Here is a 144,179-nt window from a genome sequence, read left to right on the forward strand (position 1 = left end):
ATTATGTTCGATGTCACAGTGTTCCTATCAAACTATACCAAACTATCAGTGGCAGAGGGTATAATGACAATCAGGGGGAATCACTTTTAAGATGGGACAGTGGCATGTGTGTGTATCAGTGTCAGCCTCTCATCCCGCTGTTAAGACAGGGTCCAACCGTCTCTGAAGCCTGGGGCGCTCTGCCCTAGGGCCACAATGCGCTGGAGGGGTGTCTTTGAGATGAGGCATGGTGGAAGGGGACCGGGTTCTTGGCAAGGCTCAGGTCATGGACAGCGAACACAAGGGATGAGGTTTCACAGAGCAACCAGCTCCTTCTGCTGAAGCTGAACTTGTGTTTTTTTCGTGGGTGGGGCCTATGTGAGCGTGGACTGCAGCTTTAACTGATGTCTTAAATTACAACATAACTTAAAATAGTAACAAGTTGGCCCAATTTTGAAATACTTTACCAGCAGAAGTCACATTTGGGACAGTTTGAGCTTCAATCGCGGTGATTTAGAAGTCTTTTTGATTGCCTCTCACTTTTCACAGATTAAGGAACTAGATGTGGGGCACTTTCAGACCAAAGATTTAGGAGTCTTAACATAAGAACTGACTGATTTACTTCTAAATCATCCAGTTAGAAACTACTGTAAGCCTTTAAGAATTTCATTAGAATAAAACCCAGCAAGATGTAAAACAAACACAAAACATATTAGCTCTGATAAGATGGAAAACTAAGGTAGGAAGGAGGTTTCTAATGGAGCTTTAAGCAACAGGAAGCAAAGACAGGAGCAGAGTATTCCAAACTCTGAACGACTGGAAGTTAGAGAAGTCATTAGAGATGTATCTGGGTTACTTAGGCTGAACATCCATGACAAGGAAGATTACTATAGTGACTGCGTTTCACCTGATAGCAGATCTATGGTACATCCCTGCTGCTGTGCTGTGGAGGTCACTGATGGGACACATTTGCATCATCACTAGCCTGCTTTTATTATTTTATGTAGTCTTTTTTCACTATGGTAGAGAGCCATGTTCAAGACATTTGAAATATTTAATCATTCTAAATATTTGATGAAGATGGATTGTGAGGGAATCACAAAAACCACAATTCAATATGGATTAGATTGTGTTATAACGGTTTCATGTAAATATTCATGGATCACTGAAAAAGGTGTGCCGAGATCTCTTGATCAGCCAGTGACAGTGACTGAAAAAGAACAAAATACCACCTCGCTTACAGAAATTCTTGCTCCGAGTCACTGTGAGAACAATCCTAAATCACCTCCTACGCTGAGACACCTTGCTAGGATTTTTTTTTTCAGGCAATGTTGTGAGCTCTTTGCAAGTTTTTTTTCTTCTCATAATGTTTATGAATATTGCTGCAAAAAAAATCCTAATCATATTCACAAGGGTGAGAAATATTCTTCATGTTGTGTTTGGGAAGCATCATAAATCGCAGCTGCCCTCAAGATCCATGGTGGGCTGCGATGATCGATAAAATGTATTTACCATGGGTGCTGAACGACTCATGAATTTAACATAGATAGAAAGTCTCTTTCCAAAGTCAATATGTCATTATGAATAATTCTTTGTATAGGAAATCTCCCTCACAAAAAAAACATGAATGGAGAAAGCAAAGTGAATCTTTGGCATGGTGGACTGTGGGTGCATGTTGGATAATATATTGACAGATATCCATTCCAGGCCAGAGACAGATATAGTATTTGAAAATCACGTCTGCCGGTTATTGGTTAAATAATGCAGCCTGCAGACGCTGGCTATCAGTGCCAAGACACAAGGCAAACAAATGTGTCTGACTCGGCAGCACTGGGTTCTCCAACACATGGCCAATACCTTTCCCTGTGTTTGTAGCAGAACATAATTATGACACCCACGCAGTGACATTATTGCTACCCAGCTTTCTATTCTACCCAAACACTGTGAGGCTCAGCATAATAAATAATAAACAAAACCAGGAGAAAAAGAAAAGACATAGAAAAGCCAAACCATATTTGCACTGGAAATGATGAATAATTGAATCTGGGAGGCATACACACAAATGCAGACACAGACGTGCTTGCATGCACGCACATTCACATGCACACATGCTCTCCAGACACACACACAGGGGGGTGGATAGTCCACTGGGTCTCTAGTGCCATCTAGAGTTGGTGTGCAGAAAAGTGCATAAAAAATGCTAATATTAGGGTTATGACTTTGATATTTTTTGTAGTCATGGTGGCTCAAAGCAAGAATATAGTTTGGGCGTTTCCATGCTTTCAACGAGTTCTCCTCGTTGCCACTGAACGACCATTGCCACTGTTTCTTTGTCTTCCACTCAATGAAGATGCAGCCCTCCATGACCCTGAAAAGAAAGAAGCAGGAGTAAAGGAGTAAATGACTGAATATCTCTGGGCTGGATGTGATTTAAGGCTGTTATGGGGAAATTAAGACGTCTATGCTGTACCCTCAGCTGTGGTGTAACAGCAGAGGGGAAGCCGAGGGCCATCATGTACAGGTTTCCTGCGTCTGGCAGCTGTGTGGTCTCCCATATGCTCGCCGTAATAACAAGTAGATATGTCATTCTTCCGGCTGGCCGCTCCTGACAAAGCGAGAAGCCATGCATGAAGTTTTATCAGCTTGTCAACACCAGCGGAGTGATTATCCCTCTGTGCATTGGTGTTGTCACATGACTTGACTTTTTCTTCATTTTCTGAGCATGGTAACAGTTTCTACTAGCATCAGTTTGCAATGACTACAGACTGTGTCTGTCTCTGTGGGAAAACATCCTGGATGTGTCTAATCAAAAGGCTTTTTTTTTTTTTTCTGGTGGTGATATGTCCTATTTTCAATAAAACTGAACTTCATTATAATTTACATTTCACATTATTATTCCTTTTTTGTTAATGAAGTATTTTTTTGCCTGTACTGTACCTTAGTAGAAATGTGAGGCACTTGTTCTTAACCCACTACACCTTATTAGTGAAATATTATATCTTTCAGCTCATTTATTTGACAGCTACAGCTTGGTCATCAATTTAGAAAGAAAATCGGTTTATAAAATTTGATGCATTCATAACTCAATAACATATAAATGAATTAGCTCCACTTCAACTATAACATGGAGATATTGCTTGCATTTGCACTGCTTAGTAGCAATCCAATGATAGAATATAATAAAAAAAACTTAAGGGTATTAGTTTGCATAATGACCACTTTAACTTTGCAAATGATATACTTATGCACTTTCATTCAAGTACTTTTTTTGAATGCAGCACTTTTACTTGAAGTGGAATATTTTTTTTACTGTACATTTTGGTACCTTTGTGCTTTTTTAACGGTTATTTTCTGCAACCAGTAGTCAATAGGTGCACGCAGGAGCACACACAAACACTTAAATTCCAGGACCTTTCAGAGACACACATATCTGGCAACCTTTTTCCCTATGGGCGCTGGCACTAGAACACACAGTATAAGCAGCTGTTGTTCTTTCCACTGCTATAGACGTTAATGTCGAGTTTCCCATTGGCAGCACTTCAGATGCCATTGGCAGAACCTGTGCTCTGAACATGGCACCGCTCCAGAGGCTTTCCATCCCTTGCCATTTAGTGTCTCCACCTGCACTCTCAGGTCGGGGTCATTTTTCCTTCGCAGAAGATCGACTGCGCAGGGTAAGAGTAGAAAAAGGTACAGCAAGGCAATTTGAGTTAGTTAAAAAAAAAAAAATCACTGATGCTGTGTTTTGGACGCCCTCCTCTGTCTTTTGATCCTTTTTTCTTGCACAGTTGAAACTGAAAAAGAACAGCCAATACTGAAAAGCAAAGAGGTGGAAGGGAAACTTTTAATTGGCTACACAGAGCACAGCTGGGTTTTGTTGCCCCCTCCCCCCAAATTCCATTTGTCAGAAGTGCAGAGCACTGTAATAGGGAGGCAACACCTGAAACTAATACTTACTGTAAAGACTGGTGACAGGATTTTACAGAAGGGCGGTCACCTTCTGCAGTCATCCATCCGAATCCCTGTGTATGCTAATGCAATAACGATATCATATTTGTAAAAATGACAGATGATATTTAACTACTGCATCTTTGAAGAAGGCTGTGTCTGGAACATTACCTGTGCAGATATTTTGGGCCAGTGTGTAACATTTACTTTGATATGTTTTATTCATTCTCCTTGACTCCAGCGAGGGGAGGCTATGTTGGAAATCAGACCATGTTTCCAATCAGCGACAGCGTTGCCTCATTTCACTAATCATTATTCAAATTAGATTGATTTGCTTCCCCACCCCTGCACCTTGTTTGAGTGTAAAATGGTTTATAGCGGAGGCGACTGCCTCCAAGGGGGATTTGCACCCCCCCAGCCCCACCCCACCCCTCCTGAATTGTAGTTGAATGGTTCCCAAGTTCCTAACAATAAGCTCATGAATACTGAAGTAGTATTTTATTTTTCTCTGTCTGCCTCGATTCTATTCACTGTCATAAAAGAAATGAAATCCACTTGAAAAGGAGGCCTTTTGGATCATTTGCATGCAAGCTCGGCCTAGTAATGGAATGAAATATGACACACCAATTTAATTACTGCTTCAAAATTGTCTCGCCTCACAGTATAAATATTGATTCAGGCTTCTCTCTCCTCAAATTCCCCCTATCCCTTTCACTTCTTCTTATGCTGCGGCTTCCACGTCTCTCGTATAGCATTCCAATCTCTTCTCTTTCTTGAACACCCCCCTCTCTCTCTCTCTCTCTCTCTCTCTCTCTTCTCTGACAATCTCAGCACTGCTGCCTCATCCTCAATTTTCCCTCTGAGTCCGTCCACCTCTCATCTCCCCTCCTGTGCTGCCCTCTCCCCAGTCTGTCCATTCCTCATTCTGTTAGCATCAGGTGATGCATCTCATGTTCTAGGGGCAAAGATGGGCAAAGGAGCAACGAATATGCGATTCTGCCCTGGGTGCTCTTCTGCTCCAGTGTGATGATAGTGGCGCTCCATATGCATGCCCGCACTATCACCGTTAACGGGCCCTGAAATTACATACAATTTCCATAGCAATTGGCTTTATAGAAGGCAAATGGGTCCCTGAGGGTGGCCCGGCCACACCTTTACAGTGCAGGACAGAGCGAGGAAAGAGAAGATAGGCAGTGTGTACAGAAGCACAGAGGAGAAGTAGGAGGGGTAATTTCCCCGCAGGCATCTCCCATGTGGACCTCTATAAACTCTTTGGCCCTGCCGCTTCTCCTCAAGAGTGTGATGGGTCAGCCTCAGCTCTTAGTAGGAGGGATAGCAGCCCAGAGATGTGGCTCTGACTGTGAATTCATTGGCTATGTTGTTACTGTCTTGCCCCGGGAAGCCAGCAGCAGGAGGAAAAAGGGAGAAGATTCTGTAAAGACAGACATAAAGGGAGGCTGTAATGAATTAAACACATTAAGCTAAAAGATGCCCTTTTAAGCATTTAAATGGAGAAGATCAGAGAGCTGTGCTCTCAGCTCCTTGGACTTTTGTATTTCCTAAAGCTTTTCTGAGTCAAAGGGGAGAAAAACATGCAGTATCCATAAAAGCTGAGGTGTTTTGTAAACAACGGATCCATCCTCTCAAGAACTAAGTGTTTTTCATGTTTTTACAGAGCTTTTAACAAGCTGAATGCCTAACAGGGGTGTCCAAACAAGAGATGGAGAATTCAATCCTTCAATCCTTTATTCATGAAAAGTGAAGCATCAAGATGCTCCTAAAAGCTCTTGTTGTCTTATTTATATTAAATAGATGACATTTTTACCAGTCACACTAAAGACTTAAACTTTTTAATGAAGCCTGAAGACAATTAAGAAGATGGATGTGTAAATGTGTTTGTGCACAATATCTGCCTCAGACACACGGAGACAGTATCTCCGCTATTAGGGCGCCTGCCTTCCAGAAAGCCTGCACTTTCAACCCACTCGCTCTCCTCCTCACAGGGTCATGAAAACATCCATTTCCTAATGGCTCGCTCATGTGAATCATCGCAATACAGCCTAAAGAAATGGTGACAGTGCTGCTGAAGCTGACGCATCATTAACACAGTGTAGCCGGAGCAAAAAGGAAGGCAGAGACATGACCTCCCTGAGATTAATCCAGCAAACAATGACGATAAGGTCAGTGGAAGCAGCCACCGACACCAGCGCACAGTCCTAATCACAGATGCCGGAGAGGTGGATAAAAATAATATGACTTAACATTTTTTTGTTATGTGAATAAAACAGTGTTAGAGACACAAGAGGTGTGAGAACAGATGAAAAAAGTGTGCAGGCAAAGCAGATGTTTTGTTTCTATGATTAAACATCTCAGTCCTCAGGGATCTCACCAGCAATGATTATGCGACAACTGCAGTCTGATTTTTGTCTTCATGTCAGATTACGAGGGCTGGTGTTGAAATATTGCGTTTGATCTTTCAGTTAGCTCTTTGCAGATCTGTTTGTGTAATTTGAACATAAAAGGGAAATGAAGAATCATTTTAGGGGGAGATTGGAATTTTAAGAGGCAAATCTGATCAATCACAAAAGTCCTTGCAGTCCAATTAAATTTTATGAGTTAATGTTGGAAGTAGCAGCATTCATCGGATGAACTGAACTGAAAGTGTGCCTCATCTCAGTTTTTTGGACAGATAGAAAAGACTTCCAAAAAAAAAAAAAACTCAGTGACTCATTAGAGACCTCCAGCTATCCCTTTAAGGGAGCAATAAGAATGTTTTTTACTGCCCCAAGCACAAAACGGCCATAATATATCTGCAGAGGCTTGATAGGGTTATGGTTTAAAAACTCATTTCAGCCTCATACTCTGTTTTAAAAGAAACAAAAAACTTTAAATTCCCAAAAGTCCACCGGTCTTTCGGTATCCTAATGTTTATTCTTCACAAGGCAGAACTGTCAATGATAAATCATAATTTATGTCAGTTATTAAATCTTGTCACTGGGATCATTATTCCATCTTTGTCTGATGTTTCTGTGGGATCTCTGCTTTAATAACCTGGCTTACGCCGCTCCAATGGGAAAAGGTGACTTAATGGTTTGTCTATTCCAATCAACCAAGTTTGCAATAGGTTTAGGGTGGAGTGTTCTGCTGAGATTTTCCAGTGGTGCTGAAATTCCTACAGCTCGTCTCCAGGCGTGGATTTACGTCATCGAGTACTAGACATATCTTTAAGTTCTTAAGCAGCTTTTGGGGTCTGATGAAATCAATGTTTGGGACATGGAGGGAAGACAGTCAAAGCTCTATCAACCTGCATCTGGGTCAATAACACTACTTTGCATCTGCAAGCTCAGATGGAATAGATGTTTGTTACAGATGCTGCTCTGCACCAGAGATCTCATCAATCCGTTTGTGAGAGGAAATGTTAAAATTTAATAACACAAGGAGATCGTGTATCAAACCTCTTGTGGCTCCACTCTTAAAAACAACCACATGAACAGGAGTCTTGTAAATCTGTTGGCTAGCCATTAGTCAGGCCATTAGAAATGTTTGAGTCCCTGTGCATCTCCTGCACTCTATTGCAGAATGTAAAACCTAAATAAAAGCAATTATGTGGTTTTACTGAATGTGTGTAATCGTGCAATAAAATTGAGGATCTCGGCCCATTTGCAGTGCAGTATAAACACTCATTTATGTACTTTCCATACATGCAAAAGTCCATTGGGATGAAATTAATAAAGATATGTTTGATCATGTAAATCCTAATAGAGCGTAGGTGGGGAGATAGCATCCCACAGGACTGAAAGAACAGAGAGCAAACATTTTGAGTCTATAAACTGACACAAATTTAATTCTCTTGCCTTTTCACATTGAGACATAGGGCCCCCTTAACCTTGATGAATATTTCATTTTTCTATTTAGATATATTGGCAAAGTTGGAGCACTACAACTTGCCCTTGCGTGGTCACAAAATACAGAAAATGAGTAGATCTGTTATGGGTAAAATAGAAATGAACAGTTAAGAGAGAATGAGAATAATTCCATTAACTTGCAAGTGGAATGAGTAATGTTAGCATTTGTAGTCATTTCATATACACAGGGAAAAAATTGCATTAGCCACTGGTCATTTTATTGTTTGTTATAAGATCTGCTCGGTGTATTTTACAGGGCTGCATGTCTTGCTGCTGGAATGAATAAAGACAGAAGGGCCGATCCGCTTGGACAGCAAATCTTCATCCTGATAGACAGTATGTGTCAGTCATACCCTTAACATAAAGCATAGCCCTCAGACCTGCCAACAAGTATTAAATAGTTTATTAAATGTCACCATGTTGACTTTGTGGCTTATTTCTCAATCGGGCAACATATTCTATGTATTATTCATTTCCAGACTTTGACGTGGCATCCCAACATCCCTTGTTTTGACATTTAAAGTTTTCTTCATATCCCAAGTTACCAAAGCTTCGATTTATCAGAATCCCTGCTAAGTTGACAGCTGTTTTTCCTGAGGTCATCCCAGGTAGTCAAATTTTGCAGGTCTAGCAAATTTTGCACACCTTGACAAACCAAACCTCTATCTCCCTTAGAATATGCGTGGGCAGTGGGCAGAAAATACACTTTGGCTAGCAAGTCAGAAAGCTTGTCTGGGACATAATGAAGCAAGCAACATCCTTAAGCCTCCCAGTTACCAGTGCAGAGCATTTCTCTCTATCTGAACAGCATGTTGTCCCATGCAAGCTAATGTCAACTCAGCTGTTACATCTGCCGAGCCTCTCCAAATCTCCTTCTTAATTCCTCCAGCAGGCATCTGGAATCAGTGGAGAGGACATGCCAGAAATGAAGAAGCAGGTGGTAGCCTTGCAGCCATTCAAAACTCTTTTATATATCTTTTAAAAAGTCACCAGTCTGAAAATAAAAAACCTATTCCTGTCATTTTCTTTTCATAAAGTGTTCTCTGCTCAGAGCAGTAATGTATAAGAGGTCACTATGAGTGATTTTAATGGCTATTACATATCTATTCAAGAATATTCAGATATGCTTGCTAGAACACTTGAATTTGCCAGGGGACTGAGCAGTGTTAGAAAGTACATCAGTGACTGGAACATTTAAGAGATTTCAAGGAAGATATGTATAACGGCTGTAATGGTATACGTATCCAATTACAGCTATCCCATTACATTAAATTACAAAAATTCACTTTAATAAGGTATTACCATGGGAGGGGTCACAGTACGGCTAAGTTTCCATGGCTACAGTCAGAAACTAATAGTTAAAAGAAATATAGAGTGGAATTTAACACCCACGCACACTACACGGCTTCAAGACTTCAAAATACTCATGACTTCAAAATATTTCCTCCTATCAACTGGCAAGTATTTGTCAGGCAGAGAAAATAGGCTGAGTTGCGCAAAAACCCACAGTATGAGTCCAAATAATCGAAGATGATATTTGTCAGGGAAGTCAATGAAAGGGTAAGATAAAAGCAAACATTTTACTGAGATCTTCTGGTGGAGGGAGGATGAGAGATGGGGAAAGATCCATACTTAGGTGGAAAACCCAGATTAGTCAGATGAGACCATCTACTGGGAAAATACTGTATATATATATATATATATATATATATATATATATATTTCCCCTGACCTCCACTGTTATAAGAATAAGATCTCACATAGGACCCGGTGGAAGCACACAGACAAACAAGTCAGATATAGCTGGCTACATTATTTGTAACGATCAGCTTCATTCACTCTTTGACTTCCATTCAACAGTATGTGGGTGTCCAGTTTCAAAACAACACTACCACATTGCTCTTTGAGACCAATTATATAAGACAGTTTGCAAACATTGAGGTTATTGCATTATTAATTTTGAGAAGTAGCCTAGAAATGGTGTATTTTTTATTATTTCTATGTTTTTTTGTTTGTTTTTTTAATCTATTTTGGAAGAGGAATATGAATCAGGTAGACTTGTGGCCCAAAACAAAATTCAGAATATCAATTTTAAATTCAGAATACCAATTAAATGTGGTAATGATGGTGATTTTTCATCTTGACATATGGTAAAATTAAAATAATAACATCAGTGATTTTCAAATTAAGATTCCAATGCTTCCCACTAATAGATTCAATTGTGTGGAAGATAACAGTCATTAATTTCCATTTAGCTTTGTGGGAAGGTGTTTTGTGGAAATCTGACTGCATTCTGAGCTGTCAAATGAAAAAGAATAAGATATTCGAAGTGTGTTGTTTACCTCACAGGAAAGTCCCCTGAGAGGCCTTGAAGTAAACATCAAATTTGTCCAAAAAAAAGGGGAGGTGGCGATATGTGGGATGACATCTGCTGAATGAGCTTTTTCTGCTGCAGGTTTGACAAAATATTACGATGTATTCTCTTCCCGGCTGGATTTTTTTTTGAATGCATGAACTTTGTTGGCTTGAGATGTGTCAACAGTTTTTGCTTAAGCAGCACGACTGAAGCTGATCTGAGGATGAAGTGAGCTAGCACAGGCAAACAATCATCAGTGATGCTGCGTAACTTGCCCGCAACTTCCTGACAACACAGCGGATGCAGCAAGCATTCACACTAATGCTGACAACGCACCTTAGGAAACGGGTCTGCACTCCAACAACAATTCATATATATCATCACATTTAGCAGCGTGCCATTATCTGTGTTGTCTTTTTTTTTCACACCATCCTAATCACGACAAAGAGTGAGAGCCACGGAATTACAGCATACAAGCATCATCAATCTGTCACTGTCTGTGAACTCCTGCTCTCCTGGCAGAGATTCAGGCAGTGAATTAATCAAAGGAACCGTTATTGCCAAATTACTGACATGGGTTCAAAGATAAATGTCTTCTGGCTGACGCCAACTGACAGACCAGAGAGTGATTAATTTCACCACCACTTTGGTGATTGGCAAGAGATTCAAACTGAGGCTGGTGCATCATCGTCGAGCTACACATCATCACATGTTGCTTGTATTTTTGTTTGTTTTTTTCAAGAACCTGGATTATAGTAGCAATCCTATTACTTTGTGAGCTGGGCAGTGCTGAGGAGGACGACATATTCTTGTGTGTGTGTGTGTTGTTTTTTTTTTTAGCCGAGACACTGAGTGGAGCCCATGGGTCAACGACACCACGCTTTCTCAAAGGCCTCAATTTGAGCTGGTGACAGGACTGACTTATGTGGTCACTGTCCTGTCAGATGCAATAAGGGAAGCAAGGCAGAGAAAAGCCCAATGTTCTCTTCTTTGTGACTGGAGCTTCATATAACACACAGATCCAATACCTGCTGCAGCCAATAATGCAGCTGTTTTCATATGGTGGAAAGACAGGTCTGCATCTTTTCCTTAGAAAGAGGTTCGCCTGGATGTTACCGTGTGGTTAATACATAAGTGTTCTCCCTGAAAACAAACACTCAATACAACAGCTTAAAAAAATCTGAATTCTGACATACTGTTCAGAAATATTTACCTGCGGCAAATTTGGAAGTGGAGGAAAATCCATTATCACCTTTTGATCTTTGTCTGTTAGCCTAAACACTCCTATCAGTCTTGATATCAGTCCTGTGGAGAGAAGCAAAATCAATCAAATCCATTTTTCTGGCTTTTTTTTGTTGTTGTTTTGTTTTTTTATTTATCACGCTTCAAAGTTGCAGCTGGGGCTTACGTTGTCATAGAAACAGCCGCAGTAGAAAAAGGTTAGATTGTTGTTGAACTTGGTAGGATGCATGGAGTAATGAGAGTCGTCATTATGTGAGATATCAGCAACACAAACGGAGAAGGAACGGCTGCCTCTTTTGTTTTCTTGAAAAGCAAGGCCTTACAAATTAATGTGCGCCGCTGACTGCAAAATCCCTTCCCCAGGCATGAAACGCACAACATGGCAGGGCTCGTGGACAATATCGAGTCAAGGCAATATATTGCCACAGGTGTAGGAATCTGGTTGAATTCCTGCATTGTAATAAAACTGGGTGATAGCATTTTGTTTTGAGAGCTCACAGTTGGTTTGTGCCTGCACCACCAATGCAATCATCTTGCCTTAGCCATCCTTCCGAAATGAAACCTGTCTAGCCCACCTGCAGTAAAGCTGAGAGCACGGTGTGATATCTCTTTACTTGAGGATTGCACATTAGCATTCATACCAGCTGGTAAACTTATTGAGCTTCCTCAATACTGCTTACAATCTCCAGGACATTAGGCTGTATGTAGCAAGTGTTCAAGTTTCAATTCAATTTTACAAAGACGTGATAGTGAGAGATCTGCCATGTGAAGAGACATTTTCACACATGGAAACCACATTATGGCCCGGTGAATTTATCTAGGCAAGAGAGGTCATTTTGTATTTTGTATTGTCTCCACATGAGTTCTATGTAGTAGACTAACAGAGTTTGGATTTGTTTTTGTTTTTTTTTTTTTGTTTTTTTTTGGGGGGGGGGTTAAAGCTGTTATCATCAATATTTTGATAACATAGCAACAGATTAAATTATAATCCTCACCCATAGTGATAAACCCGCATGGAATTATCACCTGATTCTGTGGTTCCTCTCAGCTTTTTGGTGATTTAGCGTCTTTCAGCTCATTGTTTTTGTTTTATAGCAATTTCACTGCTTTGCTTCACTGTCACCGCCCTCTAAAATTCCACTGCAATCCCAATTACCCAGCACAAACAGCAGACAGACAGAACAAATTAATGATTATGTTGCTCTATAATGTTGGATGCACCAATTCTTTCATGAGGTGAGAAAAGTGCTTTACAGGTGTCTGGCAAAATAATTAAGTTAAGATCATAAAAATAATAATAGCAATTAAACTGTGTAATATTGCACCGAAGAGTACGATTAGGGGGATATAAGATAAAAATGTGAATAAAAATGCTAAAATAGAAATAGAGTAGGTAGACTTTTTTTTTTTAACAAGGCTCAGTTCACAGTACAATTACACATAGAGAGACATGACATTACATATAGAGAGATATCTATACAACAATATTCGAACATATTTCATAAAATGTTCCTCTCCGTTTCTTCAGTCACAGTTTGCACTTGGTGTTGATGGCTAGATTACTATTCAGACAGACAGGAAGATGCACTAAGAAGTGTGGGGACTACAAACGTTTTTGCTTTAAGCCCTCTGAGAGCCGCAACGTCAAAGTGGAATCCGAATCTAGTGTTTCAGCGTTGTGCAAGGCATTCAGATGAGATGAGAAACAAACAAGATCTGAAGCATGGACAACGTGATTGCTGTGAGATAGGCAGCAGGGAGTATCTGCAGCATAGCAGAGGAGATAAGGTGAGGAGAGCAGTCTCACAAGAGGCGAGTGTTTTGCACTGAGCTCAGCTGAATGTGAACGGCTGATCTGTGTTTCCATACGCATACACCTTGTTTAAAACCCTCGATTTTTTTTTTTTACCTTCAAAAGCTTTCCAAACTCAAGAACCACAGAGGGGCCTTTTGAAGCAATCTCTCTTGGTGTTTCAATGGGACAGCCAAGTGCCAAAAAAAAAATAAATCCTCTAAACTTACACATCCACCCACAGCCGGCTGCTTCACAGATGTTTAATTAAAAGTGGACTCCTCTTTTTCCTTGAAGTTTATACTCAGACATTTTGTAAACATTTCAGATATTTACCTCTGCCAAGGAGGTTATGTTTATCGTGATGTTTGTTTGCCTGTTTATCTGTTAGCGGAAAAACTACTGGCCTGATTTTTACAAAACTTGGTGCAAGGGTGGAGCATGATCCAAGGACAAACCCATACGATTTTGGAACAGATCCAAATTACTGAATGAATACACAAATTGTTTTTCACTTTTGTTAGGTCAATTGTAATATAGACATATAGTGGTTGTGCTTGTGGATTTGGTTATCATAGAAGACTGGACTATCGACCTTGGCAGAGGTCTGTGCTCTCAGAGGGTCCTTATATTTATTTTTATTGGACTATTTGACTTTGATCAATTTTCCACCACTGGGTCTCCAATTTTTGCATAACCACACATCCAGGTGATAGAAATGCAGCTGTAAAAAAGATCTTGCTCGGTTTGAAATGAGTTTCTTGTACAAGCAGTGGAATAGTGGAAAGTTGAGTTACATTACTGACCCTATTATCAGGAATTCGTGACACTGAATATGTTGCCTTCTAGAAGCAACACACAGCCATAACCAGTAGCTGGATCATGTATTTGTTATGTTGGCTAGCTACAAGAGAGACCTGCTATGCACCAGAGGTACAAAATCTGATTTGAATTATGAAGATCCTGGAATATACAGTGACATGATGTGGGCTACGGGACATGATTGCTACACAACAGCAAATGCATTTGATTGGTGCAGTGTACCAGATTAAATCAAATATCATTTGGAGGAATAAATGTGACAAGAGGTTCACAGGAAAACAATTGATAAGGGGATTACTTGACAACTGATTTTTGGCGGGCCGATTCAAAGGGATTTAAAGATAGGGCAGCTCTTGATTCCGGTCTGCATAAATAGACAAATGTGCTGTGTCTAAATACACAGGCCCTTTGCCTCGTATTGCTGAGGAGGGAAGAGATTCCCCCAGAAATGTCTCAGCAGGGCCTGTATCAAAAGCTTAGAGGAGCAGCTCGCCTGCTGCAGTGAGGCTCCCACCTCTGGGAATTATCCCACAAACATGCAGCCAAGAAGAAAGAGGTTATTATAAAAGCGCGTTTTGATTTGACTCATAATTACAATCATTGAGGGAAAACAACAATGCAATGTGGGGTGCTTGAGATATCACATCTATAGCTTAAATTAACTGATTCCCCAGCTAAAGGTGATGATAAGATGTTGACAATAAGCAGAAAACGAGTCGAGCTTTGAGAAAATGCATGAAAAATCTGTTTAAAAAGCAATAGTAATTGTTCCATGCTGTCAGCTCCTATTTTCCAATATGTTCATTGTATTATATCACATTAGCAGACATGTGATATGGGACATGCCAGGTGTTGTGTTGTTGTCACCAGTATAAATCAGTATAAATTACTACTGTGTTCCTGATCTTTTTCTGTTTAGAAGAATGCCTACAGAATGTTACATAAATGGATTCAGACTAAAAACCATATAAAAATGCACAACTTTAAAAAAAAAAAAAAAGCAAAGGCAGGAGTCAAACTATTCAGAGAGCACATTTGTAGATTAACAGGTTTCAAAGTAAGCTATAGTTCAGGAGCTTTATGGGGAGGCAAAGAAACGGTAAAGAGACGAGGCAAACAACATAAAAACACGGATTATGGGGCGGGAAGAAAGCCTAATAGAGGTAGATTATAATGACATTACTACCTGGCGAGACACGAGTACACACAGCAGGCTTGAGGTGTCTGTGGGATGATGAGACTGACACTCGACGGCTGAATCACACAGCAGCTGAGCAGAGGGGTGAGGATCATAAAGACTGCTGCTCAGCTTCAGTGAGTCACCCTCCACTGGCTCATACCATCATTCAGACCTCTCATTGGCTACTGTTTGTTTAAGTTCATATCATGTTCATACTCCATCATGATATGCCAAATAATAATTTTCCCATTAGGTTTCTGCCAATAGTGCTGCAATTGTGTTATCTTAATGTGATTAAAAGAACATCATAATCAAGACATGGGTCACAGGAACGCATTAATCTTATTATGATATTTATGTTAAGGCCATATGGAGATGATTAATACTGAAATTATGACATTCACTATTAGTCACGTTGTTGGAGGCTTATTCAGACACGTTAATCCAGGTAAAATTGTTCTCCAGGGATTTTTCTCATTGCAACATTTGCCTGACATGCCTCAAATAATTACATTTTTCACAGGTCTCAACATGGGTTGCAGGAAAACATGTAACTCAAAGAGAGGATTCTTGACAGTATGGAAACCGGAGCACAAAATAAGCTCCATGTACTGTACAATTTCAAATGACTGAAAGAAAGTCTCATTGTTACTCTCAGTGTTAAAGAAACAGTTTTAAATTTGAAAAAGGACACAGCTAGTGTTGGTTCCGGTTTAAGGTAACAAATTCACTGTGCTACCACTGCACCGAAAAAGTTCAATACTTAACCCCTTTGGTTTTTGTACAGAATAATTAATGTAGAGCTGCTGGTGAGCTAATTTAGTTATGTTGGGGCAGAGCCATGTTAGTTATTGTTGGGTGTGGATTTATATTCAGTTAGGGTGGCCATATTTTCAGACCACAGCCCAAAGATGTACTGCATGTTCATGCATGTGCACGTGCATTCTCATGTGGGAAAATAGTTTCAGCACTTAGACCATTTACCAAGAACACCTTTCAACATCATGTGGATGAGATGACTGCAGTGTTTTTGTTGCTGTGTGTTTTAACAAGGAAGGAGTAACCCTCCTGGAGTTCTTTAGAAGACCGGCTTTCTCCTGGTGTAACCGCCAACCATTAGCATATTGATATATTAAGTTCTGTCATGAAGAGCTGCAAGCGTCATCATAGCCTGTGACTCATAGGCTATAGCAACAGCCTTGACAACAACCTTACTGACACACGCACACAGTCACAATCAGTGTTGAGTTTAGACACCTGGTACTTTGTTTTTAATTTGGGCTCAGTCAGAGCATGATAAACATCTATGTAAGCACTGAGTATATTATAATTAGTTTTTTAATTGTGGTAACCGGGGCAAATTGGTAGTAAAACAGGCACATTTTAGTGTTTTACAGATATTTGTCAGGACCCGGGACACCCAGCCTGAAACCGGGACACTCTTGGACAAACTGGGACATCTGGTCACTGTATATTTAGCAAACAACTATGAGAGTGGTATCAACCTTCTCATCTAACTCTCAACAGGAAATTAAATATTATCTTCTACCATTTTAAACTGCAGTAGTCACATAACTAAGAGGAATTCCATTTACTGGGTCATGTAGACTTGTTAAGAATATGTGAATTAATGAAACATGAGCAGTAAATCTAAGTAAACACTCCAGCAGCAGCAGTAAATTGTATAGTGTGCCAGATGTTGACCTAACTCATTCCAAATGCTGCATGGTAGTCCCATGTACCTAGTTCGTTTTGCCAAGATTTCCCATCCAAGTCAATTTCACAGCCCGCCTGTGGTGCCTTTTTTTCTCCCTTTGGTCTCTTTCAAACTCAATTTCAAAGAGTTCTGGGAGACAGCAGTGGCCTCAGTGTTGGTCGATCACATTTTCTCATTAATCTAAAGTCGTTGTAGATGCCTTCCGATTACGACATGAATAATAAATAGGCCTGTTAGTCTCCTTGTGGTGGGAGAAACCCTGTTAATTCACTGTCTATCCATGTGTATTAAGGAAACTGCTTCTCCACAGTAAAAAAAAACGAAACAGATTCAGACACATGACATTGTTGTTCCAGACTTAATAAACAACCAGTCAGGATGTGTTACAGTGGGATACACCAGTTGGCTATGGGGCACAGAGAAACGGTATCAGTGTAAAACCACGAATACGGGTCTTGATGCAAGTGTGTCTCAAATAACATTTCTCATATGATATGTGATATGCAGGTTCACATTCTAAGATCAGATTAAGTGAAATCCACCATATTTCAGTGTGATTACGCCTCTATCAGTTTCATGGATCAAAAGCCGTGATGTGACCGGAGCTCCAATTTTCAAAGTAATTACAGATTATAACATTTTTTTTCTTATGGCGTTGGACAAAAACTGAAAAATGAGATGAGAGAAATGGATGAACTTACATTCTGATGCACCTATCGGTGTTTTGCAGACATAGGTGTACTGGGTCAATGTACATCAATTTAGTAGAAATTGCACAGATCGCAGATCTTTGGTTCATCAAGTCGTCATTCAGTTGGCCCTTCCTGATTATCATAGTATTAATGCTACATCTGAAGCCAAAATAAATAATTAAATAGGCTGTCTACCTCAATAAATGACTTCCTTTTAGATATCCAGTTTGTACAACATGTGCTGCTCTTCTGCATGATAATTGTCAAGGTGTTATGTCTCCACCTAAAGGTAACCCAAGGAACTGACTGAGAGTTCAGTGTCTGTTTGAGTCCCACATGACAAATGCTGAACTGATAGGCAGGATAATCATATAAACACTCGGAGCAGCATTTTAATCAGAGCCTATTATAGATCTTTGTCTCTGGCATTTAATGATGCATTAGGTACAAGTAGATTTGATTATGCTTGTGAAATTAGTGGAATTTAAGTGGGATACTGTATGCATCCAGTTACACCCTCATATCTATACTCACATGTACACCCTCATATCAATAAATAGCAAAAAAAGCACCATGGACTATTATGTTGTAAAGATTTATTATTTAATTTGAGCAATGCTTACATAATCTTAAGACAATTGTGCAATACTTTTGCGCTTTTGTAAAAAAAAGAGCTAGAAATATCAAATAAAGTGACACAAAATGGGGCAAACGTTACATCAATTCAGAAAGTTTTTCCTTTACTTTCTCTTCAATGTTTGCATAGTATTTCATTTGGGCAAGCAGTGCTTTGGCAGCCTGAAGCTCTCCTGAAAACAAAACAAAAAAAACAAAAAAAGAGAGAGTGCAAAAAGAAGTTCAATCAATGACTCACTCAGCGACTTAAAGGAAATGTTTCAGCATGGATCACAAAACAAACAAAGGAACGAGTGGGAGGAAGAGAAAATGTTTCAATGCAATGTCTGAATATAATACCTTTAAGCAGGGCAGCATCTATCTCCTTTGTCAAGTCTGCCAGTTTGCCTGCAAGTGAGGTTTTCAATTGAACAAACCACTTTAAAAAAAAGAAAAATCTCCAGGAGACACAATGTGTGTTAAGACACAATCAAGCACATGGACACAATGAAATGTTTTCATTTACAAAACTGAACAGGCCATATACACACAGATACGTTTATGCACCATTCACTGGTCAGAAGTTTTCAAGCTTGTGATGCATTGCATTAACAGTTTATAATTATGCCCGACCATAATCCAACAAGATTTTCATGAACATATGTCCCATTTCTGACACCATTTATGTCTCCATTAATTTGCATTAGCCATCCAATGTATTGACATCCTGTAAATACCTCTACTTTCTGTACATTTTGTAGTTTTCCTCGCAGAGTCCGCCATTCCAGCTCTTGATTCATGCACATATGCGTATGTGTACCTACAAAATTAGTTTGTTTGCTTGCACTCTAACGAGATACACCAGTTGCTCTTCTCTTGTGTTTCGGGCAAAATAGCTGTTCAACAAGTATCGGCTCTAGTATTTAATCGCACTTGCTGTTACAATGGTAACCGCCGGTTTCGTCAAACCCAGTAAAACTGAGATCCTGAGGACTACAACTTTTGAACAAAGCATGCCTCAGCCAGTTCAGCCAAAACTTGATTTGCATTTCTGACATTGTTTAATTTTTTAGGGCCTAGAGAGCCACCGTGTCAACAATCAACTCAAATCATTGCTCAATAACTTTCACTCAATAAACTGAACAGACATATTTGTTTACCTTTTGCGTCTTTGCCAATTTCATTGGCTTGTTCTGAAGTCCGAGCTCCATGAAGGGCTTCATTGATCTCCATTAGTTCCATTAGAAACTCTGGATCAGCCCCTGAGTCAGTGCCCTCTTCTATGCTTATCCCCTTCAGCTCCAGCTGCAACATAGGACGAGAGTTGATCAAACTCGGCCGCTCTTTTAAATGCATGCCGCTACTCTGGACTGTCAGATGCTGAATATGTTTGTCTAGAACAAGCCATCAGACAGACAACTTGCAGTTATGAATATAAACCATCACAAATTAAGTCAGGGATTTGAAACTCACCATATAAAGACCACGACTCAAAGGCTTAAGCAGAGTCCTGTATGCTTTGTTCACGAGAGCCGAATGGGTCTCTGAATACTCCTGTTCTTTCTGCAAAAGAGGGCACCGTTAAGTTTGCTCCTAATGATGGAAAGTTCAGTCTATATTCATTCATTAAAAAGAGAAAGAAAATCTGTATTGCTGTGATTTCTAACTAGCATGCTGTTCATTTGGAACAACAACAACATCAAACGGTCACAAAAAGGAATAACATCTGAGCTATTTTACACCGTGCCATTCCAATCTATAGCACTGTCAATTTTTTAAACACCAAATCCTTGGTGATACTGACAATTAGGTGTATGACATACAGCTACTCTTTTGTAGTCGAACAGTTTGGGACCCTTCAAGGGATGCAGGTGTAAGTTTGACACGACAGATGTGTGGAAACAAGCCGGGGAGGAAAATATCTTGGAAATGGCTGGCAGATCCGAGTACATTTTGCAGCTATCAGGTCTGTCAGCTCTTGTGAAAATCAATAGTCTCAAGCTCTGGCCCATGGGCCCATCGTGTGGAGCTGTTTCTGTAATAACAACCAGTGCAGTAGGTGGCTGCCTTGTAGCCTTGTATAAGTAATAAGTTTTCTATATATGATTAAAACCCCTGGGGCTGGAAGATGTCTAATTAAGAAAAAATGGCCAGAGGTGCTGATAAATAAAACAGAGTCAGTACAATATTGGACAGGTTGTGTGTGGAGAAACCATTTAGTCTACCCCTCCCCTTTCACAGTCTGCTGAATAGAAGTTTGGCTTTCATATCATATTATGACAACATTCTGCAGTGTGCGTTTCCACCTGAGTGTACAGAATAAATTACGTGCGAAGCAACACACCTCCGCGCCTCCTTGTGCTCATAATGCTTATTCTTCTAAACTGCTATTCAATTTTTTTTTAATGATCCACGAGGGGGAAACTGGATAATGTGAAGATTTTGTCAACTGTTTACCGCTTTGTAAAATAATCTATAAACACATTCCAGTTTAAACAGCTCAGATGCATTGGGGCAAGCCTTATTTCTTTGACGTGACGTTTTTAAAGCTGCGAGTCGAAGCTCTTATGTAAAATATAGGCCTACCTGTCTCATCAGCCTAACTGTGCTCTGGGCTCAAAGTGATTTACCAAGTACATAAAACCTATTTTTCCACACACAATACCTGCGGCAGGAAAAGTTCATTTGACTGCCTATCATAAGTGACAAATCAAAAGTGGAAGAGGAAGAAAAGACCAAATTTATTTCTTAAATGGTGGAGAGTAAGTGCTCCATCTAAAGACAAGTGACACACCAAAATTATATCTCCTGTCTTTCTCCGTCAGTATAAGCACTACGAGTGTTGCTCTGTGCATTTCATTGATGATATTCCATATATAATATATTTATATAATTTAGCCTGAATTGTATTCCTATTGTGGGTTAAACTCTCAAAAGACTGCATCCTGCATTTTCACATAATGCAACTTTAGAGCAGCTTTCATTCTCTGCTAGGTTAACACCCATGTCTTTATTCTTGCCCAGCTATCTGTTATAGCTTCGTAACCCAAGATGAAATAACCAGGATGACATCACTAAGTCATAATCAGGATTATTTCTATAGATTTGTGTATTTAGATATATTGGTACTCTGACTTTATCAGCTGATATACCTATCAAAGATATATCAGTATTGGCACATATTGTTGAAATATTGTTTTGTATGAGACATAATGAAGAAAAATATGCTTGGGATAATTTAGATCTATTATTATGTTTGTTCTGATTTTTATGTAGGGTTAGGGCCTATAGTTTTGGACACGTTTACAGTTTAGCTGTAAAATACCTCAATTACATATATTTACATTCATAAGTGCTTTTTAATTTAATTGTTTGTTTGAGGGATCATTGCAAAACATGTGTGTTTATTTATATACAGTAAAAAGAATATCAGCCAATTTTTCCATATTGGAATTTTGTACTCCCTAACTTGAGTATCCCCATCAGCCTTAAAAATTCAACAACAGCCAGGCTCTAATTTTCTCTGACTGGTAACTGTCCTTTGTGTAAAATCAATGGAGTGCCCCTTTACAATCTAGTTAACATACAAACACAATCCAATATGTACTCTGACCATTTTCATAAACTAAACGATTAATCAATTAATCAAGAAAACAATAAGGGGATGAATCAATTGAAAAGATCTGCCCTACATGTGTAAAACTGTATTTGTAACACACCTTTGGCTTTTCATGTGTGTGTTTAACTATGTTTATAACACTAATATCTTTAATCATACTTTATTCTTTATTATGGAAATGAAGGCCATTCAAATCTTGCATGTTTTTCAATCTTTTAGATTTCTAAGTTACAATGTGCAGGAGGTTGTATGAGAGGCTTTTTCACAGTAGACGTCTTGATATGTCATAGCAGGAACAGCACAAGTATTATTAAGATCCCACACTGTAATTGCCTCGTAGGATGCTTAATGGAACTTCATTAACCATCATACTTATACTGTAAGTCAAAACATTGTTGATGAATTTACATTTTTTTAAAGACGTTTTCCACTTACTTTCCTCCTTTCTTTCTTGAACCAACGCTCTATCGCCTTCTCTCTCGTTTAGTTTTTGATTCCTTGAACTTGCCTGCCTTTGACCTTGTTTGCTCAGTAGCTTAATATATTCAATGCCGCTTACAAGGGACTAAACTTGTCAGTGTCTTTTAACAAACCCATCTCTCAACTTTACCCAGGGTTATTTCCCTGGCTAAATCACAATGAATCACACTAACAAAACAAAAATGCACAGTCAAGTGGCATAATAGGGACAAAGGGTCGAACAGAGTTTCCTGTGTCACACTTGTACTAATGGATAGGCCAGCCTTAGCTGACTCATAAACCATGTTACCCAACTGATCCCCCACCCCACCCTCCCTCCATACCACAGATTTGTGGCTGAAGTTGTCTGGATGTAGAGACCGCTGGAGCTGCAAGTATCTTTTCTGCAGCTTTTGTGTGTCCAGTGTGAATGTGCAGTCACTGAAAAGAGGCAACACATGGCAACGTGAAATGGGTTTGACCTAATAACAGCTGACTTATATAAGTAAAAAAATAAATAAATATATATATATATATATATGTGTGTGTATATATATATATATATATATAGGGATATATATATATATATATATTCATGAGTAAGATATATGAAACAAGACACTCACCAATCCATAATTTTGAAGTAGGATGTCCCTTCTTCAGGAGGCTGGACTACTTTGCATGACATGCAGAAAAAAGCAGGGCTTTGGTCTAAAGGCTGTTTGCACTTCCAGCAGTTTAGCTCGACTTGACCTGTGCTGTAATATCTGAGTAATAGATTACTGTGGTAACTTCTCCCCTTTCCCAGTGCTTTGAGGCTCCTGCTGCTGTGCCATGTGTCCTTCAGTGGTAAGCTGGTAGTTATACAACGTGCTGAACATGTAACAGCTTTATAAACTGACTCTCGCTTCGTCAGGAGCCAGTGTGGGTGCAGCAAAGCCCGGGCTGAGCGCACAATCCGCGTGTAGTTCAATGACAACATTTCGCAGGATTTGTCTCAGTCAAAACATAAGCTCTTCTTCTCCCTCATAACATGAACACCCCTCTCTCTTCACAGAAAGGAAACCAAAAGGTGAAGGGGTAAACAGTGTTTGTGAAAGCGTCACACCGCCACCCGTCGTCTGGGCGGTGTAAGAGCAGCACAGTCCCGGAGGTGCTGGAAGAAAAAAAACAACAAAAAAAAAAACAACTGAGCTGCTAGCACCAGTGAGTTTTTTTGTTAGCAGCTATTTATGTTAAAGTAGCTGGATTTGACCGCAGGACATCAGACGTAGTGAGTTGAACACTTTCAATACGTGTTTGGCGACCTATCGCTGTCACTGTTTAACTTCAAGGGTGTAAACTTCCGACGAGAGCCGGCGGAGCTAGCGCAGATTAGCTGCCTAGCCTAGCCTAGCTCAGCTTGCTAACGTGTTGTGATGGCATGAAATGTGCTCCGCTGATGAGGCAGCTTGCTGCTAGATGCCAGTGTGTGCTTTGGGATTTACTGTGTCACATTATGTAATGGTATATATTTAAAAAAAAGAAAGAAAAAGACACCCAGCTTTAACTTTCTAATAAGAAGCGCCTGCTTTAGCTACCTAGCCAGATGACAAAGACATGCGATGCTAACGTAAGTAGCTCTGACTGATGGATAGTCTCTACAAGCATCTGAATAAACACGTGGATCTGACAACACGAACCATACCTGCTGCCATATAATCACATATGCCTTTTAATTAAAGACATAACTCTTAAAGACAAACGTCTTTTGTTGTTAAAACTTGGAGCATTCAGGCAACTTTCTTCTCTAGAAAATTATGAAACCATATAAATATATATATATATATATTGAGATATTTATGTCCATCTTTCCAAAATGTTTTTCAGGTTTCAAACTCAACCCCATGGCGATGAGAGAGGCGATGGTCCATGAAGAGGTTTGGATACACAGAGAGTGGCTCGTCCACCAGAGAAACCATCAGTCACTGGAGCACAGATAACACCTTCAAACTGGTGAGTGTTTTAGTCACTTGTTGCTTTTGATTACTTCATTGGAATAACTTATGTGAGCAAAAGTTCCTCTGAACCGGGGCCAGTCTAAATATGCTGATTTGGCCAAGGATCAGACTAGGCGTCTTGACTCCTCGCCCCTTTTACTGTTTCCTAACAAAGCACAAGCTGTGACGAATGCCAACTCCCGACCCTTGTTGTGTACGTGTAGGTGTGTGTTTTTTTGCGGGGCGGCGGTGGGGCGTGCAAAAGGTGACAGTGAGAGTATTCCAGGGAGACACTGTTTGGAGACAGCAGCTTCTATAAGGTAAACAGGATCTCCCCCTGAAGGTCAAGGGAGGTGCTTCTCAAGGCCCCCACAGACAATACTCTGGGTATTATTAACGGAAATGGCTAAGAATAGAGAGCAGCGGAGCAAGGTGGCTCCACTGGCGCTCGTGTTGTTTGAGTTAAACAAGCCAAAACGGAACATCATCTTTAGAAGAGTGACTTCTCAAGCTTACACGCTGGGTGTGTCACACTCACACAAGGCTAGAGGTTGATTTGGATGGCTTTATCTGGCTCCGATGTACAGCAGCGGCACAGGAATAGTTTGGGATTGCTCTTGGTTGTTTATGTATGGAGTTGTTGTGCTTTTGTAAGTAGAACCATTTTTCAAACGTCTTACGATCATTTGTATATATCCTGACACAAGTTATGTTGTTTATCTGTGCCTTTTTTTCCTCTTAAGTTTGGTTATAAGTCATACCAAAAATGTGGAGTAATAACTTAACTGGGTCTTGCTGCCTGTGTGCCAGATGTAGATATGAGGTTTTATGGATACATTAAAGATTTACTCCTAATTATAGGGACGGATAATACTGAAGCAGATAAAGTACTGGCATTAAATGTGTCATTTTATTTTACAGTATCTGATATCATGATACAATACATAAATTTAAAATGTTAATGGGTAAATTGACCACACTGATCTGATTATTGATTTGCAAAATGCAAAGTTACATTATTTAGGTTAAAAGAAGAGATGTCGTGGTATAACAGGTAACTAGTGTGTACGATTGTGGTGCCCGCATCCACCTCTACCTCCGCCATGGAGGTTATGTTTTCGTGCCATTTGTCTGTCAGCAGGATTATGAAAGTAATCAATACTCACCTGATTTTCATAAAACATGCCAGAAGAGTGTAGCGTGGGCCAAGGAACAACCCATTAAATTTTGGAGTGGATCCTAATGTCACACACAAATTATTATCTTTCTCTTTCATTAACATAGCAGTTGTAGGTCAGTTGTAATACATAGAGGTTGTGCATAGATATTTGCACCTCATAGGGCTTTTCTACCTAGATATATTACCCTGGATCAGTATCCAGCACCATCACTGACACACAGGGTATTTGCCATTAATGACTGGATTATGTTACTGGTTATTATAATGTAATTTTACAGACATATTTCAACTTTTCCTAATTTCCTGCTAATTACAACGGAAATCAGGTGCACAGGTTTTTCTTGATGAAGCCAATCTGAAATGATTGCTCTGTGAATGCACTCATTTGTTATGTTTATAGTCTGCATACACGTTCAAGGGAGCTGTCACATTTTCCGTGTGACATTTGTTTTTTTTTTTTCTTTAGGAACCCACCAATTCTTCACCTAAATCTTGCTGGGACTAAATGAAAATACAGACAAATGATCCTAATGTTTTATTGATGGCTGGTTTGCCATTTAGCTGAAACATCTGAAGTCCTACGTCGACTATGACACCCCCTTTTGAAAGCAAGATTAATTGTGTCTGTATAGTTAAATCAATAACATGGTAGCCCACCCAGTGAAGTCAATCAGGCAATTCTTTGTCACAACAAGCGGGAATCTCTATCTCATTACTCCTGGCAGACTTCATATTAAGTGTCTGCAAAGTTCTGATGTACGACCTTGTTAGTTAGCATTCCAGTATTGATTTATCGTCATGGCATTGTGTTGTGGTTCAACTAAAGGCTGTTAAGGCATTAGTGAGATTTTGTACAAAGTCACATCTGTCGTGTTTTTCTGTGTTTGAGGCTATAAAATTTAGTGTATCACTTATGACTGATTGATATGACCTTTTTCTTTCTCTCCACAGATAAACCATGATCCCCATCACTGAGCTGCGGTACTTTGTGGACACACAGCCAGCATACCGCATCCTGAAACCATGGTGGGATGTGTTCACCGACTACATCTCCATTGTTATGCTTATGATTTCTGTGTTTGGAGGGACACTGCAGGTCACCCAGGACAAAATGATCTGCCTGCCTTGCAAATGGGTGGTCAATCAGACCTGCAAGAAGAACTTCAATTCTACCTTCTCAGCATCAATGTTCTTGGAGCCCAAAGGGATCCAGTATGATCTGGATCGCCACCAGTACAATTATGTGGATGCTGTGTGCTATGAGAATAGATTGCACTGGTTTGCCAAGTATTTTCCCTACCTAGTATTACTTCACACCCTTATTTTCCTAGCTTGCAGTAACTTTTGGTTCAAGTTCCCACGGACTAGTTCCAAATTAGAGCACTTTGTATCCATCTTGCTGAAATGCTTCGACTCCCCGTGGACAACCAGGGCACTGTCGGAGACGGTGGTTGAAGAGAGTGACCCAAAACCGATGAAAATGAACGGTTCGACGGACCACAAGGAGTCTGTCATCAGCGAGGATGTTGAAGCGAGTGTTCCTATGCTCCAAAGAACAAAGACACGCTTAGAGCAGGGCATTGTAGATAGAACAGAAACCGGGGTTTTGGACAAGAAAGAGGGCGAACAGGCAAAAGCCCTGTTTGAAAAAGTGAAGAAGTTCCGCATACACGTTGAAGAAGGAGACATTGTGTACAGACTGTACATCCGTCAGACTATCATCAAAGTCATCAAGTTTATTTTGATAATCTGCTATACAGGGTATTACGTGCATGATATTCAATTCAGTGTTGACTGTTCGGTAAACATAGAGAGCCTGACAGGCTACAGCGTGTACCGTTGTGCTCACCCGCTTGCGACACTTTTTAAAATCTTAGCCTGTTTCTACATTAGCTTAGTGGTGGTGTATGGATTGATCTGCATGTACACACTTTGCTGGATGCTCCGGCGCTCTCTAAAGAAGTACTCCTTTGAGTCAATACGGGAAGAGAGCAGCTACAGTGACATACCCGATGTAAAGAATGACTTTGCATTCATGATGCACATGATCGATCAGTATGACCCTCTGTACTCTAAGCGCTTCGCGGTGTTCCTCTCAGAAGTGAGTGAAAATAAGCTGAGGCAGCTCAACCTCAACAACGAGTGGACACTGGACAAGCTCAGGCAGAGGATTACCAAGAACTCTCAGGAGAAGTTGGAGTTGCACCTTTTCATGCTGAGTGGCATTCCGGATACAGTATTTGACCTGATGGAGCTGGAGGTTCTCAAACTGGAGCTGATCCCTGATGTCACGATCCCCCCGATCATCGCCCAGCTGATCAACCTGCGAGAGATGTGGCTCTACCACACGCCGGCCAAAATCGAAGCTCCCGCACTGGCTTTTTTGCGTGAGAACTTGAAGTCTCTGCACATCAAGTTCACTGACATCAAAGAGATTCCCTTGTGGATCTACAGTTTGAAGAATCTTAGTGAACTTCATCTGACAGGGAATCTCAGCGCGGAAAACAACCGTTACATTGTCATTGATGGGCTCCGGGAGCTCAAGAGGCTCAAAGTTCTTCGTCTGAAGAGCAATCTCACCAAGCTACCTCAGGTGGTGACTGATGTTGGCATGCACCTCCAGAAGCTTTCCATCAATAATGAAGGCACTAAGCTGATGGTGCTGAACAGTCTGAAGAAGATGGTAAACCTGACGGAACTGGAGCTCATCCGCTGTGATTTGGAGCGCATACCGCACTCGATCTTTAGCTTGCACAACTTGCAGGAGATTGATCTGAAGGACAACAACCTGAAGACCATCGAGGAGATAATCAGCTTCCAGCACCTGCATCGGCTGGTCTGCCTTAAGCTCTGGTACAACCAGATCGCCTATATTCCCATCCAGATTGGCACATTAACCAACCTGGAGAAACTGTATCTGAACAGAAACAAGATTGAGAAGATCCCCAGCCAGTTGTTTTATTGCCGCAAGCTGCGCTTCCTGGACCTGAGCCATAACAACCTAACATATATCCCAACAGACATCGGCTTCCTCCAGAATCTTCAGTACCTCGCAGTGACAGCCAACAGAGTAAGTACTTAATCACAGTTTTCCAACTGTTGTAATTTGTGGTGATTGTATATTGCACTTTATGGTTTGTCTGCTGAAACGTTTTAAACTTACAAATTCTAATTTCTCTCTGTTCCTGTCCTTTCACATGCCCCACCTACACTTTGAAATAAAGATTGAGAGCCTGCCTAATGAGCTGTTCCAGTGCAAGAAGCTTCGCACTTTGAACTTGGGAAACAATTGCCTGCAGTCTCTGCCGTCACGGTTTGGAGAGCTGACTGGGCTGACACAGCTAGAGCTGAGAGGAAACCGTCTGGAGTGTCTGCCCGTGGAGCTGGGCGAGTGCCGACAGCTAAAGCGGACTGGTCTCGTGGTGGAGGAGGACCTTTTCAACACCCTGCCCACGGAGGTCAAGGAACAATTATGGAAAGTTGACAAAGAACAGGCTTGACCAGGTCTGTGAAAGAAACTGGGCCCCGACACAGGAGGGAACGCCTATGCTGTCCCAGAGGGCTTGTTGACGCAGGTAGTTGTCGTGCTGCAGTGTACTGCTAGTAAGGTTGGGTATCAAGAATCAGTGCCAGTTTGGCAGAACCAAAATACAGATAATTTCAGGTTGTTCTCTTAATTTTTAACTTGATTTTCCTTCCTTCACAAACAACTACTCAGGCCTTCCCGTTATATCCCAGTAGTGACGCTTTTTAGCAATAATGTAGCAGCAGCGAGTGTTTACATTTTATGCTTCTCAGTTGTGGCGGTGAAGTTTAAGTATGCAAAACTGTGGGCTGACTTTGCTACAGACAGCAAATATTTGCAAGAAGTTTCCACTGATTTACTAAAACATCCGGTATTATCAATATATATATAAAAAAAAAACATTACAAGAATCTTGTAGTATTGTTTGTTTTACTAATAAGATAGCAAGGTGATTTTAAAGTCCTCATTTTTAAACTGCAACTATCACTCCTACATATTTTAAGTTGTCCAATGACAGACAAAGCTGCTTTTTCCATTGCTATTTTCTTTTAGGAAAAATTATACAGATCACTTATAATGTTTGACAAGTCATTGATTATTTCACTAAATATTACATATGTGTACAAACATAGGGAATGACAACACCAATCATGAGCAAAGTGTCAGATTAGCAATTCTTTAAATTGAAGAGACAACACTGGTTGTCCCAAAGTTTTTAACTCTGCTGTTGTCCAGCACTGACCTGATGTAAATTGTAACTGGTGGTCATTGTCTTCTTCTGCTTTAGAGGGATAACCACGGCGGGAATACCTTCATGTGTGCTTGGTCTGAAACAGATCGGAAAATCATGAAAGTATAACATGAAATCAGGGATAACTAATTACGAGTTGTGTCTGAGAAGGTCACCGAAGAGGCTGTTTGTAGTGCAAGTGTTGTAGAGGCAGAGAAGTTGTCTTTGCTTGGCCTCAGTTCTCAGCATTGCAACATGTGATATTATAATGGAGCTAGTTTGGCAGAGTGGAGGGGGGAAAGATGTGCAGTGTGTTTGACCCACAGTACACTTAAAGAAAAGCGCTTATTCTTCTGAATTCTGAGAGGACCAGTATAAGACATCACCCCTTTACAATTACACTGGCGAAGCATCTTCTCAGCAAGCAGATACCCAACCCTTACTGCCAGTATACAACTCAGTGGGCATTCTATAAAAATCTATTTCATGGTCATGCTGCCTCTACGTTGTTTGTTTGTAATGAATTGCACAAAACAAAGAAAAATCTGGGGGAAATGATGAAAACGGTTTAAATGAGATGAGTCAAACGTTCATAATCATAATTACTTTATGTCTGAAATGTACACTTACCTGAAACACGAGAATGGTTTATTACTCTTTCTGTGGTGGGTATGAAGTACTGGTCTGCTTGTGTGTCCTGATAGTTGAGTGTCATTGTCTGAAAATAATAACTAAAAGAACCAGACATGTCTTCAAATATGTTTTCTAAGCACCTGGCCTTGTGTTCAAGATTTTTTTATTTTATTTTATTAACATTGTTTATTAGTTGGTAGTCATTAATACAATGTCTCTACCTTGATAGGGTAGTTTGAGATCACAGCCACCTTTTAATCTAAAATATTTAAATTATTTAAATTGCTATATTAGATTTATTAAGGTGAGGTTTTTATGTGGGTAAAAAAAACATGGAACAAAGTTCCAAAAAATTCTGAAACTAACAAAAAAAAAACATTCCAGTTAATGAAAACAAAACATGTATTTGTTAAAATTAATTTGTCATTGACAAGAAAGATTAGGAGCCACTTTTGGAAAGAGCCATGGCTTTCAGGACAGTTGCCTTAACTGTAACTCACTCCTACGTTATGTGCCCTTTCTGTTATTTTTAGAGTGACATCCGAGGAGTTGAAAACAAACTTCATCTTCTCAGATTTTGATGCAGATAAATATCTTTAAAGCTGCACTACACTACCCGACAGTTTTGCTGTTCGCTTTCTAGTTTGCTCTAATATTTCATGTCACTTCTTGTGAACTTTTCACAAGTGACCATACTTGATACCAGTCGTCAATTTGGGGGAAAAAAGAGACACATGGTGTCTCAAATATGATTAATGAGACGTCAAAATCTACAATAGTGCAGCTTTAATTTTGTCACCCATGGTTGCTGTGCACTACTGACAACTTCTACAGTGTTAACGCCAGAAGGGAATTATGATTTAAACTACCCAGCAAAATGCCCACCAGGCTTATGACTTATTCATTATCTTTTCTTTTTTTTTTTAGATTTAAATAGAAATGAAAGCCTTTTTTTTTCTTTTTATTGATACGAGTTCATGTATGTGTGGAAACTCCTCCCTGCCAGAGGAATGACAGAGAACAAAAGCCAAATAGATACAAATTGTTTTAAAAATGCTAATTGAAAATTAGAGTAATATCTTCTTCAAACTAAATATTATGTATGAGATATTTTAACCTCACAGCATGCAGGTCATTGGTTCTGCCTTCAAAGAGCGCTCATTTGGAGAGAAATGTTGAATACTTTTTGCTTGAGAGTGGCTTTTCTGCACTTGTGTTTTGCCACAGTAAGCAGTGTGATGCTAAAAGAAAAAGTGGAATTTAAGATCAATGCACACCTCTGACACAGCACAACACACAATAGGGGTCCTTGTGTTTGCCCTGAGAGCGAAAAAAGATCACTTTATGTTTTAATATCTGCAAAAAAGAAAAAAAAAAAAAAGACTTGGACAGTAGCAGCATACAGTACAGTAACTGGGTTGAAACATAGGGATAGTTTAAGCTATGTACATTTATTTCAATAACATGTTTAACTATGCTATATTGTGCAATATTGCCTTTATTTAAACTATGTAAGGGGCAGTGATGTAGTTTTCTAATGTGCATGGGCATTCTTTTTGTCACATTCATTTTACTGATGTGATGGTGAGGATTTAGTAGCTTGAGTAGATTAGAGGTGATGCTCTTTTCTTTTTCTTTTTTTTTTTCCTCAGTCCTACAGAATGCTTTTGCACTATGGCACCTCTCCCACAAGTAACACTTAGGTAAATGCAAATAATGGTATACAACCTAATGTATACAACGCATGTTGTGTATGTTTTCTGGTATGGGAAAGTTTAACTGAATGACTGGCAGCCATGAGATTAAAATGGTATTAGATTAGTATTTAAGTTGTCTTTTGGAACTAGTCATAGAAAAAAAAAAAATAATAATAATAATTTGGGTCATTTAAGTCCAAACTGGAACATTTTGAATAACGTCCAGGACACCTCAGCAATACAGTGACGATTAAGACAATCAATTATTCTAGTTAAGAGTGACATCAGAAAACCTTATGTCAAATGTAAAGCATTGCAGTGACCACTAGTAAAGAGGTATCAGTAACTAGATAGCTCTAAGTCTCAGTTATTTTCCCTTATTTTTATTTTTCATTTTGACAGCTATTAGTATTATTGAAATATAACTAAATTTCTCAGGAAGCCAGCTAGTACTCACTACGTTTTATTTTGAGTTGATTGCCTATTTTTTTTCTATTACACCTGGTATTTTTATTAATTTAAACAGTTGTTTTATACAGTTACAGTTTTATATGCATTTCTATACATTCTTTTATAGTTTGGTGTATTTAATATTGACTGCTGGTTTAAAACAAAATGTGTTTGTGTTTTTTAAAAAAAAAAACCTTGATTTTGCGTTTTTTTTGTTTGTTTTTTTTTGTCAATGACCATGTATAATCTGAGCGGTGTTGTTGTCTGCATTGTAATTAGCACAGATGAAGCGTGTGTGTTATCTGTGTGTGAGTATGCTGGCATGATGAGACTTTGTCACCCCTTGATGTTCATCTTTCTCCTCTTAAAATCACTATTTTTGGGTACAAAATGTTTTGTTTTTTTTATGTTTCCCAACTATCATCCAATCATATGTGATGTACAAATTTGGCTTCATGCGGTGTTTGGTTGTTGTTTTTTCCGTTTGTTTGTTTTTTTCATGAATATGGAAATTAAAGGTGCATCAGTATTGACATGAATGATGTGACAGTGAGCATTTTGTTTAAATATGTGTCCCATCCTTTCCTGCACACCATCCACTAGAGGTCAAATGAAATAAACTCGGTCGACCAAATTTGTCTTGGCTCCTGTCGTGTGTTTGACAAACTTTGAACACGTTGATGAACGCTGTATTGGTGAAACAGGAAAAAACAGACAATCTTTATGAACACAAAGTACATTAACGTAAAACTGGTTAATGTGCCACTAAATCATAATAAATTACATGATGGGCACATCCCACTTGACTACTCGATGAGGCCCCATCTCAAAGAAGGTCCTTGTATTAAAATTTAAAACCTTTTTTTAAATATATTATTTAAGACATTTTTGTATCCGTTTCCAAATTAAGGTAATTAAATCAAATTACCCAACATGGTAATAAAAACAGAAATGGTATACATTACACAAAGAATGGGAACACCCATCAACACTTAACACTAAAACCGCATAGTATACAGTAAACCACAACTTAAACTCTGTCTTTTTTTTACTTCACTGCATGTTCTCCACCCATAGACAGAACAAAACAACATGCTGAGATCACATAGTATTTATGAATAGGTCGATTATTGCAGTGTAATGTGTCCGCGTTGTGTTCATTTCCGTACGGAACCATTGAGCGCTTTGCAACTGCACCTAGACGGACATGTTTCTCCGGCACACCTCTGCGTAGACACGGCGTTTGAAATGGTGAGTTGTGTTGTAAACATTTCCAGCGGGTATCTGCAAACATTAAAACAACAAACCCTTTAGAAATAAATATGGAACAATGAGGTGGTTTGATACAGATGAGCGTGTACGTTTGTTCCCTTTGTAACGAGATCCAGCTCAGTTTAGCAGCCTGGTTAGCGGGCTAGGCTAGGTAGCAATGAATGGACCTTCCTGTGACTCCTAAAAGTTTTATTGTTTCTGTTGTGAATGTTACAGGCTGTCACCCTGCACACAGATCTAGGAGACATTAAAATTGAATTGTTTTGTGAGCGCGCACCGAGGACGTGTGAGGTGAGTCAGCTGGTGAATTCATATAATACATGTGCCACATCTTCTAACATCCCTTTCTTTTATATGATGGCTTCACAGTTTAAAGTTTCACTGCACAATACATCCTGCTGCTACATGTCATTTTTAGCTCACAATTTTATTCTTTCTTTTTATACTTTATTCTGTTTTCTATTTCATACACTTCATATTTATTCTGTTCTGTTTTTATTCTGACCCTTGCGATGAAATTTGGCTCAAATGCACATTGGGAAGTCTAGTAGTAAATGTTTTGCAGGCTCCCTCTGTGATCATAATGTAAAAGAAGAAGAAGAAGATATACTTTATTAAAATTCTTTTTTCACTCTATTTTATTTTGACATACACACACATGCAGTACAAGGTACAAGGGCTCATAGACATGCAAATGTGGAGAGAGATGGTGGAGTGATGGGCAGCCCCCCTGAGAAGCGCCCAGCGAGCAGTTGGGGGGATCGGTGCCTTGCTCAAGGGCACCTCAGCAGTGCCCAGGAGGTGAACTGGCACCTCTCCAGCTACCAGTCCACCTTCCATATTTTTGGTCCATGTGGGACTTGAACCGGCCACTCTCCGGTTCCCAAGCCAAGTCCCTATGGACTGAGCTACTGCCGCCCCTAACACAGAAAACACAGGAAACACAGATGTATACAACTTTCCCCCCAATTAAACTCGTGAAATATCCTAACGTGTTTTATCATTCGCAGAACTTCCTCGCCTTGTGTGCCAGTGGGTTCTACAATGGCTGCGTCTTCCACCGAAATATTAAAGGTTTCATGGTTCAAACTGGAGATCCGACAGGTACGACATTACACCTGCCACATTTCAACGCTGAGATGTCAGAATTCACATAACCTCACGTCGTGTCTTTGTTGTTCCCTGTATTTTGATTAAAAACCATTCAGGCACAGGTAAAGGAGGAACGAGTATATGGGGCCGCAAATTTGAAGACGAGTACAGCGAACACCTAAAAGTGAGTACCTACTGACTCTGGTTTGCGTTTCCTACATCACAAAGATGTTTTATCTAACGTCAGACTTTAGCCAGTCTTGTCACATTTTTGTTCTTCGGCTTTATTTGATTTCAGCATAACGTAAGAGGGGTCGTCTCAATGGCAAACAATGGCCCCAACACAAACGGCTCCCAGTTTTTCTTCACATATGCCAAACAGCCCCACCTGGACATGAAGTACACAGTGTTTGGAAAGTATGCAACCTTATATTATAAGAGATAAACAGCTGTTTAGAGTATGATTGATGTTATTGTTTGATGAAAATAGAATTTATAATTGCTGCTGACATCTTACTGTCTTTAACATGTAGAATTATCGATGGCCTGGAGACACTGGACGAGCTGGAGAAACTGCCTGTCAATGAAAAGACGTTCCGACCGCTGACTGAAACCCGGATAAAGGATGTGACCCTTCATGCCAACCCCTTTGCTGGATAGATGATGAAAAATGCAGATAGACCGTTAACACAGACATGGGCTCTGATAGCCCGATTGATACAGTGTATAGTACCTTGCCAAAGTTAAAGTGGATAACTTGTCAGAGGGTAGAAATTGGAGAGACATCCCCCAGACATCAACAATGACAACAAAATTAAGTTTTTATACTAGCATGTTCTAAAAGATTAATTAAAATGTCATTTCCACCTTAATCACTGTCCATAGAGTCCCAAAGCAAAATTCAGGGGCACACCTTCTCCAGTTTCTGTCTGTGTGTGACATTTCAGAAATGGTTTGATGTGACAAAGCCTTTGTAATGAAGAAGTATGTGTTTATTTTTCACCTATTCATCTTCATGTATTCACAGTTTGGTCCAAAAAACAAAAACATGCTTGACTTTGTGTAACACTGCTACACAGCTACTGGTCTTGACAGTCTTATGTAAATAAATGCTGATCATTTGTACTGAATAAAACTTTTATAACAAATGTTTTCTGAGTTTCTAATCAAAATATTTGCTGTTCTCTTTTGTTACAGTCTTCTTCCACTGTAGTTTGTTGTATATCTGAACCAAACCACTTCCACACTACTGAAGTCACTCCCTGTTTTTTGAGCAGGGATCAATGTTACTTCATGCTTTTTGTTGACTGCTTTTGGTAGTGACATGGACATTCAGTTCACAGGTAACAGGTGGACGTTCCTGCAGAGCAGCAAATACCAGGTGTGATCATAACTGCATTCCACTTATGGGTTATGCTGTTTAATCAGCTTGATGTGCCACGCCTGTCAGCTTTTAACAAACATGAACAAAAACAGATGAATTAACATTGTGTGTGCACAGAAGAAGACTTAGATATTTGACTTAAACTCACATTACTACATTTATTGTTTTACATCAATTTAATAATGAATAATTCAGTAATAAAAAACAAGTGCGTTCAATGCACATATTTTTGTTAATAGTTGTAGCTTCAAAATCACCAAAGTTGAACTCCATGCCAAAATAAAGACGAATTTGCGCACTATAAACTAGATAAACTAGTTCAGGGTGCTTTAAACTAAACTGTGAAGGTTTCGAGGGTGTGTCCTGTAGTACTGTGTGGACTTGAACTACAAATGAACTACAAATACCCCACGCGTCAAACTGCGTCATCTGTAGTGGACGGCTCTATCAAGTTCATGCAAACTGCTTGCAAACAATTATGGCCTCAGACGATGCGTTTAAAGTGAGTTTATCTTCTTGCACGTCGTTTCCTTGTATTTTATATATTTTCTAAGTTAAATTACAGTTAATGTGTTGATGGTGAGATACTAAGTGGACACCTGACAGACTCGGCGTTATTATGTGTATTACAGGTGTCTTCCCTGAAGGGGAAAGTGGCCCTGATAACGGGTGCCAGCTCGGGTATCGGGGCCGGCACAAGCGTCCTGTTCGCCAAACTCGGAGCCCTGCTGGCCCTGAACGGCCGCGACGTGGAAAACCTGAACAAAGTGGCCAAACAGTGCACCGACTGTGGAGCTGCTGAGGTAACTCATTCACCGAGGACACTGGGACTTACACAACTAGAGCACAAACATGTTGACACTGTGACAAAGGTGCCTTTAATGTATAGTTGTTGTTGTTGTTGTTGTTGCACCAGGAGAAGTCTGTCTGCATGACAAACTTGTAATCAACACATGAAGTTGACATGATTTAAGAAGTATTACATAATAATGAGCTTTAATGCATTTCACTGAGCATATTTAATTGTGTCTCCTCAGGTAGGTATATTGAGAAACACTGTACCTAAAGGTTAAAGGGATGTAGATAAATGTATTTTTTTTTTTTAACACTGACATGCAGACAATCATAACTTTATAATCCAAGCATAACAAAGTGATTTGTTCAGTATTGGGTAAAAAAAGAAGCTTTAAAACCTCTGTGAAAATGCCTTTTTAAAGTCAGAACAAATACTGCGTGTTTAGCCTTTGCTCGTTCCCGGAGACCTCACTGATGAGGAGACGGTGAAGAAGACAGTAGACCAAACCATCGCTCACTTCGGACGACTCGATGTCCTGGTCAACAGTGCCGGTATCCTGGCCATGGGCAGCATTGAGACAACAGACCTTGCTCAGTATGACAAGATCATGAACATCAACGTCAGGTAAGATTTCAAACAGCTGACATGATAACAACTTAAAGACACATTAATTCTTAGTGTACAGCGTATGCTATATGTCTCCTAACTTATGTTTCATATTCCAGATCTGTATACCACCTGACTCAACTCTGCGTGCCCCACCTGATCAAGACCAAAGGATCCATCGTCAATGTATCCAGTGTCAATGGACAGAGATCGGTGAGTATTAAGCAGCTGGCTGCGTATGTTCCACTTATATCTATAGAAGCGTGACACATTGTTTTTTCTCCGTAGTTTCCTGGTGTGCTGGCCTATTGCATGTCCAAGTCTGCCATTGATCAGTTCACACGTTGTACAGCACTAGGTGAGTGATCCATTTTTCTTCTCATGCTGTGTTCAGTATTGTAAAAGTTATTATTAATAACATGATTCTTTTAATTTCAGAACTGGCATGTAAGCAAGTCAGAGTGAACTCTGTCTGGTGAGTGTTTTCATTTCATTTTAATAATAAATCCTGTTCAGGAGTTGACCTCATTCATATTATAGAGTCAGAAACGCTCTATGAATTTCTATTTTCTTTTAAAAGCATTGATATGAGTTGTTTCTGTTAGAAATACTTCCATGATTTTCTATTCCTGTTCATGCTGCATCTCTTCAGCCCTGGTGTGATCATCACAGATGTCCACAAGAGAGCAGGACTAGATGAGGAACAGTATGCCCAGGTAACGCATCATGTAAATGCTGTTTGTTAACTGCAAATAAAACTTGAAATTAATTCATTAAGACGTTCTTTGCACAAGTTTTGGAGTCCTGATATCCGATACAACAGAATAGTTTAAATGCGAGTCAGAAATGCACTTTTAGCATATATTGCGCATAGTAGTATTTGGGTGGCAGCTTAGCATTGCAAATGTGATCTTTTTTTATTCAGTTCTGGCCTGGCATATGTGCTGAAAATCACCCCAATCCTTCCACTCACCCTTTAGGTTCCTCAAGACATACATAACTCCAATTTTCAGCTCATTCTGTGAATCTCTTTCAGTTTCTTGCAAAGTCCAAGCAAACCCATGCCCTCGGCAGACCAGGGGAGGTGGAGGAAGTGGCCCAGAGCATCGCTTTCCTGGCGTCTGATGCTGCCAGCTTCATTACTGGAGTCAACCTACCTATTGATGGTGGCCGCCATGCCATGTGCCCAAGATAGATCATGTATACCGAGATAAAATAGTGGTACCCCCTTCTCGAGTTTGCCTGTGTTTTTGTCTCAAATAAGGCTGCAGGTGAAACAATCTCCCTATTGCCATAAACAAACAAGGCATTACCTCAAGGACACAATTTTTCTCCATGTTTACAGTGGTAGTAGCTGTCAGGATTCGACAGGTCCATGTGTGAAATTAATAGAAGGGAGCTAAAACGCACTGCCACAAGCAGGCAGTTTAAATGCATTTTGTTTCCTCACTTTATGAGGTTTTCTTTTGATGGGGGACAAAAAAATGAAAAGTTGCTTATCAACAAAGGTTTCAGACATTTATTGAATTACCTGTTGAGTCATTAGACTTCATTTACGCAGCATAAAATGTCTTCAAAGACCAAACACTGTAAGCTCATGTACCATGTGTAATTTAGTGTTGTGTATTGTAAGAAATCCTCTGAGTTTATAGATTGGTGGGACCAACCGTCATTGCTGCACCTTTGAGATTGACAAATTAATGAACAGGAAGGGAAAAAAAAACAAAACAAAAAAAACAATACAATGATTGTAATGTCCTAAAATACAGTTGATTGTTTTGGACAGTTTCATAAAAAAAAAAAAGAACACATACAGACTGCAGAAACCTTAAAGCTCCATTGATGCCTAGTTTTGAACTGGAAAGCTGATCAGAATTTAAATAAAATTTAAATAGAATCCACTGTAGATAATAAAGGTTGCATAATTATAGACATTTACATTTAGAGAGATTAAAAAAAAACCTTAACTTATAGTGTCAGACTCAGTGTCAGATAGTACAAAGAGTATTGAAAACGTTAAAATACTACCTTGAAAATATAATTTAATCAATTTGGCCTGTGTGTATTTAACAATATTCCCTTTTTTTTCGTAAAGACATAGCTTTGCTGAGAGCTGACATGAGTTTATCATACGAGTGTCAACTGTTGCAGCACCGGGTGTCACCTCTGTGTCATCGCGGGTTATATCCGGTAACATTTTGTTTGCTGCGAGATAAGAGGTGCGGTACGAGGTAGCATCTTGACACACTTTTCTCGGTTCACACTGTGGAAAGCTTGGATCCACGTTAACATGGAAAGTACCACACAGCAGTTGTTTGTGTGAAAATATCTGCGGGGTCTCTCAGCATTGGACAGTTATAAGAGGCTCAAAAAGACTTACCTGGAGACAGTACGTCTGTGTGTCTGAGGCACACTGTATACCTGAATGAGTGATATGATGTTGATACTGTATATGCCTAAAGGCTGTGAAACAATAACTATTGCACTTTATATTACAATATACAGTACATATACATGTATAAATAATACTTAAACATTAAAATAGGAATTATTGCATTTGCAACAGTTCCATATTTCTGCACAGACCTTTTAAAAAAAAAAAAAAAACGTTTTAGGTTTTCGCTACATCAGGTATCTGACCGTGGAGAAAATATGATACAACATGGTCCGAGAGATGACAGAATGAGACGTTCATATTACTTCCTTCCAAAAGCGGCCTTCAGGTCTTGTGTCACACAAACAAGTCTCTGAAAAAGAAGCTTATTATTGTTTTCCATAGGCTGATTAGTGCTAGAAGTCTTATCTGCATTTTCAATGGGCCTTCTTTCTCTGGTGCCCCCTCCTGTTTCTGCAGTCCAAGCATATTTTATGGAGAGAAAATGGGGGGTTAGTTGTTCTGAAAACCACAGAAGCATTAGTCTACCCCCTTTCCACCCTCCTCCATGCATTCACTCCTTTGAGGAGTATTCCTGGCCCCTCCACAGGGCCCTATAAGAAGCACACGGGTCCAACCTCTAAGTGATAGCGTGCACCAGGTTCTGTGATCGGTAGGTTGTACACATCCACTATGGGGAGTAAGTTTGGATCCTGGGACTGGAAGATGAAGTGGGTCTGATGCCAGCGGCCATCTTTGATCTGAAAGTGAAGGTTGCAATGTGTCACACGATGTGAGGATGTGTAAAACAAAATAGTATCAAAGGATCAGGGTTTGGAGGCAGAACTATTGGAAACAGATGAAACCAAAACTATCTGCATGGCCAAATACCACAAGAAGAGAGAGAGAAGAGAGACCTTTTTATTGTGGGCTAAGCATGGAGCCAGCACAAGAAGGCAATTTGCTTATCATAAATACTGGAAGTAGAGAAGAGTATAGTTTACAGTTTAACAATGTATTGTATAGTAGTATTATATACAGTTTTTGGTTGGCAGCTCAGCCATTCAGTTGTAATACAGTTAAATGACATTTTGCATCATTAACATAACCATGTAGTGAAAATATAATATTGTGCCTGCCCTACTATGTACGAAGTAAAGTGTTCATGAGCTTTAGAGGTGTGAGTTAGCCATTTCCCCTTGCAGTAACATGCCATGATATGCTGCAGTGTGTGACCAAAGTCAGAGAAGTAAACATGATAAACACTATATGAATAGTCTGAGGAAGCAAACTTAAACTCTTACTCAAGAAAACTACACAAGGTCAAGGTGCCCTGTTGGCATGCGAATAGAATAAATGATCTTCTCATCTCTCAGTGCAAGCTAGAGAAATAGTGTATTTCCCAAAATGTTGAACTATTCCTTCAAGGATGTTTACATAAATCAAACTGCTTAGTTCAGCATAGAATGACTTTCTATTTTAAATCCATGCCAGAGAAGTAACATGCATGCATGCATACCCAGCAGTCGTCCCTGGGTATAAGCGGCTCCAGGAGGTCCCCTGCCTGAATCTTCTCCCCTGTCCAGGCCTTGAAGCTCACAGCCCTGGATGAAGGTTGCAGGGAGGGTCCCGCTGCCCACACAGGTACGTTGAGGCAGTGAATGGTGATGTGCTGCACTGCCTCAGTGCTCAATAGGTGGATGAAGTTCATCTGGATACGACCCACTCCTATCTCCAACTATAAAGCGGATTATAAAGCGCATTTTGATGAATTACTTTAACGATAATTTGTTCACAGTTAATCCTACTGCAAATTATGTTTCTCTATAGAAGAGAAAGAGTTCTGTCATTAATTAGAATGAGATACATCTGGATAACATATTGTGCCTCTAAATGATTTTCTTTTTGTCTTGTTTTGTTTTTTGTTTGTGCGTTTCTGTGTTGTTGCAATTGAGATACTGGAAAAGAGCTACAGCTTATGGTATGGAGCCAGAAAACAACCAGCTGTGCAGCTTAATTTATCACATGAACATTTAACAGAGCATTCTCCATATGCCCACAAGCAATCATGGATTTGATATTCATCCAATGTCTGCTTAACAAGCTCCTGAAGTGATCTTGTCTGCATCCAAGTGATAAGAGTTTACATTTTACTGTTTGGTGTTTGGTTTGGTCTAACTGAAGCAAACAGTAAAGTATAGAAGGGATTCAAACCTTGGATACTGTGATAGGTTTCAGGCAAGTTTGTCCTCCACTGGTGAAGTTACACGTCACTTCTATAGTGTCAGCAGAGCAGCCAATGTTTGGGTCAATCCAGTAAGTGCCTGTCAAAGAGTACCAGCAGGGGAGAAAAAAAAACCTCTCCATTAACAAGAGCAGAATGAATACATGCACAGAAATGACCAAGCAGTTTAAATGTCTCCTCACCATCGTACAGCCTCTGTTCACAGTTGTAGAGGTCTCGGCAGATTCGTGCAGGGTTGTCGCGGGTTCCTAGCGGGTTCTTAAGGCTCTGGATCAGAGTGCTGAGATGCTGCAAGGTCTTGAAGATCTCTGTGCCCTGGTCTAACATGGGCAGGTCCATGCTCTGATAATTGGACAAAAAATATTTATTTGATTAGACTAAATAACTTTTTAACTTTAAAAAAAAATGTATCTCTAATTTGTTCAAGTTTATACAGACTCATTCAGATTGAATAATCAACAGTGATTCCTTGAAATTACAACTGTTTCCTTCAATACAAACCTCTGGCCGCTGTGCAACATGGGAATTGATGATGACTTGAAAAGCAGCACCAAGAGCCTCATTTGTCTACCAAAGAAGATGGCAAAACAATAAGATCAGGTCATTTTTATTTTTCACTCGTACAATAACATCATCATTTATAAAACCTTGAACTGACAAGAAAGAGAAACTTACAAGCGTGTGTGCAGAGCTGTGAAGACCCTGAAAACGAAACAATAAAATAACAGTATTATAGTCACATATTTTGTTTTGGGGTTGTTGTTTTTTTTTTTTCATTTTGGCAACATCCACAGTGTATTTGTGCTCTGTAAATCCTATTCTTACTTATACATAGAAACAATCATGAACGCACAGGAAATAAGGCATGTCAAATGCAGTAAAGAAGCATCACTGGCTAATAGCTATTTGAGTCAGATCTCAGTGGAAAACATGCACGTCTATAACTATTTAGATATTTCTCTAAATGACACACCTGATATGCTCATAGTTTAGCTAGGGTGTATTTGCACAAATTAGTTTTTATTCATCAAATGTTCTTTCTTGATTTTCCAGCAGGCTATATGCTGCTTCCACAGCTGAGTCTGTTTTTGCTTTTTGCTTTTATTGCAACTTTGGGATCTGAATTATGAAAACACAGCGCAGCCCCCTCTAGTGTCATCACATTCAGGATTAATACCAGCTGGAAAATACCGCCAGTGGTATAACATAATCTCAATGCATATCAGTTCATTTTGATTATTACATTTGACAAAGTTTCTTGTTCTAGTAAGAGTAACTTTTAGAAAGGTGTGACTTGGATGGTTTCTTCTTTCATGAAATAGGATAAGATTTGGAAATCTTTTGGGAGTAAGAAAGGTTTTAACACTCCTGTGTATGTATTCCTTTTGGCATTTTTGACTCCTATGAAGACACAGAGAGTCCAAACATCAGAATAAAAGATAGCAAATCAACGTTCTTCAGTCTCTCTTTGATCTGGGAAGCACCTAATTCAGCTGCATATCTCTTGAAAGTGCATGAAGAACTCCTTTTAACCAAGCAGTCATATAAGATCACATATAAGATACAAAATTAAAGACTTACTGGTGGTCCAGGTGGTCCACGAGGACCAGGAGAGCCCTGAAAAATTTCAGAGTTGCATTAGCCTTCAAATTATTTACAACTTGGCCTTTATAAAAGGAAAGTAGTTCATTCATTTCCTCTCGTATTAGGCCGGCCACAGGCCTGTGCAAAGAATAATGATTAAGCTGGAGAAGTGAATAATTACTCACCATTGGTCCTTGCAACCCCTGTTGGAGATGAAAGAAAAATAAATCAATATTCATAAGTGGACAATTCCACAATAAGAGAATGAGTCTGAGAGCAGGTTAGATTATTATTCTATCTTCTGCCAATTCAAGTCTTTATGTACTATACACTGAATTGCCCTCTGGACTTTTTGGAAGCCTAGACTCCGAAATCTTATTTCTACACAACAAATCCTATTTCCATGCAGCAGGGCCATAGTGTACATGAATGTTGGCATTTTAGTGAATTGTGAATTATGCCTGTGTATGAGCACTCAACAAACCTCTTAAAAAGCTTGAGATGTGCATGCAGCCAACATTTGTCACCCTGACAGGAATTCTACAGCATCTAAGTGTCACTGTGAGTGTAACAACAAACAGTGGAGCACAACAGGAAATGAAAAGTGCTGAGGGCAAACGAGGCTGAGTGGTGTGCTGTCTCCATACTAAGCATACTATTCTGTGCTCACAGTACAGACAGAAAAGGATTCATCAAAACAGCGCCACGCACCGTCTCCCCCCGACTTCCTTTGTCACCCTGGGGTCCCTGATGGAGAGAAAGGAGACAGAGCATCACTCCATCACTGCCAAAAAGCAGAGAGAAGTCACATAAAGCTTGGCAGATAGAATGAGATATGAGGTACATACAGGATGACCGTTGGGGCCAATGATGCCAATGGGGCCCAAAGCTCCCTCCATACCCTGAAAAGTGGAGACATGTTAGTGACTGAGGACACATATGATGGAGCATCTGATGGACCACTGCTTATTTTTCATCACAAGTGTGCCGTTTGTGAGAGTTTAGTGCGTTGGCATTGGCTGAAATACTGCACTAAGTTACCAAACTGCCATTTATCTTTATCTTACCATCAAACCACGTGGTCCTTTGGGTCCCTGGATTCCTGCTGGGCCAATGTCTCCTGGGGGTCCCTAGAAGGACACATATTTGTTATAACAGTGGATTAGGTATTGGGAGGGTTAAACCTGTATTTAGTCTTTGTTGACCCTTACTGGCATCAAGTTTGCAACAATTAAAAATGTGGTTAACAAATGGCAGCCACCATGTTAAATGATCAAACAGATGTGCACCCAAACAACTTCATCTTCACAATGCACCTTCAGAAACTTGTGGGTGGTGCAAGAAATCTTTTAATACGGCATAATGCTCCTACACCATGAGATGTAACATTTTCATACACCACCAAACAGCTATCCAACTGTTTAACGATACTTGCTACCAGATTTAATCTACTCTAATGTAGCTGTTAAAATATATGGTTTGCAGCACAGTGTTTCTGCTAAATTTATCATATTAGTACCATTACTGAAAAAAAACAGCTTGAGTTTGATTATAATAACAATTTGTAGTTTTATAAGAACTTGGTGTAAACAGCTTAATCTCTCCCCATATTTAAATTAAAGTCAATATTGTTGTCACGTAATTAAAAGACATTGAACATCACTCCTGGACTTGTTTAAACATTTTGTTCCAGAGCCTTTATTTCAGCACTTTTATCTAGCGGCTCCAATTATCTTTACTCATTTAGTTAGAACAATTATTATAAACAATACCACACACAAAGCTCATCTGCTTCACACTCCTATTTACCGCCCACCCTAGGAAAATATCCAACATCCCTCTCAGGGTTTCAAATTAAAGAGTCAGAGTCCAATAAAGTCTGTTCTGTTTCACTTGGCAAAAATCTATACTGGAGCAGTGCTGTGAGTAAAGAAGACTTATGTTGTAGCAGATGTCATCTTGGGGAATGTTACAGTAACACCCAACAGCTTTCATACCAGTTTTTACTCAAGACAATATAATGTAATGCACCACCAGAGAATTCTAGATGTTCAAACTTCACAAAAGTACTTCAACCAAAAGAAATTACTTTTAGGGTCATTTTACTGCCTCAGAGTCATATCATAAGTCTCAGGAGTTAAGAACTCAGTTCAGAGTGGAAAACTAAAAGTGTATAGGTGTGACTGACCTGAGGTTATCATTTTGGTTATGAACTGAGCTTGATGGGAGCACATACCTTTGGTCCAAACAGACCAAACACCCCTGGAAATCCTTGTTCACCACTGTCGCCCTAGTAAACAAAGAGAAGTGAAAGTATCATAACTGAACAGGCGAAGAAGTTTCCAAGGAAGTTATTTGACAAATAAGTGCTCACTAGTTGCCCCCTAGGCCCGAGGTCTCCTTGTTTTCCTGGCAACCCCATCCCGCCAACAGAGCCTCTTTTTCCTGATGCACCAGTTTGGCCTGGAAGACCTCTCTCACCCTGGAGTACACACACAAACACACATAAACACCCTCCTCACATCCCTCCCAATAACAACTGAACAGACACCCAGGCAAAACAGCACACAGCATTTCTCAAACAGAAAGCACTACACTACACTGATGCCTTTCCCCCTATATCACTTTAGTTTCTCTTAAAGTCAGTTTGGAATATTTCATTGTGTTTACCTCTTAACAATTTTTTCCATATTCAACAAAATGTGCATGTAGATCACTGATGTATGACCAAATCAGAATGCAACTTTAGCTTTTTATTATTAATGAGCTGAAAGTTGCCAAATACCACAGGTCCAACAAATAAAGCCTCTTTGCGTCTGTCACAGTCAAGCGTATGTAAATTTGATGTAGTATTGGCAAGCCAATGTAAATCAAGATTGTGCCAAATCATTAACATTTGCAACATTAACTTCCCAAAAGTATTACTGTGAATATGAGGTATTCTGAGAAACGATATAAAGACTTTGTGCAGAGTTTACCTTTTAAAATCAGAAAACACATATAAACGCAGAATTATTGTGCCAAGGGAGGTAACCATGGCAGAAAAAAGCTGGGTTGGCAATTTCCAGTTGATATTGGTAATACAATTGCCTGCATTGATCTATAAAAAAAGCATGTGCCATAACTTAACATTAGGTTCTTTGTGAATAAGAACAAAACTCATAAAACTGCACTCATACTTTTCAACACTTTTAATAAAGGAAAAAAATACAAACTGTCTACCCATCATTCTCACCTTTGGTCCAAAGGAGCCTTGACTTCCTGGAAGCCCTATCACACCAGGTTTACCCAGCTGTCCAGGTTTGCCAATTAAGCCCAGTCCTCCATCTTCCCCTTGCTCCCCCTATACAAAGAAGATACAGTCAGTGAACAATAATCAGAGATTTAACTTGAAACGTACACCACAGTACATGTCCTCACCTTAACTCCTTTAGTTCCATCTTTACCATGCAGTCCATCCATACCAGGCGGACCTTCAAGTCCCTCCCTGCCCACAACTCCCTGTGGGCCAGGAGGACCCTCAGGACCCTTAGAAAAGACATCATAAATGTTTATGACTGTTTTGAACAGTAACATGTAGTTGAACTGTGGGTTATGTCTGATTATACAGTAACTGCAGGAACTGCATCCAACTCACTGGTGGTCCTTTGGTACCAGATGCACCTCTTGGCCCTGATTTTCCTTTCTGACCCTGGAGCATAAAGAGTTCATGTTCTACAGTTCTGACATGGTAGCATGACAGAAAATACAATTCAATAATGATGCATGGAATAATTGAGCTTTCTCAAATCATGCCACTATTTTTTATGTCCTTACTTGATCACCTTTGGATCCTTTCATCCCCTGTTGTCCATTTGGCCCGGGATGTCCCTAAAATGATAATTACTGTTTGATTTGAATTACACTGGTTGCTTTTGTACAATCTGAGAAAGTGTCTATGTGTGTGAGTTTGTAAGAGAGGTGAATTAGATACTTACAGGAAGCCCTGGGGCACCAGCTTCACCTCTTTTTCCATCGACACCTATTTGACCCTGAAAAAACATAATTTTCTGCAATCTTAATGCACAGAACGAAACTTAAGCCTAACTCACACTTTACCTGAAGACAACATAAATTATTTCACTTACAATGTATCCGGGGTCACCTGGTTCTCCCCTTTCTCCTCGATCTCCAGGACGACCCTGGGTTTGTATGAAAAAAAATGAATTAACCAATCTAGACCAGCATTAATAAATAGCACACAAATATCAAATACATGTAAGAAACTCACTCTGTCACCTTGGGGACCTATAGGACCTTCTGTCTTGCTGTCGTCTCCTTGTTCACCCTAAACAAGCAATATAGAGACAGACAAACAACCACAGTCAATGAAATTTCTCTCTAAAGTCAATAGTCTGTACAAAATCAGTGCATGTTTTGTTTGAAAGAGTATAACAATGGGAACACATTGCCCACTCCCTTCATATAAATGGCAAATCATTACATGCGCTATTACCCACAATGATCCCATTTCACATAAAGGGAGCCAATGCCTGCACCAGGGTCTTTATGGGATTCATTAAATAATCTACGGATGTGTGTATGATTTTAATAGTCATGTGTTGTGCATGTGTGAAATTACATAAATAAAGGAAGAGCCCTAAAAGGCATTTAAAAGTAGGAGAATAATTAGTGAGCAAAAAAAACAGCATGTCCGTGAATGAAGCAACATATTGTGGCATTAGTGCTTTTAACATAACTGTGATACAGATCTGTATTTAGCAGATTCTGCGGCATGTTTTAGTGCCAGTTACCTGGCTCTCTCAATTGACAGTCATACATTTTGCAATGACCCGTGTGATAGCATGATACTGATTTAATTAGAGAACAAGCACAGCCATTATTCTGTGGATATTGGCAAAGACAAAATAGCAAATATCCATATCCAGATGGCTCCTGCCCAGGGACTAAAAAAATGCAAATTAGCATCTCACTAAACTCTGGTACAGTGTGTTCAGATTGTGTGCTCCTCTTGTCACAATAAACACAAATTATGGTGCTAATAACCCCAAAATCACGAGCAGAGGAGTCCAGGTGCTTGGTTAATTATATACGTTTGACAGCACTGAGTTAATTGGATGTGTCCTAGTTCGTATCATTGATCAAATTAGGGATGAGTTCAGGAATATTGCAAGGACAACAAGTCAGAGGAAGCATTAATTAAGGACACAACTGAAGTTGCTATACATCAGGAAAATACTGACCATGCTCTCAAAGACATTGAGCTGCAAAACGTTTTTTTGTTTTGCAAATTGTTAAGTAATGCAACCATTACAGGCCTCCAAAGCTCATTAGACATAATCAATGTGAGACAGCGATCTGAGACAGCAAGCAGAAGTGGGAATTTACCTTTTCACCTTTTGGCCCTGGAGGTCCCAAGGGGCCCTGTGCTCCCATGTGACCCTATGACAAGAAAAAGAGTCTGTGGCTTATTTCACGAATAACCTCCTCACCTTTACTCCAACCTACTGTGTGAAACATTCGGTTTATATTATGTAGAGAAACACATGTTTATCGAAACAGCATGGTATAAAACTGAGAATGCAGCAGTGTCATCAATCACCTTTCGTTGCCATAAAGATTGCAATTTTGTGATTCATCAGTCAAGTTGTGGTTGTTTATGTCAACAATCTGTACTCTTAAATCAATGCAATGATTGATTTCCTCACTTCCAATCTCACCCTGAAGCTATTATGTGCATACACAGGTGCGGAGCAGTAAAATCACTATTTTCATCTCTTTTGTATAAGAAACAAGAGAAAGTTTGTTGTTCACAGCAAAATAAAAATTCACTACAATCTATTAACTGGCAAACAAAGTGTCCTTTTCATTGGTATGGTTATATAAATGAGAGATGAGTACATTTAGCTAGATGCAAGCAGACTTACTATCTTACCAGTAAACAACACACACACTGTTGTGCTACTGAATTCCTTTTTCGTTTTTGCTTTGTATGATTTGTCCTTATCAGATTAAGAGAAAGTGATGTGAGAGTGATTTCAATTGGTCCACAATGGCATTAGTCAAGATAAGATGTTTATCACAATTAAGTCAATGGCTGGAGACAGAACAGTGATCTGACTTCCATAAAAATAAAATCAACTAAAATTACACAGAGGGGCTGAATACTATAGAGGATTCTCTCCACCAGGAAATGAGCCTGTGATCAACATCACAACAATACAAGCATTTTATCTACTCACAAGTCAATAGTGTTATTCAATAATGTTCTGTATGAAATATAAACCCAGATGAAATGCCTTCCAAAAATCAATCCAGGCTCAGTGAGGAAAAGAAGTGCTTAGCAATATAATATTTAGAAAATAATATAAGGGCCTCCTCTTACTAAATATCACCTGTAACCTAGCTGTTTTTTTTTCTTTTTACCCACAAGCCTGCTATTATAGTGTGTATAGCAAATAAATATCTAATAGAATTTATTTAATTTATTGAACAGAAACAGACACTTCTTAAAATGAGTTCAATAATTAATTTAGCCTTTAATTTAGAGATTTAAAAATGCTGATTTAACATTTATGAATTGACAGCAGACTAAAGCATGCTATGTCTGTTTATGAAGAAGCGCTTACCTCGTAACCTGATATGCCCGGATCTCCTTGTTGGCCCATTCTCCCCGGAGCTCCCTAGGGAAATGCATAAATTTAGCCCACATCCACCAACCACTGAGCAAGTCCTTCAAACCATCTGTGGATGTCTTACCACTGGCCCAATTGTGCCCCTTGCTCCCTTCTGTCCGACAAACCCCATTTCTCCCTGGTCGCCGTTTGGCCCAGTTTCACCCAGGTGACCTTGGTAACCCTTGCTCCCCTGGAGAGATGTCATCAATGAGCAGGTATGCAGTGAGTGTACAAACTTCACCAATCATTTGCAAATATTTAATACTGAAAAGTCTATTTGACAAGCACTTTCGCTGTCATGCCTACAGAAGTTACTGACCTTCCTGTTTACCATTACAGCCGAGAACTATTCAAGCCTTTCACAGGAGAGCAAACTGACAGACATCTAAGAATGAAAGGTGTATTTTTACCACAAGTAAGTGAACTGGCAAACCTTTTCTCCTGGTTTTCCTCTTTCACCAATTTTGCCAGGTTTACCCTCTGGACCCTAGTAAAAGAAAATGGAAACTGGTTGACAGTGGACACAAAGAGCTGTCTTTTCATGGGAATTGAATGAAATTTGGAGTTTGCTCACCCTTACACTTACCCTTACACCCACTAGTCCAGGAGGCCCAAGGGGTCCTTCCGTTCCTTTCATACCGATTTCACCCCTGTCTCCTTTAGCGCCCTCTGGACCAGCATCCCCCTTTTCACCCTGAGTAGAGAAGTGCAAGTTGTCATTCAACTGAGTTATAATATACTGGGCTATTTTGATGTAGTCAGAGGTAGCCTTAGTCAGGAGTTTGGGCTGTTGCAGTATACATTTGAATACATTTGAATAAAATATTCAGGATGGAAAAAGTATTATATACAATAAAAACGTTAGTATAAAATGAAAATAAAAATACATAAATATCTTTATTGAATTCTGTGCTTACAGGTTTCTTATGGCAGTAATGATATTCCACATTGTCAATTGACCAGAAAGCCTATTGCAAAGCCTGGGGGTAGGAGGGGAACACAACAACAAAAGCTTGGTCACCCATATTAATGAATTTGACAGTAAGGCCTGATAGCACTAAGAGTCTCAGAGTGCAAGTTTAATTCTGTGAGCATTCAAAGTTGTAAAAAAAAATCTTAAATTGTGTCCAGTGTTTACCCCCCACAAAGACGTGAGGCCAGGAGAAGGGAGATCGGAGCCCTACAAGCCGTTCTACATTAAAATGTTGAAGCAGCACTCTGAAACAGCTGCCATTTCTACTGTGACCGCTCAGGCATGTAAACAGAGTTACAGTAGTTAAGCTAGAATGACACAAAAGCATGAGTAATTTGGAAATATTTCTAAGATGGGGAAAAAAAAAGAGAATGTCACTGTGACTTAAAATTCTTTAGCATTACTTGCCTAGAAGTGGACGAGGCTCAGCTGTACATTTGATGTTATGTTATCAGAACTGATACATTTTACTGAAAGACAAAGTATGCATGTCCAACTGAGTAGTTCAGGGGAAAAATGTAAAAATGTATGGCCTGTGATTGTACGGCAAAGGAAGCAGAAAGTGAATGTAGTTTGGTAATTTGTAACTTAAAGTATATTTGTCCGAGAGGAAACATGAAATTGGTAACACCATTGATAAAAGGAGAGGAAGAAGGATGACAATTCCTTACAGAACATATTTTTTCAAAAAATATTTCTATTCTTTTTAACACCTCTCCCAAACATGCCGCTGTCCTCCTCTTAACACACTGAAAAACATGTAGTCGTAAGTCTGGATTTAATTTTTTGATGTCTGTTAAATTCTGAGTAGCTTCTAGTAAATTTCAACTAAAGTGTTTCTACCATGTTTCTTACATTCTTCCTGACTCAACCTAATGGAGGTTTTGTAAGATACAAATATAGCTTCTCTCTAAAGTGGCTGATGCTGATATGCTGTGTAGTAATTCAGACACACATGCTATAACACACCTGTAAACAAGAATCGGATATTCAATTTGCTACAGACTGCTGGAATGAGGCAGTAAATAATTGTTAGAATCCGCTAATTATTTGCTATATTGTATATTGTATAAGTAATACAACAATGAACTATGGCAATGCAGTGATTTAACAGTTTACAGTTAACAGCACAAGCTGCAAATCCATTTTTTAGCTGCTGTTTTCCATCCAGGAGCTACACTGTGGCCAATAACTGCTCAAAGTAGTTTACTCTTCTGACTAAGAGAAAACATCCTGTACAACATGGAGCTGAAAGCACTCACAGGTTGACTTGATTCTAGTCCTCTGTGTTCTCTGCACTCACATTTTACCACCTTCTCTAAGCCAAAAGTTTTTTTTTTGTTTTTTTTGTGGGCCTGTCAGCCATACTTCCAGCAGTTTGGCTCTGTTGAAACAGCAGGCCTTTTTGTGCTTTCCATCTTTTTTTTCTGTCACAATATTTGCCAGACTTAAGAGCTCTTAAAATAGCCCCACTATCTGTTTTCACTGAGCGTCAACACAGCACAGCTCCAACAGTACAAAGGCCAATATTTCACAAACAATACTCAACTTGTCCTGATTACAATAAGCCGCTACACTAAACAGGAGAGTTCACTAGGTTCACAGAAATAAAACGTCAGGAAAGTATTAAGTTATTGACAGCAATTTGATTACTGACTCTATTCTTGAAGCAACCATTTTCCCTTTACTCCATTTTAAAGTTTAAAGTGATGAATAAATCAAATTTATTCTTGAACTTGCCTTGGCTCCATCAGGTCCACTCATTCCAGCCTCCCCATCAATGCCTGGCTCACCCTGATAGACAAATCATAAAAATGTTATGGTTGTGATGCGTTTTGGTGTTACAGTAGAGCAGTAATCACAGGAAACAAAAACAGATGTGTAACAAGCCAAACATTGGCAAAACTAGATTTGAGTACATATTGAACAAATTTATCACTCGGTTTACTCTTGTTGCAAATAAAGTGCCCACTTTTGAGGATTTATGAAGTTTTGCCATAATAAGTCTAGCATAGAAAAAACAACATGGGATACTCACTCTCTGGCCAATCAAACCCTGCTCCCCGATGTTGCCAAGTAGACCAATGTCACCCTGTCAGGAGAACAAATGTGATGGGTAAGTCACTGGTGATATGTTGTACCTTCTGATGTACAACCTTTGTTTTCACGTTTGCTACCTTCATAACACGCAATCTCTGATTTCTGATTACTGGTTGTTAGTAGGATTACCGATGAGTCAATAGTTTGGTCACATATCAATGTTTAAGTCTCTACATAGCTAGTGAGGTAACTTCTCAACTAACCAGCTCAGTTATTTATCACTATCCCAGCGCTACTTCCTCAGCAAACTAATGATCCGTCCTGCAATCTGACTCGAGACAAAGCTTCCAGTTAGAAATTGCATACTCTTTTTTCCATTTGGCTGAAATTGTGGCACATTTTTAACACTCAAAAAAAACCTTTGTGCACAGAGCAGAGATGAGTGGGCGTTATGTGAATAATAACAACATGAATACATTTATAGAGCACAAAATAAATTTGCTCAAATTCAAGTATTCTCTGCATGATAACTATTTATCTACAAAATATAGTGATAATATAACATTTCTTGCTTTTTAGGATTGAGGCCCAAATATAGTTCCATAGAGTAGGAGGTGCTCCCCCTATGGCCATAAATAGTTACTACAGCAAAGGCTTTTGTAATGTTCATATAAAACACGAACATACAGCGAGTACACATCCACCAGTCCAATGTCTCATTAATCAATGTAAATGTCAACAGCATATCAGCATCTTCACCTTCTCTCCGGCTTCACCGGGCAGTCCTCTCTCTCCAGCCTTGCCTGGCAGCCCCTGTCAAAAAACAGTCACAGGCTTTAGCATTCAGTGCTAACGTAAAAGTCAGCTGGCAGTTCTTACACCAGCTGTTTGATCAAACTCACCCCTGGCCCCATCTCTCCCATTGGTCCAATCGTTCCTGGTGGCCCTGCTGGTCCCTGTGGAAAAACAGAGGCACCCACAAAAAGGTTAAGAGTGGTTTCTAAACTTGGACAAACACCCTTGAAAGTGACAGTAAAGGAGAAAAATGTGAAAAGAAATAAGAAACAGGCAAAAAGTGTGGATTTGTGGAGATAAGTTAATCTGTCGGGCTAAGAGCCTTCAAGACACAGGAGCCAAAGTTTCTGCAAGTGATGGAAACAGGCCAGCTGTTATAGAGACACATTCAAGCTACAATAAAGCTGCCTCTTCAGGAAAGAGATGGTGTAAATCAAATTGTCTCAGACTCACTACTTCTCTGCTTGTGTCTGTGAGACTTGGGCAGAATAAAAGAGAGAGGATTAGGTTGTTCAGGGCTTTTTGACCAGGATATGAATTTCTAGGAAGCACTGAATAAAAGGTGTCAAAGTGTTAATTCTGAGTTTATATGCAAAAGAAAGGAGCACGGCAGGAGCTGGAGGACCACAGGTCAATATAGATAATGAGACACTATGATTTCTGCTTATAGATACTGAGAAAATCCAAAATAACATATATTCAAGTAGGGAAATAATAAACTCACTGGCTCTCCTATGATTCCTTTGGCTCCTGGTGGTCCGGAGGGTCCTTGAACACCCTGAAAAATTATACAGCTGTTTATATAACACACACTACTGGTATTCATACACATGTTGAAATGTTACAAAATCTACTACAATAACTAAGTGTGCCACTCAAGCCTCTCTGGTCCACCATAGTTTCCCAAAATGAGTCCACCCCAAAAATCAAAACATGAGACCTCTGTTAGCCCCAATCACTTACTGGAAATCCCTTGGGCCCATCTTCACCTGGTTCGCCAAGCTTTCCCTGCAGCAAAATGAATAACAGAAATAAATAAGTTTTCACTCTAATATTAGAGTAATGATGTTGATGTTGATGACCATGTCAAATTTATGAAGGTTTATATAGGCATATTTAGCACATGACTAGGGCTCGGTTCACTTTCACAAGAGCAAAAGGACACAAACAATAAATCGCAACAATCACAAATTCTAAGCGCCCAAGGGTTCTTCAAATTATATATTTATGTATGTATCTTCAAATTCCCAAACATTCAGCTAATTGCATTTGAGAGACCCAGAGTGAATGTTTGGCCTTCTAGCTTGAAAATTAAGTAAAACATAAAAAAAACAGCAACTGAAAGTAATTAAATACATTTACTCAAGTACTATGTTTGAAGTACTATTATGTAGGATGTAACAGCATCTATTGGTGTCTCTTTCCCAACGTGAAGGAGAAACAGTGGCCACGTAACACACAGAAAATATAAAAGGACTATTTAAAGCCAGTGTTTTGTTTGCCATGTTGTTTTTACAGTAGCCCAGAACAGAAAAAGTCCAGGATTTTTTGGGCAGTCCTAAAGGATGGCACGATGACACACTGAGGCCATCCTGAGCATACCCCTGCACCACTATCAGAGATTAATTCATCTCACTCAGTATTTTCTGAACTCAGCTTGACTGCTCCCATGAGTAGACGTGGCTTCATCGCATTCAGTGGACACGCCCCCTTTTGTCACCTAATTTCATAAACTTGTTGATATTTTTAATTTGGCTGGGTGGTTAATAACACTTTCTTCTTTGTTCTGACAAACTCAGAACACATATTTATTCTTACTTTACATAGACTTCAAATATTTCTATTTTGTGACAGCTGTAACACTTACTAGTTACTTGAATAGGATTTTAGATGTAATGGCCTTATATGATGTACTGTTGTAGATTATACACAGTATATAACAGTATATAAAATATTTCCATTATCTCAATCCAAAGTATACTATATTATATAATAATTGCTGATGTTTGCTGATGCTTATGTACATACTTTTTTTTTCTTTAGCTATATTTATTCAGGGGGGTTCACTGAGAGCTTCATACCTGGAAGCTGTCCAGTACAACCATAGTCTGACCTGCTGGCCACTGAGCTCCAGCAGCTCAACTGGAGCACTCAAGGGCACCTCAGTGATGGTAATGAGAGAGTGGAAAGTGCTGCCTTTCACTTTCCCAACCCAAATTAATAATGCTGGCCCGGGGGAGTGAATCATGACCTCCTGGTCATAAGGTTGCTTCCGTAACCGTACATGCAGGACTTTAACTTGTAATGGAATTGCTATATTACAATTGTTAGAATACTTGTTTCAGTACTGTTACCAGGGAAAACTAAAGCATAGTTATCCTTACCATCTCCCCAGGGAGGCCCAATTTTCCTGGTGGACCATCAGGGCCCTGCAAAGAAAACATTCAACTCAGTTAACTGAGCTTCCTGAAATCCCCCAGAGTTAAAATGTTCCCGACTGCCAAACACTCCCAGCACCATCAATATTTTAGGACTCTTTGATTTAAGGTTCTGTTGTTAGATTTGTTCTTAACAGTGTCCTCTAAAGAGATTCTTTAGATGTTAAAAATAGCTAATAATTACAGTCTGCAGAACAAAGCTGCTTGTAAAAGTTCTCACGATTTTCCCCCCCTACATTACAGAAACTTGCTTTCAGTGGGGAAGATCCAGTGTGTGCAATTAGGAAATTGAAGGCCAGACATTGCCCTAAGGCACCTTGGCATGTAAAGTAACGTTATCAATAAAGAGCCTCAAAACTGAACTTGTTTGCAGAGAAAATAGTTTATTAATCGTCAGCTTTCACCTTCTGACCATGTGCTCACCTTTACTCCAGTGGACCCTTTGTCCCCCACTGGGCCATCAGGACCCCTCAGACCCTATACAAAGAAATAAAACGTGTCATTGTTCAGTAGCTTTGGATAATTTGGCCTTTAACTGACCTAAAGCGCATGTCGTTTGACATATTAAGTCAATGCATTAGGGAACTTAATCTCCATGTTTGTCAACCCTATTTATTGGAGACTTGGAGGCACTTCTCTCGGTTTCTAATTGTGCACTGTGGTTTAGCCCGCACTGTAGAGACACCATCAAAGATTGAGGCGATTTTTTGCAAATACTTGGCATCTGCAAAATAGCTACAAAGCATGCCCAATCCACACTATGTAGACTTTGTCCCCGTCTTTCCACGATCACACACAGTGGTACCATCTGCACACTGGAGTTATTGTAAAGAAGCCTTGGGGAAAGGTCACAAATCCTGTAGCTGATTCATCCTTGCCAAAGTGAACTAAACTCTTTACTGCTGTTACATTTTAAAAGACTGTCTGTGTCCTCTGTTGGTTGTTCATGTAAGTATCTTCTATAAAAGTTAATCTAAACAGAGCCAGAGCAGAATACAGCTCTACAGTATTTGTGAAATGATCTGTCTTGTTTTAAGTTATTGTCACTTTTTAAATAATTTTGAAAAAGCACACAGCTACAGCTGAAACTATATCAAAAAAGTTTTTGGATGGTAAAGCAATATTGACTGAATGACTTATTAAGATTGACATGTTTTATGTGCAGACATTTACCATCCATCCCTCCCTCAATAATTAGTTTTTCAGATCCATTCAACCTGAAAAGGCACATTAACTTAAGACTCACCCATTTTCCTCGGCTTTCTTTTAAACTGCACACATTTTAGGGTTTTTCACTCGAAACCCCTTCGATAAAATGATGGTAATGGCTTGCTTACATATCTGAGAAAAGTATCACATTAAGATTGAAAAGCTGCTTAAATTGAGTGGAGTCATACTTGATGGGGGCATACAACGTTCAAATTTCAAACAAAATGAAATGACAGAGTGACATGATATTGAAGTACGACTACACTTTAGAAGTAAAACTTAACAATTGGGGTTGGCCTTGAATAGACAAATATAAGTGTAGTAGAGCTGAAAAGGTGATTTTATAAGACCTGTTCAAGATGTGAGAGCAAAAGTAAACAGGATTGGTTACAACCTCTAAATAACTGTCACCACTTTTCTTGGCACCCTATAATTCATTTACTGTGCTACACGTAATGCTTTCACTCCTTTCCGAAATACACATAGACCACATTTTAGGAGCAGATGTACGTCTAGCAGAATGAAGCTATTAACTTCTTTTTTGGATGTAATAGCCCAAATGCAAAACATTGGGCACATTAAGGTTGTTACTGGTTTTCCCTTTTCTTGCTGCCTGAGTATTAAAGTGTGACAGTGTAATAAGGACATTGTTGTTTCAATTGTGCTGGTCTTAATTCTATATTCCAAGGCCTTGATGTAATTTTCTGCTATTAAAGTTATTAAATGTTACATTTGTGATATTAGAGGAGCCGTGTAAAACCAATCCACAGAATGAAATGCTTTTAATTATACCACTTATTCATGTTAGATCAGTTATTCATTTCAGTTCAATGATCCTGCTGTGCAACCAAGTGCTATTTTCCCAAAGTAGAAAACTTAATTATGGAAAACCCAATGAACACTGGAATTATCCTGAGTTGGCAGACAAAGCAACACACACAAATTTCCATGTACAGAAACTCCAGGGTGTTTTACTGTATGTAGCAAGATGTTGGGAAGACCTCTGTGAATCTTATAATTCATGTGCTTTACTAATACATATCCATCTTGTTGTATCTTTGTAGAGATATACAGTAACTGATGCTAACAGCTGTTTTTTTTTTTGACAAGTTAACCATTTTAATTATGGTATCACAATTAGCACCGAACATAAACTCCAGTTGAGGCTGATGAAAATTTGCAGTTTTGCAAACTGAAAATAAAAAAAAGGACTTTGCATTCCACAGACCTAGTATAGCTCAGAGAGTATAAAGTGAATCGTTTTGTAATATTTTTTGATAACAAACAATATATATGTGTCACCTAATGGTTATATAATCTTGTAAGACCCATTCAAGTTACTTACACTCCTGCCTTTAGGTCCTCTGATGCCAATGGATCCCCGCGAACCTGGGGGCCCCTGAATGTGTATGAAAAACATTTCTTTGAGTTTCACTCAAAGTTGAATGTAGGTACATTGAGCATAGTTAGAACATCCATAGATTACAATAGCCAACTTAAAAAAAACAAACATATTTTAACAGTACTCAGCAGTTCAGTATTTTAATATAATGTAAACTAATTTCTTATAGAACCTTTTTGTGTGTGCCAGCAACCGGTGTGCACTGAAATCACACTAATTATCAAAGCTGATCTTGCTTTTTCTGAACTCCTAACTTCTTTCTTTGCTGTAGTGATGTAGATGTGTACCACTGGGTGTGTCAGGACATTGTGACATCACCGATGGGTGTGGTTACAATTGCAAAAAGGCACATTTCTGACCACATGTGTCACTGATGTTTGGTGAAAGCAGTATAAAACACTGCTTTTGAGCCTTGTATCAGTATCAGTACATCAGTATGTATTATGTATCAGACATGGTCCAGTTATAAAGCCCAAACAACCGGACAGTGTAATCTCTATGTATCTCTATGACACTGATAAGAGTAAACTTACTGGGATCCCTTGTGGTCCAGGTGTCCCAGTTTCTCCAGGTATTCCAGTGTGACCCTGATGGATACAATATTACTCAAATGATAGCTATATGATTTATTGAAGGAATCATAGATTAGACCTCACATTTATGACATAACTGCCCATGTATTATCTGACTATTAAATGATTACTGTGATTACTTAAAGGACCAGTGTGTAGGATTTGGTGGCAATGGCGGACTCTGTGGTAGAGGCTCATTTTAAGATATATAGCATTTCTTATATTCAGGTGATCATAAATCATACATACTGGACCTTTAAATGAGTCTCTCCAAACAGATCACAGCCCCATCCCTGATATATATGAAGAATTAAATGCCCCTTGGTACGAGAGATGGGGTCCAGACTTACTCCTTACCATCGGCCCAGATTCACCTGGTGGCCCAGGGGCGCCTGTTTTCCCTCGATCCCCCTGAAGAACCACAAACCGCAATTAGAGAAACGTAACATGCAGGGATGCAACTAGTGGTTATCATTCACTGATTAAGCCTTCAGTCTACAAAATGTCAGAAAAAAATCACAATTTCACAGAGCCCAATGTCTCCTTGTTGCTGGTTTTGTCTCACCAAAAGTCAAAACTCAGACATATTTCATTTACAGTGACATAATGCGGAGAAAAGCAGCAAATCTGCTGCAAAGCTGGTACCAGCATTGATAAATGATCTAAAAGAATTCACTGGTTATCTTAACTTGCTGTTGACGTATTGTTTTAACTCTAATCATGTGCTACATCAACAGAGAGCCATTTAACAGATTAGAATGGACGTTGGACAATGACAAATTGTGATCCTGACAGAGTGTGGCATATTGACAGCAATTGTAACCTTTTCTCCGGCGATGCCCGTCTCTCCGACAGGCCCGACAAAACCAGGCAGTCCCTAAAGGAGAGAAAACATGCTGTCTTAACTGTCTCTTAGTTCTGTATAGTTCTATTCATGCTATGATTTTTTAGGCTGTACAGCTTTGGGACTCCAAAAAAGCAGACACACACAGAGACACACAGTGAGCATCAGACAGAAATCAACAGAGAGAGTAGAAAAAAGCCTTTACCCTCTCGCCAAGCTTTCCGACCTCACCAGTTATCCCGGTCTCGCCCTACAGCAAAGCAGACAATTAGCATATCACAAACTTATTCATGCTTTTCGTTTTTAGTCGAAATCAGTTGAAATATGCTCAGAGGCTCGTTTCCCTGTGGTAATGGAGAATTAACATCTAATTTACACATATTCAGATGATATATTATCATAAAAGAAACCCGGCGAGAGAATGTTCAGTTAAGGATGACAGTGTGTCGGTGGTGGATGTGTTATTAGGTGTTATTAGGTCTGACCTTGAGTCCATCTGGGCCTGTCAGTCCAGGGAATCCCTGCCTCCCAGGCCTGCCCTGAACAGAAAGCAAAAATGACACAGAGAAGTGTGCTGCAGCTCCACACAACAAACAATAAACTCTCTGTATATCTCCTGTAAAAGGTACAGTCTGTGAGCTTGCTGTCCCTCAGGAGGCCACAGCACAAAACAAACCAGCAACCAATTCTGAAACAAAAAAAGCCTTTTAAAGGAACTTAATGATCCATAAAACAAAGAGGCGTTTGCAGCATCAAAGGCTTCTTATTACTCACACAAGTCATTGGGTCATTTGTGTTTGTTTTCAGTAATCACTTGTGGGTTACACGTTTGGGAGATAGCAGGCTGGAGTCAACCATTGCAAAAATAGAGTTTCTTTGGAAAAGTCTTCTCTATTGTTTAGCCTGGGATGACTCCAAACAAACACTTGTTTTTTTGTTTTTTTTGGAACAAGATGGCTATTGTAGACTTCTGACTGCAGAACAGTTCAAAGGCATCTTATGTGTCGCTTAGTCCTAAATTTGTCCTGCAGAGCTTCTTTGTCCATTATGTTCTATGATCAGATGCTAATAATTGAGAAAATAAATCTATGTATGCTAAAGAGATATTTTAAAAAACAAATAACAAAGGAGGCTGGTTGAGTTTCTCCTTAATTCAATAACTTTCACTGAAACATGAATAGATTCCAATGTCATAAATTACTGTCAGGATTTAGGTTAAAAGTCACATATATTTTAAACAAATCAATCATCGCACACAGCTATACATAGACAGGTTCTTTTGTTTGTGATGATGTGTTTTGGTTTATTTTTTATGACAAAAAAGAAAATAGCAATTTGCTGACCAATCTGGTAATATACAGACTATACAGCATCCAATAGGAAGTTTTTCAAAACAGCTGTAGAACAATAGACATCAGTCAGCCAAAGTACTTACTGGTCATCACGGGTTATAGTTAGGCAGAAACACATGGTGCGCTGCGTAACCAAGTATTGTGGTCTTGTGTGTGGCTCTTCAAAGATAATTGTGTTATTGTATTTTCTAACTGGTCTTGAGTTGCTTATCCAATCAGCACTCACCTCGAGTCCAGCGGATCCAGCTGGCCCAACTGGCCCTTCATCACCCTGACGAAAAAAAAAATTGTCACAAAAGATCAAGGGGAGACAAAACTTAAATCTTTTATTCATTTTCAGAATATATTAAGTCAATCTCACCTGAAGTCCAGGTGTCCCTCTTGGACCTGGCAACCCTCTTATACCTTGCTTTCCCTGTGAATGAAACACTGAGTGAACTTTCACTTCTTTTCTACTCACAGACAACTCACATCTAAAGCGTTAATGTCGCTCTGCTAACCTTTGGACCCTCAGGGCCATTTTGTCCTGGTGGGCCAATGTCACCTGGAAAACCCTGTAAAAAATGACAGCTTTATCGCCGCACAGTAATATACTTAATGTACACAGTGTTGTATTAACAATTATAGGATAATATAAATATAATATATATAAAACAAAAATAAATATTTAGTAAATATCTGTCCTACCTCAGGACCAAGAGGGCCAGGTAAACCAACAGGACCCTTTTCACCAGGTTTGCCCTAAGAAATGTCACATAAATAACTTTAGGCAAATTGCATAAACGGTTTATCATGTGATATGTCACTGAAACAGTTTGATATAACCCTAAAAGAGCTCATGATAGATACCGAATCACTGTGGCTGAGGTAGGAGGAAAGAGCTATGTCCTCTAGCCAGTGAGTGTGTTTTCCATCTCAGATCAAATCAGATCAGAGAGCACTGAAAATATTAGGAACAATCAAGACTGCACGAGTGCCAACTTAGGTAGATTAGTCTTAGAGCTAATTCAGCACATGCACTGGGAACCACAATGCACCGGAATTTGCAGGGTCTTGATCTTTGATGGGTTGTTTATGTCACAGCATGATTAGCGTGCATTTCTTTGACCAAAGTTCTGTTCATTCATGAGTCACCCCAAAAAAGCAGTCTGCTCAGAGCTTACTCTGTGCTCCATTAGATAGAAGGCACTTCATTTATCTTTTCTTGATCACTCGGAAAAAGCTGCACAGTGCTTTACATACTGAGAACACACAAACAACCAAAGCAGTCCAGCATGAAAAGAAATCTCTACATCAGCATATGTTAGGAGTCAGTTAAATTATAATAATGTATTGAATTCACCAACAACTTAGTTAATTAACAGACTAGAGATTAAACTTTTTTTTCCCGCTGCTGGTACTGGGTGTTTGAATGGAGCATAGAAATTACCTGTGGTCCAGGTTTTCCCTGAGGACCCGGTAACCCAGGTGAGCCATGGATACCCTGTAACATAAAAAGCCCAGCTCAGCTTAAAAAAAAAAGTCAACACGTGGGTCAAATACCAGCTAACAAATAAAGTCACATACATGAACATGCTGTTTAGATAGAGAAACATACCAACTATCGTGTATCACCTGAGAACAAACAAACATACACCTACCTTGTCCCCTTGGAAGCCACACTCCCCTGGTTCTCCTGATAAGCCAACATCCCCCTGAGAAAGCACAAAGAAACATGAAAAAAATAAGAATGGTAGCTATATATATTTAGATAGATGTGATGTGCATTACAATGTGTTATCTGTTAGCTTTCTCTGGCATCAGATATATTTTGATTTGTCACATCACTAACATTCTTGTATACTGAAGTAGTCTGAGAAACACATATGCAGATCACCTTATCACCTTTCAGTCCTGGCTCCCCTGGGTTTCCAGCTACTCCCTTGTGAGCGAAATACAATTAGAAAGGAAACATGATTGTTGAGAAGTCATGGTGTTTCCTGTGCACTAGGATTTACATATTCGAGCTGTGGAATAACTATCAAAAACAATCAAAACAACAAGTGCAACACATCAAGTGCTATATGAAGACATTCTGGATCCAATTACCAAAATATACCCCATTTATATTGTATTAATAGCTAAACCAGATGAAGACATAATTAGAAAACTGCATCATTTACCTTGAATCCTGGTGGTCCAGGTAAGCCCATAATGCCAACAGGACCCATGTCTCCCTGCAAACAACAACAAAAAAACATATTTAGAACACTGACTGTTTATAAATCGCTCAAACCTTAATGATAATTAAATTTCAACTTTTACTCCCTCATTATTGTCATTGGCTATATTTATTTTACAACTGCTGTTATTACCCAGAACTAGAGCAGCTCTCAGTACCTATGTGACAATGATTACGTATACCTTACTTAAAAAAATTTAAAAAATCTAGGAATACAAGTTAACTAAGATGCCTTGACATTTTATGCCAGCTTTCAGTTTTCAGCATGGTTTTTGATACTCGGTACTTTGGACATATTTTAATCAGCGCTATAATAAAAATACTGAATTTTTAAATCCAGGACCAGAGATGTAAAAGAATACCTCATAAGGAATCAAATATTATATAATGCACAGTAGTTACAAGCTGTTTTCCCAAAGAAAGACAAACAAAAGAGGGGCTCGTAGAGACCGAGAATACAACATGCAACACAAGATATAAAATCAGTGAGGTGAATACCACTCCACTCACAATAAGACCAGGGACTCCACGAGGGCCAGGAGCTCCCAGTTCACCCTAAGAGGACAAAGAAAGAGATAAATAAAAGATGCAACACAAGCACAAGTCAGATGGAGCAGTATGGGGAAGATGCACATGAAAGCTTACACTATGTTTTTATATTTTGTTTGTTTACTTGTGTTTCCCTACACTATTCGCCTCAGTAATATATTTCTCCACTGATTTGAGCACAGTGAGTGAGCACTTGGCACTTGACACACAGAGAGGCTTGTTGTCTAAATGATCTACCCCGCAGCCACATGCCATGCCTACATCCTCTCCAAGCTGCGCATCCAATGGAGAGATGGATGACACACAGCGCAGTGCGGCCTTCCTGTCGATCCTCTATTTCTCTATGAATGAAAAGAGATGAATTCAGCCAAATGGGACATCCCCTTCTCACTGGGGGGAGAGGAAATGAGGCCTGGAGGAGACTCGTACAGGTCAGCCAGTCACAATTCAACAGTGACCCTGTCCATCACAAGCAGTGAGGGACAAACTAAAGCAAGCAAAACTGCTGATGCTGCCCTCTTATGGAGTATGGATTATGATGGGTGAGTGAGTTACTGGATGGATTTGCTTCAGTTATTTTTGTTCAGGAATAAAATGTTCTGGCTATAAAACGACATGGAAGCTCCAACTCTGTCAAGTTGGACTTTTTCTGAAATGTTATAACACATTTTTTGTTGTGTTTATTTTTTTTGTATTTGCCTGAGTGAACATGAGTGTATTTTTCATATCTAGTAAAGCACCACTGTACTACATTTTTATAAGACATCTGCTGTATTAAGCCTGAACTCTGGTGAAAGTCAGGTGTAATGTTGTGGACTGGTTTGGGTCCATAAAAGACAAACCGCACTTTGCTAAATGGGCGTTAAGGGTGTATTTATCTGCGTCACTTACTGGGTTCCCATCTTGGCCAGGACCTCCCCTCTCTCCAAAGTCACCAGGAAACCCCTGAGCATACAAAGAAACAAGATAGTCATGCAACCAAACAGTGCTTACACTGTCAAAATGCCATTTTAATGTTAAATTTATTGAAGCAGTTTGTCAGTGAAGTTATCACACCAGACACAGGGGATCAACAAAGACAACTCAGTTTTACATATATTGCCCAATTTCACACATCACAAATTTGCCTCAAGGGGCTTTACAATCTGTTCAGCATACAACACTCTCTATCCATAGACCCCCAAAGTGTTTCCCAAAACAGGAGTTTGCAGAGTAAAGCCAAGCAAATCCCATCAAATGCGCTCCCAGCACTTCATTCCTGGGAGACCAGCAGGAAATTCCACGGCTGAGTGTTTCTGAGCGACCGAGTGTCTGTGTGTGCACGCGCTGGCAGGGAACACTCAGCAGCCCGCGAACCAAACCCCCAGGACTTGCCTAAATGGCTGAATAAAGCTGCTTGGCTCAGGAACTGCTGACTGTATCCTTTTTTTGCATGGTGCTCGTAAATCCATTATAAAGGCAGAACAAGAGACATGATGCGTGTGCATGTCAACACGCCAAGGTCAACACGCAACCCACCGCTCATCACAGACTATAGAAGACGGGGCGCTGTGGTTAGATAGCAGAGGAGAGATCACTCATTCTCTGTCAGCAGACAGAAAGGAAAAGATCGAATGGAAGTATGAAGAGATATGATTGTATGTGTGGCAGACTGCTTTGGAACATTGTGGATGTGGATAAAAAGTAATAAGCAGTAATTGGGGCAACATGAAGCCCACAGGAAATGTGGAAAAGTTTGCCCTTTTAACAAAAATGCCAAAAAATGATCAGAAACACATGCAAATCTTTGTTCTCATATAGACTGAGCAACTGTGAGGGTGGGTGGCAAGACTCTTCACACTATGTGATCTGTCTAACAGGTCGTGCCAGTCTGCTATGTGCAAAATCTAACATTTACTAGATAAAGAAAAAGAAAACAAAGATATTTTTTTCAGTTTCCATCTGTGAAAACATCACAGGAGGAGGGGATGAATAAATAAAATAAAATACACGCTCAGAATTTGTTTTGTTTTTTTGTGGCTCAAGTTAGGCTTTGGAAAGTGTTAATCACATGCATCACTGTTTGATCGGGCGTGCAAACTCTTTCTCTCGTGCAGTTTTCCAGATTTTGTTAAACTGCATTACTGCTGACTCAGGACAGACAAAAAAAAAACTGTGTGTAAAGTGACTGACCTCACTTTTCGCCACAGAGGAAGAGAAATGGCTTGCTCATGACTTGGCTTTTATGAGCATATTTTCCGGTCTCAGTCGATGTCACTGAATGTTACTGCATAATAATATTTTTAAAAAAACATGCACAACCAGACAAGGCCTGGGAAAATATAAAATTTTACAAAAGTGGTTTTGCGCAGTTTTCAGATTTTCCATGTAAGCCTGGAAGGATGGGAAATTTACTTCCAGGCGCCAATGACGATAGACTTCCCTGATCTGTGGGTAGAGACTCCAGAGAGCCAAACCCATAACTGACACATTATTTTATCAGATCTAATGCAAAACAAGCACAATAATAAACACACTATAACATACCATGTTTCCTAATCATCTTCAACCAGTGGAAATTAATCATAAAAGATTTATAGATGAGGAGCTATTGGCTGTAATATTAAATAATAAAACTTCTAATTTTAAAAAGGGGAACTGACTAAGTAAGCTGCTAACACATGGATGTTTGTGTTTCCAATACACTGAGTTACACTCTTTAGGGTACATATTTCTCCTCTTATAACAACCCCTACACTGTGCCAGTGTGGAAGCTACAACTCTTCTTTGCAGATTTACGACTAAGGCTAGAAGGGGCTTCAGACTAAACTAGAGCCTCTGTCAGAGTAATGGTAATTTAATACACTTTAAAGTAGCTCTGCACTACAGTGAGAGTGCATAGATCAAGACAAAACACCCTCACTTCCATGAGGTTGCATTATAAATGTTCTCTGAGAAGTATGTTGAGAGAAAACTTTACCGGCCTACCCATCTTGCCCTTCTTCCCATGAATGCCAGGAATTCCCTGGAAACAGGAAAGAAAACAGAATTCAGTGATAGAGACGATAAGAGGCTAAAAGAGAGATAAAAGTGAATATGTAAAAACAGTCAAACGAAGTCTTTAAAGTCTTTAGCAACTTTTACACAGCAGAAACCCAACAAGTGAGGCAAAAAATTTGCCTCAAAGTTCATTTTTGAGAACTGACAAAACAAATTCAAACATTTAGTAGATGTTCTGGAGCTTTCAACACTATCACACCATGATCTTCATCAGAAGTAAATCAACTTTTAAGCTGAAATGGTTGAGAAGTCCTTGAGTGCTTAGAAAGATGGAAATTTCCTCTGCTGATAAAGATCGTGCAATATGATCAGAACAGAAATGGGCCTTGAGGTGAAATTGCTTTGTCAGCAAAGTCAAAATAAATCTCCTGTAAGGTGGCCATCTTAGGACATTTCAGACAGGATTGTTGCTCAACTTTCATCAGACTAACTATACTGTGTCAGCCTCAGCTGTACTTGAGTGCTTCCAGCTGAATGTTACATTAGCATGCCGATTTGCTGATGAGTAAGTCATTAGTTTCCGCACTTTAGATGATTGCATTTATTTACAATAATTGGTATCAGGACACAGACTCCACAAAACAGTGTTGGCATGGAGTTTGTTTGACATGCCATCTTTCCAAATGACTAGTTATACCCAAGAGAACAAGGTCACAAATAGAGGCTCTTCTGACTATCTAATCTAAACAACAGAATGCAGTTCCATCTAACATGTCAAAAAAACGAGACACGGTCTCATGATCTTTCCGACGAGACAGTCTGGATCTTCTTACATGTTTGGCAAACTAGGTGAAAGGTCAGGGTCAGGACAGAAAAAGGTGCACTTTATACCTAGATGTTACTTTTCTACCACTACTTGTATCCAATATGGAGCAGAATATTAGTCCTGTAGCATGCCATGTCACCATTAATCTTGAAGCACAGCTGAGGCTGTCAGTATTCAGTCATTATTTTTAAGACTTTGCTGTCATGGTGCAAATTTTGACCCGTCAATATTGGCACTATTGCATTATATATCCCCTTAGGACAATGTTGTAAATGTGTGTACCTAATTTCATGAAAATTCATCTCAATGTTAGTGACATGTTCTACTTATAGTGTGGACCTAATATGGTTAAAAACAAAATAACATGGTATGAAATTAAGTAATTAGGTGTTTGATCATGGTTCATGGGAATTTGAGTTCTGGCTGGTTTGAGTAAATTTGCCTCCCACATTTACCATTATCCAAGAGACTAGAGAGCTTTGAGCTATAGGTTGTCTTTGCCCTCTGTCTTGATCCAATACAACATAAAGGAGCTTTCACAACTTTTGGCTTATAATATTGACTTGACTTGAAGTGTGCCTGCAGTGCTTCAGAAATGAAATCTATTTCTGTTTCATCGTCATCAAGTGCAGCCTAGTAGGCATTTTCTCTCACAGCCACTAATACTCACTCTCTCACCATCAGGACCAGGAAAGCCAAAAAGCCCAGGGAGGCCAATGTGACCCTAGAGAAATGAATGAAAGACAGAGTGGAAAAACAGATAAGGCGAAGATAGATGGTAAAGCAAAAGAAGGTAGACAAGGGTACACAATGAGACTGGGCAGAGAGGGATAGGCATCATGATGAACTGTTAGGTGCCAACAACACAAACACATGTCTAAAAATCTCTTCAGCTGTGATGCATTGATCTGTTACAGCACCGCAGGCTTTTTGCTATAGTGGAGTGGTTTTGGAGAGCCAAGCCTTGAGGCAAGTGTATATGCCCATGGACTGCATGGTGCTGGCTTCCACGATGTAGTCCAAGGGCACATACCCTCACATCAGGGATCTCTGAAGACACCTCGGGCCAAACCTGCTCAGCGGGAGAGTAGAAAAAAAAGCAACGAAAAGGCCAGAAACAGAAATTACAATGACATTTAATGAGAGGATAACATCTGAATACATTATCGTTATGGTCTGAAGCAGTGCAATATACTTTTACGATATTTGGCTAACAAGAACAGCAAGCGCAAAAATGATTTAAAGAGAGCCACAGACCATTGCTCCTACAGTACTTTAAATATACGAACAACACCGGCTGTCATTATCATCATAGAGTTAACAAGGGCAGGCAAGTGGCGTTTATGGCATTGGGCTTTTTATGTAGCCACATTGGTTAGGTAATTCATTTAGCAGGCATTTTACTGGTCGTTTAAAACAGTGGAAGTTCAAATCTTTACTATGTACAGAAGAGTCATGTGTCTCAGCCCTGTGGCATTCAGTGAAAGCTGAGTGCATGACAAGAACATGAAATACAAGCATTCGGAGGGTGCTCCAAACCACTTAACAGCATGAGATATACAATATCTACTTTCAAAACATTGTATTATTACCAGAGGTCAAGCATACTGAGTTTATATGAATAGAATAATAAAACAAAGTTGTAATTTTTTCCAACATCTGCTTACCCTGACTCCTTTTGGCCCCATTTTCCCTACAGGCCCGGGTAAACCCTATATGCAACATGACAAAACATATTTCTGTGGTTACAAACAATACCAGAACTTCATTTGTGTTGCTGTGACAGAAACAAATAAAAAAAAAAAGTTATATCTAACCAGATTAAAACTTTTCAGTACTTGATAAGCAACAACTTTATTCAGACTTTTGCATACTTTTTTTTAAAATTCTAATCAGCCACTTGGCTGGCGTTTGCTGTGTTGTTAATACTTAAGCCGCATTCACATCAATCTCTCAGAGATGCTGCCAGCAAATTCATCGGTGCAGAAAATCTCCCCCTGTAACTATAAAGATCAACTCACAGCTCAGGAGGACTCCCCACAGTCAAGTGCAACGACATAAACCGGCAGCACTAGTGATTCACAGCCCACAGATGGTAGGGGGTGCTAAAACCTAATCCATCACACACCACTAAGTGTCTATAGGGATCAGAGTTCAGACACAGTAAGTGTGCTCTAGCACAGAGGCAAACACCAAGACCCGTGCCTGAACTCTACGTTATCATAAACATTCAGGAAGCGAAGGTGGACGAGTAGTTTTCCAGCTGTTTTCAGAGTTTAAATTTGCTTTAAGCTAAGAGGGAACAGATTTGAAATGTAAAGAAACCCTAATGCTCCCCAGCTTTGACTTCTTAAGTTTAATACTACTCATAAAAGTAGGTCAACGATGCTCACATTTTGGAAGGACAGAGGAAGCTGTGGCATTCATCTTTCTTCAGAATAGTGTTTACTACTTGCTAGACCGGGGGCATGCGTTGCTGATATTCCACCACAGGTGCTTCTTAACGCCTCTGAGCTATTTGTCATATTTTCTGAGGCCTTTCCCCCTCTCTCTTTTAGCTGCTACAGACTTTTTATTTGGATATACCAAATTAGTTTTTTGGCCAATGCTTGAGATACCGATGGCTGAGACCTTTTGCTACCATCTAATATCTTTACAGAAAACATACAGGGATTCAGTGTTTCCCCCTACAATTCCCATTTTTATTCATTCATTCTGACACTTGAAAATGGCAAAGGCTAAAATTAGATTTATTAAAAAGTGCAAAATATTTCAAAAAGCTGATTTCACGATGATATGATATCCCACCCTCAATCCCTCTTTTATTGTTTTATCTTTCTTTATGTGTGTGTGTGTGTGTGTGTGTGTGTAGGGGTGTGTGTGTGTGTGTGTGTGTGTGTGTGTGGCCCTGCTCAACCAGCACCGCAACACTAGATTTACTGCACCTGCCTGCCAGGATAGCCTTTGGCCCCAGGGCTTCCATCATCTCCCCGTTCACCCTGTGGAGAAAAAACAGAAGAGAAATCAGAACTAGAGGAGGGCAAGGGACTAAAAGAGTAAAGGAAAGAATAAAGGACTGAAGGATGGAGGAAGGGAAACTGGAGGAAAAAAGATTTATTTTATGCACACATGGTTTTTGTTGGGGCCCCACTGATTGCAATAAGAAGAAGAAGATAAGAAAGATAATAAAAAATGAAAACAAGTACTACTTGTATAGTAATACACAGCAGTCAACTGGTCCTTGCTAGAGACAGTGTTGCCTAAGGAAAGAGGCGCCACTGCAGACATTGCCACTCCAACTGTTCAATTAATCCAACAGTAAGTGTTATTAAAATGCGGTCGAGCCAAATGCTGCTAAGACTACTGTGAGCATAGTTTGGACTTGGAATATTTATCCCTCATCAAGAGTCCAACATGATACATGAATCATTCCTTCCTTGTGGTGAGACCAAACCAAATGCTTCATATACGTATGACAGGCAGAAGAGTAAAAAAGGATTAGTTAGTGAAGGCATGCAAGTAATTACAGGCTGCTCATACATTAAACAGAGAGCTGACCACATTCATTACACACTGATGACAGTTTATGTTTCTGTATTTTCTGTCTCCTTGGAAAACCAGATAATTAATATGTTATGAGAGTCCAAAATGTTATGTATTATAAGAAATTAGAAATTAGAAGTCTTGTAAAAGACCCTAAGGAAACATGAGTCATAGTAGTAGTGGTTGTAGTAGTAATGGAAGCACTTTTGCAGTGTAATATAAGAGTACAGCAGGAAGATTATCAGAGAGGTTAAAATTAAAAAGGCAGGCTAATTTTTTTTTTTTCTTTTTCTTTGGGGTCCACAGTTACATGTTCACACATTATATTCTACCAGGAGACGCAAGTACGGTATGCATGAGGGCACTTGCTGACTGCATAGGGTGATGGATACAGATGTTTTGTGCATGCAAACCACGTGCATTGCATTTCACTGATAGAAACTGGCAGTATCATATAAGGAATTGTAGACATTTACTAGTTAAAAGCAGAGAAGAAAACTGCCAGCCAATGTAAACATGGGCTGTGTCCAAAATCATTCCCTTGTTTGCTCATTCATTCATTGATAAAATGCAATGCTTTGAATTTTTGGGATTGTTAACAGAAATGAGTGTACATGCCATGGAAACAGTATTTTTGAAGTCACTACATAGTACATACATTTCATACTAAATAAATCCTCAATGAAAAAGGGAATTTAACAGTGTATAAGGAAGAAAATGCAACATTTTATTCCACAACGTGGGGTTTGATGAGAAAAAGTGAAAGTAAATGTTACAAGTTTCATATAATACATATAATTCACTTATAACTTACAGGTTATAAGTAAGTTCTACTGAGTTAATTAGGTGTCTTCAGAAGTAATGTCTTTCTGGCACAAGGTGTCGCCTTTTATCTTCATCGGATTAGAATACAGTCTTATTACGCCTTAACTTGAGCCGAGTTAATTAAAAGGGTTAATCATATCTGACTGTTCTGCATGTTAAACCATGTGCTATTTGTGTTGCTTTCCACGGGAAACATATTGCGTCTCCAGATTGTACCAGAGGACACGGGAAAGTTTCCTCTTTTTTTTTTTTTTTGCATTGTGACACAGCACATTCTCAAAGATAGTACACAGGATTTGGGCTCAGGAAGAAGGGAGAGGAGGAAGAGGAGGAGGAAGAGGACGAGGAGGAGGAGGAGGAATGACCTAGGGGTGTCCAAACTATTTAGCCCACTTGTACCTCTGCCAAAAATCTCTCCTGTTCCCGCCAAGATTCCAGAACAACTCATGTCTAATGTCTCGTCTCTCGAATGTAATCTTCCACAACTCCTGCACTTCTTATTTAACGCTGTGTTAATATTCTGTCCCCATCACTCCCTCCCTTTCTCCTGTTTTGTAACTATAAATGGAAAGACATGCTGGAGTCTTATGGGAACTGCCTCTGTGGACTCTTGGCTCTTCCAATCGATTAGAATAAACATACAATGACATACAGCTAAAAAAACGGTGCAGCCATCAGACAGACAAACTGCATGCAGTGGAGTCTGCGTGATAACAATTCAAAGAGACGGAGGAGGGTTTGTGTTAGTGGACTGAGAAAAATCACAATTTGGTTGTTTATTCTGACGTCACTCAGAAAATCCTCATTATTGTTTTTAACTTCTACGATAAAACTCACATGCAGACACTGAGGGGCTTTTTTGTAAAGGGCCAATAATGCAGCTCACTATATGCATTATTAAAGTAGCATACATTGCATTTGAGGACATTCCTGTTATAGTTTATAACCTAAAGGGGGCACTACAATTACAGACATTGCAATTTTTCGGATGCATTTATTACTGAGTGACCCAAAGGGGAGTGACATTATCACTTAGTGGTAGGCTGGTGAGGACACAGAAAGAAATATATATAGTACAATATACATTAGAGAAAATGTAGGATACATGTAAAACTGTCACCATAAAGTACTCACAGGTTCACCGGGGAGACCAGAAGGACCAGGATGACCTTTTTGTCCCTGTTGACAGACAAACAATAAATGGGAAAATACTATGGCATTCTATTCTGAATAAATAATGTTTCAATTATGATCACAAAGACACAGGGAAGTACAATGCTAAGAGATGTGCTTTAAAGAAAGAGATTATGTTGGTCCTGAGTAGAAAACATTGGTCAATGGCCAAAGTGAATCTAAATGTTGTTGTTTATCACCTTGTGTTCAAGAGCATCTCCATCAGCACCGCAGGGGCTCAAATTATGTTAAACGATTTTCCAATTGCCTTAAAGAGGGCTTGACTTTGTTTCCTTATAAAATGTTCAATAAAATAACATTAATAAAGACGTTAAAGCTCATCTTAAAAGGGTTCACAGGAAAGACATACTTAATAGCTGTGAAACTAATAGACCACTTATCAGGAGCACTGGCTGGTTAACCTTGAATAAAACACAATGCAAGAAGAATGCAGTTTTTATTTATTGTTTCAACCCAGCTGCCTGGCCATGAGTTTGTCTAATTGGTGCCACCGTTGCACTCTGACAAAACAATTCAGAACAGTCTTGTGCTAATTAAACCAGTAAACCAATTAGACAGTAACAAGTGAAGACCCAAAAGGGTAATTAATGGTCACCTTAATGCTCTGCGGTCTCAAATGATCATGCCAACTGGTTACAAAATGTTTTAATCTTTTCACAATCAAGGCTCACAGTAGTGCTGATAAAATCATGTCTAGTCATCTCTGAATGTCCCTAAGTGTGAAGTCATTAGCCACCAGCTGTGTTGGACTGTAGACAGCAGAACAAGTAAACCATGGGCGTCCAGAGTGTATACATGAGGATTAAAATCTTCTTCTGCAAACGTCCTGTGAAACATTCGGTGGTACTGATATAAAACAGGGCTCAACTTTAAAGGCTATTTCATTGTTTACGCATGCCTGGGTGACACTTATGAAGAAGGGGAGTGTTTTTCATCAAAATGGTGCAAATTTCAACACTTTGATTTCTGCTGTTAATACCACAAGAAATAGTTTTTAGGTGCACGGCAGTATGTTCAAATCAATGAAACGATGAAAATTAGAATGTAGTGCGATTCTACCACATGCTAATAAAAAGTATTAATTCACACTTTCCACTTTTCCTTTCCAATTTCCTTAAAGAAATAGTTTTACTTTTTTTTAAACTTTTATTTTTGAACAATTGATCTTTCTTTCTGAGAGTTGAATGAGAAGATCGATACCACTCTCATGTCACGTGTGTTCAATATGGACTACAGCCAGGAAATTGTTAGTTTAGCTTACCACAAAGACTGGAAACAGGGGCAAACAGTTAGCACGGCCCCGAAGTTTAAATAAACCCACCTACCTGCACCATTGTCAGTAATTAATGTTATATCTGTTTATTTAATCCGTTCAAAAACAAAACAGTAAAAAGTGGTCATTTGTGGGCTTACTGCAGGTTGTGAGTGGGACTGTTTCTTGGTTAAGCACAGTGATTTTTTATTTCCCCTGTTTCCAGCCCTTATGCTAATCTAAGATGACTGTCTCCCGGCTGTAGCTTCATATTTAATGTACAAACATGAGAATGATATAGATCTAACTCGTGAATAACTTACTTGATCTTGGCTGGTGCTATTTAAACTATATTATTATTATTATGATTATTATTATTATTATTATTGTTATTTATTATTATTATTATTATTATATTTTTCCCTTAATAAAAACAAAAAACATTCCAAAATGTGTTAAAATATCAATTATCATACGCAGTAAAGCCTGCATTTATTACTTTCAACACATAATTTGAGCTGATCTGGTGCTTACAAGCAATAAAAAAAACTAAAACATTTCTCATGATTAGAATTTAAAATGAGATTTTTCTGGATTTTAAAATCGTTCAGCTTCATAACATGAGATAATAATGATGAACCGAGGCAGGGTTGAAAGGCTGAGTGAGAGAGTGAGACTGACATGCTGGCAGGCCGATGTCCCATGTTTATTAAAAAGCCAATCTCAGTCCCATGTATCATCTTAACTGAGTGGAAGATTTCAGAAAATATATTACGACTATCTCAGGACTGATGCCAGCACAATGTGAGAGCTAATCCTTAAAACAGGAAGCTAAACTTTAACAGAGGTGAAAAAAATTTACAAATTAGACTTTTACAAATGGTTAGAACTTGTTCTGAGTCCAATAACCCTGACGTCCTGACGAAGACAGGAAAAAAAACACTTTGAAAGTCAACTATTTTTTAAGATCCAGATTTTCTGTCACATTTCCTGCAGCTTGGACGAGTGAAACCAGATGCTGGGACCATGCAGTGATTGTATAACACACTACTACATTTCAGTTCTGTCAAACACCTCATTGGTGATTATTTGTCTGTTCATCTAATAGCAGACAACAATGTGATCCGAGTTGGAAATATCTTCAGAGGATTTTTGGGAGTAGAGGAGTCTCCCGCTAGAGCCAAAGCACTGCAGCCATGAGAAGACAAAAGAATGTGTCTGGGCCTTCCAGCAAGGCCAATACAGCTGAGTACAGTAAAAGTAGAGAAAAGAAGTCTGTGCCTGAAGTGTGTATCTGCATGTGCATCGTAGATGGACTCAAGCTCTGTAAATCCATTGTGTGACACGAAGATGGCAACGGATCACATTCTCCATTAGTTCTCCCTTTCTATGAAGAGCAAACAGTTTTAATTAGTATAACTCGCACCAGATCAACCCTGCAGCCAAGTGCAGCAGCACCAGCAGCAGCAGCAGCAGTGCCTCTCCCACTTACAGAATAAGCAACGGACTTTCTTTGGCAGACAATAAATATGTTGTGCTTTCCATATATATTTATTTTTATTATAACACAAAAACATACTCCCACCTGGCAAGCCTCACAATCCTTTCTTGGACAAATCAGACTCAGCAAATAAAGGTAAGAGAGTGTTTTTATACAAAGCTGTGGAGCAGGAAGGAAACATCTTGAGGGCTGCACAGCTAATAAAAAAGCTGAGCACTATTCCATTGTGCCATGATCAGAGCTGGCTGTGTAAAAGACAGACCGGTCCAAGGCTGGTAATACTCCTTACAGTGTTTGACTCACACACATACACGAGTCTCTTCTTACTTTACAGTGCAGACCGCTGCCTGACTCCCAGGCAACCTCCCCATTACATCTTTACACATTTCCCACAGTGGGAAAGGCTTTCTCTGGCAGTGGGCCAAGCCCTGAGCACAAAACTCAGCGGAAAGGGTCCATAAAGCAGCGGCAGGTCATAGTTTTACTGGCTGGTCGGACAAGACCAGAAGAGAAAACGAACCTTGAGCTTCATCTGTGACAGATGATGGAATTTCAGTGTAATTTGAATACAAAAGTGCCCTGTAAGGACTTTTTTGGCTTTCAGTGCTGGAGTATAATAAAAAAAAACTTAGTGAGTTAAGAACAGCTGCAAGCAATGAGGTGTCTGGTGGCTTTCAGCAGAGCCAAGCTTTCCTTGCCTTTATTAGCTGGATACAAACTGTATTTTAATACTTCGTATGGCTGTCAGCAGTTACTTGTGGGGATGTGAGTGTATATGAAGTTAACACAGACTTGATCAGAGGGGATCAGAATTCCACCTGAACTAAAAAGGGTTCTGTTACGACTCCTCAACCTCTGCCAGGATGCCGGTCCACACCCAGCAAAGTTTCTCAATTACCATAAATCAACAGGAAGACTATCAGGTTTTTCCCATGACTCCACGTTCCATGACTCACAAGTTGCAAAGAGGTCTTCCTTCTCTCGAGCTGGAGTCCTCCCCACTACTACACTGAATGGAGGAACCTTGAGAGCACCAGATGGTTTTTCACAGTCAGCGCTGTCCGATTGCATAACAGATTGTTGGAGCTCCCGCCAAGGCATTATTGCACTGAAACTATTGTGTCCCAAATGAGGACAGTAGTGTGTGTATGTGTGTGTAACAAAGTCAGAGAGAAAGTTGCTTACAAAGATTTCCTTCTATAGTATGACAGTCTAGTGACAATGACAGTCTAGTTTTCTAATTAGCATTCTTCAGGCATTCAAAATCGGACCCTACATTTACCTTTTACTGTACTGATGCAGAGTTTGGTTTCTTTCTGTCTTCACCAGAGGATGATTTTGACAACAGACCACAGAAGGAGAAGTGTGATGATAAACTGCCGTGTGCAATTTAGAAGAAGCCCTGTCTTAGGAGTTTTTCCACAAGTTTTTACGACTTTGTTTTTCTAAACAGATGTTGCTGCAACGCTCAGGCTGTCAGGTAACTCAGTAGTGATTCCCTTTGTAAACTTTTTCTCATTTCATCCAGAATGAAAATCGACAGTAACCTACATTTGTTTGAAAACCTTGTAAATCATATTCCTGCTATAAATCTTAGTTTCCCTGCCACTAAGTGAGCAGGGTGGGTCTCCCTGCTTGAAAAGCTAACAAATGAATACATTTTGGTTTCAGTGGAGAGATTTTGTGTCCCACAATGGCCTACGTGCTGTTTATGGGGTTATTCCACGCGCTAACAAGATGAATCAGGAGGGGAAATGCTAAATCTGTGAAATATTTGGTATGGAAATTAACCGTGCCCTCTTCATTGTTGAGAGGTAAGTGAAAGCAAAGATGGCAAAGCTGTTCTGGAAGATTTTGTGAGGCCTGCTGTTTATTGGAAAAAAAACAGCTAGTACACGTTCTACTAGACTTGTGTTGTTGATTATAGAAGTTAAACTAGAAACACAGTGTGAAACATATTTCCTTCACTGGTGGGGTTCTCAACAGAATACAATCAACATTTCTTGGTAGCACAGTAAAGATCATTGAGGATACATTGGTAATATTTTTCCTCACTGTTAACAAATCCCAAGAAAATACCAAAACCAACACTGCCTGTGAATTATGGGTGTGACTTCTGGTTATTCCTCACTGATGCCAGGTGCTCAGATCATCCTCCCATCCCTCTGAGGGGAGATCTGATAACATTATCCTCTTTAAGGTGTAACAAGGTGTGACAACCATCATTTATTTAAAAAGAAAAGCTCTGAGAAACTGGAATGCCGTGGTCAAAGTTCAGACAAGGCATCATTAAGCTAACAAGATTGTGGGTAACATTGATGAGCCATTGATGTTGAGGAAGAAGAAGAAAATGGGAACTGTAGTTAAATCCTGCCATCATCCTGCTGCTGTAAATATTCACTAAAATGTCAAAGGTGTATCAATGCGCAGCTAAAAATACTCCACAACAAGTGCACTATTTACTCATATTTGAGAAATGTTTGCTTAAAACTACATTGCCTTTTTAAAGATACAAAGATATAAAGTATTTATGAGTTGCTTCAATGATTTCCATCTTCAGTGGAACCAGTGGGCTAGAGACAGGGTAGAGAAGTTGCAAAGTATTGAGAGCTAGACTATCTCATTGCTACACATGGTCTTTGTTTGGATTTGTTGGATACCCAATAGGTTATTCGTTATTCTTTCTAATTGAAGCACATAGTTTTAAGATAGATGATTAAAATGCATTGCCGTGAACAAAATAAAAATATTCATATGTACAAAAAAATAAAAAAGAACTAAAACAAACAAAGTCAGAGTACTATGTCATTTTCACTCCACATAGTAGGAAACCCAACAGGCCCTGGCCCCCTTGAGATGTGTAATTACTGTGAGCGGGATAACAGGCTTTGGGAAAAGGCCAAGGATAAAATGTACAAGGCCATGAAGAAAAACGCTCTGCTGCAAGCCATCACTCTCTGTCAGGATAACCCAGCTCAGCAGCATGTAAAGAAGTCAGATAATGTAAACTAACAATCCAGGGTCGGACCGGATCACATAAACCACTCATGATTTGTCCTACATTTACTTTTAGAAGAAGTAGAACTGTTCTCCAGAGATTCGTTGACATCATGCATTTGAATGGAGCATGTAAAACTTTAGCTCACTTTAACTGCCTTCATCATTTTGAAGGCCTGTGATACCAATGATGTAACAGTCCAGATATTCAAGCCTTTGGTCTTTCAGCCCGCAAGGGAGCCAGAACACAGGTGTGCTCCTTGACGCCTGCATTATGTAAGGCTGCTTTCCAAACAAGAGCTCAAACATCCATGTTTGGCTGGAGCCCCCAAACACTGCAATTTCACAGATTCCTCCCTCAAAGGCAGTTCAGAGTGGGCCAGGGCTGAGAGTTTACATTTGATTTAGTGATATTCGATAAACTCGACTCCACTCTTTCAGTCACTCATTCATTCAGAGTGTCAGATTTACATCTGAAAACGTTTTGAGAACAGAAAAAGAACACACACACACACACATACACACACACACAGAATACGAGCTTTTACACTTAGTCACTTCCCAGTAGATTTATACAGTTTGTGTGACGAATCAGATTTTCTACCTTTCGTCCATCTTGCCCAGGCAGTCCAGGGGGGCCCATGATACCAGGCTCTCCCTAAAAAAAGGACAAAATAGGTCATACACCAACATAATTGCATGATTGTCTAATAATAATAATCAAGTAGATCTATGAAAAGAAAGATGACAATATCCATACTTTTTGTCCTTTTGGGGCTTGACCAGGGGACAGTCCATGATCTCCTTTTTGTCCCTAAAACATAAAAACAGAATATTTTCTTTCATATTTTTAGAGACACTTTTCTCCCCTGGTAGGCACAAAATATATCCTATTTTGCATCAACATTCATTGCATATTTCCTGCATTGCCTAAGCATTCCACAAGGCGCAGAGGAGTTCGCATTTACACTACCAAAGAGTAACGAGTGCATACTACTTATGAGTGAGTCCTGCAGTTGTATTTACACAAACTTGCAATCCATTTATGCCCTCCTCCTGTGACCTGGTTTACACCAAGCCAGCAAGAAGTGATGGGGAGTAATCGTATACATTCTTCTCCCTTTTCGGGCAGTGGGAATCCTGTCAGTGTATTCTGGGTCAGCATTCAACATTCAATCACACTGGTGAAAGAGCGGCCCAGTTATCTGTGCAATTATAATGTAAGACATCCATGGACAAATGGATCATTTCCTTTGTTACTAGACCTTATCATATAGATAAACAAGAATATGGGAGAAAAATGTGACGGCACAGAGTTGCTTGGACTGTAATCACACAACTTGTAATCAGGTCACTACATGTACTCAGACACATTTCTTTTAACAAACTGAAGTTTGGACATGGAGAGAAGTCCTATGTTATGACTCACTTTGGTGCAATCCTTCTTTTTTTTTTTTTAGTATTAAAGTTATTTATTTCCACAACCACTTGCAAAAGGCAACAGCTTAATCATAAGTGAAAAGACACACACTGCTTCAATGAAGCATGTTTTATTTTACTGCATTACTGAAGAAAATATGACAGGGGTTCCCATCTACACTATATCGGCCCATTTAAACCTACATGTTCGTGTCAGCTACAGCTTGGCAGTGAAAAGTCTTTGTGGGAATTTGCTCCAGACTGATTTCTTAGCTGAGCAAGGAGTGCAGCTCCAGCCAAGAGCTACATACAGGCATGAACACTGTGTCTTTTCACTGTCTAAAAGGTTTTCACTTCAACTAAATCGTCTGAACTCAAAGAGAAGCTAAATGAGATCATTTTTTCTCAGAGATTGAGACTGTAATAAGCATGTGTACCTTCCATGTATTTTATGTCCTCATTTATTTCATTTTTAAGTCTAATGGTAGGCTACTTGCAGCTGTAGGTAAACTGATCATCATCTTGTCTCAATTCATTATCATTAGATCCAAAATCAAAACAAAATTCAGCTAACACACAGCATCTTTTCATCCGTCTTGTTCATTTTTCTTAAAGCAAAGAACTGTGCCAGACCAGGCTGTCTGCTGTTTGAAGTTTGTGTGCAAATGGGTCAAACTGAGCCAGGCCAGGTTTGGTTAGGCTCCAGTAACACATATGTACGATATAAGAGACAGTTTTTTTTTCCTACTAACACATATGTACGATATAAGAGTTATGGTTTTTCCATGGTTAAAGCAGGCCAATGCATGGCATCAATTATGTTGTTTTAATGTTTAAAGACAGTGTGGAAAATACTGAAATGTAATGCATTGAAATGGATTATGTATGGACTTGAAATACTAGTAATTTTCCATTTCATTCCAGATCTAACATACAGACTCCTTTGTGATATCAGACTGACATATTATGGAGCTAAGCAACCCCCTCTCTTGACAATTCAAATCAGCTGAAACACAGAGTCCAATGTCAAGGACTTGCAAATGAGTGAGTCAAAAAGACTTTAAACTGCTGTGTTCTCCTGAAGGGCAACAAATGGCTTCTCAAGATGATGAGATAATTTGTATTGTGAAGCCAAGATGAACTGACCTCAGACATGCAAACTAAGTAAAATCCCAAACAAACAATGGATGACGAAGAGAAACCACAAGAAATATTTGCTCTACAAATTGTTGTTTAAATGCCCGTGTTACATCAGATAGATCCATGGAAGGGTATTAAGGCTGCCATAAAAAGCTCAACCATATATTTTATTTATGTAATATGTTTATACTGGTTGATACTATTTGCATCCTGAAGAGGTTTTCCCACTCAAAGTCTGCTTTGAGGAGCAAAAATTGTGTTGAGAAGATATATTGTATATTTTTATTTAAAAAAATCTTCGTCAGGTCATCATAACGGAAAATACAGACCTGCTTCCCAGCTTTGTTCTTGATATAAACAAACCACTATCGACATCAGAAAAGCCTGCTGTCATTCTGTATTTTTCTTACTGAACAAATCCCATGAAGAGGCCAAAACAAACTGTGTGGTAGTCTATCTCTTAGTACTTTCTTCCCCACTCAGTCTGTGGTTCTCCCAAGCCCAAAGCCCCAAGCCCATTAGTTCCTACTGAAGACATAAATCTTTAAAAACAGGTCACAAATATAAAGTTGCTGAAGTCATTTTTCTCAAACAGCTGGATACCTCAGCTCAGACAGGGGTAAAATGTGTATTTGTTGGGGACTATTTTCATCTGAGGATTAATACACATTGTGTTGCCATCTTTTGTTAGTTCATATGATGACAGTAAATTATATATGGAAGGTACAGAAGGTTTCAGTGCTGTTTTATTGATTCATTAATGTCTTACCTTCACTCCAGAAGGTCCAGGGGGACCAGGGTTTCCATGTGGGCCAGGAGGACCCTGAAAACAGAGACACACATGATTAGGGAAGACACGGAGTAAAGGTGATCATCAGGGTCACTGAAGAGGCCTCAGCATGAAGGGAGGAGGGGAGCTATATGTTAGGTATTCACAGATGTATTCACACATTGTTCCTTTTCCACTGCCTGTTTGTGTTATGGGACAGGTTAGCAGTGCCCCGAGGTCCCTGTTTATGTATAGGTGCTCTGTGAGACGTACTGTGTCTCCTGCCTGCCTCTTCTGTCTGACTGCCTGTCCAAGTTATGACATATGGATGTGATTTCCCTCATCCCTACACTTTTCCACTGATTTCTGGGGTCCTACAAAGTGAAGGCCACTCATCCATCACACCATCTGTACCAAACGCTTTATCAAAACGGACTATCTCCTGCAAGTCAGGCCGTACAGGAGCAGAGAATGAGGGGACAAAATCTTTTTTCTTTTTTTTCCTGGTTAAAGGGACTATAAATTCAAACAAGCTGCAAAGAGAGATTGTTTGGAAAAATAAAGCCGCAACTTCTTAAGGCATCCAAGTGAGGAGTCTTTATTTGCGCACTTGTGTGGAGCGGGGTCAAAATGCTGAGCATGGAAAATCTTCCCCAGTAAAACTGAAAGCATTGAAACATGTTCAGATGGTCCAAACAGGAAGCTACTGTATCTTCAGCCCTTTTTTTTTCTTCTTTCTTTTTTTTTTTTGAGTTGTTCAGACTTTCCATGGGTTATGAGACCATTTCCCCAGAGCTGGAGGTAAAAAGTGAAGGATAGGATTACTCTGAGTCAAACAGGCAGAGGAGGCCAAAAGGTGTAAGTGTATGGTTGGGTGATCCAGCCTGTCTCTGTTATTTATCTGCACTCCATTATCAGACTGTGGAGAGGATTCGAACAGCCGAGGCAGTTCCCCTCCCCTCAAACTGGCCAGACCTCTCCCCTCACAGGCACTCACCGCTGGGCATATGGAGACACTTAACAGAAGCTCATCTACAGATTTCCTCCTCCTCCTCTATTCAGAGCATTCCCCCCTTTGACTCGCTCGATATTAAAACGTATGGAAGTCATTATCTCCAGATAGGAAGCAGAGGGAGGAGGAGATAAAGAGAAGAAGGGAGGCCGGGACAGAATATTACAAATTGCACTCTTGCAGTACACAAGGTGAGGAGGCACGGCGCTGATGACAAAGTGGGTGGGTGTTATCCCGATGGAAACAAGCATAATGGGGAGAATGAGTCACTTTGTCCGCCGATCTTTGCGTGGGTGAGAAGAGGAATGAATTACCTTCGCATAATTATTGCGAAAACAGTTCCTGACAAGGAACCAATTAGAGCCCACCAGCAAATAAACACAAGCATACTCATGAGGGCTAATATAAAACCAGGTCAGCACATGCACATGCACAAACACACACATACACACACCTGAGGCCTGCAGATGAAGGGCACCTGTATATCAGAGGAGCGACCAGGTTTACGATGTGAGCCAATGACTTTTACAGGAATGACACGTGGAGTGCTACTGTTTTTATAGGCCATTAACCCTGAGCAGACCCCTGAACACCTTTACTAGACTGCACGGAAGGAAACACTATGTCTTTGGTCTGAATATTAGTCCATATAATGTAGATTAAAACGATCTTAACTCTTATTTATTCCACTGCTTCCCTTAAATTAAGATCTGGCAGAGACACACTGTGGCAGCACGACTGGTGTTGCAACTAACATAAAAGTTACATTCGTGAAATGTTCTTTAGATCAAAGGTCAACAAAATCTAGAGATTTGCATATGCTCATAGGTTTAGTGTCATTGCTCAGGATTAGTTCAACAATGATGAACAAACTGACTGCTTGTATGTTCTGTGAACCCCATGCCACTTAACTTCAACTCTCTAAACGTGCTCCCTATTAGCTTACTACAAGCAATAATTGAAAACGTCAGTGGCAGAGGAAAAAAAAAAACTTAATCAAGCCTCTGTGAGACTGCCCATTCATGCCTACACATGTAATTTATTTCAGAATAATCTAAATTTTACTACGTACATAAATCAGTTCAGTTTTCTGCACCAATCAACTGCTGGCAAAAAAGGAGATTCTCTTGCTTGGGTCTCTATAGACTCTTTATTCCGTGTCACAATAGTGTCAACCATTTTTTTAACAATTATGCAAATGTTTTAAATTTTACAGAAGCCCAGTGTCACAAACTGACTGCACACTGGCAGGTCCATGTTTTTTTGCACAAAGCCCTCTTTGATCCACTCAAGCCTCGCCTTCAGGGCCGGGTGAACTTCGGCGCTCTGCCGGGCTCGTGGCTGTGTCAAGGAACATGGACACTCTCACGTGTAAGAGATGCTGCTCAGTGGTAGCAGCAGTGAGACCATCTGCGCAGTCAGCCATGACACCTTACTGTCAAAAAGGTAAAGCTCTAATGGTGCGCTGTCATCGGAACTACTGTGAAGCCTTTTTGATGAGTAAGAATTCCCACACAGGTTCACTGTGCATTTTCGCTACTGTATATCTAACTCTAAAAGGTGGGAGTGAAATGAGAAAAGATTAGAGTCGCACACTGAAATTCAGACAGTTCTGAAAAGAATACATCTATTGCACAGGCCGCTTTTATCTCTATGTACACAAGTTTCTACATTATTTCTTTGAAAAATAGATGCAAATTGGGGCAGAAATGGTACAACAATGCTGTAAAACAAAGAGGATTATATGTTGTTGTACCGTCCTAAACACCCGCACATTGCAAAATGCTGATCTGGTATTTGTACATCTATTAACTATTAGAAATACCAAGGAATGACGTTCACATTCAGCCTTCTTTCCTGTAAATCTCTTGCAAACAAGTCTTGATTTATCACTAAATACTTAAAGTTTCAACACATCGCCCTTGAAAAATCTACACAAACAATATGCTTTAAGAATGTATCTTTAGGCAACCATTTAAAGTCAAATTATAAAGGGACCTCTCTGGGATATGGGAGTCAGGTATGGTATGTTTAAAATCTTTTACCAAAATGAATGTGTTATTCCTAATGTTTGTATAAGCAATGCCCAGACCAGAGTAGATTTTCTGTAGATCATATGTATAGCTGTGAAATATTTTTTTTTTCTAATCACGTGGACTATCCAGGAAAACTCTTTTGGTTCAAGAAAACAATCAGTTAAAACCTGAACTAACCCTCAGGTTCTCTGAGTCCGTGTGGCCTGCAGTTGGGTCTCAAGAGCTTGATGATGAATGAACTCTATAGAGGTTGGTGTACTACTGGATAGGGCTGCTGAGCTCCAGACAGGGTCTTAAATGCCTTTAATAAGATGGGGACAAAGCCCTCTTTCTTCCTTGTTTAAAGAGATTGGGTTCCCACACAGCCCACCCCTCTGAGGCCTGACCACAGGGCACAGTCTCACAGGCTGGCGGCAGGTAGCTCATACGTACACCCACCAACACAAGTACTCTGCAGAAGTGCTTCAGCTGGAGCTCCTTAAGAGAGCAACCAAAACAAGTATCTGCTCTTTTTCACTGCTTCAAGTTCTTGCATATTTATTTCAGCTTAGCACTTACTGTAATGTCAAGTTCAACTTCTGCTTCATTCATTTTCAAATGAGGGAGGTGAAAAGGCAATTTAAAGGGCACCACTACATGTCACACAATCACTTAAAGGTCTTAGAAATAAATCAAAATAACAACCCGTCCCTTGGGGCAAATCATCTTCCAGTGTTTTCTCTCGTCTTATATTTCGTATGAAAACATGAGCTTAAAATAACATCTGCACTCACTATGTGGCCGGAGCTCACAGTTGTGGCTGACACTGAGCCTCAAAATGAAAGATATGGTACTGGAGGAGTAGCCCTCAGCCCAATACACTATAAGCATTCACTGATGGATCTTGCCTAATTTAAGTAGCATTACTGTTTATTCAGGGCATAAAAATAAATAGAAATATACACAAACACACAAAAGTTACCTTATTTTTTCATGATTATCTAATACCTAACGTATGTCTTCAATTAATTTGACATTGGCTATCCACAGATCTGTAGCTCTTATGGTTGTTTGCTCTCCAGCTTTACAAATGGATCTTGGCAGCAGGGAAACACAGCTTGATCAAATCCAGAGCCAAAGCAAACTAATGTCTGGGTGAATAATGCTCCATAATCCAAAGATGTCACTGAGTGCGTGATCAAAGTGCTCAAGGGTCTTCTATATCAGAGTACTGCTAGTGGTGTAATCTCACTATAATGCTGATCAGACGTGATTAATGCATCATTTAGATGGAGGGTAATAGATATGGAAGATTTTAGAGGGGAACTGAAAAGTGGTAATGGAAAAAGCAAGGACCTGTGGAAAGATAAATAAGAAACTTCTCAGTGGTTGGGAGACACTCACCCTTGCGCCCCTCTTCCCTGGCTTTCCTGGCAACCCTGGAAGTCCTTGAATACCCTGAAAAGAAAAGATAAAAGATGTGAGGGACAGAGTAAAAAAAAGTCAATAAATACAAAGGAGGGAATGTGAGTTGCTGGATTCTGTTGTGTCATTTCAAGGCAGTATTGAACAGTCAGACTCATTAGAACGTTTCAAGTGAAAATCATGTTAAAGTCACTCAAGCTTGACGTTCAATCAGTAAAGATATCTTAAGCTTTTTTTATTATTATTACACTCTAAGTAAGGTTAGCTGTGAGATGCAAAGCACTCAGTCAGTAAAATGCTGGCAGGCATGAGGATGTCTTGTTAGAGGCAAGAGCAGCTCTGTCTCTCTGCAGCCAGTATGATTTCAGCCCTAAACCACTTCAGTGCATGGACTGTAAGTATGACTCATTGTGCTGGCAGGGAGGTCGGCACTGGTTCCAGCCACAGCCAATCACATTACTTATGGGCATGAGTTAGCTTTAAAACAATTTCATACATGGATTAGCAAATCTCTGAAAGGTCAGATTTAATGAGGGGTCAGTGTGAGGAGCCTGAGTTTGCTTGAGATGTTAGGATTTGATATGTATTTTCCCATAGGTCCACAAGTTTAAAGCAAAAGAAATGGGTCTAAGAAAAAGCTCGAGGCAGTCCAGCTGAAATTAGGCTACTGTAATAATGTCAGATGTATGGAGTACTTTTGACTGACTCAAACAGGACCAGCAGCTGTAATTATACTCTTTCCGCCAAAGGGTTTTCAGCAACCTTTAGATTCTTTAGACTGCAACCATCAGGCTGTCCACACATGATAAGCAGTAAAAGCTGCTGCTGCTGCTGCTGCTGCTGCAGGGTGGGGAAATAACTATTCAGTTCAAATGAAAGAAAAGTAAATACACAGATATTTTCAAATGTGACTACTATTTTCTGTCTGCAAAAACTTTGTTTTTCTAGATCAGCAACAAGCCAGATTAAAAATCAAACTATAAGGACTCTGAACACAGTGGTGCACAGCTTTCAAAGTAGCACCTCTCTGCAAAAGGAAAACAATAATTCAGATGTATGAAAAAAGATGCACCAATCCAACTTTTCCACTCACACCACCAATTGTGACCTCATACCTCAGGATGTTCGACAATATGGGGGTACCGAACCCTAGAAAAAAAGCCTGTATAGTTCAGTGTTTGAGCTAGCTAGCCATGACTGAAAATATGTAACTGAAATACTCCAAACAAACTTGTGGATGGGTCATATCGTATTTGGTTAATGGGGTCAGTATCACCAAAGATAACAATCCAGAAATATTGGATCAGTGCCTCCCTACACAATGTGTTGACAGCCTACAGGAACCACTGTGTTTTGTAGAACTCCATTATGAACTCATGAACAAAAGCCTAACCTTAAAGTTCATCAGAACTAATTAAGTATCGACGAAGATAATGATCCAGCAGATCGGATCAGAGCCTCCCTATACAATGCAGTTCTGCTCCTGGTTATGTGTTGACAGGATCCAAAAAGGTGTTTTCAAGAACCACTCCTTTATGAGCTTCCAAGAAACAGCTGCAGTTCGTCAAGAAACTTTATCTTTGGTTACATAACATTGGAACTGTAAATAGTCTCTAGCCCTTGACAGAAGACCATACTTTATTATCAGTTTTGATCTACTCTTCTTCATAGCACAGGCCTGTTGAAGAATTCATTACTACTTATGTTATCTATCAAACCTAACAAGCTCCAGTAGACTCTGACAAATTCACTTTTAGACATTTAAAAGTAACAACATTTAAGACATTCCTGCTCCCTGAAACATATGCCTTGCTGAATAGTCCATTCAACAAGTCACTTACGTCAACCTTAATCCTGGTTTAGGGGGAAGGGAGGGACAAAAACTGAACAATTTGCTCCACAATTGCCTGAAAATAATTTCGATTCTATATCTGACTCAGCAATCTGTTTAGACCTTGGACCAGAACATTAGCAAGCAACAGGATGGTGAAAATCCTTGGGATCAGTTACTTCTCATAAAAACAGTCTGAGTGGCTTCAGGGGTATGCAGAGTTGTGGTTTTCCCTCATTGCCAAAGCAGGAAAGCTTTACTTAAAACATTTTTTTGGTCAAACATGACCTAATACAAGACAGAGAACAAGACCCTCTAACAATGGAAAATGGAAAATGTGGGTGTTCAACAGAGAAACAGTGCTTGACAGGACCACATGATCAATATGAATGTACATACACAGTCTACACTGACAAGAAAATGACAGGATAAAATATTTTATTAGATTATATGTTTATGTATATTTGCTCTAAACTTAGAAAGGCCAGTCTTAAAGGGCCAGTGTAAGATTTAGGGGGCTCTATAATATTCAGAAATATGTCTTTATTCATGTGTAATCAAGTCCACCATGTTTCACCACCATGGCTCTACAGTAGCTCAGAATGGTCAAACCAAACATTGGATCTATAGAGCCTAATACCATTTTCTCTAGTTTTGCAGTCACTGTAGTTTCTCTTTTATGCTTGGAGGGAAAGGGATAATCATTTTAGTCTCACCACTAGATGCCGCTAAATCCTACACACGGGATCTTGCTATAGCTCTCAATATTGTAAATAAAAGACTGTCTTTATATTCCATAGTTTTCACTCTAAATGGTTAATTGTGCACAAGTGTTTTTTTCCATTATTACCTTTAACCCTGCTTTAAAAGTATCCTTTCTCTGTGCAGTCACATTCCCCCTCAGAGGAATCTAACACCTCAACGCCAGCCCCCTCACTCAGACAAACACTAACTGGCAAAGGCCAGCTATGAAACTGACTATTTCTACCACTGCTGCTAAAAAGGAAATCACACATTAATCATCAACAATTTGACAGCGCAGCACATGCAAGTATTTAATACAAAAGAAAAAAAAAAGAAAAGAAAGGAAAACCTGAGGACAAGGAATGGAACAATTCTGAATCTGAAGCAATACACTATTGTCAAATAAGCAAACAATGCACGGATGGAATGATTAGTGACAGCCAGAATGACAAAACCGCAAAACCAAGACACGTCAGCAGCAGTTCCGGACATCAAAGAAAGCCAAACCAACTTTTAAACAACAATCTGTCACACTTGTATATCATTGTGATCCAAAGATGTATTAGGAAAATGGCCTGAAGCATAGAAATGTGGCAGCCAAGACCTAAAACATGTATCTATTACAATTCAAATGCCCTAATTCATAAGCTATTTATTCATAAAATAAACACTAACATACTATACTGTAAACAAGTCATGAGAGAAACAAATATCCCCGCTGTGCGTGCACAAAGAAGCACTTCCTGTGGTTCAACAGTTATAAACATGCATGTACTCATGCATGGGTTTCAGGGGCAGGTGTGTGTTGCGTTTGTTCAGAGCTCACACACTCACCGGCGGTCCTGGTTCTCCCTTTAGTCCAGGTGGTCCAGCTAGCAGTGAGAACTGGGTCGGTTCCATGTCAAATGTTTGGAAGCCATCTGTTGCAGCTGGAGTGACTGGAATAAGTGAGGTGGGTTTTACATCCTGCACATTGGTCACTTTTGGCTCTGGTTTCTTTGAAGCTACTGTGGTCAACTGCTGTTTATGGGAATGGTAGGCGTTTGAAGGGGACCCCTGTGTGAAAGCAGCTATGGTCTGGAGGTTTGGCTTCATCTCTGATGGTCTAGTGGAAGCAGGTAAATCCATATTTTCGACAGAAGGTTTCTGAGAATTAGTATTTCCTTGCTTTGTGTTCTTTCTGGCACTGTCGTGTGAAGTTGGTTTGGGGTTTGGTGGCGTCAAGCTGATCCTAAGAGATGTAGTAGCAGTTTGAGTCGGAAATTTAAACGGACTTTCCAGTCCTGGATAAATCGGTGGAGAAACAGACGCAGCACCCTGTTTTGGAATGCTCACAGTCTGATACACGGAAGTTTTGTTAAGCATCAGCGAGCGGTCAGTTGGAACAAGAATTGTAGTCTTAATGCTTTCCTCAGTCAAGGCCAGAGTAGGTCTCTGGACCTTTTTGGATATCACCATTGATGTTGGTGGAGTTATATGAGTGACAGTAATGTTTGGGTCTGTGGAAAATAGAGGTAGCATTGGTGGAAACACGGGCCGATAAGTGTCGGCTTCTCTGCAATGTTTCTTAATGTAATCACAATAGTTATGAGCTGCCTTAGCAGAGGGGTAAATGTCAAACTGACAGATGGCGCCTTCAAACGGCACCGAGTTGTGGTTCATTTTGCCCAGCAGGAAAGAGCCCTCTGCATCCAGAGCCTCCTCTTTTTTAGAATGCAAATCTGCATGTACACTTGTCTTTCCACAAGATGTGTGTAAGAACACCTTGGGGCCTTGGATATCCAAGGCCAGACTATGCCACTGGCCATCGTGGACATCATAGTCAAAACTCACAGAGCTCCTATGCCCCACGTGTACCAGCAACTTCCCCGGTATGAACTCCACTCCGAGCTGCACTTTTCTTTTCTTAGACAATACCGAGAAAAGAAAAGCACTGTTGATGCGATGAACAGACAGGCTGAAGATCAGGGAGAGATTGATGGAGTTGTAGGTAGCAGGGATAACAGTGCGCAGAGGCACCTGGATACGTGCCCTCGGGGTGAGGATAACTCCAGACTTGAAGGGGATGACGCCGTTAGGGATGGATCGAGCACCTGAAGTTGACGACCCACCTGTCCTTCGCCCAGAAAGCCCAAGCTGCTGCAGAACATCCACTCCATCTTCAGAGAAACAAAAAAGAGAGAAGTCAGTGACTCTTTGCTTTGAAGACTTCAAGCATCTAGAGATACTGAACTAACTTTTTGCAATATCAAACAATTTCGTTTCAACACTTTACAAAAAGCCATAAAAGAAAAACTACTACAATATATAATTGTCAAAATCAAAAGGGAAAAAGAAAAATATAATTGCATAACACATTCCACTTTATATATGCACTTTAGCTATTTAAAAGCCAATACCATATTCATTTCTTTAAGACACCTATTAACAATGTCCCATTGTGCTGGACTGGAAAAAAAAACTCACCAAAGTGCAGTAATATAAGTGATAATTATCTTGCAATGCCAAGCTGGGAGTTCACAAGTTTAAAGTTAGACTAATGGAAATCCTGCGGCAAAAGCCATTTAAAAAGGCTGTATAGAAATTTAGTTTTGGGGATTGCCGCAAATTATGTAATGGTTACATCAGTCTTAATTAGAACAATCTCAGGAAATGGAGGCTGAAAGGGTCCCCGGAGAGTACAGTGGTGGGGTTTTAAGAGGTGTATTACTGCAGAGACCGAAAAGCCATCTCACTTCATCTGGTAATGTCTGTTGATTAAAGATGATCGCTCTGACTGGGGCCCAAACTCATGAAAACATACTGCAGTGTTTTCTGCAGGTTTTAATTGCTACTTCCATCTCATGGGAGGGAAATGTGGGTAATTTTCACACATTATAGTGTTGTGTGTACTGTATATTGCTCCTAATTGTATACACGCCTTTATGTCTTTGTTTGACAGTGGCTCATGGCCTTATTCAATATGCATAGGTTGTGATTCTGAATTGGCACTATTTAGTATTCTACAAGAAGCAAAGCTAAAATTACAGAAGAAAAAAAAAATTTAACCTCTAAATCATCTCTCAACTCTAGATATGAATGTCCTTTGCAACCCCTAAACCAACACAGTGGTCCCAAACCCCAAGAACCACTGAAACAACAGCACCAAGGTTGTACTAAATCTAGGATATTACTTACGTAAGCATAACACAGCGCTAAGTTAAATCTGTTTTTGGTTCAAACATCAAAACAGACTGGAAATGTTCCCATTATCATACTATTGTCTATTGTTAAGGCACCGGTGCAAGTCATCAGTAATGTCAAACAAAAGCTCCTTGTTTGATTTAGCTAGGTTGAAAAATAAAGAAGAATTGATCATCCCCTAAGAAATCAGTGTATCTTGAACACAGCATGTTAATTTTCTTAGTACTTGCGACACAGAAACTAAAAGGTTACATATTGATCTCAAATATCCGTCCTTTTTTGTCCCGGCTAATACCAAACAAATGTGTGCAAGACTAAAATAAACTGCTAAATGATGAATAATGGCCCAGCAGAGGAGACGCAAGTATAGACACTAGACATGTTGGGGGGGCTGGAACCATGCTCAGCGTGTGCAGGCAGTGGGAGGTCAGCTCAATTGAAAAACCCACAAATGGAAAAGAAACATCAAACAGAAACTGAAAAAAAGAACAAAGACTGTCTTCAGCTGAATTTCCCATATAGCTCTCATTTGAATTGTTAATATGGTATGAAGAAAGCAAAATTGTTCTGTAATTTTGTGATTTGTGATCTACTTTCAGCACTTTTACATGCATATCTAAATCCAAGCGGTCAGACTGGCCTCCTGATGAGCTGAGATGAAAAAAAAAAACAATGCACAATGCACCCCTAAAGTACACAGCCTATCTCAGAAAGCAGGCAAGTGTTCAGCCTAATGTGTTTCCACTATTAGTACACCACCAATGCAGACTCAACATTTCCCTGCAGTTCCTTCACAGTGAAAATATTCTAGTGGAAACAAGGAATAGAGATACAGACAAACACTTCATTTGTTGATTCTCGAAAAGTCCTAGCACCAACGTAAATAACTGGTTCTTAACATTCAATATAATCTGTGTTTACAGAAAGATGTCTTTCAAGAAGCCTGCATCCAGAGATGTTTTGTGTTGAAGTGTTTCTCAAGAAACAGGGAGTGAATTTCTGGCCTCAGCACATAAATGCCTCTACTGGCCAGCAGATAATACCAAAGAAAACATTTTCATCATGACACATTAAAATAGAAGACTTTCTTTCTTGAAAGGTCTGAATGAGCTGTGGGATATTCCAATACCTGACATCAGTGAGTGCATTCCCAAAAAGTACAAACTGTTTTTTTTGCTGTCAAAAGGACGCTGCGAGATGGCTGGATTGCTGGTTTGATTTCCAGCACTGACAGATGAGTACTATCTGGAAGGTGATTGGATTTATATATATACAGAGCCCCCAGATCTGCTCTACATCAGGGATGCTTGATCAGGCCCTTCTGAGGAAATGTGTAGGCAGCTCATGCATGTGTAGCTATGGTGATTGTGTGAAAATACTACATTTAAAATCCTGTGCACAGTGACAGTTGAGTTTTCTTCTAGTGTCTGAGATCAAAACGTAGAAGCAGTGGTCCATGGGGTAGAACGCCGATGAAAAGGGTGCAGATTTGGTGTAGTGCCACTCACTCAGCAAAAAGAATACAATAGTTTGTGAATGCACAGTCACTTTCTATATGCACGACTTTCACTGCAAGTCATCTTCTCATTAATCGAGTAGACAACAAAGAGTATTTACCTTCCAAATGATGCAAAAACAGCCTGCAGGTTTTAATACCAGCTGTTCCTTCAGTGCACTCTGCTTTATTAACGGGTAGATTTATGGTCTGATTGGATCTCTGAGATTTTGCTAAATGAACATATCCTCGCATGGGAAAATATAGCTCTAGGCACATAGTAGTCATTATTGGAGGAAAATATCAAGCAGCATTTGCCAGAAACAACTATCCTTGAGCAATGCGGTTTACATTTATCAAAAGACATCAAAAAACATGGAAGAGCTGAATGGGGTGTTACAGTTTTAGACTGACAGATTTAGATTGACAGAAATACCAGATAACATGTGGGTCTTTAAACTGTGTAACAGAAAAGGCATTGCATCACACAACAAGACACAGCTGAATGTGAGTCAATATGAGACAGAGTGCATTTTAACTAAGTAGACTTTGGGAATTTGAGGTGGCGGACCACATGACACCCTGGAAACCTTTCAGAGAAGGTTGTGAGACTTATTTGGGCTAAGAATGCATTTTGCTGAACTGCAAAATAAATGTCCAAAACTTCAGAAATTGCATATTTTTATAAAATACATGTTTTTTCTCCCCCACATTCTGACGAATGTACAATAAACACCCTACTTTAGGTATGTCTCTCCTGCTCAAGTTGCACAGGAATCAATTCCTTGAACAGGAATCCAATTAATCCAGTTGAAGTGTTCATTAAACAACATCCACTTTATGGAAAAAGGCAGAGAAGAGCGGCCGATATCCAACAGAGTCTTAATAGGCCTTCCAGGAAAGAGTAAACACACAAATTCAGAGTTTGGCCTAATGTACAATGGTTATTTTCACTTCCCTTTACTTCCTTCCAGACCAGTTTGTGTCCTATAGCTACTCAGCATCAAACAATGACTTTACCTAGTCAAGGATCTGAATAGTCCCACAGAGGTCTTGAGTACATAACATACCTGAAAGTGTCACTCTATCCTCCTGTAAATTAATTTTAATTTCTTTCCCCCCCACACTTTTGTGAGGCTTATTTGTTAAATACAAACATTCACCCATCCTTGACCTAAACATTGCTTACCTTGTGCTTGTGCTAGCCTTAGAGAGCAGGTGCAACAGAGTATAGTCCAAAAAATCAGAACTCTCCTAAAGAGAAAGACAGAAAAGGTGTGATTATGGCAAATAGTAGTCTTACAGATAAATGTCTTTAGATTATATTCATCTTTCAAGTATGTGTGATTGTCCAGTCAAAAAAAAAAAAAGATAAATTTCTATCAAGGGACACCAGAGCCCTAATATTTTGTGCTTTATGTTCTTACGTAATCTGATCAAAAGATTAAAAAATAATCTGTTTATACTTTCATTTAGTTGTTCAATCATTCAAGTCTTTATAATGATATCAAACAGAAAAGCAAGATCAAGTTTGCATCTTTGATGCTGTAACCAGTAGATGGGACTGATTATCTTATTAATCAATTAATATTTTTCAACACTCACACATACTTCCACCTCCCACAGTTATCAGACCTGCTGCAAGAGATTGCAGCAGTGATTTGTCCAAAGAGTTTAACATCCGTTTCAAGTCAACAAGCTTTGTCTTATCTTTCTGCCGGACCGGATAAGCCACTGCTAAGCAGGTCTCTGACAAACCTCAAAAAACACACCATCACTTTAAAACCTACAATTCCAAGTGAAAGATACAGGTTTTTTTAGACCTAAAACAGGCCATTAGAGCTTTTCACTTGACAACAGTGGCATTTATCATGCCATATCAGCCAGTAAACAGACGATTATACGCAGCTGATTTTCCTGCGCCATTTATTTCTCAGTCCGAGCAATAAGAAGAGCATCACACATAGAGATGACAGGGCTGTAAAGGCTTTAATCGTCTGGTGGTGCATTTGACTGCAACCTCCTCACCTCACCCTTTCTTTCATTGTGTGACCAAGCCAAAAACGCTACAGGCCCCATCTACAGCCAGGGTTTAGTTTGTCCTTTCTGGGCTACTGTAGACACACAAACTCTGTCCTGCAGCATCTGTAGTTTCAAAAGGCTCCTTCTAAGAAAACAGAAACATAATAATTCTTATTTACAGGTAATTATATACTAATGAAAACATATTTAAACATACTCTAACATTCTGTAAATAATGCCCCCTAAATCTTACACACTGGACCTTTAAATTATCTTTGATGAACTCGTATTATTGTTGAGATAACATTTGGTTTTTACACTGTTGTGATTTGGTTGTATGCAGCAGTATGCTGCAAGAAATCTGGCTGCCTTTTGAGTAAGTGGTGTTTGAAGTGAACCAGACTCGGTGACAAGTGCTATAATGAAGGCAGTTACAGGAAATCTTTTACATTTGTGGTTTTCCAGAGGGCTGCAGAAAGCCACTGGTCAACCACTGACACACTGACTGCTGGTTGAAGCTTTTTAAAAACTCCCTCCTCTTTGCCCCTGCTCTCACACTGACATTAACCGAAAAACCAAAGAAAAACGGGGTGTGCAGTTTGTGACCGGAGTCTCTCATATGTCCAGCAGTGTTATATGATGCAACATTTTGACTTTTATTTCCCCTCCCATAGGGACAGCTGGCCAACCAGCTGAGTGAGATGCACAGCAGGGAGGAGAGAAAGAAAAAAAAGGGGGGGGAGAGGAAGGAGGAGAAAAAGGAGGAGAGTTCTGTCTCCTCCTCTCATACATCTCTCTCAAATCAGTCCCAGATCATTTGGCAGCCCATTGTGATACAAACTGCAAAGAAACAACTCCAAGAACAGTACAGCAGATTGCACAGGCGTCCACTGAACTGTCTGAAGAGCAGAGACAATTGTTTCCATAAGAGATTCTGCAACCTATTAAAACAATACCACCTGCTCAAGTGCATAACTGCCAGAATCTTTTTCACATATGAACTTCAAATCTGTGTCATTGTTCAGGATAAAGCTGCTGACAAATTCAAACAGACTAAGGCAACTTATCAATGCTTCTAGCAAACACACGCACAGGTGATGTTCACGAACACACATGAACTTGATAAGCCAGAAATAAAATAAAAAACAGTTTGGACTTTAAAAAAAAAAAATGTCTCGACTCACCCCCCGACTCCAGTGGTTTTAAGTTTGGAGTACGGGGCATTGTCCGGCTCCATAGCGGTTACTTCATTCTTTCTTGGGAGTTTTTACTACAGTCCAGACGAGGCAGATAAAGTTTTTCCATTCCAGGTGTTCCTTAAGGGTAGAGAGAGGAGTGAACGTACCAGGAAGCTGAAATAAAACAAATCAAACACTGTGAAATAAACCGGCAGTGGAAAGTCTGCTTTCTGTCATTGTCCTGTCTGTTCTTGTCCCTGTAGTCTCCTTCCAGAAGATGACACCAAATAAAAAAAAAATGTAAAGAAAAAGAAAAACGCTCCGGGGAGCTCCACCTGTGCGCTTCTTATGTTTTCTCCTTCTTCCTTTAGCCCGTTTTGGAAAAACACAATGAACGTCAAGTCAAATCTAGTCCGGCTTTCTTTCCCAGAGAACTGTTGCAGGACAAGATGACGACCTCCGTTAAGTGTATGTGTGTGTGTGTGTGTATGTGTGTCTCCACTTCCCCAAAATGAAAGTTTATTGTGGTCTGAGGAAAATCTTGAGAACCGGGAAGGGGGAACACCTCCCTCTGTCGCCCTCAGCTGACATCGAGGGAAACAAATTTGGAGCACAGACGTTGCAGCGCTCCTTCTGCTGAAGGTGTGTCTTCTTAGGAAGCAGGACTTTCTCGGGATTAAACGTGTTTAGTCTATGAATATTCAGTCTGTGTGTGTGTGTGTGTGTGTGTGTTGCTGGTTATCATGAGTGGTGGTAATTATATGAATGAGATGTGGATCTGCCAGGCTTTTCAGGGCTGCAGCAAGAATTTTAGAACTATTGGGGCCCCCTGCAGCCCCCCCACCCCCCACCCCCCCTACACATCCACATGCTGGAAACTTTCACCAGATGCCAAAACCTCCAAGCCATTTTTTTTTCAGCTTAAATTAATGTATACGAATATTTAGTAGTATTGTTGCACATTTCAGTGCAAAATTATGTTGTTGCATATCCTCAAGGCACTAAATTAACACTAGCCATCAGTCAAATGCTGGTTAAATGTGTATACAGTACAGATAACAGATAACAAATTAGTCAGTTTAAAGTAATGTTATCGTAGCTACAATAGACAATGACAGCTATGTCTGCGATCTACTAAAAATGATGTTGCTGCCCCAATAATGTTTCACAATTCCCTATTGAATCAAATCAGATTTTATTTGTATAGCCCAAAGTCACAAAGTACATTTGCCTCGGAGGGCTTTACAATCTGTGCAAAAACAAAACAAAAAACCTTTTAACAGGGAAAAAGGTGGAAGAAACCTCAGGAAGAGCCACAGAGGAGGGATCCCTCTCCCAGGATGGACAGATGTGCAATGGATGTCACGTGTACAGGACAAATCAACACAAACATATTGTAGAATTACAATGACTGACAAAATGACAATGAATCACAATGAATGATAAAATGATTACAGTAGCAGTGGAACCTGTGATAGAGATAGAGATACACAGATGCACAGCGGCAGCCAATCATCAACTAACTGTAAACTGTAATGGAGATATGGTAGCAATAATGACAGTAGTAATATGTGTAGTGGACGTCATGCAGGATCACAGCAGCAGCTACGATCCACAAGAACCTGCTGGACGATAGAGCAAAGAAACTCCAGGGAAGAAGTACAAAACCCTTTTTCAGGCTTTGGCCTGCTATGTAGTGTTGTATATTCAGTGGTGATGCAGTTGAAGGTGTTTGAAGAGAAACTCCGCCAACACTGTCTTAGTTGTATAACAAATTTATTACAATAAGTTCAGCATTGTAGCAAGTAAAACGTTACTTGGAGAGCCCCTGGCCATATGATAAGACTCTCTTGATCTATATGGGACAAGCCCCCAAAACATACAATCAAAATAACTCGCCCCGAGACATGCAATAGAATAACTCGAGTCAGAGGGACAGATAGATAAGAGAAATTCCTTTCCCAGGACACCCCACCTATGGGCCTTAACCTTTGACCTGATCTCTTATCTATACAGTTAAAAGAAACCATATTTTACATCACATCTACACATCTGACAGCAGCACCAAGATAGTATTCGCTTTAGTATGTGACTATGCATCTATGAGCAGACTCCTCAGTAGCCATACTGAAACTTAACAGGTACTGGTGGGTGGTGTACTGTGAGTTTGTCTGTCTCATATGTAATCTGCATAGTCTAATTTTACAGTTTTATTTGTGAGCATGGTGTGTTGTGCTGGAGGGGTAACTGAGAATGACTTGTCAGTCTCAATGTAGCCAAAAAGCCTATCCTGCTTTTTAAATCTATTTTACACTACAAAGAACCATAGTTTACAAAATGAGCATGGTGCTGTATGAAATAAGGCTTGAGGATGTGTGGCTGAGACCATAAACTCATGAAGAAACTGTTTACTAGAGTAATAAATCAATCGGGGAAGCGGGGTTATTTCCCCATGAGACTCAACCCTTATTGTTGCAGCCAAAGGAGTTGCCTCCTGCTCGCCATCAGAAATAATGCAGGTTTTAGACACTTCCGTGTTGGCTTCACTTCACAGCCCCGGAATCTCTGTCCAACAATTGTGTCCTGTCCTGTCAGTGGCTCTACCGGTAGCTAGTAGTATTCCTGCTACACTGAGCAGGCATTGGTTTGTATCAGCAATGCCACTGATTCCTCGAGTCCTTCCCAAGTGGGAGCTAGCAGAATTTTGGGACGCAGTTTTTATTTTTGTTTTCTGGTATTGTGCATGCTGGCTCACTGTCATGTCTTACTGGGCCGACTGACTATCACAGAGTTAATGTTATTAGTTACACTTTGTTATGTCTTGCCATGACGGGTCACACAAAATGAAAACATGTCAATACAATTACCCTCCAGGAATAAATAATTGTATTGAGACTGAAAATGCTTCCCCAATACACCATGGTTTAGTCACCAGATTTTAGCATTTAGTGAAAACGTCTGGACCTCCACTGAAGCTCACACTTAAGTACTCTCAAAGTTAGAGCTTAGTTTTTGGCCTAAAATAATACAAATAGAAGATTCTGAACATTAATTATATCAGAATTTAAAAACAAACAAACAAACAAAAAGAATACACACTGCTAAGTCATACTGATGCTGGATTTTTGGGGCTGATAAAAAAAAGTTGAAAATCTGATGATAGGCTGTCCGACAATAACCTTTTCAACATCGATGCATAACATAAATAAACACAATTTGATAAAATGATCCTCTAAATTGTGGTACTAAAGAATTGTGACCTACATACATATAGGTCACAATTTTGTAGATCATCTGTCCGGGGACTAAAGATGAAAACATCCTTATGGCTAAATGATAGGTTCACTGCTAAATTTAGGACTCTGTTAAATAAATCAATAATGTCTCATAAATACATTCAAATATGTACGTCCAATTCTGTTCTTCAACTGCATGACACAAAGACAACATGGACAAATCCTAGAGGAGCTTAAAATATTTTAAAGGTTCAGCGTGTAACATTTAGGAGGATCTATTAGCAGATATGGAATATACTATTCATAATTATGTCTCATTAGTTTATAATGACCTGAAAATAAGAATCAACTATGTTGCACCGCTATATTGGAAGGAAGGGTGAGGCAGTTGGTTACAGTCTGCAACTCAACTGCTAGATGCCACTAAATCCTACACACTGGACCTTTAAAGTTTGAATACCTACTGTGCCGTGGCAACTGAGGAAACTCCAACTGCTAATGAAGATAGTATGATATGATTGAAAGCTACACAACAAGTAGACCTTGTTACTTATCTGCAACACTATTTAAATACAGTATGTGTGATAAGATAAGATCAGCTGGTGGATTTGTTGGTCAGTCTCAAATAAAAACTTTTTCTCAGGTCACAAAAAAGTTATATTATAGGAATTGAAACCACAGGACATGACCTTGTATAATCTGCATACAGTAGGTGAAGCCCCATTACCCCACCAATAAACTTTCTTTTTCTAAAAATATATTTTATTTCTTGTGCAAAAGGTTGTTTCACTTTAAAATATGACATGAAAATTTACTAAGTAAACACTGCTGTTTGTATCTCACAACTGCTCTGTTGGAGAGCAGGTGCACCAAATTACAGTATAATATGAGAAATGTATGTTTGCCATAACAAAAATGCACAGCTCATTTAATCAGTGAAAAGTCAAACCAATAGACCAGCTTTTTTTGACAGCTTTCCTTCACCTCGTCCTTCTCCAACATCCACTTCCGTTCTCACCACAGTAGCAGAACACAGGATTGCAGAGCTGCACTGGTTGTAGTGTGTGTGTGTGCGTGTGTGTGTGTGTGCTGTCGTGTGCTGTGAAATTCCTCTGCCAAAGAAAGTCCTCATTGACCCGCCTTCAGCAAACACGCTATGACAGTGTCCAGGGGAGACCCAACAGAGCATCGATTCAGCTGCCTGCAATTGGATCCCTCCTCCTCACACAGAGCCCCCTCACAGTTCGTCCTCTCAGGGCCAGGAAGGAAGGGAGCTCACCACCTTGAAAGAGCACTTCCCATGTACCTGTCTGAGCTACGTCGGATGTGAGCTTTTGTTACCAAGAGTTTTAGTTCACAGACAAGAAGGGTAATGTCCTCTTGGCCTGTGGAAGAGTGCAGAGAAAGAGCTCCAATCTGGGGTCTAAAGTTTCATGGGGTTTGTAATGATTATTGCAGCAGCCTATCAAGGCAGTTCTCAAATTGTGGCCTAGGGACTGCAAGTGTTCTTGTACACATACCACTGGGTGCCAAGTAGGGAGAGGAATACTTTTAAAGAATAGTTGGACATTTTGGGAAATGTGTTCCTTTGACTCTTGGCGCTCTTTGACACTGAGAGTTAGAAGGGAAGATCGATATGATACATGTAGATGTAGATCTCATGTCTGTATAGTAAATACGAAGCTACAGCCAGCAGCTGGTTAGCTTAGAATAGCAAAAACACTGCACACATGGGGAAACAACTAAGCCTGGCTCTGTCCAAAAGAAACAAAACATAGCATCTCTAAAGCACATTTGTTAAATCAATATAAAAGCAGAAATGTAGTGTGACTGAAGACATTTATAAAACAGCTGGACACTATTTTTTTAGTAAATGTTACTAAAACAGGGGTCAATAGGGCATTTGTCAGGAATTTTCTGGAGTATTTATGGCTGTAAATAGACTCAAAATTAAGTACCATATTTATGTTTATGGTAATAAGCAGCATATCATCCAGTACATAGATGTGGCTTAGCGTCTTTGGACAACAATGGAGCTCTATGACATAACAGAATAACCCTTCTCCAGACTCCATTTTCATGGAATATGTTGACAATAACAAAAATATAGAATATCATACATTAATGCACAAGACCGAAGAAGTGTGGTCAGTCAGCTGTCATCTGTTCATCCCTTCCCATCTAATGTAAGCTGTAAAAACTTAAAATTTGTAGAAACCTGTAACTGTTATATAAGAGTTTTCCCAGATATGGTTCCTCAGGACACACAGGGGTTTGTGGTCTGGTACAAATGCTGGTGGTCCTTGACACAACAAAGTTTGAGAGCACTTTTCATGTTGGCCTATGGAACACTGCGCCTGAGGGCAGGAGTGCTGCAACTTTATCATCGATTTCCTACCTGACAGCAGTTCAACAAGAGTCTTTTTCCAATCTGAGCAAAGACTTTCTTCCAATCTCCATTGACGCCAAAAGCACATTTCATGGAAACCATGAAAGAGCTCTGGTGGAAAGAGAAATTAAGTCAATTTTTTTTTTTTTTTAAGAGAGATCCGGAGGCAAGTTTTTCTATTAGTGTTTTATGAGTTGATTTTCTTCCACTCATCACATATGACTGCCATCCATGGACCATGTCTATAACCATTGACAGGTGTGGATAGGCGCTGTGACTGTTTTTACCCCAGACCAATGGTGGGTAATAGAAGTCAGCTGGCCTGTATACCCTGACATTACGATGGATATTAGAAGTTCAGTGTGTGCAGGAAATTGGAGATTTTCCTGCAGTCAGACAGACAGTGTCATTGTAACTAGTGTCCGTCCCTATACCATATGAATCATCTATAGATAATGGAGATGTCATATCAGTTATGAACAACAGCTGCAAGTATAGTGGTGATTTATTCCATTAAATGTGACTGTATTCTTGAGATTAGTAAAAACATATATTTTTTTCAACAGTGGAGATTATGATCATATTAAATTCTCCCTCTTGCTTTTCTATTTTTATCAAGGGCCCAGAATATGAACTTTGAAAAAAGTACACGTGTACTTTCATGTCATGCTCTGGTGATCGAAAGCCTTGTCTGATAAACAGAGAGTCTTTTGTTTTACTCCCATGTCTTAGGGAATTAGGCCCAGCTGAATGCATCAACCTCTGTCCAGGCACAGCTGGATCCAATAAGTGCATGCCCTGGTGCTGTGTTTACCCTTTCCATACATTACAACAGGAAGTTTAGAGAAAAGTTCTATTCATTCTTGTCGGGTAGGTCCAAATTACAGAGTGATACAATTATAATAGGGGAATGTTTTGAATACGTTTAATGATTACATAACACTTATTGATCTCACTTGACACACCATGAGCTCAAAGAACGAATAAATTAGTTAGAATAGTAGTCCATTAGAGATTAACTGTTCATTTTGAAGAACAAATGGAAAATATTCACTGGTTCTCGGTTCTCAGATGTGCTGTTTTTTTCTTGTTTTTGTTTTAGTGATTTACAACTTAGTATGTTCAGGGATTTTGACAAAACAAAACATCATTTTCTCACAAATTTATTATGTGAACTGTGGGACTCTGCAGTCTGGGACTGGAGCTGGGAAATTGACCAGTGCTAAAAAAAAAAAGTTGTCAAATAAATTTCACAGCTCAAATCAAAGTTTGGTGAGGGGCCTTGTCCATACAAATTTAGATTTAGAATTTTCTTTGTGGCCACAGCTCTGTCATCTGCAGCAGCATGTAAGGCTGCAACAGTTCACACATTTAATGCATTAGGCGTCTTTACAACTTATTTAGAAGACATCATAAGTCAGAGCAGAAAGCAATAATTGCAGTGATGTGGTAAGCTAAGATTCTCATTTCTTTTTTTACTCCTTAATAAAATGGTCGTAATAATTATTTGAAAAGCAAAAGCACTTGAACACAGAGTCTGAATCTTTCTGAAAACCACATTAGATGTTGTAATTATTGCCAGTTCCTTACCCCGCAGAGCTGCAGAAAGACAGAAGCTGCTGCCAAGTCAGAGGCATTGTTGTGGTGACATTTGAGTAGAGGATCAAACTGCTGATGAATAATCCATATTGAAAAGCTGCTCTTTCTGCCAAATGTCAAACAGCAGCAGGAGCTATTGTTCAAGGAGCGCACTCCAAAACTTTTCATTCACCGTCATCACAATGCTGTGTCACAGACAAGAGAACATGGCAATGCAGAGTGCACTGAGCATACAGTTATTTAGAATCTGAAGAGTTTAAGTATTGGAGTCACATCCTCACTGATGATGCTTTGTACTCATTTTCTCACATAACATAATTATCATGCATTTATGTAGATGTCCTATAGGACCATACTATATAATGGAGTATGTTCCTAACCTTTTTGTGTGCACTAAACTTGAAGCGAAATGTAAACATAGATTTATTATTGTATGTGTTTCTGTTTCCTATCTCGAATTATTTGATTTTAACGATTTTTATAAGCCTGAGGGGAGAGAACTATCCATATTTCATAAGAAAAAACAATGTTGATAGAAAAGTTTGAAAGATAAACATAATTGTGTTAAACAAAATATCTTCAAATACTTTCCTGTCCCATTTATTATCATGAAACCTCAGATCAAATATGCAACCCCCAGTTGGGAACAAGTGGTTTAAATGCTGTTGGATGTCCCACCATGAGAGTAAAGATAGAAAAGAGAATAAAATATTACTGTCACTGTAGCTTTGCATGTGTCAACATCACAGCAGTATCCAGTCTATAAATTTCTCTTCTATTCTGGACAATGAAAGAGGATCTGTTATGGCCCCACTAAGAGATCTCACTGCAGTGCCACATCTCACAAATGCAGATGCCTTCACTCTCATCCTCAGCCAGGCCTTTCCATATTCATCTCTCTGCTATGAGCCAAAATCAACTTCCTGCTCCCTTCTCAGTGTTTACTGCAACAGTTAAGAAGATGAAGAAAAATATTTTAATACTATTTTAATACTTTATACTAATAAATCAAAAACACATCACAATCTTCTGTGAGCACTGTAACTTACCTTTTTAGCTTTCAATCCATATAAACTGATGATTTTATGCCAGCCACATGTGAGGGGTCAGGCCATGTTTCAGGGTTTGCATCAAGTCTTCATGGGAAAAAATCTTTTTCATTTTTTTCAACAAAAGGCATTCAAGCTAGTCAAGCTGGACATCTGATTTGCCCAGACTAGACAAAACAAATTTGTGAGTCCCTGTGGTTAGCACAGAGTGAACTTAAATGGACCCAACAGAAGGCTTGCTGTTCTGACAGAGATCTGCTGCCCCTGGACTTCTGTAAACACAAACACATCACCTGGCTTTCTCCATTTAGACTGAAACAGGCCCGCTGTACACGAACACCCATTTCCATCCATTCCCACACGTCATACACTGACTCAGACTGTTCTCATGACACAAATGCTCTAAGTGGATCCAGTCAGCCCCAGCAGACTTTGGTGTTAATTTTGGTGGTGATGGAAATGACGCAATATAGACGCTACAAAGTCTGTTGGAAATGCATTAATAACCTTGTCTACACTGTCTCAATGAAGGCTGTTTTGTCCCAGATACCATGGGTGGATGGTCAAAAAAAAACTTGTCATGTCATGGCATCACCACCAAGTCATTCGTCTTCATCCTCTGGGGACCATGAATACCTGTTCAGAATTTTATGGCATCCATCAAACAGTCGTTGTTAATATAGTTTGGAACACGATGATGGAGCAACCCACAGAGTGACATCACCGTCTCAGAGATTCACTATAAAAGTTTGACTGTATTCAGAGGTAACACTTTAATGCCCTGAAAACTGCAAAGATATGTTCATATGTTGTAAGTGGAAATACATTGCATCACCCTGCCCAGGAAACCTAAAGGAAGTCTGAAGAATAACTGAACTTCCCATGAGGGAAAGTAACCATTGTTCACGTCATTTGTTTTGTTTTTGCCCTAAGTCACAATCAAGAAACTCAATTCCCAAGACTTCCCACTCTCTATTTTCCCTACAGCACAGCATCAGTTGTCTGAAACTAAACTCCTGCAAAGTATCAGATGTGTCTACGTTACTTTTCAGCTGTAAAAAAAAAAAAAAGTGGGTCACCCATTAGTCATATAGATCTGTTCTCATCAACAAAATGTTGATAAATGATGTGTTTATCCTGATTATTTCTGGGCTCTGTAACCTACAAGGACCTGAAAGGGGAAACTGTTTCTCAAGCAAATCTGTAAATTCCTAACAGATTGAGCTTCTATGATTGAAGGTCTTGTTTCTAGAAGAGCAGTTGAAAGAAGCTTGTAACGCTGCTGGATTTGTTTCAGGACAAATACAGCTAACATTAGCAGACGGACAATAGGGTCACTGATCTGAGTTTTACTTGTAACAGAGAAGCATGAAGGCCTTATCAAAGGAGTCGGTGAAGGAGTTGGCTCTTGTGTGCCAGCTTATGCTCAGTCAGGCATGATGGTGTACCACTTAGTTTTGTGTTCAGTCTAGTACAAATGCAGCTGTTGAGATGAGAAGATGAACAGTCAAAAAGAAAAGAAACGCGGCTTGTTTATAGTGCTGATAACAAAATCTTTCCTGTCTTATCTGCAAAACGTTTGATATGAAGAATTGACCTTACATAATAAGACACCCTCAACCAGACATCTTTTCTTTGCTGTACAGAGTTTTAAATGTACGCCACCACAACACCACAAATAGAAGCTTATTTCAGTTTGATACGACAGAGCAGGATGACTTCTGCAGATGTAATCTTCAGGTGCGCCAGTCTCATTTATCTGTCATCCTCTCGGGGCTTCGAAGAGCGTCTTTATCGGGGTTCCACAGAAAGGAATTCGCAAAGACTGCAGATGAAATATGGAGGGATTGGTTTCAGCAGAATCACTAGTGGCAGCCCTGAGAGGAGGAGATAATTACTACTTTGACAAGCTTTGATCACAGGTACAGTTATTCTCAGTATGTCTGTGTTGATAGAACAATGAGATGAAGGTCTCAGAATTCAGATTTGCCCCAGTTTTTCTTCCCCCTTATGCTTATATTCTGAAAAGAAGCTTTGTCTAGCACATGAAGAGACAAGAATGACAAAATGAGGGTAGTTGACGTGGCATGGCTTAGCTGTCCATAACTCTCTTTTGATTTGTAGAAGTGGAGAAAGGCGATCTGATGATGGCTAGTGAAATGTTCTGATGGAAAAAAGAAAAAAAAAAAAAAAAAAAAAAGTTACAAGTAAGTCACCCAAGCTCTGTGAATACTGTGGGTGGAATGAATCACTGTGGTTTGTTTTTTTGTCAGGAGACAGCAAATTATTCAATAAAATGACAGAAGGATCAGTGAGCTTTGTGAGTCAGGTTTAGCAAAGTAGGAGGTGTGGAGTCATAAGGGGTAAACCTGGTAGGAAGAAGGGAAAAAAAAGCTCAAGGTGAAGATACAACCTCACCACAAAGAAGAAAGGTTCAGTTTATTGAGCTCGCTTTGAAAATGCATCCAGACCTCAGTGCAGGCCTAAAGCAAACATGCCTCCTACACTACCTGCCAGGGCTAAACTCAGATACAGCATTTGTTAGCAGGGCCACCCAGTTATAGGAAGGAAGAGAGTTTTGTGTGTGTGTTTGAAGGTCAACCAAGTCAAATGAGTCAAGTTTTTTTCCTCTCTGACCTCAGAATGTAAACAAAGACGTTCTCAAGTCAGTGCTGTGTTTATTATGTAACATAGGTTCTCAGGGTTTAGAAGTAGATTTTGCCATTCCTGCAGGATTCATTTATTTTTTACCTCCTCCTGTATCCGACTCATTAGGCCTGCACTGATGTTGTTCTCCTGAAGGCTCAGATGCCACAACGGGAACTGCGCCCTGCATAGTAGTGCACCCATGAGGTCGTTTCCTCCCACATCGCTGATGTTGTTCCTATCCAGATCCACCTGTCTCACACTTATGTTCTCTTTCAGCATGTCAGCCAGCATCCTGACCCCTGGGTCTCCAAGGTTGTTCTCATCTAGGATGATCTGAATCAGTGAGGTGTTTCCTTTAAGGCTGTCGAAAAGTTCCTTCCATGCCGTCAGATCGGCGCCACTGGTCTGCGCTAGCCCTAAGTACTGAAGATATGAGTGGTGCCTCATATATGATGCTAACATCTTTACCCCATCGCTTTTCAGGCCATTTCCCCCGATATCCAGCTCTGAAAGCGCAAAAACCCGGAAAGAGCTCCACCCGGTGGGGAGCTGCTGAAGCATATTTTGCTCTGATGGGAAAAGCATGGCCTGTTGGAAGACAGCAGCAGCTCTCGCTGTTTGCTCCTGCAGCTCAGCTATTCCATTCAACAGGGTCTGCACTCCATGGTCACGTAGTTTGTTTCCAAACAAGCTGTAGAGAAAAAAAAAGAGTGGTAACCATGGAGACTTTGAGTCCTTCATGAACTGCTCATTTCAAAAGGTCCATGTACCCTCATATTAAGTTTTCCCTTAATAAGCTACAAAATGTTTTCGTTTCTTTTTTTTACAATGTCACATACACGTTCTTTGTCTGCTTGTTCTGCTGCTCCAAGACCCTTAGATCTAATGCATAAAATCTGCAGTCTTATGAATATTCTTTCTAAACATTTTCCTATTATTTATTGAAATAATATGGTATTTTAAATTATGCATCCTGGGGTGTCACCTATACATGCATTCTCATCATCGTTTAGTAAATACTTTCAGCTCTTACAGGGACATGTTTGATCTGCTGTGCACCTTAAAGGAATCTGTGCAAAAACTTGATATTTCTTTGCTGAGACTGGAAACTTCCTGGATTTTCCACCAGTTGCCTGGCAACTGCCCAGAGGAATTTTGCTAAGCGAAGCTAACCAGCTGCTGGTGGTGGTAGTCTTATATTTAATGGACATAAGAGAGTAGTATCAATACCCTCTGCCAAAAAATGTCAAACTATGCCTCTAAGCCCCACACTATTCCTTTGTCCTGTATGTGATAACCAGCTGTATCTCAGTCTGTCAGTATGCACTACGTCTGACAATATGTCTCTGAACAAATGTCACAAAGACAAGCTCCTGCACATTTACTAGATTTTCTGGAGAAATAGAAAATAACTCAGAAAGGTCCAACACTGGAGGCATTTCTTGTTCACATAAAAGAGATGAATTGTGTAATTCAACAGTGAAAGGGTAAGATTTTATACTGCAATGACGAGGCTGTCCTTGGATTAGCTGCATCTTTTTACTGTCTCTTCAGTTTTATTATGTTCTTTTCTAAAGTCATATTACTTTCAAAGGGCTGATGTTCCCAGATCGGCTTATTAATCAGTATGTTTTCCAAATTTGATTGCTCTTCTTTCTCAGATTTTAAAGTGACTTGGACCAGTGGTTCCTAAGACTTACTGTAAGCCTTTAATCTGAGGCTTCACTCTGAGAACATCCAGCAGGATGTGAGCACCATAAGGGCCAATGAGGTTGAGGTTGAGGTTGAGCAGTGTGACCTCAGACTGGCTGCTCTTGAGGGCTCCTGCCAGGCTCAGCAGAAGATCATCTGTCAGGTCCGTGTTCCTCAGAACCAACTGCTCCACCTCATCAGATGTGCTCAGCACCGTCATCATGGCGTCAAGCTACAGTTACAAACCGAGAGAAAGAATTTGGTTTGGCTTTGTGCAAGACAGTAGAAACTATAATTTACAAAGACATTGTGTAACTTTTCTACCATTGTACAACACGTTTAAAATTATTTCCATGCCACACTTTTGGGTCACAAGAGAAGATCTGTAGTCCTTGTGATGTGGGGGAATGCTAACTGGAAGCAGGACTGGTGTCATGCCAGGATTGGGGTGCTGTAATCTGACTCAGCAGCTTCTATTGGCATAGCCGATGATGAGGAAACCAAAGAGGATGATGGAGATAAGTGATGAAGAGAGGAGAAAGTGACATCGGACAAGAGTAAATCTTGGACGTTAGCTGGGGCTCTTGCTGTTAGACTAGTCAGTAATATTAGCTGTCTGCTAAGTCTTGTGTTGTTGCAATTGCTTGATGTTTGGCTGGTTGACTCCCTAAATTTTAGACTTACTTCATAAGTTGCGTAATCATAAGAAATACATGTGTGCAGTACACCAGTCCATATTTACAACAGTGGTAATGCACTTTACAAAAATACCAATTTCTACACAGTGCTGCTTCATGACATCCAAAAGGTTGTTTTCTCACTGTGGAAAAAATGCACTGAAAGTGATGGAGGCGCATTTTAGAGTTTTACCCACTGGACTTCAGAGAGATTTTGCAAGGCCAAAGACTGTACTATGAAAGAATGATGTTGGAGTTAGAAACATCTTACAACAGCATGATATTTATTTATTTAATTTCCTGTGATTTTTTTTTTCTTTTCTGTAATTCTGTTGGGAAATGATCTCCCACATGAGGCTGCAAGACTGTACAAAGAAATATATCTCATCTAACTTCTAGTTCACCTCAATCGCCAGACAAGTTTTCATAAAATACAGAAATCCCATTTTGTAACACAGACGATTCTTTTTTCTTTTTTTCCTCCCCATATAGAAATACATTTTGCATCACTGCCCTGAGAATAGATGATTGCAAACATTAAGTATTTACTGTTTGTGTGTGAGAGCAGCATAGCTCCAGAATGTTGGCCGCGAATGAGACATGAGTGGGACAGGTGCTGGAGGTTTTCTAAACACAGAGACGGGGTGAGAGTCCAGAAAGACATATGGTCTGGCTGTCGGCCACAACTACTGTGCCACTTTGCTAGACCTTGAGGAATTTTTCGGGCCCTGTTGGAAGCTCTTTCATCGTGATGGGTATGTCCGAGCCAAAAGCCTGCCTGTCCTAGATAAAATGCAGTGACCATTTGTTACGATCCTTTTGTGTCTTAACCTCCCGATAATGGAAAAGCAATTTAAGTTAGAGTGATTGTTTTGTGTATCAATCAACTTTTTATCAGTCAGTCAGTACATACATACTGATGACACGATGCCCTTTTCCTGTTACTGAAGTGGAGTTTCTTATCTGCCATTGTGAAGTGTAAAATCAATACACATAAAATAGATAAACCCTATTTTCCTATTTAAATGCTAGTATTTGAATGGATGACATTTGCATTCTTTCACTTTGGTTCTGCTGCATCACTGTGGAAAATGTGCACTATAATTGTTCAATTATGGCTGAAAATTAAATAACTACATAAAGATCCAGTGTGTCAGATTTAGTAGGCTCTACAGGATGTGATAGTAATTAAACAAAATATGCATAAATAAATAAAAATATTAAATAAAAATAATAATAATTATCAGTGTTTAATCACCTGGAAATAAGAATAGCTTAGAATGAGCCAAGAAAGGACAAACACTAGCTCTGGATTGGGTCTTCAGTGCTGTTTCTTCTATACATTAGGATGGACAGGGTGATGTGAGGGGGTTGCAACAAAGATGCTCTATGAGCGAAGATGATGTATTACAAGCCAATAACATGAATGGTATACACTTCCTGTCTTGTAAATGGACATGGTCTTTGCTCTCCTATCTCCCCATCGTGCTGACCCAGAGACAGATCAGACAGTTTGTCTATTAACACTTTTTCATATTATTTGACAATTAAATTGCCTGTTCAGACACATATAGGGATGTGGGAAATTCAAGGGCCTTTGCCTGTGATTTAATGCCAAGGGAGTTTTCTGAAAAAACACACACTCACCACAGTAATTTGTGTTGTACACACACCTGTGCCTGCAGGTCTTGTTCTTTAACAGGCTCTTCTTTGACAGCACTCTGGCTGTCTGTGTCCTCTTCTTTCTCTGGCTCTTCATCAGGCTGTGGGACTGTGTCGCTTTCTGCACTCTGTTCCACATTTGAGTCTGGAGCTTTGGGGCATGATGACAGTTTCTTCTGGAGTCGGCACCTCTCCAGGACTTGGTATACAAAGAAAAAAAACAACAACAATTCAGTCGCAATAAAACTGTCTCTCCTAAAGCCAAGTGCACACAGTGATATTGATACCCACTGTTGATGTGAGAGTGCAAGTAATGAAATCTAAAATTCAGTTTGAGCTTTCGTGTTCAATAAAGAAAACAAATCTGCTGCAGTGAGATTTATGCATTCAGACGTACATGTTTGTGTGTGTGTGCGTGCGTGTGAACGATGTCTGCATAACCTCCGCCATACGTCATCCATCTTCCTTTAAGCAGACATTGTTCAATGCATCACTTTATTGCAAATTCACCATTTTCTGCTAAAGTGTATTATGTAAATCAGTTACAGCACTCCAGGGGGATTCCAATTCGTTCCTACTGTGCTGTGGTTTCTTTACTCACTGTTTGCCTTGAACCAGTTGTGTTTGTTTGGGCCCTGCTCCAATGCGGTGCTCATTTCCACACATTCTTCATAGAAGTCCTTCAGTCTTTCCCCGTCTCTGTTTTTCTCATTTGATCCCAGGTTCTTCTGTTTCTCTCCAATCTGCTTAGTCAGTTCTTCCTCATCCTGCAATGAATCTTTAAAAAGAAACACTCTTGTTCTTTCCCATTTTTTTCCCCTGCAAAGAATATTGAATGGAAAAACCATATGCAGATGTACTTAAGGTCATCTGTGTCTCCATCTGAGAAGTACAAGATTTCTGTCTTCTCCTACAGAAATGAAACAAACAGTGCTCACCGAGAACTTTGCTTGTCTTGTTCGATTGTGACTGCTCCGTCTGCAGGGCTGCGATACTAGTGGGTGCTATTTGCTCTTGTTTAGCAGACAAAGCTTGGCTTTGACATTTTTCTGTCAATGCTGGCCTTTGCGAGACCTCAGAGCCCTTCCTGTCTTGACCTTCCTTCTTATTTCCAGCTGCTTTGCCTTTGCTCTCTTTCTGATTAGTCTGACCCTTGCGTCGTTTCTTCTTAGAGGTCTCTTTAATTCCAGCCACAGTGGGGTCTTCGCTGTCTGTAGATCCTCCGCCACCTTCCTTGATGTGTTTTCTTGTCCTCCTCACTGATTTCTTCTCTGGTTTGGCTGGGATAAACAGAGGGGATGATGGGCATGACTGTACGGTGCCTGTATTGGAGAAACAAAATGAAAGAAAGAAAAAATACTTTGTGGGACATTTTGTCTTTAAACTAGTCCATTAAAATCAAGGACTGGACAAGCTTCAGGAAGAAATGGAAAATGGAGACACTCATTTCGAGGCTTTGTACCATTGCCAGGGCTCTGCTCTAGAGGGAGAATTAAGTTCTCCTTTGTGCCGTTGTTCAGCTGCTGGCAGGAGCTGTATTTGTTTCGGAGACTTGTACATCTGAAAAAATGAAAAATGGACTTTCATCATGACTCATATTTCCTCCCTTGTACCACCACCAACATCAGTGCTTCATGTCATGCAGTGTGCATCCCTTTTCCTCCAAAGTTGACCCACAATATATAATATCTGCAGAGCAATGGCTTTACCCAATCTGTTTTGACTGGAAATAATTTCTCATTTTCTGCCAATTCTATGCTGTCCATCTCCCATGAGGATGAAAACTGACCTGTAACAGGGTACACCACCAGACAGCCAAGTCAACCTAAAGCAGCTCTTTTTGCCCTGCTGGAAGCCGGGAGCGTAGCGGTACTCGCAACAGGAGCTGACTCTGGCAACCATGATGCCATTAACGTAAAAGGTAGCACTGAAGGGGAAACCCCTGTGCCTCTGCGAGACAAACTGGAACTGCTCTGAAAGATACAAGGAGAAAATATTGCTTGAAGGTTGAAAATGATTGTGTTTGATCTAACAAGATTCACTATGGTCATGTGACTTTCTTTTTTGGCTTATGTAGCCATGAAGGTCAACAGGTTCAGGGGTGATTTTCTTTGTTTATGTGCATGGTGCTCTTAGATTACTGTGATGGCAGCACAGAGGAAATAGCATATAGCAGTAGCTGCTAAAGGCTTGTGACCCTTAATTGGAATTTCAACCTCTTGTCACAGGTATTAGAGGAGGAATTATGTTTTGTTGACTACAAAACCAGGCCTATAAAAGCATAGATATTAAGGCAACAGCTCTGGATTGTTCCTGCTGTTTTTGCTCTTTCAGTATGCTGCTAACCAGACATCAACATTCAGTATTTGACTGCAAAGCTGGAGCCGATCAATTCAGAATTGTCAGTTCAGCTTGAGGATTTATTGTTCATACATGAAAACCTGTATTGCATTATGTCTATAAGCTATAAGCAGCACAGCCAAAGAGTAATTCTTCTCAAGGATTGTTGCACTCAAGGCCTGAAAGGCACAATTTTGTGTAGCAGTCTATAATTTTGTCTCTTTTCTCCCTTTTCCTTTTTCCTTAGTAGCCCCAGTTGGGGAAAAAGTAGCATGCAGTATGTCACATTATTTTAACAAACCATACCAACATGACTTCTTCAAAACCTATTTAGGAGCAATCAAGTGGAGTAAGACTCAAGGGAAGAGCAAGATCTGAGACCAATTTATGAGACTGATTGTTATGTCACTCTGCCATGCTTTTTTATCATTTGTAAACCATTTTCTGTAAACCATTGTTACTGAAAATAAAATTCAGATGGGTCATTCAACCACATTAACCTTTAGTGCTATTGTAACTATTGTATCTGTCCATAAAGACTGCTTAGGTTTCATTAGAACTATTTTTTCTTAGCTTTTTATTTCCACCACAGTACAATAAAAGGGAATAACATTCTGTTTGTGGTGCTCACAGCATTGAACAAAATACATTTTAAAAATTCAATAGCAACATGTTTCTTTCCAGGGACAGTGTTCCTGTTACTTGGCAATCCACAGAGCACCCCAAATCTTCACCTCAGTGACAATTTCTTTAAAAATTCATTCCAATGTTCTCACCACTCTTACACCAAGGTTACATATCACTGTAGCCAATATAAGTACATAGTATTTATATTCATATATGTACAGTACTGTACAGTACTCTAAATCAGTACAATAAAAGTCTGGCTGTTTGGGATGTGCTTCTACATACATCGTATCCTGCTTTGTTTTATTCCTTTATCTTATACAGTTACATAAGGTTTGCTAAGCAGATCACACCCTCAGTTCCAGGGAGAAATCCATAACCTCTTTTCTTCACATCTGCCTGACATTGTGATTCCCTCTCCACAGTGATGGCTGCACAGTGTGTGTGTGTGTGTGTGTGTGTGTGTATCAGCATGTACCAACTGCAAAAATGAAATAACTTGACTGACTTTTTTATGTGCCAGTAGTCTATCAGGTCGCACATCAGCTTTCTGTTATTGTTCAGCTCAAATACTGCTTCAAGCCAACATCCTCATGAGCCTTTTTACAAAGTTGCTTTGAGGGCAGATGAGTAATTAAATGTGTGAAAAGAGGGAGAAGGTTTAACACCTCGCCGTCTTCATTTTTCCTATAGAGTTTTTGAAAATTACTCTAATAACAAAGACATACTGTATAAAGACAGGTTTCTTTTAATTGTATTTCAAAAGCTAAATGTTCTCTTGTGCCTCATTTGGCCATTCAGAAAAGCTTTATTTCACAGCTCCTACCTCCTGGAGTCACAAGGCCTTTGAAGACACAGATATTCTCCCCTCCGTTGACTTGCTGGAGTACCTTTAGTTCATCCTGAGTCGGCCCCAACCCTGACACGCGATGACCTTGTCCTAGGTAGATCATTGTCAAGGTGACATTGGATTTCTTTGCCTCTTTCCGTGCCTTTAGGTTACTCTGATATGAAGAGCGGAAAGAGCAAAAAGGCTTGACTTTGACAAGTAGCATCAAAACATTTGACTGGAAGTTAAGCAGATGTCAGATTACCTGTTTTTTATGTTGAACACCAGCCCTCTGAGAAGCAACTGAGGAGAAAGATCCTCTTCTTTTGTCATAAAGATAAGGGCAGGACTGGCTCAGTGCCCCTTTCATTGAATTCAGACTTGACATTTTTGTTGTGATAGCTGGGAGGTAAAGATCATCTTTGCCATTTCTGATAGAACGGGCTGCTGAATCATCCAGCTATGTTGGGTACAAAAAACGGATTTAGATTTTAGATCCAAATAAAGCTCTCAACCTGTAACAAATCATCACTCCTGTCTTGACAATGATACAATGTTCAAAAAGTGGAATCCAAAACCTTGTAGATCTCCACAGTGTCAGGATTTTCGAGGAGGAGGAGTTTGCTCTTTGCTCTTATCAGACTGGCAATGGAGTGGATCATTTTAGCATCTCTAGCAGGCTGAGCTGGAATCTATTGATAAAATTAAAGGAAAAAAATGTTCTTCCTCTTTTAATCCACAAAAAAATACAGTAATGATTTAAGAAGAGTCAAAAATAACCATTGACTCAGACACTGGTCAGACACTTACAGGAGTATCTCTGTCTCCTCCATGACCTCCTCTATAGAAGAGATCCTGTAGGACAGTATTGCTGTTTCTCCTGCTTCTTCTCATTGCTTCTGATGCAGGGCAGGATACAGAAACAACTGCAACCAATCAGCAAAGACAGACAGCAACAAATACATGACACACAATCTTTGAAGTATCTTTTACGTTTATGGTGAAAAGAATTGATGAGATTTATGGATTAAATTATGAGAACTTTGCATGATAACAAGGGTATAATAGGCTAAAATCTTAGTAAGAGTTTACAGTTAAAAATGGACTGTGTCTTCTACTTGACACAGAACTGTAAGGTCACTGTGTGAACTGCAGCTCACCACCTAGGCTTCATGTGCTAAAAACAAGATAAACCCACCGTCAGGAAGCTGAATTAAAATGACACTAATCTTTTTCATTGTAAGATATCAAGCCTCACTTGTTTCCTTAGCTTGTCGGTGACTTACACTATCTGTAACCTTATCGCTGCTTCTCCGGCCATGTCATCTGTTGGGCTGAGTGCTTCTGGGACAGAAGGCAGCAGGCAGACAGCCATGTCCTGAGATTAGCAGTCTATATATGCATGAGTGCACGCCTCATCTTCAGATGGCAAATAGCAAGAAATATAGGACTTATGAAGGGTAAGATTCTGTGTGGCCACTACAGCTTATAGCCTTAAATGTTCCTTTAAAGCACTTTCCTGCAGTTACCATACTCTTTCTTGGACATTTTAGTGGCTGCAAATAGAAGAAACCTTTGCACTTTCTACCAGAACATCAGCAGTGCAGAAAGAAACATTCAAATCATTTACTTAAATAAAGATAACAACATCTTACTGCAGAAATACTTTTCCTTGTAGCTGGATCAGGTAGAGCAACTTTTTGACCTAGATAGTTTCATCTTTAAAAATGCATCATACTTTCTATATAGATTAAATTTTTCTTTAGTACATTTTTTTTTATCTACAGAAACTATAGTTGGCAAGGAAATTTTCTTTTGACATCTAATGGAGTAGAAGTACAAAGTAGCAGAAACTTTATTTTTTAACTAGTGATTTACATTGTACTTAGTTTCTTCCCAACACTATGTGAAAAATAATGTAAAAACACTAATCCTAAGTTACTTAACAATTTAACTGCTTAATAAAAATAACAAATATAAAATCGCGCTTCAAATGTTTTACAGGTATTACTCCACGTGCTTTTAATATCATTAGTAATTCTTTTTACCGATCATCTTTAATAACGTTTATAATTAAACTCTTTCTTTCTATTTTCCTTTCTATCAAACCACATCACAGGACAGAGATCTTACCTGTTGTCTTGTCCAGGTACGAAGCTGAATGCGTCTTTCCACCAGGTGATCTGATACCTCCACAGCTGTTGATCTCCTGTTCTCTGCTCTCTCTTCACACAGCCAGCCAGTGACACCTGAGCAGCCGACACCTCTGGCACTGAGCCCCCTATGCCGCCTGACACTGGTTCGTCATACATCTTTAATCACCCCTGATCATTGCTTTATACTCTCTGGTCATATGTGACGTCCTTTATGAAGCTTTTTCCAAACATTTTTGACAACACCTCATGGTGCGCTTACTAGCTTTTTACACAGCTTTCAGTCATGTCAGTGTCATGACATAGCACATGCTTAATCTTCTAACTTCTAAACTTCTAAACTTCTAAAAATGGATTCATGTTAACATATGAGCACATAACATGACAACTAATAAAGTACATCCAACATAAATGCCAGACGAAAGCTCTAATAAAAAATGTTAAGAGAGATGCAAAATAAAATGTTATATTGCTGAAAGAGAACTGTAATCCTATAATTAGTGCCATGAAAGTTGGGACTGTACACAGCTGGCTGACAGATATATTGAGGAATCATCTCATTCATCTGAGGGATCAAGAAAAATCGGACATGTGATGACCATCATTTGTATTTCCACCAGTGGATTTAAAACATATGAAAACAATCGAAATCTCATTACATTGTTAAAGAAAGATTTATCCATAAAAGGGGACCATCAACTTGCATCTCTCTTGACCAGTAATCCAGAGACTGTACAGTCCTTGCCATCATATGGTGTTATTGTTATGTAACAGGCATTTTCCTGCTGTTGCCCCATAAAGACCTGCTCATTCTCTCTTCATCTGTCCTCTGTGAGCTCTCTGAATGCTCGTACTGTGTGCACGCCTCAACTCTCTCAAAAAGCCTCCTTGCATGCACACACTGGCCCCATTTCTTATGTGCCATGGCACATCCAAGGGGCCGCTGGAGGCCAACAGGCTCCGTCTGCCTGCTGGATTCATTACATCCATAAACTGATAGGGGGTCTGAGAGTATTTGGCTTGGCAGTCCCAGCATTCGCTTCCTGCCATGTGCACTGAAGCAATGTGTCCGTTTATTATGGGCTCACTGCACACCTCCACCCATCGGTGTCCATGATGTGACTCATTATGTGAGTGTCACTTTGCAGGAGGGGTGATTTGTCATTTCCCTCTGCTCAGCATCTTTTGAGAGCCAAAATTTGTTTAAGTCATCAATGAGCAATGTAGAAATATAAGTTGTACAGCGGAGAAAATTTGGAAGTGAGAAACAAATTGATTGTTGATGTTGGAGTTTATAAGCTGTGTTAAAGCCATACATCACTGCATTTTATAGACAGCTTATGTAATATCCTGCTCTGAGGGGACATTTTAGATTACTGACTATTCATCCTGCCTCTCACTGCGAGAAACAAAGATGCTGAATATATTTCATTTCCTTCTATTCTTCCTGTTGTACCGATCTAAAGCAGAAGTGGCCTGAAGCAGTGACTACTAAACCTCATTTGGCCAATGAATCAGATGAGCTTAAGCATCCCTTCATCATTTAATAGATGTGTGGTGGATCCATTACTACATGTGTGAATACATGATTTAGTGAATCTGGAATTTATTTCAATATTTGGACTCGATGTTCATGTCTGTACAGACCACTTGGAGGGAGCATTTTAACTATTTATCTTTTAGTCATCCATTTCAATTTTGCCACTGTTTTGCTAGTTTTCTACGCGTTCAGCTCATGTTGGTCAGCAGCACTTCACTCAGGTTGGTGTCAGTGTGCAGTCGGACAGTCATAGCTGGTAGTTTATCGATCATAATGACCAAAGATAAGTCTCAAACTTGTCGATGGCAAATTCTTTTTCATTTTCATCAAATCACAATTTCTACCTTTTGCATTTAGCTGAGCTGCTTTACAATGTTTCCAATGCTACCCCCTGGCAGCTGCAGAGGTAAAGCCGGGGATACAGGACCTCTAGGTTGAGAATTACTGGCCTTAATGTTAGAAAAGCAAGATTGTGACCTGAAAGGTGTTCATTCTCTGGACCAGCAGGATGAAACTAGGTGGGGAAAGTGAAAGAGCAGTGTTTCCCATCCCTCATTGCCCTCACTGGGCCGCCCTTCAACAGGACCTTTAACCCCCAGTGAAGGGAGTGGAGTTGCTCAGTCACCAGTAGTTTTTCCCAGGACAGCTTCCAAGTATGAGTGTGTTTAACTGTGTGAATGTGAACAGAACCCTCTGGAAAAAGTAAGCATTGCTGTCAGTGAAACTACCTTGATTAACTTAAGGTTTGGACCTGACAAGTCACTTATTTAGAAGCCAAAGATCTTTTGGTTGCACAGTTGACAAGTGGTGTTCTTCCTCCAGGCAATGAGGTTGACAGATTCAAAAATACTAGTCCTATTTTCTTTTGTACTCTAGATACTATGACGATTTAATTCCTCTACAATATATATATATATTTGTGCGCAGATGATCAAAAAATTGAATGGCTTTTTTTATTGACGTTGATGATTTTTCTCCAGTATTCTTGGCTCTCTAGATCCGGCTTATATAAGATTTTTGCATGACACAATAACAAAACTTCAATCATTCAATCATCACCATTCACTCTTGATATTTGATATACTGTGAAGATCACACAGCAGTAGAAGAAATATGCTCAAGTAGCAGCAGCATCAGTTATTAATCAGAATTAATAAGCCGTTCAATGATTGTTTATGGAGCAACTTCAGCTCGTTTATCTTGATGTCTCAGACTTACAGTCACAGCTTTTCAATTTCTTACTTTGTCATGCCATGAGGTATTTAATGTGCAATTTGTGTTTTCCCATAGAGGCTTTCTCTGTGTTATTATACAATATAGGATATATATATATATAGGATGTATCAGAAAACAAAAAGCACATAGTGTTGTGAATGCACAGCAGAGCCCTGCCATAATGAACAAACATCAGCTGCCATTTTTCTCTCATCCTGTCATGTCAGTTTTGCACCACTTGAGGGTGCAAGAAGACCAATTAGGCCATCCAACTCTCTGTCATCTAATTTAATTGCATATAAGACTGCCCACTGCCAGCCCACTGTCTTCAAGCTCTCCCGGTGGTCTGTTTTTCCTTTGTGGCTAATTACCTCTCTGTCTGAAATACTGCATCATCTGTTCCTGCTGTCAGAAACACTAACTCAAAAGCTGCTTATTGTGGCCACTCAGACTTCTAGCTGGCAGGTATAGTTGAGTTTCCACAAAATACTGGACCTGCAGCACACTTCTGTTGTCGCCAGGCAGTCTGGGAGAAGCAGTTTGCTGCCTGGTTGCACCACTGCATCGAATTTCATGTTATGGTTAAATTCATTTAATACCAAAAAGTAACAGTACTTCACATGGGGGAAGAGTTTTCTGGGAGCTAGAAATTGGCTGACGGGAGAAGCAGCACTTATTGCACACTTATTTCACACATTAGGAATTAATATTAGCATGCCAGCATACACAAACACACACACACGTGTACAAATATGCTCTTTCAGCAGCTCTGCGGTGTTGAACTTTGTCAGCTTTAATGTTTTCATATTAAGCACAGTTTGCTGACAGGTGACCTTTACGCAGTTGATGTAGCGTTATATCTCCTGGCAGGAGATGAGACTAATAGCTAACAGTGGTACCAATGATTTAGCCGATATAAGAGCAGGAATTAGCACCTGAACAAATAAATATAAAACAAAGATGTAATAAATTAATTGTGCTACAACTGCTTTAGTAGCAAGAGGGTTGAATTGCTGACTAGGCAAAGTAGCTACACCTGGGTCCAGAATGCATTTTAAGCACTAGACTATATTTAGCATGTAGATTGATTAAGAATATTCTCTTATAGACTATTTAATTATGCATTTAAATCAAACATCAGTGACAAATTGCTTTTATTTTTGATGATGACCACAACATCTCTAATGCCTTTTCTCAACTGTTCTGGTCAGGATATCTAAATAATTATACATAATGTATTCTTTTAGATAATCAAATTGACTTTTAAATGGTTTATTTAGCATAAGTAGGGACATTGTTCCATCCGACAAAGGATCACTCTTTCAATTTAAACATTTGCAAAAACTAATTTAGGTTATCTTCAACATTTACTTATGTTTAGAAATCAGACTGTCTCTTCTCTGGGTGTTTATTTTAGATATTTCTACTCTTTGGGCCCACCGTGGATTTGGTTTAACAATAGGACCTCATGTGATACCATCCATCTGGGATCTTAAGTTAACACAACATCCATGTACTGTGTCAGTGGATAGCACGAGTGGCCCGTCCCATCTTTGCAGAGCAGCAGGGGTGCCGGAGCTGGTCCTAGCTGGAGACCGGCAGAGCCATGTGGCAATCTGGCTTCCTCCTTGACCGGGACATGGTACAGGCTGCATGTGAGAGACCGGCATGTTTATTTTATATTGCACAATGTAGTTATTCCAAGTGAATTTGATTAATTTCCAGCTTGGCGTGTGTTTTGCATATTTTGTTTTTTTTGTGGGTTCAGTGGGAAAATGAATAACCCACAAGCACTCAGTTCAGGTCTTGACCCCCTGCTACTCTCCTCATGTGCTATAAATAAGGGGCAATGCTCAGGTGTTAACACTGCTGCCTCAGGTGTAATGTTTGAGTTTGAACCTGACTGTGTGCATGTTCCACAGTTTGCTCCAATTTAATCTCGCAGTTCAGGTGAATAGTTATTTTTCTAGATGTGAATTTGTCTGTCTGAATGTGTGTTAGCCATGCATGCTCCTAATGGGCAGGCCAGTATGCCTATTTATAGCCTTCCTTACAAGATGTTGAAGGCTTAATGAGAAGCACTTCATAAAAGTGTAATATAAATGCAGTCTTATATAAATCAATATAGAACATGTCCTGGCACAATTAAATGTGTTTATTTTATTACAGTTTTATATGTTTGTTTTTTTATCTTAACTTGTTTGCCTGGTTGACACATTTGATTCTAGATTAGATTCTAAATCTGTGTTGGAGTTAGTAACATTATACTGTACATTATCGCTGTGAGACAAAGACAGATGTACAAGCTGCAGGTAGAATAGAAGGGTGATTATGTTACAGCTGCAAGGCTGACCTTTAGTTTCCAAGACACCTGAGAAACCACCAGTGTAGCTTACCAACCACTGGCGTATTAGACAATTAGAAAATAAGGGTACTAATTACGAGAGTACAAAGAGTCCAAAGAGGGACTACAAGTCATTACGTTGCATGTATCAGTAGACAATTGTTTCTTATTGGGTTTTAAATGCAAAGACACATGGCTTCTATTCTCTTCTAAAAGTATATCTTTATTAAAGATAAACAGTAGCCCATTGTGCAATTTTCCCCACTGAGATCAAGATTTAAATCCTGAAATGTCAGCACTGAAATCCACAAATAAGACGGAAAAAGTGAAATATAAGCTACTAGACAGGTAAGACCAGCAACTCTTTTCAGCTCTTGGATGATTTCTGTCTGATGAAAGGTGAAGTGGAGGCATCTGTAAATCCCTGCCGGAGTGTTTCAGACAGGAGATTAGTGCATCTGACATGAAAGGGTGCCTCTCGGGTCTATATTTCAATTTGTCACACAGCAGTGTCCTGAACAAATATCTTCTCTCTTTTTCCAAACAGGCTCAGTGAAAGTGAAAAAGAGCTGACTAATAGTGAAACTTCTCCAATGGTCATTTCTTGACCTGGTTTATTTATAATGATTTTAAAAAAGCTACCTGTTTTTTAGTGTACTGCATTTTAAGAAATGTTTTATTTGCTTGGCAGTAGTTTCCGATAACCAAGTAATCATTTTCTAGAGTTTGCTAACTTGTCCATCACATCAGCTAAAAAGATAATAATAATATGCAGTGATGTGTTTACAGCTTAAAATAGTCATTACAGACAGAAAGTTGCTATCGATGACGCCCTAACAACTACTGAGCTTTCCATGACAACTAAGAATACGTCCGCTGATAAGGACAGGAAAGCTTTGGAAAAGGTGAGTAAATGGGTTGATTGGGTTGATTCATATGTGGCAAGGGCCAAAAATACTGCCTGGGTTAATTGAAACCCAAGAAATACTTTCTCACCAATCTTGAATATGGGAAATTAAAGAAGACACACAGACTTACTGATACAAACATACATTATTAAAAGTTAAGTTAAAATTACTAAAGTCATCATTCTTAAAGAAGGCCTTAATAAAAAAGGTAAAATGTAAAACTTGTACTTGTGGAGTGGCAAACTATACCACAGAGTGACAGTCCAAAATATTCTCACAGCAAAACAAATGGTGTGATCTACATTTGTGTCCCAGTGCTTAGTCATATACATAGATAATGTGGCCCTCACCACAGGTAACTAGTGTCCTAACATTATGGCACTCTGTTTCACTGAAATATCTAATACAAAGATTATTGCAAAGAAATACAACCCACTTGGTTACAATCACAAGAATAATTGCATCTACAAATAAAGGACAGGGATTAACAGGGGTCACTGTGCTACAATGGTATATTTTGGTGTATAACTGACTTGTTAAATGGTCACATGATCTACATATCTGTTATGCCATGATTGAGGAACTGGTTTATCCACTAACACTACATACTGTGTACTGTATTCACTTGTACTAGGTGAGCTTTTCCAACCACACTTCAAGTATCAGGTCATCTGAGACAACTCCATGCTCAGTCTCGAGTCTGTCAGAGAATAACTAGCTCCTCAAGCCAGCTGTCTGCATGTGCCATTATTATGACGCAACATTTCATTATCGTCTTCTTAAGGCTCTGAGAATAGAGCTCTTACATAAAGTAGGTGAGACCAGTCAAATCTGAGTCTCGGGCACTTATTTTTGCCTTCCTAGAAGTCCAGATCTCTCATATCGAGGCTGCAACAGGCAACATTAATATTTTCATCTATGACAAATGACACCACACTGTGACATATACAGTAGGAAGAAACCAGTCGTACCATCTATGAGGCGTAGAGCTCAATTTTTCCACTGACAGCAGCTCTGTTAGACCAAAATGTAACACAGTTATAGTAACTCTTCTCAACAAGAAAAACTTACTTGCTACTTTGCTACTACATTTGCTAATAAAACTGTGACATGAATTATCTGCGGCTTAGCCAAAGTAATTTTGGGACATGTAGAGAAATTGCTAACTGTGGGAGAACATATGTTGAGGGGGAGAGGGCAAAACAAAATGTCTTCCAACAATTCATTGTGCATTCTGCATTATAATTTGATGATAATTGTGCAACAAGACACTTCTTTTCATTTCTCGTTATACCCCTGTGTAATGTAAACTGAAGACAAGGCTTGCACAGAGATTTGTGTAGGTTTGTAGTGACGTGTGGGCTGTAAGGCTCTGCTGAGACCTGTCTAGGAAGTCAATAAAGATGTGAATCTGATTACTAAGCCCCTGTGTTTCACGAATACACTAATGAACTCCTGATCAGCGTTACAGCTGCCCACAGTCTGCCTGTAATGGTTTTCCTTGATGGCTGTTTGGTAATGATTAGCAATGACGTGATTATATCCATAATAATATTTCCTCACTGTTGATAACAGCAACATACACATGCAAAAAAAAAGAAGAAAAAAAAACAGAATTCAGGGTGTTTATGATTTTAACGAGAAGGTTATGGTTAACGATTATATTTGCTGTATGTTTGCTGTTTATTGTGAAAATACTGAATGCTTTTACACAAGTCGTGTACAGAAGGCCAAAATCTGTCAGCCATAAATGGCTTCATTGCTATTTTTTCAATGGTCAGGCCTAGGGGAAGGGTAATCCACATGGACTGCTGTCAGTTGTTTTCTGAGACTTGTTCTTTTACCAGTGCTTTTTTCTTTTCATTTCTTGGCACTGAGTTATCTCTGCCTGTCCTTCTGTGATTTGGGAGGAAGGCTGGAGGTTATGACCTCCTTGCTGCTCGGTAAAATGCAACAATAGCTGTCAGAAAGACATCAGCACAAACTAAGATGTTTAGGGAAACATTGCGCCACTAAACTGGCCTTACTTGCTTTTTTAATTTTCCTAAAGGCAACATATAACTTAACAAACCCTGATAGTGTTTCCTGCACACATGTCATCTAGGCAATATGTACACAAACTAAAAGGCCACCAGGTCACCAGTTTTAAATATAATGACACGCTGTCCCATGGATCTCCTCAGCAGCAAATATAATCAAATGTTGTAAATAGCAGAAAATAGGATTTTTTGTTGTGATGGTGCTCCAAATATTTGCAAATATACTTTAAGATACTCTGTGTTCCCTCTACTCTAACCCCTTTAAATATCTCAGTCCAGCTCCCCTGTCAAAAGTATGACCATCTGAAGTCTGACAGCTGTTAACTTTATAGTGTCCGAGGGCCTCTTCCTGAGGTCCATTTCACAACCTCTACAGTATATCACTTTCCACTTAACTGGGTTTTTTGTGTCAACTGCAGCACTTTTATTTTACAACAACCAAAAAACATGTGACATCTCCACAACCTTTATAAAGGTCACACATGGCGTGCAAGGTCATGGTGGTCCCAATGGCTTAGTTTGTGTTTATTTAACACGGCTGTGGACAACTTATTCACGATTGTTTTAACAGAAGAATAACTGGGGAATTGTGTGTTATATATGATTCCATTTCTTTTATTTTTCCTTATTAAGTGTTGTGCCTCGGGAATCCTTGTGATTATACAGTGATATAATCAACAACCTCACCTGTCTGCCAGTTCTTTCATTGACATTGCAGGAAAGTTTTTTGCCTTGCCTCTCCAACCACTTCAAATCTGAGGAAATATCAGAGAAGATATTCTTAGCACTACAAACACAGCTTTTATTTTTCTCATCACTTACCCTACTTTTCACAATATACAGCACTGATGTGAGCGTTTCAGTCAAGGTGATCTAAGGCTACAGCTTATACAGTGCCTTGGATGTGACAGAGGATAAAATCACAAATTCATTTCCATCATGATCCTGATCTATCAAAATGGTAGCAGCAGATACTGTAGCCTTGCTATATTATGTACTTAAATCAAATCCAAACCTCTTTTTCTCTGCTTTCTCTTCATTTAATTTTCCTACAAGACATCTTGAAATCGCCAAAAACCCTTACCCAGCAACATAAATAAACCAACCAGCATTCACATTCCACCCCTAACACCTCAGACACATTCCAGAGTATCTTCTCTTACTGTGGGGGGCGGGATGACGTGTTAAGGTTAAGGATCGCTTGCACGCCTTATTGTTATGACATGCGATTGGCAGGAAGTCTCTGGAGACAGCTGCAGGCGGGTTAGTATGTCATCGGGTGGCAGACAGTCTCTCTGGCATGTGAGAAGGCTAAAGACTGAGGATAGACCCAGGAGAGTCAGCTGCCAGAGGCCTTCCTCTCATGTGACCAACATACTGTACTTTAAACTACGTCATGTTTCGCTGAAATGATGGAGGGTCATCCTCCTTAATGTCTCGTTGAAATGATGAGTGTGTTTTACATTTGACATTTGTTGCATTTACACCTATAAAAAAAGGCAGATGGCTTATGATTAAATGGCAGGTCTTCCATTTATAAATGTGCATTGGCAAATTGTCTGAGCCTGACTTAAAGGAACACTCAGACATTCTGGGAACTATACTTGTTTGCTATTCGAGTCACTATTTAATGAGGAAATTTGGATCAATTTTCATCTGCCTGCATCCAGTGTAGTCCAGGATGTGTTCGCATAGCAAAGTTTCAAAGTCATAGACAGTCAAGGCTTCAAAGAGTCGCCCTGCTTTTGTTCAGATTTATGAGTGTGAGTACAGGAAATGCTGCATGAATTCATTAGACCCAGCTGCTGGTCAAGAAATAGCTCTGGTGCATTAGTGGCATATCTTCTTCAAAATAACATCACATCTTCTGTTTCCGTGTATGAAGTACAGAAGGAATGAATGAGAAAGACAGTTGGAAAGCATTTTTTAATTGGACACAGAGGCTGAGTTATCTCTATACAGCAAAAAAGATGGAATATATGCTCTCATTAAAATCTAGGTAAGACTTCATGTCATCACTGCCACGACACAGATGCTACAGGCTTTCTACAGGCGCCTATGCATAATAAACACTTAAGTATGCCCTCCACATCTACATTGTCACCTTCATTTGATGAATTGCTTTTACAAGAACCACTTTTCTTTCTTTTACTGCATTTGCTGCCATCTGCACCCCAGATAATGCCTGATTCATGACAGCTCCCATACGTTTTTGGGTTTCTGACTATTAAATTTAAAGAAAAGAAGCATTTTACAAATTTTATACACACTAACCCATTTCATTTTTTACTTTCCATGTTGATCCAGGTCAAGGAAGAAATGCTGACACTTTACATAAACGACTTGTTAATGGTCAGAAGGTAGCCTGTCAGCAGTTTTTTTTATCCTCACAGATATAAATAAACCTTTGACCTGCTGAAAATTTTTGGTTTTACAGCCGAATGGCTCAACCAGCCAGATGGGCGGGCGTGATCAAGCTCAAGTGGCTAAATGCCAACTCTGTGTTTGGGTCTCACTGATGATTCTGGAGGGGTATGCATGTATGTATAGGATTTTTCAGAGGATGAAACTTTAATCATCTCGGTAGGGCCTTTGGTGAAGTCTCAACTACTCGTAACTGGATAATTAGAAAGAGCATATTGTTCGTATTAATACCCCAACACCTCATCTCTCATTGGATTATCTCTGAAGGCCTTGTAACAGGAGGACAGCAGCTTCACCTGGTGCGTCTATCTATCTATCTATCTATCTATCTATCTATCTATCTATCTATCTGAGCAGCCGATAATGCATTTTAATTTTTAAATCTGTAGCAGCAAAAGCATAATATACCATAAACGTGTTCAAATAAAGTACCTCAAAATATCTATCTATTTATCAATCTATCCATCTGAGTCATCTGTATAATGCTAATGAGTCAAACACAATTTGTCAGCCCTGTGGAAGCCATGTACTGACAGCTGAACAGCAGTGACTACACAAAATTAGCATTTTGACCTATCTTCTTTGACCTACATGGGATGAATCATTCTACCATCTGAGGTGTTTCCACTGGACACAGATGTAAATATAGACTTTCCGGAGGATAGGTAGTCAAGCAAACGTCAAAGAAATTATAGAAGTGATGAAATGAGTGACGGATACACAGGAGGGAGATCAGATGGACCCCTCTGGTGAAAATGCAAAATGATGAAGACTAAAGTTGCTGCCAATGCTAAATAGAGGGGAAAACCCTCTAGGAACCAGCCAAATCTTGATCCTCCACTCCTTATCTCTGGTCTAAACTTACACTAATGACACAGTAACTTAGAGGACACTGATGAAGTCTCATCTGAACCTAAAATTAAGACCATGTCAATAATTCCTTTGGTATGACAGTTGTCAAAAGGAAGCTTAAACCAGGAGGAGTCTTGGGTTTCAGGCTGCAGGGATTATGGGATGAATCACTCGGGGAAGTTTTTTGGGGGTTGGTGGTGTTGCTAAGGGGAGGTAGTTTGGAGCAGTCAAGTACAATGTCATTCAGAGCAGAAATCTGTGACACCCAGAGCAGTGTGTAGTGATAGAGGACAGGAGGCCAGAGACCTGACTGACACGAAGGTGTTGCTTTGAGGCAGAAGCACAAATCTTGACTGCAGACCCTGAGCAAAGACAAAACATGGGAGTGTACAATGAACAAGGGTAAGATCATTAATCTGTATTTATTGTCTTTATGTTGGTACAATTTAAGAGGTATAAAGTTGACTGCGAGGCATATTTTGCAAATTTAAATGACTGTATCATTATTTGTGTAATTGCTACTCTATAATTAGCACCTGCTGGAACACAAAAATTGTGTAAATTCTGTTTCAGGTTAGTCCTAAATGAGATGACAAATGATGAATACTGATAGGGACCTAAGATTTTGTTAACCATTTTTAATAATTAACATAATAGTCTTTTCTTTTATCTCCAAATTAGCTTAATGATGAACATTTACTGAATAGATTCCCTAAGAGCATGTCATGACCACATAATCACTGCAATTTGTGCATGTCTACCCTATCATTGTATGTTTTAGGGCAGCCCTGGAGGAACCAGAGCCCCGCCACGTAATGATCAAAGAGACCAAAAGAGGCTCACCCCGCCGTCGCCGCATGGCAACACCCCTCTCCCCTCGCAGACAGCACAGCAGGCTACCCCCCAAAGATGTCTTCGATGACATGATGTTTATGGGTCAGTCGCTGCATTGGTGTCAAGTACAGTTTCTGACTTTGAACCTTCACTTTCAAGTGCAGTCTAAGCTTTTTTTTTTCTGCTGAGACTCACGGACAGAAAAAGAACAAAATGTCTATTTCAGTTTCACGAGAGCTGACAGCATTCTTGACAGCAAAATCTAGGAACTAGGTCAAAAAAGCATCTCCTAGAAGCTTCCCAACTTTGTGGAAGACTAATACTGAACTGTTGAAGTGCCCCTTTAGAGTCATCTTGAGTCCCCAGAACGGGGTGATCCTGAAACTGAGACAGCTGAATGAAAGGTTTATTGTGAAAAATATCTATTTTTTACTCTTTTTTAAAAATCTACTCCTCATTAAGTAAACATGTAGTTTTTAAAGGCGTATGCGGTTCTCATTAAATGAATGAACCTGTTTCACCTCTTCATATCGTGATCTTAAAAGACTAATTTATGCTGGATCTTATAGCCTCTGTATGGATACTGTCTAGGGACTACTACTGTGGTCACATTTTACAGTAATTGCTGCGTTCTGTTCCGGACAGCAGCTTGTGCTAAAGAGGATTTTCCATTAATATTTAATGAATGGCAGGCCAGAAGTGGAATGTAACTACATACATTTACTCAAATACTGTATTGTAAATTTGAGGTAGGTATCTCAGAGGCAAAAAACTTTTTATTGGACTACCAATTGTCTGACAGCTTTAGTTGCCACTTACAGTAGCAGTCCTTTATTGGTTGAGTTATTCCTGAATAAACATTTTTAAAATAGTCTTGGATAAGTTGGAAAGTGCATCGTCACAAAGCTGTTTTTTTTTTATCTTATAAAATGTTGACTTGTTAGAGATATTTTGTTGCATTGTTGTAGATTTAACTATCCGACAGTATATAAATTAAATGACCTCAACCATAAACATCTACAGCACTAAAATGCAGAAATAATATTAATCTAAAAACATTGTATATAATATGAATAATAATAATGTAATAATAATATAAAATCACTGTATAGCTGTCACTTCCAACAGTTTTCAGCCAGTCATGGAAATACACGGACTGACTCCATGAAACATCTTTATAAATAAAGCCTTCATCTAGAATACACAGAACAACTGCATGTCATAACTGGCACCATGACTCATCCTCCAGGTGTAAGAAACTCACAAGCTGCGATGATTGGGACCGAAAAATTTAAGGGTAATAGAGGTGGAACTCTCAAGGCTAAAGCAAAGACCATTAAAACATGCAGACGGATGACAAATTAAATGTCAAACCTCAATAAATGAGCGGAGAAACACAACAAACACAAATGTTTCACAGGGCACAAAGGGAGCAGTTTGTTGTTGTTGAGAAGAGAATTATTACAATCAGCAAATCTCAAAGCCACTGAAAAAGAAATAGGAGATTTGAGACTAATGTGTTTTACAGCACTCTCTACCGCTACCATCAAAACACAAAATGAGGGTGTACATTTTGGAAGAATGATGTTCACCCCCGCAGAGACTTGCTACTTTTCACTTCCCAAAAAGCACTTAAACCTATTTGGAGGCTTGTGGTGGGCACTTCAGGTTGGTTTTTCCCGTAATTTGACACCCATCTGTGCAACTGCAATCTTATAAATTGCTCATACATTTGAGTTCACTTCAGAAATTTGCTAATCACTCCTCTTTCTGGCAAAGATAACCATGGAAACCTGTCAAAACAGCTCAATAGTTTTGGATTTATGCCTAAATGCACCTTGTTTGCTGCTTCAGTTGCACAGAGAAGTTGCAATTTAAAAGTAAAATCTTTTTCTGTTACTGCCTGTTTTAGATTGACATTAGTCACATTTATATCAGCACCTTAAATATTCACTTTTGGGTAAAAGTGATCTGCTTTCCTTTAAGACAGAAAATACATTACGATGAGAAATATAATAAAACAATGAGTGCCCTGTTTTGTTTTGGCAGTCGGGGGATGGACCCAAGATGACCCATCCTGTTTGGTAGAACAGTTCTGTCCTGAGTTCAATGAGTGGAGAACAGCCGCACGCATGGTCACCAAACGTGGCAATGTGGCCGTGGGCACACTGGATGGTATGATCTACACAGTGGGTGGTGAAGACAGCATCAGATGTTACAGCAGTGTGGAGAGGTGAGAGACAGTGTTGTTTTAAAATGCCTTTGACTAAGAATTTGTGCACAGTGGTCTTAACTTGGCATCAACATTTTTATCTTAAAATGTCACACTACATGGATAATTTAAAATTTTCTCCCATTACATGATCACCTTAAGTTCTGAACATTTCTCCTTCTAAGAACTTCAAATCATTTTTTCAACAGATTTGATTTTTTTGTCATGCGCTGGTGAATTTCATGTTCCAGTTGAATGCAAACATCAAACTGCTGCCTTCATGAAAGGCTTTAATTGAAACTGTTTCTTTTGGTTTGTGTCAATTTTCTGGTATAAGGTGATTCAGACTGACATTTCATTACCTCACGCTGGTTATAACAGCATGACAAAGTGAAAGCCAGCGTGTTGACGGTGGCAGTTTGAAATACCAGTCATCTCTTAATAAGTAAGAGCTGTTCGTCTCTGACAGTCTGGGTCTTTCGCACGATTCCTCCCAGTAAACGTAATGTAGGTGCCAAACAGCAACTTGTGGCCTTGACACCTTGGGTGATGAGTGCTGACACTGGGCTGGGAGATGGTGATGAATGTGCTGTGACATAAGATCACACAAGTCAAGTGACAACTGGAGGTTATGGTCCAAACTATATCTAACCCGAACATACAACCCAGAGGGCACCAAACATATAAGACAGACTTGTGGTCAAAAAGACTGTATAACTGTATAACATAACTGCAAATCAGAAAAAAACTATTAAAAAGTAATATCTGTGTGTAAACTGTGGATATTTTTGATATTAAGAAAAACATAATCCAGGAGGCTTGTTATTTAACTAGATTAAAAAACTGATACTATGTGCAATTTGTTAGACCTAATTATTTCCTACTGCCCCTCATCATAGATTTGGCTGGGAAAGAAAGCTCTATGTGTTTGCTGTTGTTGTTTACACCATTGGACAGTAGAGGTCAGCATTTAGGAAGAAATTAGGCATAGGCCTCTTGACATTAAACCCAAATTATAACCCTGCAACATTTTATTAGAGAGCAATGGACCACCCAAAATGCTCACTTTGTGGGATTTTCCTAATCTGCTCATGTTGTCAGGGTATCAATTCCTCATAGACACAGGGTTCAAAATAAACTGACACACACATGCGGTCTGCCCTACTGTAGCACATTTTCTCCCACTTCCTCTCCTCCTCCTACTCTATCAGATGTCTCCAAGGAGCTCTGGCTCTGTTCCCATTTCCCCCAGACAGACACTCCTTAACTGAAAGCCAGCCAGCTGACCCCAGAATGACCATTCCTGGGCTGGCTGCACACCAATGAGAAAAGACCTGCTTCAGTACGATTAGCTGTTAATGGCCTAAACCAGCAACCTCTTGGTATCCTGGGTACCTAATTCCTGAGGGGCAGTTACAGTGCTGTTGTGACACTTTAGGAGAGTTTCTCATTTCCCACTCGAGCTTTTGCCAATTATTCGAAAGGGTTGTTTTGTGAGATGTGTGTTTTCATCTAAAAGTCTTCAATGGAGAGAGAATTTTAATAGCCTTCTAGCAGAGAGGAAGCACTCTGGTAGATGTTTACACTTTCACATGACTCAAATACTTTATCTCAGTGTGAATGTGTTCATCAAAATCACACAACTGTAGGCATACAGACCACTTAAAATATTTAAGTTTCTATAAAATCCTGTGTTTCTACTTAAGCTGATATTACAGTACAAGCACCTGATTTTATTTTCACACTTTGACATCCCTGCTCCGTGACCTCCATCATGGCAGATACAACCCAGACACCGACAGCTGGAGTACAGATGTAGCACCCTTGAGCTGCCCCCGCAGCGGAGTGTGTCTGGTGGTGATGGACGGATACCTGTACGCTATTGGAGGACATGATGGTATCGCTGCCATAAATACTGTGGAGAGGTACTGCAGCATGAGTGGTACAAAGACTGTGAATCCTCTTAATGCATACTGAAAACAAATCAGACTGTTCAGGGCATGTATTTACATATTTTTTAACATTATTTTATTATTTTCCCCATTTTTAAGAGAATGAAGCACATTTTGATTATTATTCCATTCCCAACACCATCTGGCACAGCAAAAAAAGCTTTAGCTAAGTCTCCTTTGAAGAAAGAAAAACATACTGTACCTGCTTTTAAAATGAGCATTAAATGAAAGTGGAATGAGTGGCATACAGTATATATAGAATGAAAGTACTTACTTACCTGGCAATCTGGAGTCTCTGACTCAGAGGAAGGAACAAAGAAATGATAAATTGAGTTATGCAAAAACTGATTGTCAGACAATTTGCTACACTGGTCCGCCGAACATTTGTTTTATTGTTCTAGGTATGATCCAAAAATGAACACATGGAGCAAGCAGGCACCAATGCTTGCCCGACGCACCAAAGCAGTGGCTGCAGTGCTGGAGGGTAACCTGTATGTGATCGGAGGGAATGATGGTGATATGGCACTGAATTCAGGTGAGACTGTTTTTGACATCAAACCATGGGCTCTTTAATTTTAAGTTTAGCCACTGTTTCATAAAAGGCTGAAACTGAATGTTATTTTTCTGTAGTCTGTAGAATGTATGAAAATTGTGGAGAATTCCTGCCACAAGTTTCGAGAGCCCAGTGTCAGGTTTTAACACCCCAAATAGTTTTTTTCAATCTATAATGATACAAAACAAAAAACTCAAGCGAATCCTCACATTTGAGAACCTTTAAAAACAGAGGTCAGGCATTTTGCTATGATAAATGACCTAAAGGATAACCTAAATCTCAAAATTGGTAGCAATTCATTTCTCTTTGAACTCTCCTTCTTTGAATTCATTGAAATTCACACTCAATTTAAAGTGTGATTGAAAACATTATGTTTAATAGTTTTTATGTGTTAATGGGAAGAATAAAAGAAGTTTAAAGTCACGCTGATCACTTATTGACATGTGAATGGAGCTTACAAACAAACAGAAGAATTTTATGAATTGACTTGTTTCCACCACTTTTTGGAAAAACTCATCTTTCTTTGACAGCTTTTGGCGTCTTATCACACGCAAGGACTAGCATGACCTTTCATTTTCTGCAAGTAGCCCATGTCCACATTCACACACAGGCACACACAGACTGACACACACACGTACATTCTTGGGCCCCTTGACCTTGCCAAAGATAGAGAAGGGTTATGTTGTGTTACCCCTTGTCTATTTCAGTCTGTGAGAAATGCCCATAAGCAGAATTCCCACAACAATTTTTGGTTTCCCATCAATGGTCTTCACACACAAAAAAATAGCAGAAAGTATATTTCCATCACAGATATTTTTCTGACAGACATGATCAGTAAAACCTGGATATTTTTGTATAGAAATATAAACACTCCCTGTGTGTGAGGTGTTACTCATACATTGTGTGTAGTTGTTTGTTATATCTTCTGACTTCTGCTATCTTGTGCCCCCAGTGGAAAGATACAACCCTGTAGACGGTACCTGGTCGATATGTGCCCACATGCTGAGTCCAAGGGAGAACGCCGGCTGTGCCGTGTACCTGGGACACATCTATGTGGTTGGGGGCAAGGATGAGCTCAACCTGGTGCTCTGCAGTGCTGAGAGGTTTAACCCAGACACCATGAGGTGGACTCCTGTCAAGCGCATGAGAAGCAAGAGGGACAACGTGAGTACTGGGTCACTATGATACATCAGATGCCAGGCCTCCCTGCTGATTTAAAGTCCAGTTTTTTTTTTAGGGAGGGGTTATATCCAAGTGATAAGAACAGAAACGATGGAGAGAAGTAATACAGCTGACAGGACTGAGGGAAAGACATAATTTTCTTTAACAGATTTCCTGAAATATTTTAGTGAGGCTTTAGGGTCTCATGATTATTTTTAGATCACATAGTCTAAATGTTTCTTTGAGATTTCTCTACACAAAAATCCAGTAATGGAGGAAACACTGGTAACTTAGTTCAACTACCATTATTCTACAGATATTTAGTCATAAACTAAATATTGTAAAATGTAAAACTATTTTTATTAAATGACCAAATTTCAGGGCAATCCATCCAAAAATTATTGAGACATTCACTCAAACCTCATGATGGTGCTAGAGGAAAAGTCACCAACATCATTGTCTGAGCACCAGGAATGTACAAAATCTAGTTTCCAATCCATCCAGCTTTTTCAGAGATTTGTTGGAAATTTTCACCTGCTGGTGGCACTAGATGAAAAATGAGTGATCACTGAAATCATGTAGTGTAGATTTGCCCTCTGGGTGCCATGAGCATCAGCCTGGAACAAAAGGGTGGGCCAACTGGTCAACATTTTATGCAAGCTATTTACTTTAAACTTATTTGTTGATGTCATTTTATATAATTCCTTTATATCCACTTGTGTTTACTGTGCCGCAGATGTCTCTTGTAGTCTTCAATGGTGCCTTACTTGCTGTGGGAGGCTCTGATGGTGTCACCACTCTGAAAACAATAGAAGCTTACTGTCATGAAACCAACACATGGAGGTAAGAGGAAATTTAATGCTGTGTCACCCCTGATGTTGCTTAGTGCATACTGCTGGGGGGATTTTGTAATTGGACTTCCCAGAGATTACTCATCTTTCAAATAATGTCCAAGGTTATTACATGTTTTTGTTTCTGCTCACTGTTAATATGGTTTACAGGAAATCTGAAAGAAATCACGTCTTTATGTTTTAAGAAAAAAAGACTAGAAATTGCTATCAATCAGCTGTCAAGAGCCACAATGTGTTCACAATGTATTTCCAGGAAACAGTTTGTACTTTAATTACTAACACACACAAAATGGGAAAACCAAGCCTCAAATACAACAGTACAAAACATACAATACATTAACTAGACTGGCAAGTGGATTGATTTTAACAATAAAGAAAAAAATCACATTATGTATAACTTGATTGAATTTGACAGGGCACAGTGTGATGCAGACACTGTGAAAGGGAAACAAATGTTAACAATGACTGTGATCAAAGTCGTGCAAGATGTTTACTAAAAAGTGATATGAATAAGCACAAAAGAGAATATTCAGAGTAATTACTTGTACTCATTAACATTTAAATATAGCAATTATATTAATGAATGTTTCAGATTACTGTTTATCTTTTCATTATCACACAGTTGTCATAATGAATGTCAAGCTTAGGGTGAGAAACACTTACAAGGAAGTCTGCTGCTTCCATCCAGACAAATACATAGAGCCACTTTGTGATTCATGCACCATGTAAAGACCCCTATATATTATATATGCCTTCAGGCTGCTTACTAAATCTGAGTGCTCCACTGTCTTTCCCTCTCCATCTGTTTTTAGACACTTTGGAAGCATGAAGAGCAAGCATCCAGGAGGCAGAGTGGCTGTGCTGTGCTGAGACTCGACAATGCTTGCATTATATGAACAGGACAGAGGTGTTAGAGAGAAATAGACTAATGGATGTACAGCATCCACCAGGACGCATTGTGATAAGGTTCAAGTAAGGCGACATAATTACTGAATAATTGAAGAGTTCACTCCAAAATGAGACATCGCTGCATTAGTCAAAGCTGGCAACTGCTAGTGCAAAATGCTTGCAAGCATTAAATTAAAGCACATTATAAGCTGCTGGGTTGTTAAAGTTATGGATGTTTTTATGTCTCTAGCTTACAAAACAGATCTCCTTTATACTCGGCACCAAATCAATTTCAGGTTGGATTCTTCCCACCTAAACAGTTCTGATGATGTCTAAGTTCAATACTGAGATTGATATTTTGGAGTTTTAAAAATCAGATAATTAAGTTATAAACATAAACATATAGGATAAACAAACATGATTCAGATCAATTAGATTAGATTTGTTTCTGGCGAATTGTGATCTGCAATAAGCAAATATTGGACTGATATATCAGTCTGGCTAGTTTATTGGTCTAGCTCTAACCATAAGATAACATTAAACATGATCTAGTGTGTCACTTATAATATTTGTGTACTGATTAATTAACTGATGCAGAGTATAGGCGAAGGTATGAGGCAAAACTGTGAAAGTAAACATGGAAATAATGCAGGTGTTAAAGAACGTGCAGGATTTGTGAGTGACAAAATACTCAGTCCTTTGTTACTTATACTGTCTTGAGATGAAAGTAGTAACTTTTACCTTGATGTACTGTACAAGGATGCTTTGGAAGGTGAGAAACTTAGGTTACTGATGGAAATGGAAAAGGGGTTTTTAAAGTGACTTGGTAATGCAGCTGGCAAAATGGCATAGTGATATGGATATGTTGTGTTCAGTCAGTTTGAGACACTGTTAAAACTTTCTTTTTTTTATGTTAATCCTTTTATTACATTTTGTGTGTGCACCAGCTCCTGTGAATATCTGTGATGCTATCTTATCGTAAATGACCCGTCAGCACTGACTGTAAACAAATTACTCCGTCATATTTTGTCATTTCGCTTGTGTAAACAAACCAAAACGGGATAACACAGAAAAGGTTGTGCAATCATAAAAATCAGCTGGATCAAATTGTGGAAAATAAATCTGTGGGAATCAAGATCAGTGCGATAAGAGATAGAGAGAGAGAGAAAGAGAGAGTGAGTTCTGACTGCTGGCATGGGAAAGCATAAGTGGCTGTGTGGGCTTTAAAATGATGACGCTCAGAGCTCATAGCCCTGGAGAATAAGGGGCTGTAACGAGAGGCTGTGTACAAGAAACGCGTACAGAGCAACACGTCTTTTCCGGAGACACGAGCCAGCGGTGTCTCCCATCCGTCCCTCTGTGCACACAGAATGAATATTTTTTTCAATTTGAGGGGGACCATGGTGAGGCAAATAGCAGAAGAGAGAGCTGTTCCAGGTATGTTTGAAGAGAAAAAAAAATATATACAACATATGTACCTTATTAAAAGATTTTATTTCTAGAAGTTGCCAAGACTTTGCATGTGCTGCGTGTGCTCCAACATTGATGTAGTTGCCAAGACTTTGCATGTGCTGCGTGTGCTCCAACATTGATGTCAGATTTTGTTGTGCGAAATAAGAAAAGTGAATAAATAACTCACGTGGATTGCTGTGGTCTAATTCCAGTGAAATGTATTTATTATTATTATTATTATTTTTATTTATTTTTTTTGTTGGCAAATGTCGATAGAAACCATTTAAAGCCTTGGTCAGATAGCATCTGCTTGCGTTTCACTGACTGATACCTGATCTATCTATGTTGGTTTATTTCATACTGTAGCAGAAAGTTGTACTCCCTACCTTTTACTCTGACTGATGAGGACACAGTGTGCACACACTGGATAAATACTAGCATATCACATCATTACATTGTAAATAAATAAGAAGAAGCAGTCATCTTTGTCTACAGTCTTGCATCTTTAAAACACCAAACGTGCAACACTAGTTTGGCACATGGAAAGGGCAAAATGATGACGAAGCACATTCGCAGTGTCTATAATTAGATTTATTCATTTCACTAAAGGGCTTTTTTATATATTATAAGTTCACTGTCTGCGTCAGTCTCCTCAGCAGACACTGAATCTTTTCAAAGTTGTCCGGCAGATGGCGAGGCACCGGTAGGTGACTCCAGGTTGAGGAATGAGCGCCCTCCTCCTGCTCTATCCTGTGGGTGAAAGGATGCTGATGCTGACAGGAAAGCATGGAAACCACCGGGGAGTACGGCGCTTAGCTAGAGACATGATGTCCTTATTTTAGATGGAGGAAGACGTCTAAGCGAAGAAGATAAGAAGTGGTAGGGATTTCAGATTGCCATCTCATAAAAAGAAGTTTATAATCGACAGCACTAAAAAAAAAAAAAAGAGCAGTTCGTCCTCCCTCCGCCAAACAATGTAGTTCGTCAACACTAGCACGAAGCGACTCAGTACGACAGTCCGGTGCTTGCGCATTGATATTTAAATTAACTGTCAGGTGTGCGATAAATTAAAACGCGTGAGCCAATCAGCGTTGAGAACCGGGACTAATTTCTCGCAAACCCTAAACAACCCCGCTGCTGTCACGGAGGTAGAAAGAAAGCTGGCGCGTTTAGACTCAGTGTTTCTTGCCCAAATACTCCGCAAGTGATCGAGTTGGTGTACCTGGACGCGTCAGCTACCTCGGTTAGACTCTTGGCCCCCCTCCCCCTGACTGTTGGAGTCGCCTCCCCTCTTTTTATAAGTGCCATTTTCAATGATGACAGAGCTTTCGCAGGGGCGCGCTGATGAGACACGTCCTCTGTCACACGGGCAGTGCTTAATGGGCAGTGTGTGGAGGTTATCTGAACCACGTTTATGTTTACGATGATGGGACCTCGTTCTGCAACGGGAACACATCCAGGTAAACCAAATTAACAAGAGGTCTAACCTTGGTTTCTTAAGGAAGTCTGACTTTACAGTGACTGTCCTGCTCATTTGTAAGTTAACCTATCTTGTCTGTTAGTGTAATATTAACAGTGTCAAAGGTATTTGTGTTACTCTCAGGGGAACTCTTACTGTCTTATTGTTATTGTTGCTAAGCTCTGAGCTTGTAGTTTCTATATTTTTCACACAGTATCATACTATAGCCCAGTACTCATTTGTTTTGCAGTGGTCCTCTTGTATAGTGTCAGTCTAATATTCATGGTGGACTTCATTGCAGATGTTTTGGTTGATACTCTCAATGACCATTTCCTTTTATCAGAAGTGAAGTTACTCTGGAATATGTAGTAGATTTTTAGGCTCTGTGTTGTCACTAAATATGATGACTATGTCATTTAGAGAGGAACCACGTCCAAATGAAAGTTTGTTTTTGTGTAACCGCAACTGGCACCGTCAGCATTAAGATGAAAACATCAATTGGCAGAACATTGCATAATGTTTATATACTGCTGATGGTGTAATCTAAAGTATGCCTCCCATAATAGCTAGAAAAAAAATTGAAGATTGCTTATTTTTAAAGACCTTACAAGTCAGTTTTAATTCTGTACTTTTTATTCACACACTCTTATTTATTTACCAGTTTTATCTCAGTCTCTTTGCTCCATCTGTTTTCTGCATGTCTGAATCTGCGAGATGGTCAGCCTGCAATCCTGTTCCCTATGATTGTGGTCACTCTGCATCATCCATTAAGTCAGCTCTCAAAGATTGCAGACTCTGTATTTTAACAGAGGACTAGAAGCTTTTAACTTTCATGACTGTCTCACAGCCATCATCTCTCTCTCTCTCTCTCTCTCTCTCTCTCTCTTATCACCTTCCCTTTTCTTAACTTCTCCTATGCCCTAAAGTAAAAGCACATTCCTCCTTTTCTAAGTTTTTCCTCTCCTCTCCTCTCCTCTCCTCTCCAGCACACTCATTTATCATCTCCCAATTCTCTTTCCTCTATCTCCGTTTTTTCTGAGGATCTGTGCTTTCACTGATAATCAGGGAGAGTATGTCTCTGGGTGCTATTGGCCCACTCAAGGCTGCCCACACTGTATTATGATGACCACAAATCCACAGCTCTGTATTACCCACTTATTGTAGAGGCTTCCGAGGGTAATCAAAGCTCTCTTCACATCGGACATTGATTCACTCAAATAGAAACACACACACACACACGACTGAAGCCCATCCTGTTTGGCCAGAAATAACATACATTCACACATTGTACATTTATGGTAGGTGTGGAAGAAATGTATGTGTTCTATTTCTGAAATAATCTTCCTCTTCCTGTGTCGCTCCATGGCCATAAAATGGGTTTAACACCACCTTGATAACCGGATTGCGTCTCACCATGGCTGCATACATACTCTAGGGTGTCTTCAATAAAGACATAGGTAGGTAGATAATAATGGCTGATTGACTTACCTGAAATGCTGCTTTCCACTTTATTAGAGTATACACTATAAATAATAAAAAGCCCTTCAAATGGGCATGTGTAAGACAGTGAACACATAAATATTGAACAGTTGCATTAAAGTGTGTCGGTGTAATCCTGCCGTATTTAAAGAGGAGCACATTTCAGAGGTCTTCCTGAACTCTGAGTTAAGCTGTAATCACATTACATTCTCGCTAAGTCTTGAAAAGGTGAAGTGTGGTTAAACTCCCTCCTTGTTGCCCCCCCTCTCTCTTTCTCTTGCTCTCTCATCCATCACCCAAGCCCCCCTACAAGAGGCAGTCATGAGCCCTCCACGGCGATCATCGAGTTCCCAGGGTGACAGGTAATCTCCTGAAGCACTTCTTTCCCCTATATTTGACATGAGTGACATGTTGGGAACATACATATACATATTACATATATAAACATAGTGCTATGTGCATGTAAGTTGGTTGTATTCTCATATTTGTCTCTGCGGCAACCTATTGCTCAGGTGAAATTTAGCTTTTTCTTTTTGAATAATGAATTTGATTTGTGTATGTACATTTTATTTTATTCAGTAATAAATGATGTGTGTGAAATAGGACAGATACATCAAATCTTCTGCTTCAAACTTTCATACATGGCTTGCTTTGACTCAGAGTTTATGGACCACGTTTAGCATTTCTTTAACAAATCAAATCAATTTAAAGTAGATGTAGCATTCGGATGGAAACAGTGCTTGTTGTTCTCACTACATCGCCCACAATAACTGCATGCCATGTTTACTTTGAATCACTTAATGGAGCAGAATGAAACA

At 39.6% G+C, this 144,179-nt stretch overlaps 7 protein-coding genes across 24 annotated transcripts in view; 5 read left to right on the forward strand and 2 right to left on the reverse strand.

The window, feature by feature from the left end:
* Positions 1 to 18,214: 18,214 nt before the first annotated feature.
* On the reverse strand, positions 18,215 to 23,432 carry hscb (HscB mitochondrial iron-sulfur cluster cochaperone). The gene is made up of 6 exons (XM_010736837.3): positions 22,953 to 23,432; positions 22,671 to 22,767; positions 19,722 to 19,811; positions 19,409 to 19,553; positions 18,609 to 18,656; positions 18,215 to 18,442 (listed from the first exon to the last, which is right to left on the reverse strand). The coding sequence occupies exons 1-6, from the start codon at positions 23,306 to 23,308 to the stop codon at positions 18,348 to 18,350; spliced, it is 831 nt and encodes a 276-aa protein (XP_010735139.2). The 5' UTR covers positions 23,309 to 23,432; the 3' UTR covers positions 18,215 to 18,347.
* A 13-nt stretch (positions 23,433 to 23,445) lies between these two features.
* Positions 23,446 to 33,155, forward strand: lrrc8ab (leucine rich repeat containing 8 VRAC subunit Ab). Of its 3 annotated transcripts, none has more exons than XM_019271829.2 (4): positions 23,446 to 23,532; positions 24,196 to 24,321; positions 26,437 to 28,555; positions 28,710 to 33,155. In XM_019271829.2, the coding sequence occupies exons 3-4, from the start codon at positions 26,444 to 26,446 to the stop codon at positions 28,983 to 28,985; spliced, it is 2,388 nt and encodes a 795-aa protein (XP_019127374.1). In that variant the 5' UTR covers positions 23,446 to 23,532; positions 24,196 to 24,321; positions 26,437 to 26,443; the 3' UTR covers positions 28,986 to 33,155. The 3 variants fall into 3 exon arrangements, with proteins under 3 accessions (XP_019127374.1, XP_010735138.1, XP_019127375.1); XM_010736836.3 differs by having other exon boundaries at positions 23,448 to 23,599; XM_019271830.2 differs by lacking the exon at positions 23,446 to 23,532 and adding an exon at positions 23,617 to 23,938.
* A 522-nt stretch (positions 33,156 to 33,677) lies between these two features.
* ppil3 (peptidylprolyl isomerase (cyclophilin)-like 3) lies at positions 33,678 to 36,033 on the forward strand. Its single transcript, XM_010736835.3, has 6 exons — positions 33,678 to 33,772; positions 34,010 to 34,084; positions 34,804 to 34,897; positions 35,002 to 35,069; positions 35,184 to 35,302; positions 35,419 to 36,033. Exons 1-6 carry the CDS (start codon positions 33,770 to 33,772, stop codon positions 35,543 to 35,545), a joined length of 486 nt encoding a protein of 161 aa, XP_010735137.1. The 5' UTR covers positions 33,678 to 33,769; the 3' UTR covers positions 35,546 to 36,033.
* A 608-nt stretch (positions 36,034 to 36,641) lies between these two features.
* On the forward strand, positions 36,642 to 39,394 carry zgc:101858 (3-oxoacyl-[acyl-carrier-protein] reductase FabG). The gene is made up of 8 exons (XM_010736834.3): positions 36,642 to 36,771; positions 36,902 to 37,072; positions 37,511 to 37,689; positions 37,791 to 37,884; positions 37,960 to 38,029; positions 38,110 to 38,146; positions 38,324 to 38,387; positions 38,708 to 39,394. Exons 1-8 carry the CDS (start codon positions 36,748 to 36,750, stop codon positions 38,864 to 38,866), a joined length of 798 nt encoding a protein of 265 aa, XP_010735136.1. The 5' UTR covers positions 36,642 to 36,747; the 3' UTR covers positions 38,867 to 39,394.
* col27a1b (collagen, type XXVII, alpha 1b) lies at positions 39,176 to 98,909 on the reverse strand. 2 transcript variants are annotated; one of them, XM_027278104.1, is made up of 62 exons: positions 98,632 to 98,909; positions 98,303 to 98,470; positions 96,286 to 96,350; positions 91,253 to 92,577; positions 87,823 to 87,876; positions 83,392 to 83,445; positions 80,824 to 80,877; positions 80,668 to 80,721; positions 74,254 to 74,298; positions 71,697 to 71,750; positions 70,419 to 70,463; positions 69,422 to 69,475; positions 67,906 to 67,950; positions 65,838 to 65,891; positions 64,908 to 64,952; positions 64,339 to 64,392; positions 64,053 to 64,097; positions 63,817 to 63,870; positions 63,606 to 63,659; positions 62,864 to 62,917; positions 62,677 to 62,730; positions 62,538 to 62,591; positions 62,403 to 62,447; positions 61,310 to 61,363; positions 61,030 to 61,074; positions 60,804 to 60,857; positions 60,338 to 60,391; positions 59,942 to 59,995; positions 59,352 to 59,405; positions 57,221 to 57,274; positions 56,744 to 56,788; positions 55,323 to 55,367; positions 55,084 to 55,137; positions 54,467 to 54,520; positions 54,324 to 54,377; positions 53,563 to 53,616; positions 53,265 to 53,318; positions 51,138 to 51,245; positions 50,985 to 51,038; positions 50,634 to 50,741; positions 50,504 to 50,557; positions 49,263 to 49,316; positions 48,145 to 48,201; positions 48,002 to 48,055; positions 47,852 to 47,905; positions 47,691 to 47,744; positions 47,512 to 47,565; positions 47,295 to 47,402; positions 47,110 to 47,217; positions 46,249 to 46,356; positions 46,111 to 46,164; positions 44,942 to 45,004; positions 44,723 to 44,776; positions 44,586 to 44,621; positions 44,060 to 44,077; positions 43,872 to 43,907; positions 42,966 to 42,992; positions 42,792 to 42,857; positions 42,473 to 42,632; positions 42,260 to 42,369; positions 41,565 to 41,783; positions 39,176 to 40,806 (listed from the first exon to the last, which is right to left on the reverse strand). In XM_027278104.1, the coding sequence occupies exons 2-62, from the start codon at positions 98,353 to 98,355 to the stop codon at positions 40,660 to 40,662; spliced, it is 5,109 nt and encodes a 1,702-aa protein (XP_027133905.1). In that variant the 5' UTR covers positions 98,356 to 98,470; positions 98,632 to 98,909; the 3' UTR covers positions 39,176 to 40,659. The 2 variants fall into 2 exon arrangements, with proteins under 2 accessions (XP_027133905.1, XP_019127384.2); XM_019271839.2 differs by having other exon boundaries at positions 98,303 to 98,909.
* A 31,796-nt stretch (positions 98,910 to 130,705) lies between these two features.
* On the forward strand, positions 130,706 to 139,003 carry LOC113745661 (kelch-like protein 20). The gene is made up of 8 exons (XM_027278075.1): positions 130,706 to 130,922; positions 131,302 to 131,456; positions 133,404 to 133,587; positions 135,348 to 135,491; positions 135,920 to 136,053; positions 137,024 to 137,235; positions 137,969 to 138,075; positions 138,896 to 139,003. The coding sequence occupies exons 1-8, from the start codon at positions 130,900 to 130,902 to the stop codon at positions 138,951 to 138,953; spliced, it is 1,017 nt and encodes a 338-aa protein (XP_027133876.1). The 5' UTR covers positions 130,706 to 130,899; the 3' UTR covers positions 138,954 to 139,003.
* Positions 139,004 to 140,280: 1,277 nt separating this feature from the next.
* Positions 140,281 to 144,179, forward strand: part of kcnt1b (potassium sodium-activated channel subfamily T member 1b) — a 64,211-nt gene continuing 60,312 nt past the window's right edge. For 13 of the 15 annotated variants that reach the window (XM_019271819.2, XM_019271811.2, XM_019271812.2 and 10 more), the window contains exons 1-2: positions 140,281 to 140,408; positions 143,663 to 143,723. In XM_019271819.2, coding sequence (XP_019127364.1) covers positions 140,342 to 140,408; positions 143,663 to 143,723 — 128 coding nt within the window. In that variant the 5' untranslated portion in view covers positions 140,281 to 140,341. Of the gene's footprint in view, positions 140,409 to 141,418; positions 141,884 to 143,317; positions 143,340 to 143,662; positions 143,724 to 144,179 lie in introns of those variants that run through there. The other 2 variants (XM_027278072.1, XM_019271814.2) reach the window with 2 other exon arrangements.

The sequence above is a fragment of the Larimichthys crocea genome, chromosome III (assembly GCF_000972845.2).
Source record: "Larimichthys crocea isolate SSNF chromosome III, L_crocea_2.0, whole genome shotgun sequence".
NCBI lineage: Eukaryota > Metazoa > Chordata > Actinopteri > Sciaenidae > Larimichthys > Larimichthys crocea.

Excerpts from the sequence above, each read along its gene's own strand:
- hscb (XM_010736837.3), bottom strand. The coding sequence starts at position 23,308 with ATGTTGTCATTGAACTACACGCGGATTGTGCGCTCAGCCCGGGCTTTG. Across the intron at positions 19,812-22,670 it reads ACTTCAGCCACAAATCTGTG|AAAGAACAGGAGTATTCAGA; the intron begins GTATGGAGGGAG and ends CCTCTTTTGCAG. Across the intron at positions 18,443-18,608 it reads AGATGCTGCCCTGCTTAAAG|GAGAGCTTCAGGCTGCCAAA; the intron begins GTATTATATTCA and ends TTTTGTTTTCAG.
- lrrc8ab (XM_019271829.2), top strand. The coding sequence starts at position 26,444 with ATGATCCCCATCACTGAGCTGCGGTACTTTGTGGACACACAGCCAGCA. Across the intron at positions 28,556-28,709 it reads TCGCAGTGACAGCCAACAGA|ATTGAGAGCCTGCCTAATGA; the intron begins GTAAGTACTTAA and ends TTTGAAATAAAG.
- ppil3 (XM_010736835.3), top strand. Across the intron at positions 34,085-34,803 it reads GCGCACCGAGGACGTGTGAG|AACTTCCTCGCCTTGTGTGC; the intron begins GTGAGTCAGCTG and ends TATCATTCGCAG. Across the intron at positions 34,898-35,001 it reads TCAAACTGGAGATCCGACAG|GCACAGGTAAAGGAGGAACG; the intron begins GTACGACATTAC and ends AAAACCATTCAG.
- zgc:101858 (XM_010736834.3), top strand. The coding sequence starts at position 36,748 with ATGGCCTCAGACGATGCGTTTAAA. Across the intron at positions 37,690-37,790 it reads ATCATGAACATCAACGTCAG|ATCTGTATACCACCTGACTC; the intron begins GTAAGATTTCAA and ends TTCATATTCCAG. Across the intron at positions 38,147-38,323 it reads GTCAGAGTGAACTCTGTCTG|CCCTGGTGTGATCATCACAG; the intron begins GTGAGTGTTTTC and ends GCATCTCTTCAG.
- col27a1b (XM_027278104.1), bottom strand. The coding sequence starts at position 98,355 with ATGGAGCCGGACAATGCCCCGTACTCCAAACTTAAAACCACTGGAGTC. Across the intron at positions 62,918-63,605 it reads AGGGAAAACCTGGACCACAG|GGCAAACCTGGTGAAAAGGG; the intron begins GTAATTTCTATG and ends GACATTTCTTAG. Across the intron at positions 61,364-62,402 it reads CTGGATCCGCTGGACTCGAG|GGCAGGCCTGGGAGGCAGGG; the intron begins GTGAGTGCTGAT and ends CTTTCTGTTCAG.
- LOC113745661 (XM_027278075.1), top strand. The coding sequence starts at position 130,900 with ATGGGAGTGTACAATGAACAAGG. Across the intron at positions 130,923-131,301 it reads GGAGTGTACAATGAACAAGG|GGCAGCCCTGGAGGAACCAG; the intron begins GTAAGATCATTA and ends TGTATGTTTTAG. Across the intron at positions 137,236-137,968 it reads TGAGAAGCAAGAGGGACAAC|ATGTCTCTTGTAGTCTTCAA; the intron begins GTGAGTACTGGG and ends ACTGTGCCGCAG.